The 120,585-nt window shown below is 43.4% G+C and overlaps 3 protein-coding genes across 17 annotated transcripts; all 3 read right to left on the bottom strand.

Annotated features, from left to right (window-relative positions):
- Positions 1–2,627: 2,627 nt before the first annotated feature.
- METTL24 (methyltransferase like 24) lies at positions 2,628–53,108 on the bottom strand. 4 transcript variants are annotated; one of them, XM_080388211.1, is made up of 5 exons: positions 50,354–53,104; positions 30,054–30,152; positions 26,116–26,255; positions 20,037–20,265; positions 2,628–4,121 (listed from the first exon to the last, which is right to left on the bottom strand). In XM_080388211.1, exons 1-5 carry the CDS (start codon positions 50,645–50,647, stop codon positions 3,807–3,809), a joined length of 1,077 nt encoding a protein of 358 aa, XP_080244337.1. In that variant the 5' UTR covers positions 50,648–53,104; the 3' UTR covers positions 2,628–3,806. The 4 variants fall into 4 exon arrangements, with proteins under 4 accessions (XP_080244337.1, XP_080244339.1, XP_080244338.1 ...); XM_080388213.1 differs by lacking the exon at positions 50,354–53,104 and adding an exon at positions 47,185–47,950; XM_080388212.1 differs by lacking the exon at positions 30,054–30,152 and having other exon boundaries at positions 50,354–53,108.
- Positions 53,109–64,819: 11,711 nt separating this feature from the next.
- Positions 64,820–75,826, bottom strand: DDO (D-aspartate oxidase). Of its 7 annotated transcripts, none has more exons than XM_080388206.1 (6): positions 75,496–75,518; positions 72,892–72,997; positions 70,476–70,683; positions 70,170–70,278; positions 69,163–69,339; positions 64,820–66,619 (listed from the first exon to the last, which is right to left on the bottom strand). In XM_080388206.1, exons 3-6 carry the CDS (start codon positions 70,645–70,647, stop codon positions 66,052–66,054), a joined length of 1,026 nt encoding a protein of 341 aa, XP_080244332.1. In that variant the 5' UTR covers positions 70,648–70,683; positions 72,892–72,997; positions 75,496–75,518; the 3' UTR covers positions 64,820–66,051. The 7 variants fall into 7 exon arrangements, with proteins under 7 accessions (XP_080244332.1, XP_080244333.1, XP_080244330.1 ...); XM_080388207.1 differs by lacking the exon at positions 75,496–75,518 and adding an exon at positions 74,076–74,703; XM_080388204.1 differs by lacking the exon at positions 70,476–70,683 and having other exon boundaries at positions 75,496–75,733.
- Positions 75,827–82,672: 6,846 nt separating this feature from the next.
- SLC22A16 (solute carrier family 22 member 16) lies at positions 82,673–118,309 on the bottom strand. Of its 6 annotated transcripts, none has more exons than XM_080388175.1 (8): positions 117,622–118,309; positions 97,305–97,781; positions 94,404–94,521; positions 91,980–92,529; positions 89,956–90,083; positions 89,457–89,566; positions 88,862–88,961; positions 82,673–83,778 (listed from the first exon to the last, which is right to left on the bottom strand). In XM_080388175.1, exons 1-8 carry the CDS (start codon positions 117,669–117,671, stop codon positions 83,566–83,568), a joined length of 1,746 nt encoding a protein of 581 aa, XP_080244301.1. In that variant the 5' UTR covers positions 117,672–118,309; the 3' UTR covers positions 82,673–83,565. The 6 variants fall into 6 exon arrangements, with proteins under 6 accessions (XP_080244301.1, XP_080244302.1, XP_080244306.1 ...); XM_080388176.1 differs by lacking the exon at positions 117,622–118,309 and adding an exon at positions 115,591–116,260; XM_080388177.1 differs by lacking the exon at positions 82,673–83,778 and adding an exon at positions 83,787–86,456.
- Between the last annotated feature and the right edge of the window lie 2,276 nt (positions 118,310–120,585).

The following is a 120,585-nucleotide window of genomic DNA, read 5'->3' as shown; positions in this document are numbered from 1 at the left end:
TGAGCCATTCTGCGGTGCAGCAAGCGTAATTGTTCCAACAGGCTTGATACTGGTTTAGGAAATACTGGCACCTGCTCAGATTTTAATGAATCTCCTCATGGCCCTGCATCGTTAAACAACTTCAGTACTTAATGTAAAAGGGTTGCAGCGAGCATGGCTGTCGCAGAGAAGGCATTTCCTACTCATTTTTAGAGCTTGTGGATCTCTTGGGTTATGTATTACGTGGCTCAGTGACGGCAGTATGTAGCTTGGAACCAAGAAAAAGTGCTTTGCTCAATGTCTTGGACACAGGGAATCCAACACATCTGCAACAGGTCATCTTGATCTTGAGCACTGCAGAGCTGAACTTCTTGCTCCCTAGTCCAGGCGGTACGTGCAGAAGCAGAAACAGAAGCTATGTTTACAGAATATCTGAAGTTGGAAGGGACCCAATAAGGACGGTGTCCAGCTCCCTGCTCCCCACAGGACCACCTAAAACCAAAGCATATGACTAAGAGTCATCCAGATGCTCCTTGAACCCTGACAGGGCTTGGTGCCACAACCACTTCCCTGCGGACCCTGTTCCAGTGACTGACTACTCTCAGTGAAGAACCTTTTCCTAATGTCCAGCCTGAACTTCCCCTGACGCAGCTTCATTCCGTTTCTTTGCGTCCTGATGCTGGTCACCGGAGACAGAAGACCAGTGCCTCCCCCTCTGCCCCCCCGGAGGAAGCTGCAGACTGTGGTGAGGTCACCCCTCAGCCTTCTCCAAGCTGCACGAACCAAGTGATCTCAGCCGCTCCTCGTAAGCCATGCCCTCGAGACCTTGCACCATCTTGGTCACCCTCCTCAGGATGTCCTGCTTCCACTGAGGCGCCCCAAACCGCACAGTACTGGAGGTGAGGCCGTGCCCGTGCAGGGTGCAGTGGGACAGCCAGCTCCCTTGACCAGGTAGCTGCATTGTGCTTGATGCACCGTAGGACACGGTTGGCCCTTCTGGCTGCCAGGGCACATGGCTGACTCGTATTCAACTTGCCATCAACTCAAACCCCCAGATCTCCTTCTGCAGGGCTGCTTGCCAGCCTCCCATCCCACAATTTGTATGTATAGCCAGGATCACCCAGCCCCAGGTACAGAATTCAGCACTTGTTCTTGTTAAATTACACCAGAAAACAAAACAGTACCAGGAGGTATTCCCAGCCTTGAGGCAAACTGGCAAAGATGGCCTGGCCATGTCCATTTACTAAACTCTTTCAGCTTCCCAAGCAAGGTGCCTGCATCCAAGCTGTCTTTGGCTTGGGCTAAATCCATGGCTGTGCCTTGGCGTCATCTGGCAGAATCCTAGATGGCCTCAGCCAAAATTTGCCAGGGGTCTCCTTAATTAACCGTAGCCATTCCTGTGCATGCTGCCTGCCCTGCTTAATCTACTAGCACAGGCACAGCCGGGATCATCACCTGGTCAGTAGTCCCGGTCCAGCTGTCTCCTTCTTCCCTAAACGAGGCATTTGATGTGCAGAAGCCCATGTTAAGTCCCCTTAGAATTAAACTCCACTTGAGCAAATGCTAGTGTAACTAAAGAAGTAGATGGATTTCTTTTTAAAAGGAAAATAAAAACAGTGAGGTGGTAGATCAGGAACTCCATACAGCACAAGGCACCGTCAGCGTGACTGAAAGGCAGCAGATTGAAAACCAGCATGCATTTGTTAAAAAATAAAGGGTTTGACATTTAGCCACAAATCAAAATTTCAAATGTGATTAGGAAGACTGATACAAACCCAAACGCACGAGGGCACAGAGCTGGCTTTCACTGAAGAGACTGAAATCCCCTCCATTTTCACTAGCCCTTCACCCCCCTAATCCTTCATCATGGGAGGGGTTTTTCTGCATCTTCCAAAGCAGCCCGAGGCCTGTAGCCTCTGTGGCCAACATGGATGCTCAAAGTCTGATCCACTGCAGCAGCTCCGAGCCCCACGACAGGCTCTGCAGGTCCAGGTGGGAGGCAGGCGCTGGGGCCAGGGCAGGCTCCTCTCCACGGCCCCAGAGCCAGTGTGGTGGGAGGACAGCTGTCACCCCAGCAGTCACCCACCTGCTGGCCTTTTCTGGGAGAAGGGGAGCTGAGCCGAAGGGCCGAAGCAGTTTCTGCTGGGGACAGCGGTCCCCGCTCACCCTGGGGCAGCAGGAGCCCTCAGAGCGGCAGAGCAGGGAAGCAGCTGCTTGGCTTGGGGCAAAGCCTGGCAAAGGTGAGGGGAACGGCTTGATCCACTGGTGAGGCAAAGCAGTGGCTCTGGGAGAACGCTGACTCGCCTGCCTGGAAGGAAGAGCTCCTACACTTATTTTCCCCACTCTGGCTGCTTGCTGAGATCCTGGGGGCATGTCGGGTCCAGCACAGGGCCCTGCTCTGGGAAGGAGGGGATAAGGGAACTGAGGCAGCAGAGCGGGTGAAAAAGGAAAGGAGGGTATGGAAGGAGAGAAAGAAATGCCAGGATTACAAGAGAAGGAACAACATGAGGACAGAGAAAGAGCAGAGACTTGCTAAAAACACAACTCTGGGCTGAGGCACACCAAGGGGAGGAACACTGAACCCTGTGGAAGCCAGAAACTAAAGGCAGTTACAAAGGCCATATATGAAAGACATGGACGTGGTGTCATCTTGTATTTTAATGCAAAGTTTAATGTCAAAATTCTTTTAAAGAGAAGAAAAAGCCCAACCTGCTACGTATTTTTTTGCTGCGCCTATTCCTTAGCTCCTCAGGGAACAGCCAAGGCTACTGCAGACAACCCACACGCCATCCTGCAGAGCACCAGCATGGCCACAGATCAGGGCAGCTGCCTGCGCCAACCACCTCTGCCAGCATCGGTGCAGACCCAAGGTCTGGCCTCCTTGTGTCAGGAAGGTAGTCAGGAGATAGCAGGTGCCCAGAAGCAGTGCTGGAGCTGCAAAATGTTCAACTAAACCCCAAAACAAACAAATGAAAAAGACCAGGCTTCACTTTCAGCTCTTTTAAATAAGTATTTCACTAGATGAAAAACCATTTGCTACAGCCATTGCAAGAGCGACCTAAAACAAGCCATTCTTTGAGCAGAGGAACTAGGGAAGCCCTGACTTCTGTAGCTGAAGCCTCCGGAGGGTGAGGAGGGCGCGTGCTGACAGCAGCTTTTCCAGCAGCTGAGTCCCTCTGTTGCACCATCTCCTGCGTCAGAAGTGCTGAACTCGCTTTCCCCGCAGCCAGACTGCCTTAAAGCGCACTCAGAAGCTGCTCAGCAAAACAGGTTTGAATTTAGTTTGGTGGCCGTTTCTGCCTCTGCCAAATTCAGCTGAAATTTGCCAGTGGGTTCAAGAACGTACTGTTCTTGCCTAAAATTTGTTCCATGGGAAACAAGGCCAAAGTAAAGAAGGTGCAAATCAAAGAGGATTGCCTCACAGAGAAAGTGACCCTTCCTGAGAAAGGCGCTTCCTCACGAGCAGTCTCCTGCCCGAGGGCCAGCGCAGGTCAGTGAGCAGAGCTTCCTGCCGCAGCCCCAGAGGGATGCTCGGACCCGGGGCAGCCTGCGATAGCCGTGCCGTTAGCCTCCGAGACAAACCTTTACAGAAACCTCTGTCCTCTGAGACAGGGTACCCACCGGCAAACATACCGCTAGACAAATTTGCACCACATACCTTCTCCTAGTGCCCGTTCTTTTGACAACATATAAAAATAAAAGCCAGTCCATTTTTTAAGCAGTCAATGTGTGCATATTTAGCAACTTTAGCCAGCGATGCCCAGGTCCTCTTCAATAATGCTACGGGGCCAGATGGCTCCCAGTCACACATCATAAATTCCTTTCTGCTATGTCCATCTTGTATTTACCCAGCTCAGTGTGTAACAGCTACTGGCGTTGAAGGCTTCCTTTTTCAGAAACATCTGTGGTTTTGATAAGTCTTTGTAGGTATGGAAAAGCTTAAAGTCCTTCAGCTCCAGTTCTCGGAGCAGACTGTACCAGTACCGCACCACGGTGCTGTCATTGCCGCTGACCTCAAACCCAGGCCAGTGGATGTGCACCTCAAAGACCAGCTGTCCTATCTGCTCAACGACATCTTCCAGGATCAGGTTTTCCAAAATTTTCCACTCAGCACTTTCCACATCTGCCTTGAGGACATCAATCTGCAACAAAAACACCATCACTATGTGAAAATGAGAGGCTCGCAATTATTGTCAGTAACGTCTGACATCACAAAATCCTGCAACGGAACAAAACACACTAACAGTGATTACTTGCATCACAGTAGAGTGGGGTCCCTGTGTGCCAGATGCTACATGAAGCACAGGAGAAGGCCAAAGTGAAATGAATACTATGGGCAGCTCAGGTCACCAGCTACCCACGGCCCTGCTGCTGTCTGAAGCTTTTGCAGGCACCCCTACGGATGCTAGGTGAGGAGGAGCAAAGCAAAACAGACTTGTGCAAAGAGTCTGCAGGGTTTTAAGGGCAGCTCCTCCAAAGAAAGAGATAGCAGGAAAGAAACCATGAAGCTGTTTGAAGGGAAAAATACACCTAATAGAAAAGCGCTCAGTTTTAGACTGTTATTTGATTTTGTAGTGAGATATTCAGCAATCCAACCCCTCACAGCCCAACACAACAGCTGGTTGACTTTGCTTGGAGGTTAGCTGTGGGAAGGGAGTTGTATGCTTTAGTAAAGAAAGAGCACTTCATCACCGTTTCGCACCTGGTACCAAACGATGACTGCAGTAGTGGTCACCAGCTGCAGAGCGCAAGGGCCTGTGTTTGCCAGAGCTGAACAGGGGAAGGTCCCCCACCCTGAGAGCAGGGTTTGTCTCTGCCAGTTCCCCCTGAGCTGCTGCTTCTGCCCATCTGCTCACGCTCAGGATGAATTTGAAGTGAAAAATGAAGACTTTATTTAGAGTCAAGAATAGTTTAAAAAAACCTAAACCAACCAACAACACCTAAAACCCCAAAAACCCAGGTCCTCTCCGGCAGCCTACCCTAACTGTTGCAGCCGTGTCAGAAAAGTCACCTGTACAGGTACAGGAGAGAAATTTGGGCGGCTGACGTAAAAGCATTGCCCAGGCAACTGTTTTACTAAGCCACAGCGTGCCAGGCTGCCTTGCTGGTGCCAGACCATGCCAAGTCCATGCGGGCTGGGCCCTGGCTTGCAAACCCCTCTGCCCAGGGTGCAGGGCAGGGCTTGCGCTGTGAGCACCTCTCCCATACAGCCAGAGCTCTGCTTCATACGCGCCACAGCCGAAAACCACTGGGCCATGGGAAGGGGTGGCCATATCTACCTTCCCTCCTTCTCTGGATGGCTGACTGAAGGCACCCGGGTCTGAGCGGCTGAGGGGCAGAGCGCTCACAACCATGCCAGTCCTCCTCAGGGGCTGTGCTCCGGACCTATGGGCAGGCACGGGATGGCAACAATCAGAAGGTGTTTAATGCTTGCCGTTTCTGGTCTCCATCTGTAAAATGAGGGTATTAACCACTGAACACCCTCGGCAGGGTGCAAGGGTTGTGCCTGTGAAGGGCTGTGAGACTTCTGTGGGACAAGCTGTAGAAAAGCTGAAAACAAAACACTGCATTTTCAGAGCGGACTTGGAGACTGGGACTTGAACGAGGTCCATGGTCACAGACTGAATAATGACAAACCAAGCCACTGCTCGTCTGCTCATTAAGGCAGCACTGTGCCTCCTCCACACTGAAGGAGGCAGGGGGGGCAGTGGAAAATGGCCGAGGGATCATGGAATCAAAGCCCGTATTGTAGCACATCCGCATGGGGAGCAGAGAGGAAGGTTGCACAGACAGCCTCAGCTCTGGCATTTCCTAACTTGACTCTGCAACAAAGAGCCTGCCAGTCTGTCCATCCCTGGGTCAGTGAAACAATTTAACATAGCGCTCCTCTGGGTTCAAGGGTAGGCTGAATGTAAATGATGCTGCTCGCGACATTTCAGTGGAGAAGTAACTTGCGGTGAAGCTCACTTGTTTTCCTTTATACCTTTAAATAGGTTACTTATTTTTCAGATACCAGCTTGCAGCTCTACCTGTAATGTGATTTTGTAGGTAGTTGATTCCGCATGGGTGCAATTGCCATAGGACTGTGATGCCACACTTCAGAAACCACAGATTTTTTTCTTTGGGAGACTTCCGTAACTTTGAAAGGAGACAAATTATTCAAAAAAAAATTTTTTTTTTTTTTTTTGGCAGGGGTAGGGAGGAGAAATGTTTCTACATGTTTGCTTTTGTTTTCCCATGATCTTGCTTTACGATAACAGTAGGACATCTTTTTCCCATGGTAATGTTCCAGTCATCATCCAGGTTGGTTTGTTTTTCTCTTGTGACATTAACTGCTGCTCTGGCGGCTCAGCAGGCTCTCTGCATGCTCTGCACTGTATTTGCAAAACTGACCCAAAGAGTGGCTGCTAACCAATGTTTCAGTAGGATAAAAACGAGTTACCACAATAACTGCTTAAATACGTACTGAAATGACCATGAAAGAAACACAAGGCTAGTGGGGATGTGCTGTATACACAAACAAGAGGCTCTTTGTTGCCTTTAGTATCCCGCACTGCTGAGAGACCTGGAGGCAGGAAGGTACCTGTCTCTGCCCACCAACTTCTATGACTGCCTTCCAGGCAAGGTGTCCATCTCATCCCAGAATCTCCATTTTATGCCACGGATAGGGTAAAATAAATGGCAGAACAGCTTTGTGTCACTATATCTGAGTGAGTAACAAGCATCCTGCTAACACCGAATGCATACTTTGTGATGATCAGACTGTGCAGGAAATATTTGCCATCAATATAAGCAGCACACTACTGGTAAGAAATGCACTAGTACCCTCTAAGCGCCTTGATTCAAAGTGCCAGTGAAAGGCTTAGTGGACAAAGCTATAAATTCAGAGCTCTAATTCACCTGGGAGCACAGCTGGAGTCTGCTGCTGGGAGTAAATCCTGGAGGGCAAAGATCTACAGTGCCTGAAAGTAAAGGATGGCAGTCGACTGGCCACCAGGTTCATGCATTTACAGACGAAGGCTAGTTCCTCTTATCTTCCACAAACTAACCAGGTTAGCACAGAAAAGTAAAAAATGTGATTTTTAAAATGTTTTCTTAGTTTAGATACCTTGAAAAAGCGCTACAGCATTGTACCAGTTACACTCAAAGAAAAAAGAATGCTTTTTCTCATGCACAACCAAGCACATCAAACAGCTGAAAAAGAATCTGGTTTAGTTAGTGAAGGTTAACACATACTGCATGAAGGCTCATTTCTTCTTTTTAGGGTAATGACTTGTTACAACTGTGCATCATTTCCTAAAGCAGAGATCAGAGCTCTGTTTGCCTTGATCGTTTTTGAAATACCAGGGTTAACAGGGATTTCAGGCTCTGCGCTGCCCCGTGGGCACCATTTAAAGCTCCCGGTGGAGAAGAGTCAATTGAGAGTGAGTAGCTGGAGGAAGCAATTTAGCTGTATTACTTCCAGCACGAACTCAGCATGTGGAAGCAGCAGCCAGGAAAGGCAAAACCAGCAAATGCAGTACAGGTCAGGTAAGGAGGATCCCTCCCTTTCTGTGGGAGCAGCCCTGCGGCATAAGCTGGGAGCAGGGAAAGGAGAGCTGGTTACAGCTTTCAAAAGCAGAGGAGCATTGCACGGAACTACCCCATCCTCCTGAACCACACGGCTGCACTCAGGATTTCAGGCTGTGAGAAACAACCCTCTGCTCCAGCTCCCTGGTACTGGTTTTTTTTTGACATCAGCTGTACAGTAAGACAAACTCTGCTTGTTTACGCATCAATTTTTCCCCTCTTCACCTAAGTACAATTCCCTATTTTCAGCAAACAAAACTCTACAAAAAGCTGTTTAATTCATATTTTGCTAGCACACAACTTTGCAGGTAACAAACAAGGTTGAGTGTGGTTTTTTGCAATGTAGCTTTCCTCTTTTCCCACCTGTGACCTTCCAGCATGATACTTCCCTTTCTTTCCCTTCAAAATGCACCCACAGCCTCTCCTCACCAGCAGGCTACCATTCGGATGTTACGTCCCTTTCATTCCCTTTTATTCCAAGCCGAGGCTGTAATTGATGGCAGACAGGATGCCACGTAGCCTAATAGCAAGTCACGCTCCCAGCAGCTTGTGACTGCCTGTCCCCATGCTCCCTGCAGTCAGCGGGAGGGGGAACCATCCTAGCTCGCTCTGAGCCACCCAGCGGGAAGACCAGGACTGCTGTAGGCACCGTCTGAGATACACAGATACTAAAATCAGGAGGCAAGTCCATCACTGCTGGCCAGTGATGCACAGCTCCAAACAGCAGCAATTCTTCAAATTACTTCCCTTCCTTCCTACTCACATTTACACCTCCCTCTGTGACGGTCCATATGGCCAACTTCAAAACAACTCGGGACAAATGTGTCATTTGAGAGTATTCACTCCCAACCTGACAGATCGGGCACATCTTCAAGTATCTGCTTAAGGCAACAAAGCCACAAAGCTGGTTTGTGCAGTTGGGTGCTTACACAGTCTTCGGTCTTTTTTCACGGTAAAGGGCAACTGTCCAGCTGAAATCACTCATACAATACAGACATCACCAAAACAAAACCGTCAGCGAGTGCAGATGAGCTTTGTTCCTCTACAGGCTTACTGCTGATCCTTGCTCGTACTTGCGAGTGACAGAGAAGTCTTTTTTTCTCCCAGTTTCAGTGATGCGCTTCCACAAAAATGTTACACAGCAGGGGCAGGATATCAAGTCATTTTATGCTTACCACTTCAGGTGGAGAAAATGTTTCAAAGTCATATTAAGAAAATCTATTTAACTTTCTCTGATGGCCAACTGTCAGTATAGTAACAGCTTTCCAGAAGCGGTAGTGGCCCCAGACAAACATACCCATTCAGAAAGCCCACCCAGTGCAGGCAGGAGGCACCAATCTCAGCTGAGTGCTCAGGAACACTACACGCACTTTACTCATGCTTTCCCATGGGGAACTGGTCCCAACAAGGACCCACGCGGGCACCCTAAGTGACTACCTCCAACAGCCACAGCGCCCAGGCGTGGGGGTGACCTAGCACTTTTATTCTGCACTTCTTTCCTTGGTTGCTGATGCTGAGACATTTCCCACATATTCTCTCCGTCTGGAAGCAACTTCTGTCTGAAGACTCATTACAGAAAGAGAAAGACACATACCACCCTCCAGTCCAGCCCAGTTAAATGATGCCACTTACTCTAGTGGATAGGCAGAGAAGAACAGACCTTTGAGCTGGCAGGAGGTTTTTTCCAATGCCACTTTACCAGAAGACCAAAGTATCTCTGGACAAACAACCATCACCTGCCTAAGGTGGTCAGCACGACCTGGAACCCTTTTTCCCTGGCTGCATTGGTTAGGAGGCTGCAGGTGAAACCCTGAAGCCCTCCTGTCATCACAAACATTTTTCTTCACCATAGGATTAGTTCTTGGCATCTTCCCATCTTAAGTCACACTTGGGCAATGGACCAGCCAGAGATGGCAGCTCACTTGTTAATCATCTTCTGGTCATAAAATAATACATGTCCCCAAGCCTGAATTGATTTTCAGACAGGTTTGATGGGTTTAGCTAGCACTATGCTATAATGACCTTAAAGCTACAGGTATTGTGCTTAACATCTTGTCTAGCTTGCCATCCAGCAAGACCAAGGATCCTGTACAGTGAGCCAGAGAACACAGTCTACAAGCCCTCAGCATGGGGCAGGCCAGCACTACACACAGACAATGCTGAGGGAGAGGGCCTTCCCCTCACAAAATTCCTGAGCATCAAAGATCTTGGTTCCCCGTCTCTAAACCAAGACCAGTCTCTAGAGCAGGCAATGGGAACCTTACCACTAGCTAAGGACTCAACATGATGCCTTCTCAGAGGAAACAGGATGAAGAGCCAGCATGAGCCCCCAAACAGTGACCTTCTTGCCTACTCAGGGTGGCAGCAGCTCACAAGTGTGCATCCCTGCTCAGAAACGCTGTGCCCCAGCTCCCATTTGCACTGTGTTATCTTTCTCAGTTTGCATGGCTCTTCTGTCGTACAGAAGAAGATGAAAACGACATCCCCTCACCGGGTCCCTCAACCCAATGGCCAGATTGCCCAAGTGGGAAAAAACCCCACAAGGGAGCTGCAGAAACCCTGATCTTACATTATTTATCAGCCTGATCATCAGCAAGAGCTCTGCTCACCAAAGCCCGTGCTACAAACAGACACTTTAAACAGCGCATTTATTCCACCAGCAGCCAACAGCCCAGGGCTGGAAGTAGAGCTGCTCCGCACACAGCCCTGGCCGAGTGCATGAGTTGCTTTGCAAAGAACGCATTCACCCATCTAATCTCACAGGAGATGTCCCGCTGCCCACTCCCCTCACAAAGGGAGGAAAATCCTTTCATTTCTGATCTTTTGATCTTCTCTGCCAGACGCTGCTGGATGCCTGTGGGAACGGATGTTTACTCAAAAGAATAAATGTTGTACGCTGGACCCTCAAGTCTCTTCATTAAAGGGGAACAAACATTTGCAGTCTGTTTGTGTTGCCCCAGCACCACGCAAGGACAGTGGGACCTAGCTCTGTGCTTACATAAAAGCCACGTTATCCCGGTCTTGCTAAAGGTGAAAGCCAGCAGCAATATAACAAACGCATTATGACAGGATGAGAGGGCAGCTGGGGCAGGGCGTTTGCGTTAGAAGGCAAATAACCAGCAACTGATCCCGAAGCCTGAGGAGGAAGACCTGTGGGTGTGTGCACCCATGCAAGGGACAGAGGGTTCAGGCTACTGTAAAATGGCTTACACAGTAAACAGCATTCTGGCTACAAGACCTGCTGTTGTTTATTAATAAAGTGCCCATGGGGGCCTTTAAAATGCAAGTAATTGAAGAAAGGGCTGAGAGTCCCATCTTAATGTTCACCACACCTTAAAGAACATCTCTTGCAGGATGAGAACACGCAGGCCCACTCTAACTGCACAGTTAAATCTGGTGGAGGACCTGGTTTACATCTGCACCAACCACTGCAATAAACTCCTTTAAAAGCACACCCCTTCACGGGGATCTACCTGTTTCACTTTGTTTCTGGTCCAGGGTGCCAACCTGCCAGACCAGATCTGCTTCACTGTTTGCCCACGCTGCTGTTTGCCTGCAACCATGGCAGGAGGAAAGCCGTGTGTTCCTGAAAATGTGAATAAGGAACACCCTGAACTGGTGGCAAGACTATCAGATTTCACCTTGGGACAGGCAGTGAGGAGGGGAAAGGTGAGCTGCTATGGCTTTGACCTCCAGATCTCAAATTTTTGAGAATGGAGGGATACCTTAAACTGCTGTCAGGTCAAAAATGAGACCAGAAAGGATTCAGACACCAAGGTGAAAGTATTCAAACAAGAGATGGCCAATTCCAATGACAAGAATTTGTAAACAGGGACAGGAAGAGGGATAAGCTACAAATGACATTTTTTTAGAGAGTTCTTAAGTGCTCTGGATAAGGCACTTTTCTGAAGGACTTTTTAATGTCTGAATTCTGAAAAATCTGAAGGACTTTTTAATGTCAATTACTCCCTGGAAATTGTGAGAAAGATGGGTAGCAGCAAAAGCCCAGGATGCTTATGGAAAAGGGTTGCTCTCGATTCTCATAAAACCAGTGTCACGTCCTGGACCAGCACCCTGAGCAGACAGCACCTTAGCTCAATCAAAACCAGATGGATTCACATTCCTGTGCTGAAGCCGGTGTTAATAGCTTAAGCAGGACCTGGGGAGCATGAACACAGGTCTGAGCTTGGCAGGTGCATCTGGTACCACCTTGTGAAGCAGGGGAGGTTCCCCAGGCTCCTGCCGAACTCCGGTTTCAGCAGGAGGAGGGAACCAGGAGTGACTGGCTTCTTACAGCACCAGCATACCAACGATGGCTCCGTGGTGCCTGCGGCAAGTGCCATGCTCTTCTGAATGCAACTGTTTGACACTGAAATAGTGGTACACTGCTGCTGCTGTCGAAGAGAAGGTGGAACAGCATATTAGTGCACCAAACTGTGCTGGGAATTGAACACAGCTTGTGCAGCCCTCTTGTAAAGCTGAGGGAAAGCAGATTTTTAATACCTGATTTTTTCTAAGTGTCTTAACAACCACAACAAAGGCAACAAAAAAAGAAAATAAAAGCCTAAAAAAAAATCCTCCTTCCTTTCTAATTTTTAGCAGACGATAATATGCTTTGAAAGTGCCTTTTTTTTTTTCATAAGATGACCTGCATAAACTCTGTTTCAACAGCAAAATACTTTCATTACAATTCAGACATTGCACTAGCCATTTTCCTAGAAGAAAAGGTTATGGATTGCACCACATTCAGCCAATGGTATAATTAAAAAAGATCTTTGCTACATGCCTGACAATTGCATACTAAATAGCACCTCCAGGTCACTCCCTAGAAACACCACTATTCTTAACAGTATCTTGAGAACTGCTCCTGGTGGACAGAATTTAAATAAGGCAAAAGGAGATGCAAGGGACCAAGAGAAAAGCTTGTAAGGGAATGTGTATGAGGCATTCCTTGCATACGACACAGACAGCGAGAGAGGTGGTGAGCAGTAAATCACTGTCCAAAGATCTTTGCTTCCAGAAACATGAGGATGTCAAGGCTGTTTCTCCTTGCAGCCAAATTCTTCAATCCAATTACAGTTAAAATACTTCATGCAACAGCAGCCTCAGCTGACTAAGCAAATACAAGGCAATTACCACCTTGATTTCATTATCGCTAAAATTAAAAATATATACATCCAGGAAAGAAGCACTGTGTGTCAGGAGCTTGTAAATCACTTAGGGGCAACCATTACGAGATTACAGAAGGCAGCTTTGGAAACATCTGCACCAGTTTGATTGCCCCTTTTCAGCAAATGGAGTAAAATTCATCAGCTCATTGATGCACTCCCAAACAAAAGGTTCATACACAGCAACAGCTAGTGCTCAGACTGCAGCTCTGTGTAACTCCAAGGAAATTGGTCACATTACACAGAGAATGCATCTGGCCCACCATGTACAAACACAACCTCGAAAGGACTGAATGCCTGTGTTACGGGCAGTAAGTCTCACAAGAACTCATAAATCAAATTACAGAGCTAGAGGCAGATGCTCATTGCAGAATAACATGCTCTCCAGCACTCTGAGCTTTTGCTCTAATGGAATGACTTTAAAAAAACAACAACCAACAACACTATACATTTTTTTGCTAGCTTGCCCAATGTTATCATCTCCAGCATTCTCCCTTTCAGCACAACCAGCACAGAAATCAGCATGTGAGACCTTTTTGCAGAACTTTGAAGTCCTGATCTTAGGATTCATCAGACAGATGCTGAGCACACACAGCATCTTGGACAGAAAGATGCTGAGCATCGAGCTGAGTTTGTGGGCAAGTCACTCAAGATGGGATGCACCTCACCCAGCCTTAGACATCTAAACTCAAACCAGTTGTCCAAACTCCCTTTATAGACCACAGAGAACACGAACTTCTGAAGGGCTGTTTCAGATATGCAGGTCACATCATCCAGGCTGTTTTAAACATCTGCCCTTGAATGAGATAAACTCAAGAGAAACCATTAAGATGCAGTTCATGAGGACCTCAACAGCTATCTCAAATTTAGAAATTTAAATTAATGGAGGTGAGTTCCATGCTCCTCCATCCACTGGCAGGTCATTTATTTATATCAGAAGCTCTTACAGCTATGGCATTACATCTGCCTGGTGCAAAGGAGTCCCATACTAATGTGGGACTTTACTGTGCAGAGTTACTCCTACTACAAAGAGGCCAGGGTCAGCTGTTAACACTTTAAAAAAATCAGTAGTCTGGGACAAAACTCCCTCTACCGTGCCATGCAGAATCTGATATAACAAAGGGCCAGTCTGATGCATCCACGTAAAAGCCAATGAGATGACAAGTGGTAGCAGTGCAGACGTTTCAGGGGAAGAAAGGGAATAAGGTGGTCGCAGCCTGAGCCTTAGCAAGAAAACCCACTGGGAATTCTGAATAGTACTGATTGCTGGTGCCCCAGCTGCAGGAGGGGCAGCAAAACACTAGTAAGATGTTATGGGAAATACAGGAAACTTAAAGAGGCCAGTATGATAGCCCTACCAAAGCAAAGGCTGTTCTTCACAACTATATCTGGATGGTACACATGTATCTGGATGGTAAATAACAGCTGCAGAAAAAGGGCCACTTATGATTGCACAAGAAAACTTGGATACGAAAATAATGAGGCTAAAAATCAGATGAAGGTTGGGCTTTTTCCTGCTAGAATTGAAATTCTGGAAAAGCCCCAAATAAGCATAATAAAGCAAAGAAAAAAATTAAGCCCTTTCAAGACATAATCCCAAACATTCACTTAAGGATTTGCATGATGTGGCAATTCAAGAGTTGGTCTCGTTTGGTCTTTCTGACGCTAAGCCAGACTCAGCAAAGCACAGATCTGAACTTGTGCCTCTCACTCCAGCAAGGTGAAGGGGCTGTACCCCAGGTGCAGCAGCAACAGTGACAAGGACTCACCTCCCCTGAAGCAGTTCCCAGGTTCCTGAGCCCCTGCCTTCTCATCCCAAGCTCAGGCTTCCACACCAGCACATAAAGCAGTCTGCAGGCACTTACGAGCTGGTACCGAGGACCTTCTGTGAGTTAAGATGGCAGCTGAGCTGAGTTTATGAACACTGGTGGCATCCCCACATCGAACTTGGGCATGGCAGCCCCCTAGGGAAGTTATCACACCAACTAACTCCTAGGCTCCCCGTGCAATACCTAAGCCTACCCTTGTAAGGGATAATCAAGGCTAAATGATTTTGTTTAGGCAGGGTCAAGAATTCAAAAGACTATTCCGGCCCCTGCAGTCCTGAGGTGTGCATAGTAAAGAGTAACTGCATGGATTTGGTTGCTCCAAAATTTGAGCAAGGACTCTTCCCAATCTGGGGAGTTATTTTTTTTGTTTTGTTAATCAAATCTCCATGCACAACTGTTGTTATACAGTTTTCCCAGGGCTTTTATTTTACATTTATTTGTGTATTGCCAACAGAGCCAATTTTAAACCAAAATGGTAAATTGATTTTCTTTAATCTTTGCCCTTTCACACCAGTCTTCACAAAACTGAAAGCGCAGCATGAAACAGAACCTACGTCATCCGCTTTAGGAGGGCAGCAAGTGATAAATTACTTGGCTAGGAGAAGACGAGGTTATTATCAAAATGGCTTCAGGGTGTAGTGTTTTGAAGTTGTGTCAAGTATTAAATAACAGGTGAAAGGGAGGAGGTTTCTCCTTTTGAAACCCTAAATCTCGGCCTGTTCAATAAAATGAAGCAGACACCTGTTAGCCAGGTTGTCACAGGAAAGAATCTTCATGAAGGGCTGGTGTAAATTAAAACCTTCAAATCAAAATCAGGACTCAAAGACTGCTTTGCATTTCTTTTCATAATAAACAATGACACAGTTTGGTCTCTTACACAATTTGTTCAAGATTACTTGAATGGCAGAAGCTGAACACAACTCCGCTGTCCCCTGAAAATTACACCTATGAGCACTTCCTGATTAATGAAGGTTTTACTTTGTGTTCTCAAATTCTCCTTTCCACCTTAGTTTGTTTTCCAAGAAACCATCTCATCCCCTGCTGAGCTATACTGCTAAGGAATGCATAGTCACCCCACTCACTGATGGCATCGCATGAGATTTGTCCTACAGAGCTTCAGAAAGAAGAAAACTACTACTGAAGTACGAGTTTGCATGTGTGAACACGCATGGCTTACTCATGCATGCCCACTGAGGACAGAATGAACTCTTGCTTCTGCTGCTCAGAGCCTTTCTGTCAAAGGTTTTTAATTTTGCTTTATAGCGTAACCTTTGGAATACAGAATACACATAGTAGCTTGGTTTGAGTTTCTGGTTAAGGGTTAGGACTTTTTGTAGAAGGGATAATGTTGGAGTGGGAAGAGCTTACTTGCATTTCAACATGGTCTTCCCCCGAAAGTTTTATTGCATACTAAAATATGGGCTACATGGAACATCGCAACCTTCTGAGAAAGACATTGATACCACACACAATGCAAATCTATGCTGGGACTAGGCAAATGATGTATTCAGCTGAATTGGCCTCCTTGTAATTGAAATTCAGACTGATGATCCCCTTGCAAGACTATGGCACTGGCTGTGATTAGTCTAGAAGAGCACTGGGATCTATGTTTGACACCGTCTCCCACAGTAATCCTGTATCCAAGTCAGAATGTTATAGCCTGGATGAACAGACAACTACATAATTAAGAAACTAGTCGGATGGCTGGGCTCAGAGGGCAGTGGTTAATGGGTTGTACTCTACCTGGAGGTCAGTTACAAGTAAAGTGTACAGGGTCATTACTAGGATTCATCCTGTTCAGCATCTTTATCAGTTATCTAGAGGAGGCATTAGATGACACTCTTGCTGTGTTTTGTGGATGACACCAAATTGGTGGGACCAGTCAATACACACAGTCAAGGGCAGAACTGCCATTCCAAAGGGACCCAGACAGGCTGGAGAGATGGGCCAACAGGAACCTGATGAAATTAAACAAGGACAAATGCCAAGTCCTGCACCATGGGAGGAAGGACCCCCTGCAACGATACAAACTGGGGACTGCCTGCCTGGCTGGGGAGCAGCTCTGCAGAAAAGTCCTGGGGGTCATAGTGCAAAGAAGGCCAACAGCATTCCAGGACTGCGTTAGCAGGACCACGGCCCATAGACCAAGGGATGTGATTATCTCCCTGCACTTGTGAGAGTGCATCTAGATACTACATCCAGTTTTGGTCCCCACAACACAAGACAGGCAATGATAAACTGAGGTGAGTTCAGCTGGGAGCCACCAAGACGGCTGGGGACTGGAACACTTGGCCTCACAAGGAGAGGCTGGGGGAAGAGGGCTTGTTCAACCTAGGCAGGAGACAGCTTTGTGGGGGACTAACATCAGACCGTAGAGTCTACAAAGGGGTCATCAAGTCAGCAGAGAAAAGCTCTTCAACAGTGCTTAGAACAAGAGACAAGAGGCATAAATTGAAACCGGGGGCTTTCAGACTGCATATAAGGAGAAACTTTTTCACGATGAGGACAATCAACCAGGACAACAGCTTGCTCAGTGAAGTTGTGTGGTCTCCATTTTGGACAAAACTCAGTGGTTTTCAAGACCAAAGTGGATCAAGCCTTGAACGACCTGGTTTGACTTCATAGCTGGCCTTGCTTTGTTTGAGCAGGGGATTGAACTACAGGTCTCTCAAGATCCCTTGTGACTTGAACTATCCAGCAACTCTGTACAAAGGAAGTTCCCCACCCCGCTGTCACTAATCCACGGGAAATACCAGCACTGTAGCATCCTCACCCCAGTAGGTAGGTAGAGAATATAAAAGCGAAAGCTTTCATAAAGGTGAACTCCACTACAATAAGAAAGAAAATGTTGTGCATTCAGTGGCTTTCTCCCATTTCCCCCCTGTTCATCAGCAGTGTACTACACAGTGCATATTCAGCAAAAAACTGGGGGCCGGGGGGGGACAGAGATGAGCAAGATCGATTTTTACATCTTTATCTTTTCCTATGGCTGATAAAATACTGCTCTTTTCAGAAGACAGACCAGTAAATTTTCAGTTTAGATTTCTGTACCAGGAAATAGGACTCTCATGACTTCGGGGATTATTCCAGGGCTTAAAAGATTTCACACTCTAACAGTTCCCCAAAATACTCTGACTACATGTTTCCTCTGTCAGTCTCATCCTAATATAGTACTAGATAAATCCTCTACCTCCAGGCTATTTACTCTCCCCAGAGAACTGAGGACTGTTACACCCCATAGCCAATTAGAAAGATCGAGTTATTTTAATCTTTCCTCAAATCCACTCTAACACCAAAAACCTGTTTGTATTTCTTGCCATAATATCAGGATAGGTTTCCCCTTCTGTGGATGAGGTCCCAGTACTGACTGCAGAACACTAGGTGTGCTCTCATCTGAGCCAGTGTGTAAATGAGCCTTCGAATCCCTTGCACACAAAACCCCCAAACTGCATGTTTTCTTGTAAAGGCTACAACAGCAAGAACTCCAGGAGGCCTTGTCTGTCCTCTCTTCATCATCCCAATCCAAAGCCTCTGACGTCAGTGGAAATAGTCTCAGTAACTTGGATGGTCTTGGATCAAGTCCCAAATATTAAAGAATAAAAGCAAGGAGAAAATGAGGCACTAACTTCAAATGCAGCTGCCTGAAATTCCTGCCTTGAAGTGGGAATGGAACAACTTTGAGGGTAGGCGGAAGGATTTTTAAAATTAAAAAGAACGGGATGAAGAGTGTGTTTTAACTTTCTAATTTAAAAAAGTGCTTTGGAAAATATTCTGTGAAACTGTTTTGAATTAACTTACTTATTGAGTCAAGGGAACATTCTACTCACATTCACCAGAAGAATGAAAACCTGAATGTCACAGCATTTACTTTGATGTGCTCTTCATAAATCGGAGCTTATCAGTGTCTTTACGCAACACACAACTTCTCAGGCTGCCTTCTAAATTAAAGAAAAATTAAACAGAACGATGTGAGGAGAGTCAGCCCATTCAGGTATTTCACAAATAGGAAGTAACAGGAGATCACAGAGTATGTAACACCTTTATCCTCACCAGAAGAAAGTCAGCTCCTGACTTCACTAATGCCGTAGTTTCGCACAGGGGAGCTACCTGAATGTGAATAGAGCAAGAGGCTGTATACACTGTTCATAAAGTGCCAACACACCAACTGAACCAATCCTATGCCATGGGCAGGCAGCTTGGGGAAAGCCTAATTGCATGTATCACATGTGCATTATGTTCCTGGGTAGCCCTCCAGCCGGCTGCTTTCATGTCAGGTAACTTTCACCCAGAAAGTTACACACATACTCAGAATTCATAGCTACATCCTTCTCATTCACAGGTCTTACAATCACTCTGTATAACCATGATAACCTGAGAACTGACTGTTCTCAGCAGGTCTGGTATATCACAAAACTCATACGGTTTTTCTGGATCGGGTCATTAATCATTTGCTCTATGACTAATTCTTCTAAAATCAAAACAATCAATGTAAGGCACACATCAAAGGAAAGCCATCTCTCTCTCTCTCCCCCCAGATGTTTCACTAATGCACAGCCCAATATAGTTACAGTATGACTAAGTAGTAGAAAAAAGCCTTTTTCTGCACTTATCTTCAAAATGGTCCAATCAGTAGAGCTGAACCAGAAGAAAATACTGAAGAAAAGCAAGAAGTGAACTGAAAAGACATCTTGCATTTTATAACACGAAACCAAACAAACACTACACTGCTTCCTTTCTAAATCATACAGAAGAGTTCCTCCTTAACTCACACTGCCTATTTCTTAAAAAACAAAGACAAGCACAACTAGCTGCAGGCAATGAAGTATATTCGCATTTGAATTCATGCTTGTATACCCTCTGAAGGAAAAACTCAAAAACAACCTAAGGAACTTCCTCAAATGTATTCTGGCAACAGTTATTTGAGGCTTGAAGATTTCTGATGTCTTTACAGTTTCTTAAAAACAAACTGGGAAATGTTAAAAAACTCCACAGACTGCTGCCAATTTTAAAACAGGATGTTTTTGTTGTGGATGACTGTAATTAGGAGCAGTGACCTTGAAATTGTAAACAACCCGTCCATTAGCTCTTTTCTTCTAATTATTCCTGCAAATATTTTTTTTTCTCTTTATAAACTTGGCTGTATGAATAGTTCAGCACTCATACTCAGACAAAGACCAGAACTTCCACAGGACTGAAAATACTAGTACCCAATGTCACCAGCTAGTTGAAGAGAAAAGGAAGGGAGGAGGAGGAAAGTATTTAGTGTACGGCTAGTGACTGAAAATCAAGGTGGCTGTTATCAGCACACAGAAAAAGCACGACAGAAAACGCATGCCTACAAGAAATGCATTACGACTATTGCTGAAGAAAGATCCATTGTCAGGAGATAGCCTTGGAAAGTGCCCAAACTTCTAAGACAGCAAGGAGAAAGCTCTGCAGCTTTCCCAACACCTAAACCTGCAGTCAGAAACCTGACCCCCCAAGTCCTTACCTTCTGATGCCCAAATTCATTCAGTATTGTGCCCAGCTTCTTCGTGTTGCTGTGAAGTTTATGAGCAGCAATGGCTGGATTGGGATCCCTCCAGTCAATGGACAGGCGATGATACCAGAGGTGCCGACCCTCCTGAATGTGTGCTGACTTGATGCTGGGGTCAAATCGATGAACCTCACATCCACTGTTGGCCATGCTGATCTCAAACTGGTTGTCATCATTGCCTAGCCTACGAAACAGAAAAGATGTAACTATTAATGCTGCAAAAAGAACTATTCGTGAGTAGGACATTTTGAGGATTCACAGTAAAAGAAGGTAAAAATCCAACCTATTTGTTTCTGAAGCAAACTGGAGGAGCTGTTGTGCTCCTTCTTGGGATACGTCCACAGCACTGAGCACAATCTAACCCTAATTCTGATGCGATAACCAGAAATAAAGCTAAGGGTCCACAATAGTACCTGCTGAAGATTCAGAATAAGTAGTTAGATAAAGGAAATTTAAAGGAACATTTTCCAATGTCACATTCATAACTGACCTTAAGAAACTTCTGATGAAATTTTTCATTTATTGAATGAAACTACTGGAGTGGATTAGACAAACTAACCTCACCAGAAAATTCAAATTCCATGCAATATACTGCATTAGAATGAAGGGCTCCTTTCAAGGCAAGAACTAATCCACCTTTAGCCAGGGTGATAAACTTTCCAAAGAGCTTTTTCTTAATTCAGAAGCTGACATAATTTATAAAAAGGAAATTAAATGTTTAGAACCTTTGTGCTGACATTATTCCTCTATTTATGTTTTGTATACATACGTATATATTCTTCTATTTTCAGCTTGCTTTTTCTTTTAAAGATTACAATACTTTCCTTAGTACCCACTGCAAAAAATTCCAATAACCAAGCCATAAGTAGAAAAGCAAACATATTTAAAATTTATACAATACCGTTTTGTGAAAATCAGGCATATTTCCCACTGTGCCTATAATCTGCTGTTACCATGATGAGTCACAATGACCACCAACAGGGACAAGACACAAGAATCAAATGCCTCTTTTCCTCTGTGCACAGGAAGACACAGATAAAAAAGCAAATTTAAAAATAACCTGTTCACAACAGTAGCAGAGTTTTTACACAGACTTAAGAGAAAGACCGCTGGTAATTTGGAAAAGATCCCAAAGAAGGATAAAAATTAATAGCCCCATCATATAGCAGTCTTTTCTCAGTTCCTGTCTTTGCAAGGAGATGATGTACTTTACAAGGCTGTGCCATATTCCCACCTCCTACAGCCCACTGGTTCACACAGAATATACTAAAAGATTCTGGTATTGACCATTGCAATCACATGTCTGGACCACAGACCTTCCCTACTGTGTAAAACAGGACATTCATTCCTGCTCCTCTGAGCTTGTTCCAAACGTGGTTCAAATCATGCACTAACCCTTAAAGTTAATCAAAATTACGCTGTTGGATATACACACATGTAGTGCTGGGAAGTCAATCAAGTGTTTAAATCAGCACTTCAACCAGTTTTACTGATTGAGAATATCCACTATGTACTAACAGCATGGCATTTATTTATCACACACAAACCATTATAGGGCAATACTCCTGGATGCGCTGTCAGAGCACCTGCTACACTACACCACAATTACAAATTAGAAATGGTGCGAGACTGAAATAATTCTGGCTATTTGCATCAATATGTAAAACATGGTATGTTTTAAATCATGCTACACTATGCTATGACATTAAGCTAACACTAAATATTTTACATAGATAACATACTGATAAAATAAAATGAATCCAACTCATGAAGCAATGTTTGGAAGAGCATATGTTTTGGAAGTTACCGCTACGGTATGATGCTTGCTGTAATATTGGCTAAGCACGGTGTAATGGTAGCCTATTAGAAGGTCTCCTCTCAACCATCCTCCCCTTTAAACATCCTGAGAAAGCAGGAGGAGACAGGGTTTGCAAAATCAGGCCAGTGTGCTTTTAAGAACAGCTCCGCTTCACAGGATTCCAGCTCATACAGCTGTGTAGGAGGACAGGAGAGGAGTTCTCTTTTAATGCATTCAACACACATTAGGAAAAAAAGTTCAGAAGTTAACAAAATGAATCAATGTGTTTGTCTGCATGTGGCTTTCTGAAGAAGGGACAATGATGGACAAAGACCAGTGTAATCCCTTAGGAATGAGAAACTGGCAAAAAATGACAAAACATGTGAATTGTTGGGGACAGTGACAGCATTAGAGTGATGAGCCTACCAGTGACCGATGGATACATGCACCCATAACACACTTCTAACAGTACCAGCTGCTACAATCCAGAGGGCCAAACGGTTTTGATGTAGACAAACCTCAGGCTGCCTCCAAACAGATTGCTACTTATGTGGACTGCAAAGGGAGGTTCACAGTGGTGCAAAACAGAAAAAAAAAATACAGATGAAGGTGAAGAAGATGCTGATATATCTTCTGGCACTCTAGCTATTGGCTCAAGTTTATGCCTGAAGAGGGATCTGAGAAAAAAACAATATTTAGGAGAGAAAAAAAAGCCATCTCCAAAAGAACCGGTTTGAAACGTTTCTGGCTTACAGGTGATTGTGCTAAGGGATAACACAGCATGAAAAAGGTAAACAAATTAGGTCTCCTAGGAAAGATTTTGTGGTTTTTTTAAAAGAAAGGTGTGGAGGTCACAGAAGACTAGAGAGGCCCTTCTCCATCATCAGGAGAGAGTAGTTGCTGCCTCCAGCAACAGCAAAATTAAAAATGCTAAAGACACCGACCTATTTTTACTGTAAAGGGGAAGACAGCTTAGTTACGGAGTTGGCAGTCACACACAGTCCCCTGCACTCTGGGCAGAAGTGGGCTTTCAAAGCAGCAGAAACAGCATCTGCAAGACCAGCTCTCCTAGCCTCGTGCACGTGGGACGGAAGGGCTCACTGGCACTGCTCCCCACCGGCAGCAGGGCAGGGACGCTGACCCAGGACAGAGCACAGCACAGCAGGGAGCAGTGTCCCTTGGCTGTCCCCTGCTCCCAGGGTTTGCAGAGGGTCACCGTACACAGAGCCTTGCACTCAGAAAAACCACTGGGCTGCAGCTTGCACCGAAAGGAGCACCACAACATCCCCGTGTCATCCTGGCGTGCAGCCAGCACACAAGCAGCACAAAAGATGCTTTGTCTCCTCCAGCACAGCTCTACTGGACACCTGTAGCTGATCCAGCCTGATAACTGCAGGTACTCCAGCTCCCACAGAGGCCACAAGAGACAGAGCTGTAAAACCATGCATGTTTCAAATCCAGCTTTCCCTTTCTGTGTTCCCCCTCCTCCCCTTGTTTCTCAAAGGAAGACAACCAAGCTCTGCAGCTCAGGAAAAAAGAAGCATCCCCTGCCTGGATCCTAAAGACCCTACACTTTGAGATCCACCTGAAAGGGCTTTTATACAGTATTGCAGCAAGACTCTCTAAGTCTCAACTGGTAAGTTTCTGAAATCCTATTCATTTATATTATCTCAGCTTGAGTGCCTGCCTGTGGTGTTTGTAACAGACTTAGCTTAATCTAAGGAGATTTAGCACTAATAACTAGAGCTCACTAATGCATATTGCAATTACATATCATACTGGGAAATCCTGTCCCCAAGCAAAAACACTGCTGATTCTCAGTAGTGGAAGCAACTAATACTAATCTAAAAAGATCTCCAGATGTTTCAGATGCTGCTTGCTCCCATTCAAAAGTAACCTCTTCTATAGCATCCAAGAAGGCAAAGCCTAAGCAGCGTGTTTTGTTCCATTTTTAATGATATATGGATTTAATTCAGGATTCCCAGTAAAACACACACTGAACTTTCACATTTGTCCTCCATCCACCCTCTCCACAGGGTGTATTCTTCACTGGAAGCAGCTGCTCCCCCTTTGCTTGTTATGAAGTGTATGAGATAACAGAAATGTTTAAAGGGGATTTTTGTCTTACTCGGAACAAAATTACTTTTCTGCCTGTCGTAAACTAAAGAAAGTGAGTCTGAGAAAAGAATTATGCAGCAACAAGCTCCAAAGGCTGCAGAAGTAAACTGGAGGACTGAAGACTACTCCTCCTCAACATCAAATATTTCCCTTTTACTTTTTATCTGCTTCATGTGATGCATCATAGTTGGGTACTTACTGCACATGTGTATCTGATGATTAATGGGAGAGCCAACATCAATTTCAGTCTCTGCTAAGCCCTACTGTTCTATCAGTACAGCAAATCTGGCATTCAGGCTCCCTGTACCATACCGAAAGTGGCACCACATATAGAACACTGGTATACATGCATTAACTCAGATTTATTCAAAACCATTCGCAAATGATCTCTGGGTGGCCAGTTTTGTGCCAAATCTGCATTTACTAGTACAGATGAAATCAACTCTGTGTTGTGCCTACTGGCCAATTCAACAAAAATACCATTTCAGCCCACACTTGGTCCATAGCAAAAGGCAAGAGGGACACGATACGTGAGCTCAGGTCTAATATTAATGATCATGTAATCTGAAGGTCTAGATTAATTCCACTGAACTTTGGATACTTTCCCAAGACATCTAAAGTCAGCAGCCACATTACACCAGACTTCCTCTATAATCGAAGGAAAGCTATACCTACCTCCAGAATGCTATTTAGCTTAGCTGATTTTCCACCCGAATGTGCCTGCCTCTCCCTACTACCAGGAGCCTCAGGCAATGAGCCAGTACTATACAGTCAAGCAGGTAGTCTGGACCTGAGCATGGAGTATAACACTGCATCTCTCCTAACTTTCATGGGAATGTGAAAAACAAACAAAAAATCTTGTAAACCTGTATTTTGCACTAAAACCAGCTAAGTAGAATTTGAAATAGATTGCTTTTTGTGGTCTGAATGTTCTTTGCAACAGTAGTTGAAAGGAGTTTGCTCTCCATATATGTGATTTGTCTTTAAAGGGCATGTTATTGTTGTTCTGCCACAGAGCAATGCAGCTGAACAAAACCTGAGAGCCCCTCACCCTCTGAGGTGTTTGGCCTTTACAGCTCAGTATAAACTTGAGCCAAATGCAAACCCACCCAAATTAACAGAAAATACTCCCTTGGACTGCAGCGCACTCTGCGTCCACTTTACATTAATTGCTGGGGTTAACTGCTTATCACTGAGAAACGCCACCCCGACACAGTTCCTTGATATCCACCATTTGTCAGACCCATAGCAGCAAAATCACAGAAATAAACTGCACTGGTTTAAGGGACATGAAGCCTTTCAATACACCTCTGACCTAAAGCTGGCTCCCAGGACAGCAGACAGTTTTATCAGGAGGCAGCAGTCATGTGGTGATCTGTGTAAAACGAGCTCCAGATCCCAGCAATCACTTTCCTAATGCACCTGCACACTCATGGGTAATGCAAAAGTTACTACAAAAAAAATGCCTGACAAACTGTAAGAACTGACTTCCCTCAGCCTTCCAGGAAGAGTGTTTTATTAGCAGGGAAACAGGCTGCACTTGTGGTTTTACTACCTGTGAAAGCAATTGTTCTGTGATGAGTGAAAACCTCAATCTCAAGTGCTGTAAACATCATAAACACTACAAACATTTTTAAATAAAGCTGCTACTGCCTTTATTATTAGCACTTCGGCACATGTCACCCCTTAAGTGCTTAGCAAACACACTCTCATATGGAAATGAACCGTTTTGTCCCAGGGGTAGTTAATGAAGTTTTCTAAGTAATGCTGCTGAAGTACCTGACAATTATGCAAGTCATTTCTGCTCATAGAAGATGTTGTAGGCTTTATGGTTTATCTCATTAATTTTCATCTTCCTCTACATGAACTACCACTCACTACTCACCATTAAGCCATCTGTTTCCATACCGATATTAGAAAGGCAAAGGAAAAAAAAACCCTCATGGAGAAAGGTTTTTCCTTAAAAACAGTTTACAGAAGCAAATCAACATATAACAGACACACCCGAACTAAGCATGTATTTCAAAAGACAACTTTGTTGCAGACTGTGTTGCATTTATAGAGCTTTTTGAAGCTTGGTGTCATGAAAATTTGCTGTCTTTTAAAGCTAGCACTTACCCAAGGGAATAGAGACGGCATTGCTTGCTTCTAATTCTATGAATGAGGCTAAACCTCTCATCAAGACAGATCGACCAGGGCTTCTTTGTGGTTTCAGAGTACTCTCTCAGGCTGTTCAGGTTCATGCGTTCACATGAAATCTGTTGAAACCAAAGGATGTTTCATTTTAAGACAGGATTTTTAATTTGTTTTTAATTTGCCTTCTGGGGAAAGACTGGAAAGCAGAAAAAATGTTAATTGGTTTCATTTAAATCTGATTATCAATCTGATACACAGCTATGGAGATTTGATGACTTTTTTTCCTTGTTCATCTGTTCTGCTTGGTGAAATTTAAGGCTTACATAATCACCCAGAGAGCAATGTAGTTTGAAAAGCAAATAATTAAGCATTAGTACTATACCCACAAATCAATTTTCCCTGAGAAAAAGTTATTTCAGCACTAAAATGTTTAATTTTTTTCTTTTCAAACCTTGGAGTGGATTTTGCATCCTGAATAATGTTAAAATCACGTCACGATTCAAGATTGCAATTACAATTTGCAGTGTCACTGCAATATACACTGTATACCTTACCTAGAGCGTCCTGGATCTCAGTTCCAGAAGGGACATTACCCCAATCCATCCCCTCTCCAACAACGAAGGGATTGAAGTAAGCACTTAACTAAACAGAGGAATCTTAGCACCTCTGTCTGTGCTAGGCTGGCTTAGACATCTGGAGTCTAAAGCCAGGATAAAAGAGATAAAGACCCTGCAGGAAGGAACACTGTAAGCCAAAGTCCTTGTAAAGACCAAGAAAGCAAGGACCAAAATGTTCTAGATTCATCAGAAACCTGGAAGTGTCAAAAATCACTTAACTGAGAGGTGAAGTCAGCTTTGCCAGCAGCTGAGCAGCAGCCTGCAACAAAATACAGCGGTGACCAAGCCAATGAAGCCAGAGCCCTGGGAATGACACCCTGCGGAGGAGACCCTGCCTGCAGCACCAGCTCTGCCTACCCACCCAGCAGCCTGGGCCAGCGCTTCACCCCCGGGCTCTGCCACACCATTCTGCACCATCCCGTTCTCCAGACCCGCTTTGGAAAAGGCAGGCACGGAGCTGGGGGTGCTGCAGCCTTTCAGCGTTCAGGACGCAGGGCACAGCAGCCGATGGGAAGCCAGTGCAGTTTGTACAGCTGTCACCGTAGCAGTGGCAAGGAGGTAACGGGAAGCAGAAGTAAGCACCAAAGCTGTGGCGACTTCTGCCCAGGAGAGGCTGTGCCATGCTGCACCAGCATCAGCTTACAGTTGCTTGTTGAAGGGCTTTTCAAATCATGTGCAGCCCCGCCATCAAATTCAGGGGTTGCAGGGCACAGGCTGCTAACACACAGATAGGAAAGCAAAGACTGAGAAGAGTTGCAGGAACCCAGCTCACCCATCATGATGAAAAGTTGTTCTTTGGGCCCAGTACCAGCCCTGGCTGCAGGGATGGGAGCTGGCACTGTCAGAAAGCCAGCAATAAAATGGTGGGAAGAACAGCAGCAAAGACAAAACCAGGTTAAACATCAGCCCTGAACTGACTGTTCTCATCTCGTTCCTTCCTTCCTCTGCAGCAGACTACCCAGGCTCAGCTCGCAGTTTTAGCCAACCTAAGAAGCACAGGCCTGCCCCACCTGGAACCACAGAAATGGAACAATTTTACACAGGGGTGAGAGTAAAAACTGGGCTACCACTAGCCATTGCTGTGGTAGGCACTCTCCACCATGTGCCTTATAATAAGTAAACAAAACTCTCATTCTTTAAGAAGCTTAAGCTCTGAAAGATCCATTACCTGGGGCATTAGATCTAAAGAACTGCATGCTGCATCACCACCTCCCTGCTCCTGCTCAGCTCGTAATTCCCATGGGAAATTCATACCAGCTAATATAGCATCTCTTCCTGCTGCTCTCAGGATTCACTAAGTTTTAAGCAATGATTTGCACTGCACCCCACCACCCATTTCCCTTCAGTCACGTAACAATCAAGGAATAAATGGCATTGCAATAACGAGCACTAATTTTAAGACACAGAAGCATAATGTGCTCTCTACAGAAAAGTAAGATTCTGCAGTGCTGCCACTTAATTGACTCACGGCATTATGAGCAATTATAACACTCAGAATTTGGAGCAATTTTCAAAGCTTTTGCTACTTAATAGCTCTTGCTATCAAAAATAAAAAAACCTGAACCCTGCCTTTAGCACCATCACCAGTCTGTTGCGTGATTTACAGACCCTGACGCACTGAGCTCACATCCTGTTCTGGGCTTCTGCTCGCTACTATGATACAAACAACAGCACATATAACGTGGCTCTTCTGATCGTTAGTTACCAGCACTGGAAAAGGTTTTCTGGCCGCACCTTGACCCTGCTGACATGGCATCTTCCCCCTCCAGCAGTTCAAGCCATTCTACACTAATGGCAGGGAGCTGAACTCAGGCACAGTGATCAGTAGCCACTTGCTCAGCAAACAAGGAAAATGAGATCCCATGCTCATCTACATAAGCAGGATCCCACCTCCAGAAGTGCTCATCCCAGTCGTGGTGTTATCCTGTCAGTTAATAATCCTATAACATCTGCCAGGTGAGGAACAAGGATTCCTCTCATTTTTTGTTTTCACTTATGCTGGTCCCCCTGACCAGGGTCAGTTCCTCTGGGAACGAAACTTCTCGATTAGTGTGTCAGAAGCAATAAACTCTCTGCTAATTGATGTCCAAGTAGGCTTTGACCCAACTAGTGGAGTTTAGCAGCATCTGCCACTGTTTATTAAGTCACCAAGATGAAGGATGTTTTCAGCTTAATATGACTGCAGCAGCCTGAAGTTCTGTACAACAAAACAAGCTACACACATCTCTTGCTGTCTCCACATGCATCATATTGCCTCTTGCCCCCTCAGTGCTGGCATGAGTGGAAGTAACAATGTCATTTTCTTGAGCATTTAGCCAGGGGTACCCACAAGTGGGAGGATAAGTGAACACTCTGCTACCCTCCCAGTTACCACACCATCAGCACAGCAGCATATTTTTAGACGTGTTTCAAATTAATCTTGTCTCAGCCTTGAAAGCATTGCATTAACAAAGAATTTTGTATGTGGATGATGTTTCAGTGACATTAGCACCTGAGGCTTTTGGCTGTTGTCCACTGTAAGTGATGGTGCAGTTAAATCTGTATTCAAGAGTCAGCTGCTGATAGACCTGGGTATTCAAAGCAGCTGCCCTGTCAGAACTGTGGACATCCAGCACCTTTTCCATTTTTTATTACAGGAAATGTATGCGTAAATGCTGTTGTGCAGGAGTGACGCCTCCATTAAGACATGACAGCTCAATTTCTGTATATGCTGAACTCCAGAAGTATCTGTCAGTGCAATCTGGATTTGAAAATGTCACCTGTGAAAAAGCACATAAGAACACTGATTTTTCAGGTCATCGTTTTTGTCCTCAAAATATCAGGATTCAATTGGTGTTCCTGGGACAACCTGTCCAAGTTAGCGACCATTGCCTTGTTCTCATTTTACTGGGAACCTCAAATGCATCCTTTTTACCTAAAATTAGACTGTTTATCACATTATTATTGAGAGCTGGAGTGGCGGAATACACAGTCCTCTTGCTACAGAGTACTCTGTATTTTTCTGTGTCTGACAGAGAGCGAGAAAGAGAGCGGGAGAGGAACCATGTCTGGAATTTCAGTCATAGTGTACTCCTGTCAGGAGACAAACCCATCTGGAAATAAAACCCAAGGAAATAATGCATTTTTTTTCTACCTCGTGTTTTGACCTTTACATCCATGTTGACCATTGCTGCTAGGTTAAGCACCTTTAGAAATAAAGCAGTTCCAAAACCAGTTTGGTGTAAGGTTAATTTCTTATCTGAGAGGGCACGGCCTGTACCAGGCAAACTGTTTTCTGAACAGAGGCTGAAATAAAAAACCTACCTGAGAAGTGCTAATGTACTTCAAGAACCTCAAGGCCTCGTAGTTGAGGGAAGGAGTCTGACTTGCCCATGGCTGTAGTTCAATGTGCCATCTTACAGTCTGCAAAGCAATACAAAAAACACTTTAAAGGAACAGGATTCATTTCTTGGTACAAGCACAAAATGCAAGGGCTAATAAATTAAGGAGATTTAATTTCAAATAAAGAGTTTCTGAGGGGCTTGTCTACACATGAAAGCAATTTCAGAATAAAGTAGGGTTTGAACTACAGTGAAAGACCATCTAACGATGATTTATTATGATCAGCTTTGAAAGCAGATGTAGGTAATTCAGAAAGAAAGGGCTCTTCATCCAGGATACATGTGTCAATACAGTTATTCTAGGACACCCAAGTAAGCTCTGGCTTGTAGAAGTGCATGAAGAAAACCAAGATGTAACTAATTCCTTTAGCAAAACATCTGAAAACAGTAAAATACTTCAAATTTTATATCTACCATGTATCTCTGCTTGAATGTCCTCTGAAACAAGAACTTGAATTGCACTCATCATCACCAAAGGAAACGTCTGCAAACAATCTTTCCCTTTTTAAAATACAGATTTGATAGAAAAGAAAGTTTGTTGAGGTCTTTAAGAAAAGCTTTTTTCCTCTCCCATGCTTGCCTGACAAGATATACCAGAATTCTTTGTTTTCCTGAAAAAACATCAATGTGGCTGTCCGTAGCCCTATCACTCCTCATTTTCATAGCCGCAGGGAAGCAGCTTTGGTGGATGCTTTCTGCACTCCCTTTGAGGCCCCTCAGCTCTGAACCACAGGGATCCTGTCAGTTTTTCCAGCAACACTTCCCACATAGACAGAGTGGGACAGAAGAGGTCTTTCAGACATGTGCTTACAGAACAACGGGGCTCCGCGCTCCCATCTGCTCCACCTTCTCCAAATTCTGCCCGCTTTTGTCGCACTGGGAAGTTTAGATGTGTTATCTCTTGCCCTCAAGTAGATAAAAATACAAGCACGGTGTTAAGTTGTACTAAATTAAGATTGATTCCTCATGGCTTTTCATCTTCAGGCGCCCTAAGTCACTTCTATGGCTGGGCAGGTAGTATCAAGCTTCCCTTTAATCATCCCCAATTAACTGAGCTTCCATAATGAAGAGGATGGGGGTTTTCCCCCACAGGTTTATCCTGACATTCAGTAACATACCAAACAGGAACCTCATTTGAGGTTCCCACAGCACTGTATTTCAAACAAAGCCCTGGAAAACATATAGGAAATAGCTACTGAAGAGGATGGAAGCAGATCAGAGAGGCGAGGTGCTGAGCCCCCAGACAGGACCAGTCTGTGGTGCCAGAAGAAGAGCCAGCATGGTGACAGTGGAGATCCTCTGAGGAACACAGGAAAGAAAAAGAGGCGGCAAAACTAGAAAAAAAAGAGATGATTAAAGAGGACCATCAGACCAGATGGAGTTTGCCTGGAGCCGATACCATGAATTGATATTTTTGCAGCCTAAGTAAACATAGTCTGGAGTGAACATGAGCCAGAAGGTCTGTGTGAGGTTTATTGTTCCTTTAGCGTTTGCTCTTTGGGCTTTTTTTACTGTAAAGAGATGCTGAGATATTTTTTTCCCCAGCAGACAAAAGTAGCATTTCCCACCCTGAAACTTGCTGCCTGCAGCAAACATGGGTTCCTACACCCTGCATCGCACAAGGCTGGAAGCAAGCTAGCAAGTCCTGCAGCAGCACGTACCCCTGACCCGCTGACTGCAGAGGCAGCCTGCAAGCAGCTAACAGCAGGAGGATAGGTGCATGCTGGGGAGCAAAATGCACGTAATTTTTCAGAATGAGTCACAGTTCACACAGCTGAATAACGTTTGCAATGTCAGTAATGCTTTTGTTTCAACAGGCTTGAAAACTGAAATGAAAATGAAGACTGACAATCATTTTCAGGGGAAAAAAAAAACCAACACAAAACCCAGACACCTAAACATCTGTGCCCAGTTATTCTGAATTCTATTTGTGTGAGAAGTAGCTCATTAAGTAGGGGAATTGCAGGGTGGCCATTGTGGCACTGCTCAGCAAGAATTCCCTCTGCACAGAGTTGACAGGGAAGAAAAAGAAAAAAATTCCCTATAATTAACCACGTGAATGAGGTTCTTTTTCAGTAGAGTGCAATATCCAAGAGCTACTGTGTCTTACTCTCAGATTCTTAAAATCTTAAAGATGACAAACTGCCTTCCTACTGACTCCAAAAATATATCAATAAACACATAAAAAGGAAGACTAAACACCACTCACCCCCACCCTCCCCAAAAGAGGGAAAAATCAGAAAAAGGTCAACCTTTTATATAGTTCTTTAAATTCAGGAGCACTACATAAATGTTACTTTTGTGAAAGAGATCAGACCCGAGCTCCTGTTTGAGGGCACTGCTTTTGAATAGCTTTTCAAACTTCACACTTGGGCCCTGGCTCCTTACTAAGCAGCAGCCTATTTCCATTCACTAATGAATACATCAGAGATGCCTGTTCCTAACACCTACTAAACACCCCTCCGGGGGGCTTCAATAGCTGCATTACAATAAGATTCAGAGATGACAAAGAGGGATGAAAACGATGAAAACCCAGTACATCTCTTGGACAAGGTACACCCTCCCAGCGGGTAAGTCAGTGATGTTGGTGATGCAGTTTGGGTATGTTCAGGACTCACAAAATATCCCCCTGAAGAAGCTACTCCCTATGTACATCAGTAGCCTTTGTTTATAGTTTTTCAGGTAATTTTCAGCCTGTTCTATAGCGTTTCCACATAAGCCCTCTCAAATTAACTCTACAGATAAAAGGCATCCAACCCCTGTGAACCAACTGCTTTGTGAAAATAAGGTTTATTCCTGATAAACGCATGTGTCTTATTTTAAGGAGTTTTCCCCTCTAGACTTCGCAATTTTATTTATTCAGAGCAACCTGACTGTGGCATCATGAGTTGGATTTTCTCCCTTGTATCACGGAAACCTCTAGAGTAAATAAGCAAGAGCAGGCCCCTGAGGCTGCTATACAAAGCAAGCTGTGGAGCAGCTCCTTTCACAGGCAGCTTCTACAGCAAGTGCACAAGAGGAGCAGAGGAGGTATTAGAGTCCATATTATGCTGCTCTGGATAGGACATTCAGACAGACCTCCCCAAGGTCACCCAGGAAGAGCCAGAAAATGGTTTGGACATTCTGCATCTCTGGCTATCGCCATCAGTGTGCTTTCTCCCTAGGGTAAGGACTTCCAATGAGACACCATGACGGTGTTTCCCAAACACCAATATATCCTGATTCCATAATATAAAGGGATGACAGTACCTGGGAAGTTATAATGCCCCTTAAAAAACAGCATACTGAATTATCTTGAAGTATCTCTCTATATACATTTTTTCACTTATAGACACGTTACCTGGAATTAGCATTGTAAGAAAAATCAGACTTCAGCAAGACTTTATCACAGGCAATGGTCAGAGTCTGACTTCAGGTGCCCCAGAAGGGTAATGGATACCAGATACCGTTAATGTGGAGTGATGTCTAAATTGTCACCACGAGATAACCACAGACTGAAGAAAATCTTAAGGCAATGCCATTGCTTTGTTAGGAAAACCGGGATGCATTTGAAGGTCTGACTTTTTTCCCAGGTACATCACAAGGATAGGGACTGATGTTTCCTTCAAACCAATCTGACAGTAATCCACGGTGACTCTTCTCTGGAGACCACACCCTTCCAGATTTTTCTCTCTCATCAGCCATCTATGATAGTCATCTAATAATCACTTAATATCTGTACTATACATATGGTATCATTTATCCTAAAAATCTGAAATCATAATAGAAAGTTTAAATCAACATAAGCAAAGGACTCACAAACGATCAGGTATAAAATTGTAGGTTTGCTAAATTTCTGGTTTTCGTAGCATAAACTTGAATACATAAATCATTAAATTCTTTCCAGATCAATCCTAGTTTCAGTGCACTAATTCAAACAGCCCAACCCCTCCCTTCCCTTCTGTTTACATTTGAAAGTACGTTTTCCATACTTCCACCTTTTTTAATTCAGTAACTGTTTTTTCCCCTCCTTTCAATTTCCTTCCTTTTTAGCAGCCTATTAAAATACAGAAACATATTAGCCATGTTTACAAACAAAAATTTGGGAACCCCATTGTCCTGCCAAGCGGTTTGTTGCTTCCAATAAAGAGACAAAAGACTTGTCAATACATACACAGACGTCTTAATCAAGGAGGAAATACTAAATCCTCTGATTAAACTGTGCAACAATGATTTTTTACGTTTGAGGCAGGACCAAATGTGAATGGAAAGTACTTGTGGCAACAAATTCCATCAATAGCCATAAATATTTGCTAGCCATAGAAACAAATGACACACATCTTCACTTCCAACCATTCTGGCTGTACTCTGTGTACCATCACACTCACCCTTTGTGGAAAGCTACAGCAGAACAGAGCTTGCTTGTGGGTAAAGTTTGGCAGGGGTTTTATCAGTTTCAAATGCAATGGGTGGGATTCAAATTGCAAATTTTCAGACATCTACAAGGCAAACACGTATTTACTGGATTGCACTCCGGAAGGCTCACCCTTGTAAGAGTAGATTGTTACTAGATATGATTTACAGGGCTTGGACATCATTTTATTAGGGCTCCCTCTGAAGCACCTGTGGCCTTAAGTACATTATTTTGTAGTGGGCCTGTTGTTTTGTTTTTTCCCCCGGTTCAAAAGTACCTTAAATAGTGAAAGCAGCATGTGCAGCCCACCCAAGTACTGGCTTGACAGGACATGCCAGCATGCCTCACGAGGGACACGCAACAAGTGCAAAGCCTGTCGAGATGAGTGGGAGGGCTGCTGAGGGTGGAGGCGGCCAAACCTGGCACACTGCTCTTCTCGCTGACGACGCAGAGCTGCTCCAGTGATGAACAATCCCTCGTGAACGCCCACATTTAGTTTCAGAGGCAATTAGCCGGTCGACTCCAAGGGAAAGCCGGGAATGAGAAAACATTCCTGCAGTGCAGACAACGAAGGACCGAGCTCCCACAGTGGGCTGGGAAGCTAAGTGAACTGACGGGACAAGATGAGGCAGACGGGCTCTTTAAGGGAATGATTCATCGCACTATAGAGTAGAGGTCTAAAATAAGAAAGATGAGTCATGCACTGGAAACATCCATGTCTCTCCATGGCCCGCAGAGGAAGCCTGGAGGACAGGCTCAGAAGCACCTACACTGTAGACATTCAACATCATAGAAGAGGAACCCCAGACCACACTATCATACGTGCCACGCTGCGGAAAAACTTGTATTTTAGAGGGCTGACACTACTCTTTATTTCTGAGCCTCAAGCAACACTTAATTGCAATTTATTCTTCAGCAAGGTTGAGTAACTACTCCAAATGTTTTATGTTTGGAGCAGCAATATGTGGCACAAGTCAAAACAAACTCCACCTCAAAGTGGAGGTGTCAATAGGAAAGAACAAGTATGCCTCAGCCTTGGCAAAGACCTCCTTGAGAAAGGTCAATTAATACAATCCCCTTTAGCTAAATGTAATCAGCACCATACTGAGGGCTACAAGAGGTACCTTCGTAAAAGCATGTATGCTACATCGTTAATTTAGAAGTAGCGGGGACACGCACAGGCTCAGTAAGCTGTAATTTAAAATACAGGCTTACAAAGTGACTATGACTCATATTTAAAGCTCTGAATGAATAAATTTCTAATGTGGCTGGCTTTGTAGGTATCCCATTCTACATGTCTGAACTGTTTCTTTCCTTTTTTTTTTTTTTTTTGTATTACTATTATTTTCTATTTTTCTTTGCAGTTTGGCTTTCTTAAACATGAGGTTTTCGCTTAAGAAACCATATTGCAGAAATTGCTACATACACTCCTGCTTTGTATGTGTGTGCCTGTACTGAGAAGAGCAATGGTTTCCCTCCCAGGCATCAGGCATTGGGAGCATCACAGGGACACACAGCTGACACCTAGCCCTGCAGCCACCTGAACTGGGAATTTCCACTCCACCAGTTAAACTTCCACGTGCTGCACAAAGTCCATAATGAACTGAAAACAAATTAATACAGGAAACCTTGCCCCATTTCTTACTTTTCTGAGTTTATCTAGAGCAGAGGCATCTCTGACTACACTGCAGGCAAGCGCAAGTCGTCTCCATACCTAGCCACCAAGGGATGGCTCCATCGGCTGTATGGGTCGGGTCGGTGCAATGGAATAAACAGGCCACACAGAGAGTCCCTCCCACAGACAAACCCCTGCACTACAAACTGCCCTGTGTGACAGGATCACAGAATGGTTTGGGTCGGAAGGGACCTTTTAAAGATCACATAGTCCAACCCCCTGCCATGGGGTACCTCTTCTACTAGATCAGGTTGCTCAAAGTAAATGGTATTGGTCCCCATATGGACTCTTGAGGGATACCACTCGCTATCGCTTTCCACTTAGACGCTGAGCTATTGCCTATAACTTCTTGTATGCAGGCATCCATCCTCACCCATCCAACAGTCTATCCATCAAACCCATATCTCTCCAATTCGGATTTAAGAATGTTGTGGGGAGTCGTATCACTGCCTTATAGAAGTCCAGGTAGATGACATCCGTAGCTCTTCCCTTGTCCACTGATGCAGTCAGTCCATCATACAAGGCCACTAGATTAATCAGGCGCAACTTGCCGCCCTTGGTGCAGCCATGTTGGCTGTCCCAAACCACCTCCCTGTCTTCAGTATGTTTTGACATATCTTTCAGGAGGATGTGCTCCATGATCTTATCCAAAGATGTGATGGCAGAACATTAGGCTGAGGAAGTGCCAGGATGAGGAAGCAACGTAACACATACAGTCAGGCTCTCCTGTGCAGCAAGGCTACAGAGTAAACCCTGCCTATGGAAAGCAGTCCTGTGACAGAAGTGTTTTCTGCATTAATAAGTGGATGTCTCCAATCTAAATGAGTTTTCAACATGACTTGTGTATGACAAATTATTTCTATGTCTGGACATGTGTGTTTTATTTTACTGAAGAGGGAACTTCGAGGATGCACTTAAGTCTCCCCTAGCTCCTTGTTCTCTATGCATCACCTCCTCCAAGCCTCTGCAGCACAGCACATATTTGTCTCCCTGGGAGCAGGATGCAATTGCTGCAAAAGCCAACTTACGCAGCTCTGAGCATCACCCAGAGGGCTTCACTTGAGAGCAATTTAACAGCACTTGCTTCCCAAGGTTGCAGTTTGCACCATAAGTAAAACTCTTCCACTTAGCAGGGAAAAGGGAAAAAGCAATACATCTTGAATGCAAAGTTTTACATTGAAATGAAGAAAACAATTTTGTAACTTCAATTCTCATTAGAAAAACTCTGAGCCACTGCATGGTAATTGAAACCAAAAGAGTCTTTACCCTTGTAGAGCAAATCAGTTTGAACATGCATAGATAACAACCCCTGGAAAGGCAGCAATCAGCAAGTGTTTCACCTCTGCTATCCTTTTGTTAATATTCATGTTTGTTTTCTGCTCCTTTTGCTTCTGATTTCCCATCTGACAGTATGAAACAGAGCCACACACATACAAATTACAGCTCTCACACTCATGGGGGAACTGCTGGCCTAACAGGCAGGCAAGCCACACCAGCAACCTCGATGCAAAACACCAACAACTTCAATGCATTGGGAGGTTCAGTGTTTCATGCACAAAGCCCACACGTAAGCCCATCTCTCCAACTCTACTTTTAGTTTTGTGCCTTTTCTCCCAAACAAATGTATCATAAGAAAAGCATATGCAGAAAAAAAGGATGCTTGGCACTGACTTTAAGTGACAGAATTTATATTTTTCTATGAATAAAGAAATGGCTTTGGAAAAATAAAGAGCTCCTTCCAAAATTAACAGGACATTGCCACCTCTGTAGAGGAATTTAGGTGTCTAATGCTCCACTGAATGCAAATCGAAACCCTGACTTCCATAGGAAATAGCTATTGGGAACCAGCTTACCAGGTTTAAATTAGCTGTTGAGAACACCTGCCACCCCCTCACCCATAAATTCACCAGATCTGGGCTTCAGTGACTACTGTGCATGACCCTGGGTGTAGATTTGTGACTTAGAGGAAGCATGTGTTTCAGAACACCTGCCAAAATACTAATTTGTAGGCACTTAGAAATTCGGAAAGCATTGCATCTAATTTATTATTTACATCGCATAACTACCAACTTTCACTACCTCTGAGGAATAAATCCACTGCAATCAAAGCAGCTGGGACCTGCAAAGGTAGGAAAGGGCAGCGTTGCACCAGGGAACCCCTCCTTGGACCTTCAAAGATAACCAAAGACTGACAGCTCTGCCACTGGAAATCTCCGCAACATCAGGGAGAAATACACATTTATTGAAAGGAAGTTTTATTTTACACTGCTAAGAGATAAATGGCTTTAAAAACAGTCAAGTGGTATTTCTTTGCTATGGTAATAAAATAAAATAAATAAATTGGGCAGCAGCATTCCAGCACAATCCAGAGGCTGACAGTATGATAATTTATATCTGATGGAGATAAAACCAGGAGCCAGAACAGACTGAAATTTATGGAAGCAAATTCTCGAAACTGCTTTAAGCAATGTAATACTCAATCAGCTGAATTTTTTCCAGTGCCTGCATGCCTTTGCCAACACTCAAGAATAACAGCAAGAAATAGTTACAGCAACTACTGGTCATTGCTTATCAAGTTCAGAATTTAGCTAAACAGAGGCAAGACCACAGTTTCAACCTCTATTCATAACTGCTTTAAACAAAGTACTTTGATGAAATATGGGAGATGTCATAATCCATACAATTAAAAAAAAACCCCGAACTATTATCCTCTAGGTTGTCTTCATTGCAATATTCAAATCACAGCATACAACAAACAGAATTTGTCAGTAAATATGCAGCTAGCCAGATAAAACGTGTTTATTTTGTGCAAATTCCAGCACTCTGATTTACAGATAGGGATGCCTCTGGCAGCTTATCCACTGACTTCAGCAGGCTCTGTCTGAGGCTAAGAACTGGGGAAAAAGAAGGTGGTTTAAAGTAAAACTTAATGCTTCCACACAAATAAGAGCACTTCACAATTGTGCAGCTTTCTCTCTCATCCAAACAGAGTGCAAATGTCTAAACAGAAATGATCTGCCACACCTTCCAGCCTACAGGGAGATCTGAAGCACCTTCTGTGCCCAGGGAGCAGGAGAAGGCAGTATTTAAAACTAGGCATCTATAACATCATAAAGCAAGTAGACTTTATTCTTATCCATGGGTAAACCGAAAGGCCGAGTGACTTCTACAGGTAGGTAGATTTCATAGCGTAAAACCTAAGGTAAGACAGAAAACAGTTACAATAGATAACCTTAGGGGCTTCCATTTCTCCGACCCACCATCAGTTCACTTGATCATACTGGGGTTTATGGGGGGCCAGGAAAGACTTAAAAAGCAAAACTTCACTTTTTTCTTCTTTAATTCCTTATTTCGTACAAGCGTTAGTTAATAAAGCAAGGTAATGGAGCTCCACAGAATGAAATGTATACTCACTTTAAAAGTCTACAAACCCTCTCCCTTTCTTGTTTTAAATACAATTATGGATTACTGCCCTTAGTCTAGAGCTATGTAAAAGTCTTCCAAGGAAAATAAAACAGTGTGTTGGGCAATTAGTTCCCCATGTCTAGAAAGGGAACGAAAGCTGGCTTACAAGTTCTTAGGATTTTAAGTACAAGATGATACATTTGTTTTCCAATTTACAGAGAAGAAAATCAAGCTCATTTCAGAGCACATAATTTTGAAATATTTTTTTGTTCAAGACAAGTATAGACCCAAGTATCATAAGCCCATGGAGGATTGACTTGGGCAAATACAATCCATCACCTTTAGTTAAGGGCATTTTCTAATGTTTTATTACTAATTCTGAGCATTATAAAGAATATAGCACTGAATAGCTACATGGTTTGACCCTGAACTCCTGATGTACCCAGAATTCCTACAGATTTCATAATGAATAATAATTGCAAGATCAAACCATTAATCAACACATCTTACTAAGAAGAAACACATCAGCTCAGCAGCAGCCAACTGACACATAATTGCCTCTTGTTTAATTTTCTCAAAAGAGCAAAGGAAAAGGAACAAGATGCGGTTGCTTTGCTCTATTCAGGATGAAACAAAGTTCACTTCATTGGAAGTTTCAGTGCTGCAGAACCACCATAAGGAATGCCCAAAAAGAGACACAGCATCAGTATTAACAAATATTATTGTCCCTTTGGGTTTTTTTCAGGCAGCTCCTACCCTGCAGCATTCAGATCTAGGATAAATCTCAGTCCTCCACTAGTACCATCAACTCTGCAGGGAGCAGGATTTCAAACTGATTCTTATCATTTTCAAGTTTCTAACATGCCATATCAATAGACATTACCATCTCTTCCCACCAGCATTTCAAACACTGTCTCTTTGTGAAATATGAAAGAGGATGCTAAAGAAAGGGCACCGACTTTGAAGCTCCCAGTTAATTATTTGTCTTTGCTAGGAAAGGAATGAGGAAGAGGGCTAGGGAGGGATAGGGCAAAGGAGGGGAGGTTAAATCAGCAACAACAACACTATAAGATGTTAATGTTCACTGGTTCTAACATAATATTCAGCTGCACACATTTCCCAACCAGGTCCAGCCCCTGGCACATCACTGGTGTTTGCTTCTTGGCTTACTTTTTGTCTAGGTTAATTTTCTCCAGCAGACCATGCTGTCACACACACACAAAAATAAAAAAACAGTGATTTGCTACCTCAACTAAACCAACAGCAAGAACACAGAACTATTTTGGCTTGACCTGAAAATCCGGAAACTTCAGAAGCTAACAGCTCACTGAGAAGTCCTCCTGGTCCTATATTCCCAAAGACAAGAGAAGCCCCCACACTGCATGATGGGGAGAGATGGCAGCAGGAAAGACACTCCTCACAAGGGTCCCCCAGATTTGGGATCTGCAAAGCCAAAACAGTTCTGTGGTACTGAGTTTCGAAGAACACTGCAAAGCCATTTTATTCCTATCTGCAGAGCATACAGAGAAGAATTCAGTGAGAAGCAAGATCGCTGTGTATGTGGTAACAGCTGCTGGAACAATCACATTTATCATTGCACAAAGACATCAGGAAAGGTTTATTTACTGTATTTTATACATGTGTCAGGGAGGACATAAATTACAAGGCTACTTTTAAAATGTTGCATAAAATGAAGAAGAAAGCAAAATAACCACCAAGGGGCTCCTCCAGGGCCAGACTCAGTACTTGTGCTCTTCAAGGGGTCAGCAGTCACCCAAGGACACCCCATCCACCCATTCCCTGACGGGGCAGTCACTAAGCACCTCACAGCCAGCGCCCTTCTTGATGGCACCTGAGCCCGATGGCACATTTAGAAACAAGAGTACTGAAAATGGGACAGATGATCAAGCAGGGGAGAACACATGTAACTGAGGATCCAAACTTTTCCACGTAATACTTCATAAACAGCTAGGAATGTTTCCGCCATCTCCTGCTTAAATTGACCCAGTTGTTGCCGTGCGAGCAAGTTCAAAATCATGGCTTTCATCTGTTACCCAAGGCGTCGGTCCATTTGCACACATGGTTTCTATTTACCCTTAGAGATTTGCTAACTCAAAACAGAACAGCATGTCACCCTGTCATTTATGTATACAGAAACACTAGCATAAACGACATAACTGTGAGTAATGCATGTTATGAATTCCAGGTATACCACAATCAAAAGAAAAATTAAATTAAACCTGGGTTTTTTCCTTCTTTTACTTGTTTCACTGAACTGAATGCCATTTGATCTTATGCTTAGCACAGAAGGGCTCTGGACAGTGTTTCACCTTACACAAAAGTATCTTGGTGCGTATCTGCTAGCTAAGAAAACACTTCAGTTGATTAAATGACTCACATCCACTGCACACAGCTCTGGAGCACTGAACGGTGGTACAAGACAAACACAGCTCCAAGTTAATAATAGAACAAGTGATAAGAGTGGGCTGCTGCAGATGCCATCAGAGATTAGTGGCGGTTCACACAAACTTTCTCACTTATGTGTTAAGTCTTTTATCTAAGCTGTGCCATCAGTGACAGCCATCACTGCCAGGCTGCAGGAGGAGGATAGCACGGTCTACCACAACCAAACCAAACTGCTTTTGTGAAGACTCCAGGTCCCTCGTTAACGCCACCTAAACCTCCAAATTCTACTTCTATTTCGTAAGAGACATGATGCACTTATCACATGTAAAAGTCTGCAAGGCAGCTGTGAAGAGGGTTTTCTTCTTCACCACTGGATTTCAGAACTGCATCCCTGGTCAAGGGCCACTGGAATTTTGCTCTGGGTTCACACCAAAGATCCATCAGTTGCACCCCAGTCTGAACCATGCCCACAGTTCAGTAAAAATAGTATGAGAGAGATGTCTGGCATGTCAGCACCTACCGCGCAGCCTTGGAGCAGAAACACGTCTCTGTTAACTGCCTGGCTGGATGGGTAAATGTTGATGTGAATTGACTGAACAAACTGGGATCAAAACCTTACTAGCAACAAAGTTAAATATTTGTCTCACAGGAAGGCAGCTAAAGGTCAGAGATGTAAAAGAAAAACCTAAGGATTTCTGGAATAATTTTACTTGTCCCAGATCTCTCTTTCTGGCCTCTTCTCTCTGCAAAGAAGGAAGTTTTAGAAAAGAATGAAGTAAGCTTGGCCACCTTGACAACTGCTTGAACAAGAAACGCTGCATATTCAGAACTGTCCTCACTTCTATTATTTCTAGTATAAAACAGGAAAGGTGACAAAAGATCATTTTTGGTACTAACTGCACTCACAGTCTTCAAGGTTGTCAACATCTCTGACTCGCAGGGACTTTTGCTCTTTTCCCATGACAAGACTGTGACTTGCTGTACAAGTGACTTTCATACAAGTGCTCACCTCCTCCTCGACAGCTGCTTTTATGCAGAAGACATCCTTCCTCCTCCGAGCACGTACACGGCACGTGAAGGGGAGTCCTGCTTATTCACTGTTAATGAGGTCTGACAACCAGCAATATACCAGGCAACACAACTCAGTGCCCCAAACAGTGAACTGTGGAGGGGTGAAGAAAGAGGTGAGAGCAGAGGATGTCTTTACTGAACAGCAGTCCCGTTCAGCAGTTTGAGCTGAAGACAGCAAATGGGACTGGATCAGTATGGGGTTTTCTGCACCTGCTACCACAGCCGTAAAGGATTCATGTTTAGTTCAAGGCCCGTGGACCACCTAGCCTGGTTCAAAAAAAGATGGGACAACTGTAACAGCCATCATGGAGCAAGGCATCTGCAGTAGAAATTACCACCTCAGTCCCTGGGTTATGTCTGTCAATAGGAAAGGTTATATACCCTGAAAAATATCTTTCTGTGTGCCAGAGCTACCCAGAAAAAAATGTTCCACTGTTTTTATATGCTGAAAGAAAGCCTTTAGTAGGTATTTGAAAGAAATCTGTATTATTGGATATAATTAAGTCTACTAAAGCTGTAATGACTTTCTGAAGGATAATATCCCCCAGCTACTTCTCAAAAATTCATGAAGGAAGAATCTATTACAGGTAATAAAAACTGTGTAAGAATCAAAGTTATTCTGAGTGATCATTTACCTCACAAGCTCGCAAGTGACATCACTGTGAGAAAAAACACTACCATCTCCTCTTTATGGTCTACCATAAACACATTTCATCTGCAGTTAAAACACAGTGAAAGCCCAGTATTGCCCTTGTTTGGCTGCTCAGAGAATGGTGCCTCAGCTGTCCCCCCTTACAGGCAAAGCTAGCTGGTGCTCCCCAGATTTGGTCGTCTGCTGTTGAAAACTGCTATCAATAGAAGTTTACTCTTTTCTTCCACAGTGACCTCCCTCAGCCTGTGCTATTAGCATGAATATTTAAACAAAAACCAACCAAGGGATCTCACAGCTGTTCCCCAGGTACTAATGGCCTGAAGCCGTTAAGTTCCTACCTTGTGCTAATCTTACAAGCTAAGCAACTTTGGGTCGGTTTATATTTGGTAAGAGACCTCCAAGTGCTGGAGGGAAAAAAGCTGTTGAGTAACGTTCCTTCCTCTGGGATCTACTAAGTCATCATAGGACAATTACAGTAGGGTCTGGTCTCTCTAGTGAGATATTAAGCTAGGGCGAGGATTGCTGACAGTCTTCAAAGACCCCATTACCTCTTTTTATTACACTGACATTAGACAATTGCTCAGGCTAAATTCCAGTTTTGCTAATCACATTGTACCTGCCAGACTCCTCCTCTAATTGCAGAGCAGGTAAATGTAGACAGAGGGACCTCAGAAGGTAGACTCTACCTCCCTGCCCTGACGCACAGCTAAGGATACCTAGACCTTCCCTGTGTGGATACCCAAAGTTCACATTTTTCTAGGGAGTCTTCCCACTGCTTATCCAGCTGCAGAGTTAAAAGATTTTCCTAATATCTTGCCTGAAAATTAAGCCAGTTACTTCTTGTCCTACTTGCAGTGGACCTAGGGAACAATCAGTCATTATGCCCTTCAAAAAAAATTATTTTTTTTAGTTTGAAGAGTCTTGGCACATTCCTCTCAAAACCTACTTTTCTCTATTCAAAACAAGTACCACTTCTGCCAGGCTTTCCCTGCAGGCCTGCCTTTCTGGACCTCTTAATGACTTTTTCCTCCCACTGAGACTCTCTCCAGTTTGTCTACCTGTTATTAGAGGACGTGCACAGAAGCTGGCACACTCAAAAGAAAAACCAATATCCAGCTCTTCAGCACTGCTCTCCTCTGCAACAGAATCACAGCCTGCAACTCACATTCAAAGCTAGGACGCTACTCACTCCTTGCCGCAGCATTTATACAACAGTGCTGTGCACTGTAAAGCTTGTCGTGTGTCGTGCAGGTGAGGTGACTGGCATAAGCTGTGGATTTAAACTCACTAGGAGGTCCCAAAAGCTGCCTTGACCCATGCTGCTGCCCCAGCAGCTCCCTTGGTTTGGCTTGGTCTGGGCAAATCTCCTTTAAACACAGCCTGATGTGACTCACTGCACAGCGTCCAAAGCCTTGTCACGTTAAAACTTTGCTGTAATGTTAAAACATTGCTCCAGGCATACATAAAAAATAAACTGTTATAAAAGTTAAGTCCCAATCCAAAACAGACAAGTTATTACACCAGGGGATATGGAAAGACAAACGGATACATCTGTCTTCAGAATAACCAAGTTTACGCCAAGAATTTTGGCTCCTTGCTCATCAAGAGGCAGAGTAGCTTCCTATCCAAGTAGTACCCAAAATTTACCAGGATTTTAAAGATGTGAAGTCAGCTTGAAAACGCTATACATACAATCAGGCAATGAAAACATGATACATTTTTTTTTTTTTACCAGATTTGTAGAATTAAAAAAGGACTCTTTGCGTAAGCCCTACATATTGCTGACATAAGCATAAGTAGCACTGTCATTTTTAAATTAAAATTCAAATATAAAATCTAAGTAAAATCTTAGCAATAATTTAATGCTAAATTGTATGAGGTTATTTGGAACCTGCCACGTTATTAACTGCCAAACAGTGATTCCACAGACCTTTGAAGATATCACTCCAAAATAATTTGTAGATTTCAATTACATTAAAGATAAGGCTGTGATCAGTCATTACTGAAGAGAAGCAGTAACCTCTTGGAAATACTTTCTATTTAAAGAAAAACAAAACCTGCAATCCAACAAGCAACAGCAAAAGGCAGTTAGTCTGTATTTTTTAAAGCACCAAAACGCAAATGTATACAAGTGTAAGGAATGCCTACAAAAATATAATCTCACAAGATTTTTCTGTTTTGGGAAATCATACTTCATGTTTCAAAATATGTTAAAACTCCAGACAAAACACAAATGGGCCCAGCAGCAAAATCTAACTCCTAGCTTCTAATCACTGAAGGCAAACATTTTTATACCCTTAGAGATGAGATGGAAAAGCATCCAAAATAACACCAGGTTAATTTAGGCAGCACTCCACACCTTTGGACAGCCACAACAACAAAGTCATGTCCAGCTGATACTACAATTTTCAAACTAAGTTTAGTTATTTGCTTGTTTTCCAGCAGGCATGCTTTCCAAAGACACACCTGTGGCTGCAGCCTAGCAGCCGCAAGCATTTCGCCAAGCCTGCCTTCCAGGAGCCCCCCACTGCACAGCCCTGGCTGCACTCCTGCAGACAGCAAGACCCTGAACCTCGGTTTTTAGGAGAGACAGAGTCACAGCATTTGCCACGTCAGCAAGCAGAACTGCAGGAACTTTAAATATCTGCCGGGACTAACATTACCCTTTTTTCTTTCATGCATAACCATGTAAAACTTTTTTTTTTCCTCCTCCATGGAAATAAATCCGTTCAGAAGGCAAAGGACTCCAGCTTTTCTTAACCAGACTCTCAGAGAGGGCTCCTCCCCATTTCAGTGCACGAGAGCCAGCATAACCTTGTTATTGCAATCACTGTGATAAGAATTTGCTGTTATTTCAAATTCCAAATGCAACAATTTTTTTTTTTTTTGTACCATCACACCCCGCAATAACATTTCAAAACTCGCCTCATGTCTGCAGCGCTATGCGGGTTCAGACCTCACTAACACCTATTGCAAGAGCAAGTGGATTTTGTGTGGTTCCATGTAGCTGGAGTTTTTATCTCCAGCATATGTTACCAGGCCAGTGCTTAACAAAACTAGAGCTCAGAAGCACATTTTATGAACATAGTTGGGTATTTTATTAGCAACAACACAGGTTTAAGGGCTCCCACCAAAATACAAACTGGATTACAAACTTCCATTTGCTTTACATTTGCAGCACAACATGTAACATTTCCCATTCTTCAATGACCATCATATGCTCTTCATGCTGAATTTTGTTTATTATTTGTCAGCAAGAGCAGAAGCATCTGCTCTTTCGTAGGCTCCACCAGGAGCAAAACAGCTGGGAGCAACACAGCTCCCAAAAGCACCAGAACAAGCAGCTCCGGCAGCTCCCAGAGCTGTCACATCGCTAAATTACTTTATTCCCCGATGCTTTCAGTTAGCATTTTTCATGCATGCATCTTAAGGCACGAAGAGACACTTCTAACCTTGGTAGTCAAACTCTTCCATCTGCGCTCAGTCTCTCCGCTGAAGGAGATTTACCAGCGGTCAGGAATAGCGCACGACTGCACAGGCAGTTTCCCGCAGATGCAAGGGCTGCTTATGGATGAGCCTCCTCCATCTTTCCCATCCTGTCTGGGTCTTTTTTTCCCCCCTTGTGGTGTTGCTGGTTGGTTGGCTGCAGCTGTGCTTGGGAAATAAATAACTCTGCTTCAGGAAACTTTAAAGTGATTCAAAGTAGGCATCAAATCATTTCCTTGTGCATTTTTTTAATTATTTGTTTTTATACTGCCACAAAGTAGGATATTCAATTTGATCTCTGGAAATACTGTGTTCATCAGTCTTTTGCATTAATTCAATGATGTAAGTGTCAGCAGAGTTATAACCACGGTGTAGCACTGGGAAAACTGAGCGAAGTTTGGCCTTACTGATTTTTCATTACTGCCATCATGCTGGCTCACATAACACACTCCAACATCGCCACCATAATCAGCAGTAGGGAAAAAAAAACAAACCTTATCTGAAAACCTCTGCAGGCTTCAGAAATGGACTGACAATGGTTTATGGACAGATGGAAGACACTGAAGACATACAAAACCCACAGCAAAAAGCAATCCCAAGCTGGTACAGCACAGAAGACCTGCACAAGGAGCCTGTCCCTCTCCCCCAGGCAGCATTTACGCACATCAGCACATCACACTGGCAGCTGTTGCATGCTGCTGCCTTTCTCCAGAGCTGCCGGTAGAAGCCACGGACCGCCAACTTAAGCAGCCTTTTCTGAGAGGAGCATCCACCCTGTCTTAAAGCAGTCTACAGTGAAATACAATGTTACCTGACACACACACACACACAAAAAAAAAAGATAATAAAAAAAAAAATCACCCATTCCTTTTTTTTTAGCTATTGTGTATGATCACCACTTCCAAAAATGGCAGTACGCAGACCACTTCCACTGTATTTTCCCATCACTTCCCCCCCTACATTTTTATTTAACAACTCTATTACAAAACCAGTAATTCCCAGAATTTTAGTCCCACTATCACCAAAGCCTTATCTTAACTTTAAGTAGATTTTTCTTAGCCTGAAGCAACACACTCAAGTCAAATAGCTGAACGCGGAAGACGCTCGATGGTCTCAAACTTAACCTGGCAAATCCAACCTGTAATATATTTACTAATTGTTTTTCACTTGGCTTAATTAGTGGGATTTAAATGAGATCTCAGCAACAACGTGCCCAACACCACAGACCACAGCAGTGATGTTTCACACTCCCCCTGGAGATGCACAAAACATACCGTGGGCTTTCCAGAGCCTCTAGCTCTCCGACAACACAAGGCACTGCCAGTTCTCCAGTGTGACAAGCAGCCTCTCCTGATCCTACTTCTCTGCCAGGATTTCCTCAAAAATTGTTAAATAATTTATGGTATGCTTTATTTTTGCCTCCTGTTTTTTGATGCCATGCTTAGCACATGTTTTCAAGAAACTATCTGAATCCACATGAGCACAATATTTTTCCCTGTGAATGCTGAAATTCTTCCATAATTACAATCTATTAAAAGCTGGGCTTTAGGAGAATAGCAAGTAACACGACGTTGACAACAAGGATCACAAAAACTGACACTGCAAGATCTAGATGCCTCAATGTGGTATCAATACCACAGCACATGAGGATGCCAGTCACTATCCTGAAGAAACAGGTGACAATCTTGTCCTCATCACTGCAGCAGTGGTGAAGGAAGTAAGGGATTATCTCACTCCTCCTTCTAAACCTTTCAGGAAACAAGGGGCTGAAAACAGCATTTTTATTTTTCCATCACAACTCCCCATGGAAGATGTGGCAAATCTAAAATTCAAACTATACAGAAGTTCATTGTGCATCTCTTCTTTAAATAAAAAATAAATTACTGGAGGCGCACAGGCAAAGAAAAGCAAGCAAATCTGCAAATGAGACCCCATGATCACAGGACATCTTCTCAGATGGTGGTCTGGATGTTAGTAAGGTCTCTTCATCATGGGAGTCCGAGCAAACCCGGATAAAGCTTCAGTTTAAGGACAGGGGAAAGTTTAGCCATTCCACAGATAACTTTTTATTCTTGTCAAGGCAAATATCACAATTAGTTATTCACTTTGACCAGGAAGGCAGTCCTATCTCTAGCAAAATCCCATTTGCTTCATGTCATTCCAGCTTCTTTACATATCTGCACATCTCCGCACAGACCATTACTACTGCACCCTGACAGTGGGACCTCAAAATTGGTGACAAACTACTCTTCCCTGGCCTTCAAAAGCTGGCTCTTCTCCCTCTGGAAGACTGCAAAGAAAACTCCACAAAAGAAACACATGAATCTGTACGTGATTCCTGAGGGAGTGGCATCTGTCAAAACCACAGCCGGCATGGAGCTTGCTGAAGAAAGCAGCATCCCACGACTGGTCACACGTGGCGATAACTGGGGGGAGAAGTTAGTACTGACGCTCCTCACTCTTGCTGGACTCCAGCTGCTAATGATGGTCCTCACGTCTCCAGAAGGCTTTATTACAATCATTACCAGGACTGAACCTCATTACAGGTCTATCTACTGACTCATTAACTAACTCATTAATTCTCCTGCAGACCATGTCTTACAAACATTTCTTGACAGCTTTCGTCGAATAAAATGGCATTTGGATGCCAACAGTGCCAAGGGTCGAGGACTTTTCCCAAGCTTGCTCCTGTTGGGGCGCTTCAGCCTGCTGAGGCAGCGTGGTGACGGCGGGTCAAGGTCACCTGTCCAGACTGAGGTGTCTGACCTGGTTCACCCCCACCCCAGCACACTCCACGCCTCCCCTCCCGCAGCTGGGCAGCATCGCTCGAAAAATCTCTTGACCACAAAACGCCTTCCCTGGAAGCCGCCATCACCCCACGTCACCTCAGCTCACACCACCCTCCCGCCACCTCCCCTACCAGCGACACCTCGGCACGGGGACGCGGCCGCACCTGCGAAGCGGGGCTCCTACGGTGGGATGTTCTCCGGCGGCCACAGAGCGCAGCCCCGAGCGGGCCGCCGCTGGGACCCCAGGAGCCCGCCCGCCCCCAGCTCCGCCTCAGGGGAGAGGGTCCGCCGCGGCCCCGCGCCGCTCAGGACGCGGGCGCTCCCGCCCCGCCCCAGCCCGCCCTACCTTCCTGCGGCGGCCGCCCGGGGGCTGCAGGGGGCAGCAGCCGGGCGCGGCGCTCCCCCGCCGGCCGCTCCGCACGTAGGTGACCCGCCGCCTGCCCGCCGCCGCCGCCGCGCCCGGGTGCTGCTCCGTGCCGCGGGCCGGGGGGGGCGCCCGCCCCGCCGCCGCCGGCGCCCGGGGCTTCTCCTCCGGGCACCAGGAGCGCCTGATGCCCAGCTGCAGGCAGAGGAAGAGCACGGCCGACAGCAGGCAGAGGCGGAAGGCCGGGCCCCGCCAGAGCGGCCGCTCCTTGGGCATGGCGGCGGGGGCTCGCCCTGCCCGGCGCTGCCGCCCCCCCGCCCCGCCGCAGGGCTCATGCCGCCGGCGGGCCGGGCCCCGCGGCCGCCGCCGAAAGTTGGGAGACCCCGCCCCGAGCGGGGCCGGCCGGGGAGGGGCCGGGACGCCCCTGCCCCTGCCCCGGCCCCTGCCCCGGCCCGGCCCGGCGGGGGCTGCGGGGCGCCGGGGCTGCGCCGGTGCCTGGGCGGGAGCGCGGGGCTGCTGTGGGTGGGTGCCCGGCCGCGGGCCCTGCTGGCGTTGGGCGCTGTAACGCCACGAGGTAGTGGCGGTTTAGTGGGGGCTTGGGTATTGCTCGTACCGAAGTAGAACAAAGTAAAGGGCAGCCCGGCCCTGCACCTAAGGACTTCGCTTCTTGGAGGGCTAGAGCTGGCCGTGAAGGATGAAGGACACCCCTGGAGAGCCAAGATAGCACCAATTCTTTGAAACCCTCCCGGTATCATCTGGCGTTACAGATTAGTAGCTCCAGGCTGACTCCAGGGGTAGCTACATCAATAGACAAGTAGCACGAATGCCTCAAAATGGAGTTGCTTTGCAGGTGTTACTACAATCGGTAACCGGCAGCGGGGCTGTTGGCGATTAGTCAAATGCTGTTGGGCCTGGACATTTGAAGGGTATGAGCACCCTGTGTGAACTGCACTGGGGTGCCTTGGTTTGGCTGGGATACCTCCTGCACACAAATAACTTTTTTAAGTCTACGCTTTGCATCCCAGCCTCTGGGCACAGGCCAGCTGTGAGTTTCCATGATGCTTCTTTGGTTTCACCCGTGAAGGAAAGGCTCTGGGTGAGCTGAGCAGGGCCGAGAGGCAGCGCGGAGGACGGGTGTCCCCCTCGCCTCTGCAGGATAACGCGGGGCTTTTTGTCCCGCAACAGGAATACGCTGCACAGAAGTACAAAGTACATGGGGCAGCTTTGGTCTTAAGCCACAACGCTAAACCATCGCTGAGCGACAAGCAGATAGCAGTGGTTGGTGGGATTTTCTGAAGCAGGAACCGCAGTGGGGAGATGTGTCAGTGGCAGGAGGCAAGCTCTGCAGGAACAGGGAGGAGGGCAACGGCAGCTGGTTTGCAGAACGTGCAGCTTGTGAGTAATACATTTGTTCTCAGGTGGGATGTGCAGGACACGGATGCACAGCTACTTGCCTTATCTTTACTGAGTGGGGGAGAGAGGTTGTGACCCTTGTCCCCTGCGTGCAGTACTGTGCTTCCAGCGCTCCCGCCTTGTCTGCTGGCAAGGGACACATTCTCTGCTGAGCTCCTTCTCCCTCCTTTCCGATGTCCTCTCTGGGGCAGCAGCCTGCACTGCTCCTCTCTAACTTGTCCTGTCTGTTCACTGCCTGGGGCAGAGTTGGAGCTGGCTCCTGCTGGGGGAGCAGGTCAGAGAGGAGCGCTGGGAGAAGCAGAGCCTGGCAGCAGCCAAGCAACCAGAGCTGCTGGCAGCAGGACAGAGGAGCTGCAGGCAGGAAGATAAGGGAAGGAGCGGTGATCTGTCTGGCGAAGTGGGATTTCAAGTGCGGCTCCAAGCACAGATGCACTGGCAGGTCAGGTGCATGCTCCCTGCCATTTAAACATTGCCGTCCTCTTTACGTAAACTATTCTTCTAAATTAGTTAAAGCAATGCTATAGTTGTTTTAAACTGCCCTAAATGCAGACTGCTCTGGGAAGGGTATAGGTGGCAGTCCTGCCTGCCATTCCTGTAGCAGGAGGGGGGACTCCTTTGTCTTAAGCTAAGCCAAACCAGGGCAATGACCCAGATGAAAACTAACTCAAGAAAAACTCTCAGTTTCCTAACAGATCTGGATGCCATTTTTGGTACCATCCTGTCTTTTGGTCAGCCTACAGCCAATGTGGGACAGCCTCGGGGTGGCTTATGCCTCCAGGGAAATGCAGTGCAGATCAGAGCACTTCTCCCCCACCACCCCCACCCCTGCTCAGAGGTGCCCATCCCATCCCCTTTGGGCAGGCTCTGGTGCTTGCCACAGGGAAGTAAGTTGGTCCTGGCAGCTGACCTGTCTGACAACTAACACGTTTTTCCTCTGTTTGCACCCACTCCACCTCACCTTAGGTGACTAGACAAGCCCTGGTGCTAGTGAAAGAGAGGAACACATTTATGAGGGCAGAGGGAGAGAGTGACTGCACCAACCATGACTGGCATCAGCTTAAGAGACAGGCACCCGGCAATATCCATGAGCATTGCCTGGAGTTCATCAGCAGAAGGTCACCTGGGCTGGCACAGGGCCACCTATGCATCACTTTGCTCCTCCATGTGAAAGGGCGTCATTTGTCTGGAGGACAGAAGTAATGCTGCTGCTCAAGGAAGAGAGGTTTAGACATACGTCGAGTACACTAAATGTAGTGATAAACGTGACAAGACACAAGACTTGCAATACTGCTAGCCAAAATCATTATATCACAAAATTCTTACCATTGTATCACAAAACTCTTACCATTGCATCACAAAATTCTTACCATCAAGGTTGTAAAACAAAAAAACCCCATCAGCATCTGGTCAATAAATAACGGCGTGTGAAGGTCCTATTAAAATAAAAGTTTGTGTTTGTATGGTTATGGAGAAAATCTTAAAGGCAGGAGTATAAAGGTCAAGACTCGGAAAATATAAAGTGCCCAAATACATTTTAAAACACTCTCTCTTGAAGTTTAATCCTTGAGAAATCAAAGCTTTCATAAAAACTTGAACAATGCGTATTCAAATAAAGGAGGTCTAACTGAGCAGAATAAAAGCCACAAGGTCTTTCTTAGGTTTAGTATCACAGGTTCGTTTGTTGTTCTTACTTCAACAGAAAGCTCAAATACTTGAATCCAGCCACTCTTCTCGTCATCAGTGAGCTGTAACTGTAAATGCTGACCTTGTACAAGACATTCCCTTCCTTGGAAGGCTGATCAGCCCCAATTTGTGAGCATGCTAGAAGTGGTCCTTGTAAATAGTTCACAAAATTTAAGTCGGTGTTTTCATTTTGCTTTTGTGTTTCAACAAACGATTGAATTTCTCATGCCCTCCCCATCTCTTTTGAATGTAAGTCTGTCTGTTTAAAACACCACAGAGGGTTTCTAAAGATGGAGAAAAAGGGAGCAGTGGTAGAAAAGGATCTCAGGAAATCTCAGGAACAATGAGAAATTTTATCTGGATTAGCATGAGAATCGGGGGGAATTAAGATAGTACCTTAGCAGTCTCACCTCTCCATTTTAACAAGTGAATTACAAAGCAATTTCTCCCCCCAGGAATTGGCTGCAAAGACACCTGTATGTGAGCAATGCCTGTTAAGAAGGAAAGCAAGTTAAAATCGCATCTTAATGCGTGTAACTTCAGTTCAACTGGAGGATGGACTTTTTCGAGGTGATTGCTGGGAAACACAGCTTCTGCAATGTTTCACAGCTGCTGCAAAACACGGTCACTCTTCAAGTCAGGCAGCAAATAGCCTCCCCTCCCTGTTTTTCCCAAAGAAAGCTGGTTAGTGTTAGAAGAACATGTATCATGCTGGATCCAATAGGGCACAAAGTACTGCCATGCAATGCAAGGAGTAACTGAACCAGCAACTGAGTATGAGCATGCACTTTCTACTGAGAGTGATCATTATGCCCTGGTAACCAAAATCAGACATCGGTCCTACTGTGTCTGCTTTTCATGTAGGTGCCACAGATTTCTACAGCTCACTTCATTTCTCTAGGAAAAGTCTTAAAAAATTTAAAATTCCTTCCTCATTTACAAATCTGTCTACAGTGAGAGCACAGCGCTAAACCTCTGGAAGGAAAAAGTTTAACATCAATGGACGTTCATTGCTTTGGTGCTGTCTTTGCTGCTTATAAATTACATCTTGCCTGGGATGTTGTTGGTAGCAAAATCTCTCCTTTGCAACAGTTCTTCAATGTTCTCTTTTATGGCCATTTTCTGTTCAAACGTTTTGCTGTCTGTCTACTGCCTTCACCCATTGTCAAGGCTTCCGTTTATCCTCTGGCTAGTCAAAAAGTCTGCCCAGATCTCTGTGCAAAATTAAACCCCAGGCAGGAAAAGCACCACTAGGAATTCCCTGGATTCTCCAAGGGCTGTTAATGAAAGTCAAACATTCCTCCTATAAAATGAGTAAATGAATAAAAACGGGGGTTTTTTTGACTCTGCTTAACAACTCTGGGTTTGGTATGAGCCACTTGCCAAAATCTACATGACAGAGTGAAGGAAGGCTTTTTTCCCTCTACTCCCTCCTACACTCCTGGCTAATGCTTTGAAAACCAGAGTGACACTGGTCCATACACATGAAAACAGAGAGGTTTTGCGCAGAAACTTTCACAAGATCATTTTAAAAGCAGCTGCATGAAGAGAAGCACGGTGTGTCCTTCCCCACAGAAGATGTGTGTGCCTCTCTCATCCTGAGTCTACAGGAGTCAGACTTTGGTCCAGGCCTGTTTTATTGCTTTGCACATTTATGTGCCAAAGCTCTGCCATAGCCCTGATGAATGTGGGATGAAATGTTTATAGCTCCCAAGGTGACTTCTCAGTGATGGCTTCAGTGCAAGCCTGGTCTCACTTCTGTTCCTTAAAATTGCAGCTAGAAATGCTGGCAGTATTTCTCTATGCACCAAGTAACAGACCTCCCTGGAGCCTGCACGCAGCCAGCAGCTCCACAAGGGAGGCAGGTGCAGCCCTCACTCCTTCCCATGCCTTAAATCCCACTGAAAACTCAGAGGAAGAATCTCTATTATCTTCTCGGTGATGGCAAAATGGAGAAGTAAATTGGCTGTGTTGGTCACCCACTTACTGCTGCTGAGAAACACGTGTCTGAACAGCTGTCAAAGCTACAGCTCAGCTGCGTGGATCATTACAGCCACTTCTCAGTTTGCCACTGGTAGGTTTGAAGGTAACAGCTGAAAAGACCCACGTCTGTTCGTGCAGTCTCCCGTTAGCTCTCCTGAGCTCCTGGGCTATTGAGGCAGTTTAATACAAGACGGATCTTGCTGTTCAGCAGTTCAGCTCGAGGCACAGGCAGAAGCTCTCTTTTCCCTCCAGCTATGCAGAGATTCAAACACCACAGCCTAGCCGTGTGAATTTGATGAAAGAGATAATTGATAATTTATGGCCTGGAGAGGGGATTATAGATTAAGATTTACCTTTGAGTCACGTTCTTGTGCGTTTGCACACATGCATACCTGCATCTGTGCACGTAACGTACATTTGCTGCAGGATGAGAAGAGGAATGAGCTGGCCCTTCAGCAGAAGATGCTTTGCAGCTTTCTGCTGTCTCCTCGGCCTTACCTTTATTTATTTAACCCTAATCTTTGTGGTATCTACAATTGCCTCCAGCAGTTGTGCTTCACTCCCGGAGAGGAAGAACAGTGGTTTTTTGGTCTGCCTTTTACTAAATTGTCTAATAATTCTGAACAAGCAAAATTCTGCCTGCTTTTTAAAGGAAGAGCTGGCAATTTTATTGAATAGATACTGGTATAAAAACTGAAAACATGTATCACCATTTTAAAAATGGAATTTAAATTTTAAATGGAATTAAAAAATTAATTAAGCAGTGATAGCTCATATGCAGTTCATGTACTATTGCACAAAGATTTTTGTGATATTAGTTTGTTGTCTGTATTTCCCCTGTATCTATACTGTAATCCCAGACAGATGTCCATCTTTGCTAAAAAATTACCCTGAGTTTCTATTACAAAATCCTATTTTCTGTACATTTTAAAGATTACCTTGGTGTTACTCTGGCCTCAGCTTTCTCCCCTGTTTTGGATACAATCAATTTTACCGGTATTTTTACACTTGTAAGCTCAAGGATGAATAGCTTTCATTAAAAAATGTAATTTGGTAAAGGGATTAATCTATAATGCTCAGAATTCTGCAAAACACCACAGCTGGAGTAGTAATTATGGCTTTAAGAAGTTATATAAGCCTTTTTATTACATGTTTTTAATGGGTTTACATAGTACAGTACAAATGCCAAAGTATTTATACAGGGGATGGCAACAGCACTGGAGTAATGGAGCAGATGTCATAATCCGATCACTGAGAGAGACTTTCATCTGCAAGCACTCAGGGAAAAGGGCTCTCCAAGGGGAGAAGAGATGCCAGCCAGAGCACCAGGGCTGCTAGGGAGAAGAACAGCAACATGTTCCAGGTAGCAGATTCACAAAAAAATTAAAACCCATAATTAACGTGCTGTGCACTTTTTCTAGTCTGTCTTGCAACGTTATTCGATACACTGGCATGTGTCTGCACAGTTTATGCCTCATTAAAGGCTATAGGATAAATAAAAGCTGGGAGTGGTTAGCAGCATCCTTGATGGACCTGATGGGTGAAAAGCAGCTTTCATAGGATAGGAGGTGTGCAAAAATGTCCTGGACGAGTATGCAGGCCAATATTTATCCACCTTTAATAAAGGTCTCGCCCACATGTCTGAAAAGTGTCTCGTTTTTGCAGGACACTAAGTTCACCTGTAACAAAAAGGTTGCTTTTCTGAACTATCACCATGTGGTCAGCCAATCCTCTTCTCCAGCTGGTTGCATTTTAAATGTCTTAAAATCCTAACGAGGAGGAGAGAAATGGCCTTGCCCTCAGCAGAAAAGATGCCACAGCTCCCCTGCAGCTGAGCAGCCTGGCCAGGACCAGATGGTGAGGATAAAACTCAGTGCTCTTCCCGCAGGCTTCTTTCAAGGCAGTTTGTCCTCAATGGCATGTAGAGCAGCATCAGTGATGCAGTATCGATTGGAAGTGGAATAACCTCCTTAGCTGAGAGTTTGTATATAGGTTACGTGTTACCACAGGAGTCATCCTTTTGGCATGTTCTTCCCAGTGTGTCTGCCTCCATCTTCAGCCATGGATGTGGAAAACAGAGGCCATCCAGACACTTCGAAGATGTGCTGGGAAGGACAAAGTGCATTTGTGAAGATACGGGCACCTCTACAGGCATCACTGCAGGTGATGAACACTCAGCTAGGCTAATGCTTGTGGTTGTTTCTCAGCTCCTGCCTGTCCTGGTTGCAGGCTCCTTGTTAGGACGAGATCTCTTTGCCAGAATGCACTGAATTTCTTCACGAGCAAGGTAATTTCTCTGTACTCTGTCAGGAGGTAAAGTGCATGTTTCTGAAAGCACAAAGGCTCTTTGCAGTGCTTGTGTGGTGCCTGCTACAGTCCTAGTGGCAAGGCTGAAGGCAAAGCCGGTGGCTACAGAGAAAAGCCTGCCCTGCCATCTCCCCACAGTCTGGTCAGCGTAGCAGAGGTGGCATAGAGCCTGGAGGGCTGTTGCAGGGGACACTTACCTCCCCCACAAGGCAAAGGAGAACCAACTACTCTGAGTCGTAGCTGGGTCAGTGCCCAAAGCTAGACGAGCCCAGGAACCTCCTGGCTGGGTCCCAGGGCACTGGCACAGGCAGGGAGAGACCCACTGGGGCCTGCAGAGCAGCAGCTGGAAGAGGCAAATTTTCCCACTAACTTCTCACTCCTTCCTCAGGCTTAATGCAAAGGAAAGAAGATGCTCACTGACATACAGTGGTGGCAGCCTTTAGGAATTGAGGGCTTTTTGCTCAATCTTTGTGCTGAACTGCTCAGTCTTACACTGCGAAGGCAAACAGCAGTAAGATTGCTCTCAGCAACCCAGACAAGAACATTTTAGTGCATAATTATGGATGAGATGCAAAAGGATGAAAAAAGAGGGAAAACATCTGTTTGCATAGAGTTTATTGCTGTTCACTTAAGAGGCCCATTAAATGCCAGAAAAAGCTATTTATCCTTCTGTTTGAGACAATTACCCTGCTGCAAATCTCTGTAGCAATTCGCCCTGTGATTATTCCTGGAGTGCTGACACTGTGCAGATACACTCACTGCACGGAAAAAAGGCATGGACATTGCCCATCAAAGCTTACAGAGACTTTCAGAAGCGAGGTAGCCAGTGCTTCTCCAGGTCTTTAACTTACACTTTACCTCTATGGAGAAGCGGGTTGTTTCTTGCAAGTCTTTGCCTGGACTTCATGTGCCTCAGCCCCTTTCTTTCAAAAATCAAACGGGATTTTTCTTTCAAAACACACCTAAATGTGAGATTGCTCTTCCTGTAGCCACTCTCTTGGTAATACAGGATGTGAGAAGTGCAAATCCAGTACTTGGAATGTTCAAAGGAGATCAGGCTGTCCCACAAACCAGAAGACAGTTCACCAGGCTGCAAGGCGTGCAGGGAGGAGAGGCTTCATCTCTTTGAAGCCCAACCCTGCACTCGTTTGGTGAGGAGGAAGGCAAGTGCGAGGCTCCCTCCATGGCTCTAGTGCATGTGCTGAGAGAAGGGTTGTTTTCCAGACCTTCACTTTAGCCAGAATGCTGACTGGAGGTGCACATGCAGGTGCTTCAGAAACACCAACAGCTGCCTTGGTTGCTTAATTCTCTGGTGATACAGAAAATAAACACGCTTCATTTCCTCTGTTTGGCTCAGAAATGTAAGGAAGGGCTAATGTAAGACTTGGATAACTGAGACTTTGCAGAAGTTGAATAAAAAGGCAGGAGAGGTGACAGTGACAGAAGCACAGCATGTGGTGCCCATGGTGCACGTAGTGCACGCCTCTTACAATGTCAGAAATATATTGGTATGGTAGGTAATGGACATGAACAGGAATGGAGGAAAGTAACGTGGGACAGTTCTTTCCTAGTGCTGGCTGCTGTCAGTGCTGTGAGGCAGTCTCAAAGGAGAAAAACAAAACACAGGAAAAATACTCCCTTGAAACTTCTTTTATGTTTGGAAATACTATTTCTATGAAGTTGTTCGCTTTCAGAAAAGTTTCTTTCTGCTTTCTTTTCTCCTCAGCAACTCCCTTTCTTCACAAGGCCGTTTTGACTCATGTCTGCTTCTCCTTCTCCAAAATATTTGATGGCTTCATTGAGAAAAACAGACACGTGAGGGCAAAATTCCCAGAAAGAAAACAGACTATTTCAGATCAGTCTTAAACAAGCAATAGTTTCCAACACCTGAGCACCCAGAGTGGTGTGTGGGCTCACCAGGACCAGTCCAGGCAGCAGGTGCATGGACCAGGCTGCAGCCCTGTAAGGACCAGCCACAGAATGCCTACCCCACGTACATCTCGAGGGGCTGGGGACCCCAAGTCCCTTCAACACGAGGAACCGAGGACACCTGGCTACCCAAGACAGTGGTTTCCCCTCCAGCCTTTTGGTGGCAGAAAAGCTTTGGGACATGCTGCTATAGCAACAGCTTTGTCTAGAATTATAATCCCTTATTTTTACTAACAGCACCTTCTGGTATGTTGCTACCTTCACGTTTCTGTTTCCTCAATGTACTTTTTTAAGCTCTCCCCATGACATTTTACGGCCCTAACTGATTCACCATTATTTCTTAAGCTCTACTGCAACACCCAAGTCCGCCAAGCCTTATAGGTATGTGGGAGCCCAACAGGCGCCCACGTTTCTACCGAGTTCAGCATCACTGCATTTGCTCCGAGATGGTGCGTGGGTTTCTTTCAGCAACTGCTTGATCCAACATCTCCCTCTGGTGGGAAACAGGGAATAAAGCAGGATAAAACAAAGCATCATACAACGTACACAATTATTTGATAGCTGTGACAGCAATACAAATCTCGGTCCATCCCATGATGTTACTACATTTATTCCTAGTGAATTTGAATTTATCACACTGAAGTTTATCACAAATAGTATTCGACTGGAAAATAACTGTGATGAATGGTGAATGCCGATTTTCTTGTATTTTTCAGAAAACTGGAAAATTTGCTTTAAATATAAGCAAAAGCCTATATCGAAACAATATGGCTTTATGGTGCTGTTTCTATGAAGAAAATCAACAAAATTCCACATTGCAGAAAACTATTATTTTGTGCTCAAGCTCTAAAATCCATCATATGGCCCATCTGCTGTCTGCAATCTCAAGGATCGATAGAAATGTCTCAAAATATAACCGTTCCCTTTCTATGCCATCACTACACCTTTGAAGCTCCCTGTGAGTGTGACAGATCGGTTGCCATCTGCCAGACGTGACTCTTCAATGCAGATCAGAAAGCGTGGATAAGAAGGAAATACTCAAGTACCGTCCAGATAACTTTTGTCTGGACACGTGTGGACTTAAGGAACGGCTCAAGGATAAAATGCTTTGCATAGGTGACAGCTAAGTCTTTCTTTAAGGGTGCCTTTCATCAGCATGGAAGTCAGGGACATTTAATGACCTTCCACTGTTAATCTTCTCGCATGTGCGAGTGTTTCTCTGACACTCACTCTGTGTTTCCAGATGAAGGCTACAGTCGATGCAACAGCACAGACATTTAGGATAAAAATGGAGTTTTGCAAATTCCTCAGCTGCTGGCTCAGCTTCAGCTGGAGCAGGAGAGTTAACACACACTACATCTTTGCTTCAGCTCCTGGCAAGGGTCTTGTGTGAGGAGCAGAAACTCCGAGATGGCTGATGAGATATTGCCAGAGACTGACACCCGAAGCTGGGGCAGCTGAAGCAAGAAAATACTCAGCACACTTCAGCTGCCTAAAAGCCAAGCAGTCAGCGCCAGTGGGCTGGCTTGCAGGCACTGAAACAGTGTGACTCCCCTTTGTGAGTAGGTGTATAGCTGGCACAGGGCACCATCACTGTGTATCTATGGATATATTTTAGAGTATTTAAAGTTTCCATGCCTAGGGAGAAAAATGAGAGGTATGTGTGATTATTCCCAAAATATTAGGATATCTTCTCGGCAAATTGAAAGCTTCTGGAACAAACAGCTGAGGTTCCTGAGTAGGATGCTCAGCCTTTGTGTGACATGACCCTAGTGGGGAACAAAGCTTCTGTGAACAAGAGTAAGATTTAAAAAGGAATTTCAAGCTAGAGACAGGGGAAGCGAGCAGGCAGAGAGGAGCAGGAGTTCATGATGACATGTCTTCAAAGTTGCCATTTTGACCTCTTTGTAACCACAAGTAAGCAGGGAACAGCAAGGTGCAACCTGGACAAATAAAGCCCCTTTTAACAGACTACAGGAGCTGAAGCAAGCGCGCTGAATGTATTGCTTGTTTGTATTTGCTGTAAGTTTGAAAATAAGATACGGCTTTAAAATGCCTGATTTTTACATGAGGGTATTGAAATGTCAGAGACATGCCAGAAGAAAGATAATTACTGGCTCATTGTAATAGCATGATAAAAAATTATGTGGGAAAGAACCAAAATAGATCCCATTCAAATGAGGAAAAGGACACGAACTCTGTCAAATCAGAAGCAGAAACAGAAAGGCAGACTGAAAAAGATTTTGAGGAAATAACTTGCTAATAGACAAAAAACCTTCCTCTACCCCAGCAGAAGCAGGGAGCTTGCCAGAGCATTCTGCAGGTGACCAGGGTATGCAGTCAGCAGAGGATCAGGATGGCAAAGGAGTTTGAGAGAAAACAAGCCCTAACACAACAGCTAAACATATTACTTGTGTCTGCATTCAACACAGAAAAGCTTAGTGAAATTCCCACAGCAGAGCCATTTGTTAAGGGGATAATGCAGAGAAGGTGCCTCAGATTGAAGGGCCATTAGATGAGGTTTTAGAACAAATAGATGCAAGGGATAGTAACAAATTCATGAAAAGCAGATGTTACTTGCTTGTGGGTTTTTAAGGATTGCTAATGGGAAATTGTTGCACTGGTATATAACTGGTATATAGCCTTTTACTTAAAACAGCCAAAGAAAAACCAGGATGGCACGTGACACTTCTAAGTGTTGTAAGGGCTCTACGCAAAGCACTAAGTCTGGCACCTGTAGCAGCCTAACGGTAAAAGCTACGGTAACAGAATAGTTGCAAGGGCAGATACAGACTGAGAGGGAAGAATCAGCAGAGCTTTGCAGTGAGTAGCTATGAAGCTGCTTCACCACTCCCTTGCAGCTTCAGAGGAAACAGTGAAGGTGCAGAGTAGAGCAATGCACTCGGTGTGATCTGCTCAGCTTCTGGAAAGCTTTTAATAATGTCTGTCACCAAGGTCTCTTAAAGAAGATAATCTGGCATGGGATAAGAAGGAAGATCCTCTCATGAGTCAGCAACTACATATAGGATAGAGAGACAAGGTAGGGAAAAAATAGCCATTTTTCACAGTGAAGTCACCGGTGACATCTTAGAGGGATCCATGATAGGGCCACTGCTAATCCACATATCCATCAGTCAGGCTGCAAATGGTGAGGTGACTCAGTCTGCTGGTGGTACCATCTTATTCAAGGTAGCAAAACACAAACTGCCTGCAAGGAGCTGCAAAAACCATCTCGTGAGCCTGGGCAAAGTAATAGCAGGTGAAATTCAGTGTGGATAACAGCAGAGGAAAACATATGGCTGAATTGGGAGGAAGACCCCCTTATTACCCAGCCTCAGCAACGACCTCTAAACCAGCTAGCACCATTCAGGACAGGTATCTGGCAATTAGGTAGTTCTATTAAAATGTCAGCTAAAAGCTTATTAGTGACTATAAAGCAACTCAATGAAAAAACATTATTAGGAAGGGAAGAGAGATCATAGAATTATAGAATAGTTTGGGTTGGAAGGGACCTTAAAGATAGCTCCAACCCCTTTGCCTTGGGCAGGGACACCTTCCACCAGACCAGGTTGCTCAGAGCTTCATCCAGCCTGGCCTTGAACACTTCCAGGGATGGGGCATCCACTGTTTCCCTGGGCAGCCCGTGCCAGTGCCTCACCACCCTCATAGTGAAGAATTTATTCCTAATATCTAATCTAAATCTACCATCTTTCAGTTTAAAACCATTGCCCCTTGTCTTATTACTACCTGCCCTTCTAAAAAGTCCCTCTCCAGCTTTCCTTTAGGCCCCCTTTGGGTACTGGAAGGCTGCAGTAAGGTCTCCCTGGAGCCTTCCCTTCTCCAGGCTGAACAACTCTAACTCTCTCAGCCTGTCTTCATAAGAGAGATGCTCCAGCCCTTTGATCATCTTCATGGCCCTCCTCTAGACTCACCTGAATCCTAATTGATGTAATCAATTACATACACAGCTCATCCCCTATCATGAGTACTGTGTGTAGTTCTGGTCCATCCATCTCAAAAGGGTACGTACATTAGAGTGACAAAAGTTATAAAGATGGGATACAAGGAAGCCAAAGATATGAGATTACTTTATGTGGGTAGCAGCTACATAAACCAAGATTCTTCAAGGTGGGAAAGAAGAATCTGAGAAGTTTGATGCATGCAGCTTTATAAATTCAAGAAGTGTCATGGAAAATAACTAGTCACCACTTCTCATAAGATGCAAGAAAGGGGCATCAAATGATTTTTTCAGGTTCAAGACAAAGACGAAAGCAAAGACCTCTGCTCCTGGGAAAAGAAGTCTCTCCCTTTGCAGAACTTGTTGTCACAAGATGTTGGGGACTACAAAAGCACCATACATGGTTTCTGAAGCCAGTCAAAAAAGATAAATGTGGAAGATAAATCATCTGAGGGTCATGAAACACTAAGCTATGCCTCAGCTGAGGAAGCCCCTGGGCCAGGAATGGCTAAAAGTGGCCCTCTCCACTGCTGGCCACGGCCACAGCTAGGACACCAGACTGATGGGCCTCACAGCTGAACCTATTTTGACACTTTTATCAACCAGACATCTTTTAGAAGAAATCCTGTCACCCTGCAGGGCAGAAGTGCACAACCAGAGCTCTGGTTTCTCATGGGGCTATGAACACCCTATTAGCATTAGTAGTATTTTTTTTCTCCAGGATATTTGTTACTTTCTAAGATTAAAATCAAGATTAAGAAAAAATACCCCATTCTCATGTTCTTTTTCCATGTATTTTTATGTTCCATGTTAGCTGAGGACAAAGCTGCAATTTGACAAGACCTACACCAACGCTGCTGCCAAAAGTAGCAGCTCTGCCCTCTCGTACCACTGGAAAAGACAAATGATGGGAGGGGTGCAATGAAAAATCAGCCTTCAGAGCTGAGAAGGCAGCAAGGCTGCTGAAGGCAGGGTTGTCTTAGGCTGATCCCAGGTGCTTATTGACTTCTAATTTGTTTCTTCTGACAGTTGTCTCTTGCAAAGGATAACTGTCCTCATCCCCACTGAGAACAGCAGGAGTTGGCAGCCACATCTGAATGCAGCTTTTCTTGGCCCTGTTAGGCTATCCCAAACAAAAGAAACCCCCTTGTTTATGAAAAGAAATACTAAAGAAGTGACCTTTGCTCCATTAGTAGAATTTTATTTATCAGTTCATTTTAATCATGTGAACTCTTGAAGGATTTTGATTTGTTTTGTAACTTTAAGGACAAAAAAAATAGACAAAAGTGGATGCTAATGCTCTTGAATGAGTTATTTAATATCTAATGAGCGGTTTCATCACTAACAGTCAGACTTGTACTTTGACAATAAGCTCCAGTTTTGGGGAGTGACTATCTCAGCCCCATCAAGCAGCTTGAACTGCTGAGCAGAGTGTAAAGCCCAGCTCAGCCTGCAGAGTGTTAAGATCCTTGTGATTTGTCACCTATTTTTCACATCAGCTGTTGCAAGGAAAGCAGCCAGTGCTGATGCAAAGTAGAAAACAGATGCTTGTACTCCCAAGCCCACCCTGAAAAATCCTCTTCTGTAGAACACAGGCCATGTCAATACTGCTGTTGGGGGGAAAAATATCATCTGTGTCTGAGAGCAAAATCTAAGCGGCTTGGAGAAAAAAAAAAGACTTGCAAACAAGTGTCAGAAAAGATGCCCAAAACTGTATCTCATACAGGGCAACTTCCTCTGGCAGAAACTTTGTCTTAAGATCCCCGAGGTGTAATATTGAGGAAATGCAGTGGTCAGTGTCACAGACCTGCTCTTAAAATCACACTTTCCTGGGTCACCATGCATAACAGTGACCTAGCATTGCTTTCTGTAAGAGCTGACCTGAAGCACCGTAATGGAGCACTATGGGGTTTTCTTTTCCTTGTAAATCATATGGAAAATGGTAAAGTTTGTTAGCAAGATGGCAGGAGCAAGGGCAATACTAGATTAGATTTGGTACAAGAGGAGAGAACTAGTTTTTTACTGAGTCTGAACCTAATGCATCCAATACCCTTTAGATGCAGATCAAGAAATGCTAAATTGATGTTATTTGTATTATACTGCAGCAACCTGATCCCTGTTATGTGAAGGGTATTTACTTGCCTTCTCCTTATCATGAGGCTAGGAGAAACGCCCAGGGCAGAACCAATGCCAGATGGAGAAGAAGGACAGCTGGACTAATACTTGGATCAACCCATCATGCCTTTCCAATGTGGCAGCTAGAAGTTAGGTGAGATACCACCAAGCATCTGAGTGACACAAGCTGTTGTCCTAGGTTCCTTCTATCTCGTTACGGAGTAAAAATCAAAAGCTGCTACCAGGAGATGCGACACTAGCCTGTCATAAATGCAAAAGGGGCCTCTGGGATTCAAAGCTTGGCTTTTGATGAGGAGACTTGCAGAGCAGCAATGCACTCCCCCACCAGGCAAGCAGCCTCTTTGGCTGTGCCCCTGTGTACTGAAAAGCCACCTGCCCCATGTCCATAGTTGTGGACTACTGGAAGCTTAACTCCCCCCTGGCTCAAGACCTCTCTCTCCAGTCTCACGCACCACCTGGATGGCCTCAGGCCCACCTTCACCTTGATATCCTGAGCTCTCCGCAGCGAGGGCTCAAGGGAACAGCATCTGTCAAAGATATCTTTGATAGTGCCAGGGTCAGGGGAGAGACTCCAGCTCTCCACTTCCCTGGTTCCCCCTAGGGTTACCCTGTGTATGCCCGGGTAGATGTAAGTTAAGCCATCCCCATTCCGGATGAAGTTTTTCACCCAGGGAGCATGAACCTTGAGTACTTGTCCCCTGACAGGGAAGAGCTCCTTGTCCCCCACCAGCTGGTGGGCTCCAATGCCCGCACAGTTGACAACGACGTTATATTCGCTGTGCAGCTCCCACAAGTCTGCAACTTTTCTGGTGTACATCTGGACGCCAGTTGCTTTCAACCTGCAAAAAGACTCCAGAAGTGAGGCAGAAAAGAAACCCCTAAACCCTTACGTGATTATTATGCACATTAATTAAACGAGATAGATTGCCTTTAACGTACAGTTCAAAACCAAACAACAGATGGGACAAAAAGCAAGAAAACGCCATGGGGTTTCTGTCCGTGATTTGTCTGATTTGATCTCATCAAAGCTATTTTTTACCTTGTTTTGGGCTGGAAAAGATACAAGCAGTTGATCAATATTAGAGAAGGGTTTGGCATAAGACCCCAGGCAGACTGTCAGGTCCTCATGGTCTCATTGATTCATTTCTGTAACAGTACCAAGCTTTAACAGCTCAAGCAAGCTGAAAAATGACAGATTTACTCACCAAGTTACTTCTGCTAGTGATGGCGCCATTGTACTACGTCCCTTTTAAATGGGCCTGTTACATGCCATTGCATTCATTCCCAACTCACCTCCCTGACACCAGGAAGCACTTAGTCGTCCAGCACCATGTGCAAAGCCCTAGGGCACCCAAGACATCCCTGCAGGCTGGGCAGATGTGGCATGGGACCCCCAGGAGACACATGCCCTTCTAGAGCGGCAGCCAGGAGTCACCCAGGACAGCTCAGAGCATTATACATCCACATCTGCTCTTCAGCAAAATTGACCCCTTCTTGAGCTTCACCTTGGAGATAAATTTCAAGCCAAATTCCACCCTGAACTTGCCTGAATCTTGAAGCCCTTCCCCATGGAAAAACATTGGTGTGAGATGGAGTCACTGCATGCTGTCAGCTGGACCCAGTTGATGGGGGTCTTTAGTGGGGGTTTTAGCATAAGCAAGTCAGGAGACAGGTCACAGATGATGACGCAGCAAATCCTGCAGCAGGGAATCCTGTTCTTTGCAACATTCTGACAGCTGGCAAAGTGATCAATCCCACTGTAAAAGCAGTGGATTCCCACAAAATGGTGACCGAGCCGAGGATCCAGGGGGCAGTTGATGCTCTGGGGCCTGGGGGTTTGGTGCAGCAGGACACTGAAGCTGGCTGGGAAGAACAGGGAAGGTCTTATATGCAGCAGCTCTGGCTGGGCAATTTGCTGGGAGAGCTCAGAAGTGTTGTAACTGGGACTTTGCCATCACGCCATAAAAGATATACCAATAAAAAACCTGCTGAAAACTCCTGAATTCAGGCAAGCAAGTGGCAAAAAATTCTTGAAGTCCATTTTTGGACCAGCAAGATGGTCACAAAAACAATTTTCCTTGTGGATTGCCAGAAGAACGGTCTATAAATACTGCTCAGGTCATTAGGGGTTTGAGAATTAGTTACATGTTTAATATGCTCTCACTTCTTAGCACCAGAGAGAAGAGAAAGAAAAGGAGCTTGATCGTCTTATTAGAGTACATCCTTTGAGAAATAAGAAGGCTATAGCAGGAATAAGGAGAGAGCAGAAATCACATGGCAGACTAAATGGGTTGTACAACTTAGTTGTGCTTCAGCAGAAATTTCTGATTTGGTTAGGCAATGCAACATGACAGAGCATGTGCACTGAGAGAAGACAGCACAGACCTCACGTGGCACTGGTGCCACTGGAGTACTCCCAGCCTGGCTGGCTGCTAGGATAAGAAACGATTCTACACATTTTGCAGTGAGGTGAAAGGCATCCAAACCACCAGCTGAGCTGGCAGTTTGTACCACAGTGTCAGTACACGTCTCTTTACTTAACCTCAAATCAGCTTGCAGCCTATTGCACTCTCAAGCGGAGGCAGCTATTTGCTCACTTTATGGGTACTTATACGGACTAAATGCATATCCCTGGTGTCAGAACCTTTTTAGATCTGTATCTTGACTCTCCTATGGTTCTCCAAAATCCATGTATTTGGGGAAATTTGGAAACTGGCAAATTTTCTAACTTTCACGTCAATCCAGGCGTGAACTCTGAAGCCACGACTCCTCAGAGTGAGTGCATCACCCATTTCACATAGGAAAACATTTCCAAAAGGTTTGTTACAGATGATGCTATTTGACTTTTTTTTTTTTCACCTGACTGGATTAACAGATTACTCCAGCTGTTGACCAAATTTGTGATTAATTGGTCCAGGTTAAGCGCAAAATTTTCACAGCTAAGACATCTTCCCAGACATGCCTGTTCTCCCAGGGGTCAGATATATCGTCAAGAATAGAGGAATATTATTTGGGAAGTTTGGCAGATGAGGAGCACCCACACCTTTTTTTAGGACATGGCAAGTTCCTGATGTAACTTCAAGGTCTGGCTGGCCAAGCATGGCCCCTGTGGCTATGTCAGTCCTATGCCCAGAGGTGCTCCCACTTTAAATCCTACTGTACAGCCACACCGGTAGAAAGCGGCCATTGCATAAATGGGGCCTTTCATATTCTGGAAAAATTGGGTATTTCTTGTGCTTCTCTCCAAGGAAGAGCTTGCTGCATTTTCCCCTGTTAGAAACAGCCCTTTTCCAGTTTTGTTCAAACCTAAGGCGTCCCCAGCTCACCCCCAGTCCCTCTGCCTGGGTTTCTCTCTACATGCCCAGGCTGCAGCAAAACCAACCTTTTCTCCAGCCACAGGAGGTAAGGTGGACAGTCACATTTCAGTGTCGTAAAGGCTTGACCGAACTGGTGCTGTGGAAACTTTTGGAGTTCTGCTTTGGACATTGGTCGAAATCCCAGGACAACATCTGACCAGAAAGGTAACTCTTCCTTGGGAGTGTTTTTAAAGACCTGCCACCTAAAAGGACACAGAGAAAAAGCTGCAAAACATAGCTGCTATCACTCTGCCATGTTACGTGTCATGGGAATCTTAGCATAAACCCAGAAACTCGGGAACCTGTTCTCACTCATCAGTGCAGCTCTTCAAGGTTAACAGCAATGGGGAAACATCGCTTCCTGCTGCTGCAATACCTGCCTTGGCAAACAGGCAGAGGGCTGCCACAGCCAAGCTTGAGGGTGACACACCAGAGTAAATAAACAGGTGTTCTTCCAGCTATACTGTATGTACTTCCTTCCACATGTAGAAGTACAAAGTCCCCTTCACACAGAGTCCCCACCATGGCTGCAGCCACCCTGGATGGATCTTCAGGTAGGGCCATTTGCACACCTGGTCACAGTTTTTTGAGTATTCATAAAGCTACAGAGTCCCCAGCCTCAACACTCCCGAATTTCTGTGTATATAACAGGCAGCATAAAATACCTCCAACACCCACCCCCGCCCAATTGCATTCCTATACCTAGCTGCTGAAGCTGGAACATCCTGCAGTCCCATCCCTATGGAGACCACCCCTGCTGCATGCAACTGGTGGATAACGGTCTGGAAAACATCAGTTATTAAAAGACATTTGGTGCTGGCCAGTCTTGAAAGGTTTCTCTGTGCACACCTATGTATGAATTTTCCTTGAACGTACATTGTATCTGAGCAGCTGCAGGGCAGTTTCCTGGGAGTATGGTCATACGGGCCACTTCGTGAAGAGACTACACCTGAGCTCCAGCAAGGAAAACAGCTCTGCCTGCTCCAGCACACAGTATAACATACTAAAGGCTGCCCCAATGGGCCAGTCTTACCCAGAGACAAGGTGAATGCCAGCCTCTGAAGCCTCGGCTGACTGGCTGATGGCAAAAAGGTAAGTGAAGGTCTCTTTGAACCACTGCTTCTGCACATGGATCGGTGTGCCTGCATGTAAACAAAACCAAACACTGCCGAGAGGAATAATGCAAAGAAGAGAAGCATACAAGCCAGTGTTGGGGAGATGGGACAGATGGGGAATACAGGTCACGGCACTTTACTTCCTGAACCTCTGTTATTGCTGCACATCTGCACACGCAGCTGCATGAGGTGCCATGGGCAATGCCACACCAACTTGCACACACCTGGGTAGGTGTGAGGGATGAGCATCCCAGCTGCAACATCACTCGTTGTGTTGGGGCTGAACTGGTCTGAAAAGACCGTCACAGAGCAGCTAGGACAAGTCTCCAAGATGCACATTGCTGTGGACAGGCCGATGACTCCAGCACCAACCACTGCGACCTTGGGTGCTGCCATCTCCAGGATGCAGAGCCAGAGGAGAGAGGTATCTACCTGCATTGGGAAATAACATATCCTGTGTCACCAATATCCCTGCCGGACACCCTCGTCAGGCTACAAAATACCCATACAAGACGTAACATAACCCCCCCGGGACAGCTCATTGAAGACTAGCTGCTGCATGCAGCCAAGGCTAAGGTGAGGATTAAAAATACCATCAGCCTTCAGTACAATGACAAATTTTTGAAAAGTATTTCAATAGCCACTACTCCATCCTCAGAACAAGAGCAAAGGGCAAGAGAGCAATCTGTATGTACAGTGCTGCTGTTTGGGCTGTAGCACTCTGGGGCAAGGTTTTTTCAGTAAAACCTGAGGGAGTGAGGCACCTGTCAAGTTTTCTATCATTGCGTCAGGGGCAAAGGCTGGAGCTCTGGGGAAATTGGCTTTTAGGCACCATGAGCAAAAAGGGTGTCTGAACATCAGGATCTCCAGCAATAAGGTCTGTCACTGCCTGGGCAGCGGCAGCAAATCTCACAGGAGGCAAACTGGATATGCAAAGGGTCCAATGCATTGTGGAAGATGTTTTTCTTAACACACATCTTAGTTCCCCTGCTGTGCAGGGCTCCCCCTCTGACCCTGAGGACTGAGTTATCTGCTTAGTTCTGTCCTAGAAGTTTTAGCTATTAATGCATAGTTTCACAGGGTACAGCCTGGCTGTTCCCACTGCCACATCCAAAAATTGTCTGGGCCATGATGCCTTGGTGGGGAAAGTGTGGGAAGAAAAGGTACCTGTACCCCGGGGGATTTTGTGCCCCTAGTGACCTGAGGTCTCCAACCCACCCTTGGCACCTGCACCTGCCAGCGTGACCCACTGCCTTGGACAGTTTTGTGGGCATCCAAGGCTGTCATGCTCTCCTGGCAGCACACAGTGGACCCAGGAGCCAGCTAGCCTTGCTACCCTAAGAGCCTGTATATTTGCCTCTCTCTGCCTTGCTTTATAACTTGCTCTGTGTCCTGGAGCAGCTCCACTCAGCACCTTCAACTGCTGATTGCTACTCCAGGAGATGCAGCGTCTCTATTTTCCCTTGTCCTGGCCAAGTTTTGGAGCTTGGCACCTGTCCTGGTAAGTGGTGTATAGCTCCTGGTTGATAAATCACCTGGCCACCCGTCCCAGCAAGGTGCCAGGCTATGTGCCTGGCCATGGCCAGCTAACAGGTTTCACACCAGCGGAGCCACAAAGCACAACTGAACCACGCATCTTGGTGCATCCTGCAAACTCCCTGAAGCCAGGAACTAAATGGACCCAAAAGAGACTGGGCAACCTCAGAGGTGAGAAATCCTTCAGCAGCTTTGAAACAGGCAAGTTGGGGTGCACCTGCTGGCTCAGGCACTCCTTCGAGGCATTACTGTCAAAAGCTGAGCACAGATGCAAGGGGAGAATCTCCTTTGCCTATGGCTCTTAACATTTTCCTGGAGTATCTACCAATATTATACAAATACTCTTGGAGAGGATGCTGAGTGAAATGGACCTTTGGTCTTGCTCTCTTATGGTCTTCCTTTGTCCTATGGGACTCACTCATCCATGACTGTAGAAATCCAGCCTCACTAATTGCTTTCTGAGAAACTAGTGCCTGCAGTTAGTCACAAGGACAGGCTGGTTTCCCATCTTTCTGTGGCTTTTGACATCTTTGATGTAAATTTAGGCAAGACAGACTGTGGGATTATGATAGGTCAGATTTATTTACGAGATCCTCGCCCATAACCCTTCACACGACTTCCCTCTTACCCCTGAGGTTTTACTTCCCTAATATTTGATGTCCCTACTATGCAGGAAGGGAGAAAGGAGCGGGCGCTGTTGTCTGTCACCGCATTCCTTCTGCATCACAGCTGAGGGTTGTTACAACCCCTCTTCTTCCTCTCAGGGCAATGCTTAAGTTTCTTCCTGTTAATTATTACATCTTCTTTCACAAGCCAACTATAACAGTGCCCACACAGCAGGGAAAGAGGATGCATTGCAGGGGTAAATATGAGTGCTGAACCAGAACTGCTGGCCTGCATGGCTGCCACCCACAAATGCTATCTGCAAAAACGCTGGGGAAAGGGAAAGGGAAGGGAAGGGAAGGAAGGGAAAAAGGAAAAAAAAAGGGAAATGAAGGGAAGGGAAAATACTAGTAGCAAGAAATTAGAGGGGTTAATGATGTTTAAATTACTTAGGAAAATTGGTTCTGAGAAATGTCTCTAAACACATTTTTATTCACAAACCTTCTAGCTCAGCACTGGCAGCTGTGGAAATGGTGTGTGGCTCAGTCTGCTCAGTGAGCCTCCCAGCAGTCCACGGACAACCACGGTTCAGCTTTTTCAGCTGCCCCTGGAACATAAACGAGGGGTACATTATGCATCTGCCAGTTGCCCCTCACTGCTCTTGTTTGCTGAAGCCCTTGAACTGTGATGGATCAAATTTCCTGACTGACCTCCCTGTCGCTGAGGAAGTAAGGGGAGCTGCAGCTCCGTGGAGGTTTAAGTTTCACAAGTCTTCCCAGTTTGGATGAGATTTTCATAGATGAGCTGGTTCAGTATCAAGTGATTCCAATGCTGCAATAGCCCGTGAGGGCGAGAAAGGGCTGCTGGTGGTACTGGAGCCTGTAGGAATGGCTCAGAAGGCTACGATGCGCACCTGTTGAATGCATGTTTTTTCTAGCACTTAATGCTGCAATCCAGGAGCACGTCAAGCCTTCATGTGCCAACGTGCCAAAAACTAACCAGGCACAAAGCAAGAGGCTGCACACAGCTTGTATTGGCAAGTACAGCTTGGGCTTTGCAGAGCCACTGACCCCGCTATGAGTGCAAGACACACCTGTGGCTCTGCCCTGGCAGCGCAGCCTGCCTCAGCTGGCAGCCCTGCGCTTTGCTGGGAGAGCACAGGAGGAGAAACTATTTTTAGCTGATACAGCAGGCCAGCTTAGTGCCAGCAGGGATGACACTTCTCACTCCCTCAGACTGGCTTGTGCTGACGGTTTTGCAAAAATCAGCATTTAAAAGGTAGGTCAGTTGCAGTTGGGGAGGGAGGTGAAGGGTGTCAGGTATTGTTTAGCTCTCTGCCCTTTCTTAGTGTCAGAAAAAATGGGACAGAAGCCAGATAGAGCCACCTGGAGCTGTACCTCCCCAGCAAAGAGTATACCAGCTGCCTGACGTGGCCTTCCTGCCCCTGCCACCCTCCTGCTCCTCCCAGGCCAGAATGAATTATTTTTAAAAACGCTGAGATATTTTGTGATGTGACTTAATCTGCCAACTCCCACAGCTGAGAAGAGATGTCAGCCTCATGTGATGCAAGGGGGGTCCTTACTCTTTCTTCAGCCTTAACATCATTGTAGCAGTGGATAACATGATCAATATGGATAAATACACTGCTCCCCAGCACACATACATGCACACACACACATGCACACCCACTGCCAGGAGCAGCTGTAGCCTCTTGGCCCACGGTCCTTTCAGGGTGCCCCTCAGGCTGTGACAGTCCCCGGGAAACCAGCATCCCTCAGCTAGAAGAGATGCACAAACACTATCGCTTTGGCATATCTGCACTGCAGGCATGGCCCCTCGCCATACCCTGTTCCCCCGACAGCCCAGCTCCCTGTGTGTGCTTCCCTGGCAGGCTGGCCGCTCTCAGCTTGTGTCACAGCCCGGCTGAACTACCAAATTCAGCATATTTACACGCCCAAATGAGCATTTGAAAAAGCCCAGTTGAACTGTTGACCGGAAAATGGATGAGCAAGAAGTAACTAAAGACAACAAAAACCTGTTACATGTCCTGCAGTGGGATTTTTTTTTTTTTTTTAACTAACTCTCACCATATCAAAGTGCTGGAAAATTGTTCTGGATTGCCTGGAGCCTGTGGTACCAGGGAGCAAAGGCTCCTGCCTCCCTGAACTGCTGCACGGGTTCCTTGCCCACCAGGGTGGCTGCAGCCACTGTCCCCACCCATCCCTGACACTTTCTCCCTCCCTTTTTTTGCAGGTCACATTTTTGTGTATTCACTTCGATAGTTCACAAGCGCCTTTGGTGTTGCTTCCCTCAGCCTTATTTGCCAGGCTCTTTGCTAGTTACCGACACTCACGCACCCTGATCCATTCCTGGGGGTTTGCTGAGGAGGGGACCCTGATCTGGGCCTTTTGACTCTGGCCTGGTCCCTGTCATTTGAACTGCTCTGTGAGATGTGGCACCTGCCACAGGAGGAAGGCCGGGATACTCTCTCTTGACCAAAACAGGACTCCGGGGGCTCCCTGGGACCCCCTCGGCCTTTCTGCAGGCACCTCTGAGCCACCTCCACAGGAGACCCCGAGGCTGCCAGGGAGGCCTCGGCTCCCCTTCCAGAGAGCAGTTCGCCCCGCACACCCAGGGAAATGGCACCTAAAGGACGGGAGGCTGCACCCGCCCTATGAGCTACCGACAATAACCTCCCCCAGCAGCACCCACACGCTGCGCCATGCTCCTGCTTGTCTGAGAAACGGGAGCGGTCTGCGGCCCTCATCCCCCGCAGGAGGGACGGCCGGGCCGCTGCCTCCCTGCGCGGGGAGCAGGCGGAAGCTGAGGGCGGGCAGGCCCCGCGCCCCCGCCGGGCTCCCGCCGCCCCGGCCGCAGCCCCGGCCCCGGTGCTGCCGAGGCCCGGTGCTGCCGAGGCCCAGCCCGGCCCCGCCTGCGCCCAGCGCGCCGGCCAGTGCCCCGGGGAAGCCTGTGCCCTCCCAGCGCTGAGTCCCCAGGCAACCGCGCCGGCCCCGGCCCTCCGCTGCAGAAGGGTCCGCCATATGACGTCTCCCTCTCCGGCCGTTAGTACGGTCCAAAAAGCAAACCAGGGCGAGGAGGCAGTACCTGGTGAGGAGGAGGGCCCCAGCCCCGCCGAAGCGTCGCCCTCCTCCGCGCGTTGCCGGGGGGCACACGGGCGCTGCCGCCGCTCCCCGCCCCGAGGCCGCTCCCCAGGCGCCGGGCTGCGCGGCCTGGGCTCATGAAGGAGCCGTTTGTGCCTGGGCAGCGGCCACGTCCAGCGCTGGCACCTCTCCCGGCAGAGCCTGGCAGCCTGCTGGCCGTCCCGGCGCTGTGTTCTTCGCCCGCGGCCGATAACGCTTCTTGATTTTCTCCGTGCGCTCTGCAGGAGGCTCAAGGGGCCCAGCTGTCCTGCACAGAATATATTGTCTTTTTTCCTCCCTTACAAGCACTTAATTACATTGTGTTTCTGAAGCTGCCTCACAGCTGCCGCGGTGCTAGAGCAATGGCGCTGGCGGCCAGGGCGCAGTCACGCAGTGTGCCGGTGGCTGCGCTTTTCGGCCATCGCAGGTTGGCGAAGAACCAGCCCCTGCGAAACCGCAGAGGCCTAATGCGCACAGCCAGGCAGGCCTGTTTGGCTTAACCTCTTCCAGCAGAAACCCACAAGTTTGTTAAAAGCAAATCTGTGGGATCACTAGGGTGAAATTGTGTACCAGGGTTTCCTGGCTCCAGGCATTTGCCATCGGCAGGATGTTTTGGCTGTTGGACAGCCTGAGCATTCCTCCCTGAACAGGCTCAGGGGACAGCGTACGCAGACCAGACTGTTCCCTTCCAGCCCCCTTGAGCGGTGTTTGCTATGGATCTTCCAGGCAGGTGCCCTTCCTTTGTAGCCATTTCGGTACAGACCCGCAGCCATCCGACGGGCATCTGTACATAGTGCAGCAGTGTGCACAACAGGACCACCTGGTCTTGCCTCCCAATCTACCTGTGTTCTTAAACTGTAAAACTAAAGCTGTGATACATCACAAACACATTATCACTGACTTTTGTAGTTGCGTCATTTTTAGCTTGTTGTTTTTTTTTCCTTTAGCAGTGAAAGCAGCAAAGAACAATTCTGCCAAAATTATAGTGTAGCTTGATTTTTCTAAGTCTTCTGAAAACAACGTATTGAATGAGACAGGGAAGGAGACAGAGGAGTGGATAAGGCTCGCTTCTTTTGAAATGAAACTGTTAATGGGCTCGGTGTGTTGACTGTAAAATGTACGCTGCTCTCTTGCAGGATAACTGCAATAGCTTTGGAGAGCGTCCTTTCACATATGGAAATTTCCTTTGCATACAAACAGAGGTCACAGCGCCAGCTAAGATTAAAATTGCCTGTTTCTCCTCCTGAGACTCTACTTCTCATTAATTCTTATGAATTCACCAAATTTTAATTACTTGGATTGAAATTTTCTGTGTGGGATGTTTGTGCAAGGCTGAATGTTTCAGGGAATTCCCGGTGTGTCTTTTCCTGAGAATGAGACTCAGGAAATGCAAACTGGCTTGGGACACCAACTCTTACAGTTATTTCATTGCAAAACTTACTCTTCCATGGGCTAAAGTATTTTGGAAGGGTGAACACACTGTGTTTTGCTAAAGTGCCCATAACTAAGGCACACCACATTTTAGGATGAAGAAAAAGCTTTGCCCTTTCTATGTAGTCTAGATGTGTGACTTCCCACCACAAATGTTTGTTTATCCATGCAGGCATCTAAAAGGGAAAACAATTTCAAGTTTTTAGTGCTGCCATTGTTTTTCCTACCTCTGTTCTTCTGTAAAATGAACAGCACAATATAGAGCCTCTTTTGTGTAACTCCCAGAGCCCTGATTAACCAAAGATCAGCCATTCTGTCTTGAGGCCTTCAAGATATGAGAAGTTTCTTGCTACAGATGTTGATGCTCTCTCATGAAAGATGGGAAAAAGCACAAGGACAGACAAGAAGCTCTGCATAACAGCGCAACTGCTAAAGACCCCCCTGGATGTTTGTGTGTATATTATTCTGTGTGTTGTGCGAAGTGTCATTTTGAACTAACAAATAATTGGCTAAGTAGTACTCCAAGTGCAACATTCACCTATTTGTATTTTGAGGACACCCCTGACAAACTGTGATGGTGGCTATTGTACCCTTTGGCTGACTGCAAGTCATGATTTGGTCACTCAGGAAAGAGTGCCAGACTTCTGGCATAGAACAAACACAGCCCTGATCATATTTGGAGCTGTTTCTGTAAAACGACTGGCAGTGGCGTGCCAGCACACCACCCACCCAGCTTGAGCAGTGCTTAAGAATTGTTTTCCTTTACCTTAGCATTCCCTTTGCTTTGTGTACTCTCTTGAATAGAGCAGTAATGATAAGCAGAAAATACCCCTGTGAACACACCAGTGCTGACCTGTTTCTGATCTCATGTATGACATGGATCACTTCTCTGCCACTCCTTTAACCAGTTCAAAGATCAAGTCAAGCATCACTGCCCGTGGCAAGTTACCATTTAAGCAAAGAGGTTAAGCTGCTCTGCATTTTGCTGTTTTCTCATGTTATTTACTTACTTCTAGGGGAATTCTCTCAATATGAGGAAGATAGCAGCAGTACTGACATTCCTATTGAAAAGCTTTGTGAAAATATTTACTGAGAGATTGCCCTTTTATCTGTGGTTCATGATCACCTCGCTCAAAACTGCTTTTCGTTCTCATCACTGGCAACGAGACCGTGGAGAGAATCTTCACAAGGAGCAAGTCAGTTCATCTCCACACAAAACATTCTGAAGCAACGTCAATATCTAGATGCCTGTGAGCACCCTGTGGCTGGATCCTACTCATCTGCAGCAAACACCTGAGCAGTATCCAAGCCTGTGTGTTAGATGGAAATGCAGAGAGAAGAGCTGATTTGTCACTAAATGAGATATTCCCCATTACTTCTGATTATTCATAAACACAGGTTAGTAATTTCTTTGAAAGAGCTGGGTTTGTGTACAAACCTTTCTGCAATCATTTTTATATACCAGTCATATTTAAAAAAGGGTACTTCCCCATTTGAGGTATATACGTTTTAGGCTTGATTTTTCTCAGCTTGATTGAACTCAGTGCTCTTGAAATCAGTGTATCAGGGATGATTCAAATTTCTCAGCTTCAGCAAACAAATATTTGAACCATTCACTATGGTTACTTTCAGGGAAGAACCTATACCACCTGGCGAAGACATATAAAGCCATTAAAACACAAATGATGAAGCCAAGTGATGGGTGTAACTTGATCAGAAAACAAAAGTTTAATAAAATATGCATGGAAAATCGAGTAATTTGCACTAGAGATTTAAGGGAAGTGGAAAATAAATAGGTTCCTGGGAAGGGCTAAGGGGACAAATCAAAGAATAGGGCTATAAATTGCTGCAATTCTCACGTTCCTTGCACTGTCTGCCTACTCCAGTTCCTGCACCAGGAAGATACAGTTAGTTTTCACATCCACTGAGCACTTAAGCAGTTACAGGTTACCTTGTTTTGCCATTCCTATAGTCATGTACTCGCTTTTCTGATCAACTCGCACCCATTCTACAATATCTGCAGCTATTTTTGTCACTACTGAATGTTTCCAAAGGACTACTGCCCCAGCCAGCTTATACAAATAAACGCAAAAAAGAATCGTACTCTTCTGGCAACTGAAATGCAAAGTATGTCATATTTTTAATGCACATTTTGTCATAGTCACCACCTAACACATTACCCAAACCTTAGTTTACACCTGCAAACACCAACAGGGAAAAGGACACATATGTGATACTTGCCAGCCTAAGCCATGGGATCTCTGTGGAACGCTGAAGCACCAGCCCAGCTCCTACAAGGGAAAATGTGCCAAACCGAGAGTTGGTGATAGGAGTTCATTATATTTCATAAAGGTGTTGACTTTATTCTTGCACATAATTGCAGACAATAAATACATATTAAAAAAAGCATTAACATACACTGCATCAAGTCCACATATTCTAGGCAAACAAACTCCTTCCTATGAGTACATACTGCCGCCATGTTACCAAAATGCACGCTCCACCTGGTACACAATCTTACATAAAAATATTAGGTCACCAGTACACAGATATGCTTTAACCCTTCTTCATGTGAGATGTAACAATGCAGATACTGATTGACTGTGTTTACTAGAATTTTTCCTGATAGAATAAACGTTTTTTGGGTTTTTTTAAATCTTTGCGTTTAATTTCTCCCCTGTGAACCCATTCTGGGATTCAGACAGGTGTCTTTAAGATGTTTGTAATGGACATAGGATGAATCCAGAACCTCCTTTTTGCAGCCACAAATGGCCTTCTGGCATCACACCTCCATGGCACAAGTGACCTCACATTTTTATAAGCCCCTGTGAAAGGCACTCATAGGCCTTGCATGTTGCTGAGCCCAATGCTGTGGAGGCTTCCTAAGTGACTGCACCTAAGGAACTGGTAAAAATAAACTGTGAAAATACAGGAGAATGCCAATGCTCCTCCACTCTACCCCAGAACTGAGATGTCAGACCATCTTCTGTTTCCACAGAGCTATTACACAAAATCCCTCAGCCTTCATGCAGGATTCACCCCCTTGTTCAGACATGCAGGGTACAACTCAAAGCATTTGATGGACTTTTTTTTTTTCTACATAGGTTTAAACTCTAAAAAAAAATATGAAGTGAGCTGTTAAAGTAAAAAATATATCTTTTCACATAGTTTTGAAATACAGATTCAAAATATCAAACACATTACTTACTATTTTTCCTTAGTTATCATTAAATTAACGATAATTGCTCTCACTCATATTTAACGCAGAAAGCATGTCCTTACCAAACTGCAAAACTGTCTAATACAATATGATATCAAATCTAGGACAAAAACAGTTGTCATTGTGCAATAGTGACAGGTAAGAATTCTAATCCAGTATCTCATAAAAGCATCATGTAACTCCAGAGACATTGATCCACTCAATAAATTTACATTAAGATAGAGGTGACAAATACAAACATAGAAGAACTTAAGGACTCCGGTAAGAAACTATGAAAAGGAATTCTTTCTATGAGCAACAAGAGAAAAATGTGCCCCACAGGAACAGAAACATTTGTTCTCAAACTCGGTGGTCTCTTGTGAGAGGATTTAGATAATCTATGAATATTTAAGAGAAAGAAATCAACTCATCCTGGCTATGCTATTTATAACGTATGGCTAGTGTTAAACATATTTTTGTCCACATGGAAAAACAAGCAAACAGAAATGCTAAAGACATACAGACACACACTGTTTACATTTTTTTAAGTAATATGCTTCCTCAAGTTAAAGAATAGGACATGCCAAGGCACCCTCTAAGCTATTAATGCATAAAATCATAAAAGGTGTGTCTGTAGATCAATAAACTTTTTATTTCCAGGACAAAAAGTAACATCGATTCAGGAAAATTCAGGTCTTACTTGAATCAAAGACCAAATAACAACTGACTTCAGTGACAGCAGGAACTGGACTTTGGGGCTAAAAGCCATCAAACTACATTATATTTTAGAATCATCATTAAATTTTAGCCCATAAGCATTGCTCAGTATCATTGTGCATTTAAGTTTTTGCTTTTTTTTTTACCTCATGTACACCAATTACAGATGACCAGGTCCTGAATCCCTCAAATCAAAGGAACAGAGAATATGCATTGACTGTTCTTAGCAGGGTAACCCCCAAACCAGTTATTTGGTAGGTAAGGAAGCAGAATTAATTTTATTTGATCTTCAGTATCTTGTTAGAGATAGACTGTATTGTTCCCAGCACTGAAAACTCAGGAGTTTATCTTAAACTTGTACTAATAGAAGAGGGAGTATGAGTATGAAAAAACCTCAAAATAATGCAATTACTTGGGGTTCTGCGTGGAGAAAGGGTGGTTGTAATGTCAGACGGTATCAGTTTAATCCCTTGTTGGGTGTATTGCGTAATGTTTTCTTTTTAGCATGGACTAACCCTTGTTTAAGGCAGGGCATGCAGGGTTGGGCAACAGATCTTGCAGATAAGGAGTTGTCCTGCTCTGGGAAGTGGAGGGGGCCCAAAGGCAGTGGAAGAATACTGGGTCTGCTCCTCAGCAAAATAAAAAACCACAGCATGTGAGTAATCCCATCTTCAGTCATCAAAGTACGTATTCAAGTCATTCTTTGAATAATGATGGGATTACTCACACGGGTAAGGTTAAGCACATGCTTTTGCTGTACTAATATATCTGGACAGAAGCCATAGTACTCTATGCAGTTCTTTTCAGAGGTTTTCTCTGCAAATACTGGAACACCCACAGAACTGAAGGGAGCATAAAGATTCCTTTCTGCTTTCCATATAACTATCACAGAGAAACTCCCTGAACTTAGATTTACTGATTTTTGCTTGTTTCAAAGCATGTTAGTCCTCACACAGGATATTATTTTGTCCTAATACCAGGATCAAAATGCTCATTGACACTCTAGGACAGTGCAGTGAAGAAAAAAATAAGGGGATATAAACCATTATTCTGGTTTCAGAAGTCATTGAAACTAGTATGACTGTGCAGATATAATTGAAAAATGTGACTATTAAGCTCTACAGCATATATTTATCTACAGTAACAGAGATGTCTTATTTTGGGGTACATGGCAAAGAAGTAAAAAAGGAAGACCTGTTTTGATGAGATCGTACTAGCTAGTGTAAGAGTAGGTGCCTAAGATAATAAAACCACTGATTTCAAATCAGGGATGACAGGGTTCACACAGCCCAGGCAAGAGAGGGATGTCTGAACCCTGACATGCAGAAGGTTCCTGTGCTGCTCCCCTCAAACCAAGGATGGCCAAGCAAAGAAGATACAGATCCTCACGCAAGGAAGAACCCCCCAGGTCTGGGGGTAGGCTGAAAAAGGGGAGGTGGGACAGAAAGCCATAAAAGTAGCAGCCAGAATGATGGATCCCTGTCTACCAGTTTTCTGTGGTCCACAGTCATAAGGCAGAATCACGCACCAGCAAGTAAATGTTGATGCACAGATGAGGTGTAGCAACCGTGAGACATTTACAGACACTGACTAAAACTACTGGAGTAACAGGTAACTCTTCTATTATCAGTGTCCTCCAGCCACCATTTAAAAAATTATATTCTTCTAATTGACTTTGAGTGGTATAAGGGTAAAATGAGCTACAGACAGCTGATCTATGAGAAAAATGGTGTGTAGATACCATGTCTACTAAACATTCATTAATACATAAGACCACTTCTGTGCAGAGCCTGAATAAGACCCATACACCATTTATTCTTTTTCACTGAGGACTGAGGTGGCCTTGATGGAGGCATTTGGCAAAATTGCTAGTGTAGCTCTTAAAAGTTATGAAGAATCTGATGCTAGATCTGAGCTGAAATAAGTGAGAAGGGGAGCAATGAAGTAACAGTCTGGAATGAATACAACTTTCAAAGGCATCAGGCATTTAAGTTAGTGAGACAGCAGAAGATCCAGTGAACATTTTTTTCTAAACCACTAATAAAAATATATTTGCCATTCAACAGAATGAATATCCAAAACTATTTGCACATTTTACAAATTCAGTATTATTTTTTCAGTTGGAAAGTATTCCACAGAATACCTTCCTGTTAGCAATAGCATCTTTTCTAGTAGAAAACTTGAAAAAAAAAAGAATAAATTAGTTTAAAATTATTGATATGACTTGAAGCAATGTTAAGGCTTCCCTCTTGAATTACAGCTGTCTGAGTTTGCTGTGTTTTGAAGTCTGAAGCTTGTAACTGTCAGCAGCAACAAGACAAGAGTAGACAGGGCACTTTGTGGTGGGTTTACAAATCTAACTGCAGAAAATGTGAAGAAAAGAATTAGCATATTTTTTACATATCAGGTAGGTTCCAACATTTAGAGTAATCATTCCAACGGGTCACAGCAAGTCAGATAGGTCTTCTAAGTTCTGGGTAAGTTTGACAAGGGATCTAGAAATCCTATCAAATTTTCTGCAGTACCTCAGTCAAGTGGAAAAGGTTATATATACTTTCTCTATTGAAAAGGCAAGACTGGATACAAAGTAAAAGGCACAGATATTATAAAACAGTCACATTTCTTGAATAAAAAGATCTTATAAATTAGATAACAATTACAATCGGGAACAGGCATTTTGTTGTTGCTTTATTTCTCAGTGCTGACTGTTTCTTGACCAAACATCTCTATCTTTTCTAACGCTGCACCACTGTGTGCTGGAGGAGTCTTTTCTGAACAGCTTTTCTTGTTTCTTCCCATTTCTGTAGCTTCCACCAAAGTATTAGTCAATGGTTTTCCCAGTGTTTCTGGAAGCATTAGTGTTAATATTCCACTCAGAAGAGCCATGATTCCAACAAGCAACTAGGAGAAATAAACAGCAGCTGTAAAGGTAGGAATGTCTTTCAAGTTACGTATATCTTTGATCTTTGCTTGAGAGTACATTTAAAATAAAGCACAAGGAACTCTAACGTAAAGCAAAGGATCATAAGTCTTAAATGTTGACTGTATAAAAGATCTGTCTTTTTTTGCTGCATAAACGAAAGATTATGCAGCAGGATTAATAAAGAGCAAGTGAAGTGTTTTGTTCACAAGGGATCAATACAGTGCAAGCAGGAATAATTCTATTTGAGAAAACAATACATATATCTTAATTTGGTATTTCTACTATCAGGTATGTATTTAAGAACTGGTTCTAGGATTGCATACATTTCTTTCTACATGCATGTTCACAGAGCTACAATTTCCCTGCCACCCGTAGTCTCAATTCGCACTCCAGCTCCTGAACCTATTCCCCCTGTACCTGTGCTCCTGTTCCTCCTGCACACAGCCAGATCAGAATTTCTCAGTGCAGCTCATTGGCCGGGAGCCACAAAAGTGCACAGCCCTGCTCAGGAGAGCTCTCTGGCAAATAACGAGCTAGCTGTCGACAGGAATACTTTGCTAAACTCAGTTTCAAATTGCTGTTAGGGGTGCAGGCATCTACTGACATTTGCACTGGGATCACATCTTGGATTTGTCCATGATGTACACAGTTCTGTAACAACAGCTTACTTCAGCAGCAGTGCAAGGATCAGGATCATGTGGGGTAGACACAGAAATACAAACACTCCATGAGTACCTTTTATATCCCTTCATTTCTGTGTCTCTTGTTCAATGAAAACAATTCACACTTTCCTCCTTTGAAGTACAGAACCGCATTAAAACCCTGACATTCTTCCAACACCAGGTTATAAATGACACAAATCTGTTGTCAGAAATGCTTCCACACAGTACATCGTGCCTGGCCTCAGTGTTTTTCCATTTTATGACTGTGCACTTTAATACTGTATTATCCTTATCTTGCCGTATGCTGATTCTCAGATCTGTCCTGTTTGTTTAATATTTTCTTTCCAAGTGTGAGGGAACATTTGGAATTACTATGCCTAGGTCTCTCACACAGAGCTTGAGACAAGAACTGGCCAGCTACCATCTGCAGCTAAGCCAGACTTTCTCTTTAAGTCAGAAAGGTGCTTTAAAATTGGAATTCTCCATGTAACCTTGAACAGTGCTATTTTCATGCACATGCACCATGCTGCTTTTGCTTCCTCTCCCCTCCAAAAGAGGACAGCTTGCCTCAAGCACTCTTTTGAGAAGCAGAAGTCACACTGCTGCATACACTCCTCTTTTTGCACTTGCGTTAAATACAGAGGCTTACAAAACAAAAAATTGAGCAAAATACTGTTGAATCGTACAGACTACAGTGAAAATAAAAGTAATGCTCTTACTATGAAAAAAAAAAGCCCAGCAGTAATAGGAAAAGAGGAAATGGCACTGAGTAGCAGACTGAGGGAAATTCCTGTAGACATATATATTTGGCAGAAGTGATATTTAAACACATATTCCAAAATATTGAAGTCTCACCTCTGAGTGTCAAAACTCTTCTCCACTATTAAAACATGATTTTCTGTCATGGCAAGAGAGTATGAATTGACACATGGCAGCTATTCCACTGTAACCTCTCTTATGCACATCTTTTAGGCTGTCATAAGTTTATATTTGAGTATATTGAGGGCTGTAAAAGATACTAAAGCTTACGGACATCCATACATCCAGGGTTTATGAGAACAGGGTCACTACTGATGCCCAAAAGAACAAGATTAAAGTAACACTGTGTGCTTTGAGTATGTGTGTCTTCTCTGTTTCAGTAGTCTTTTAGACATTTTGTATTCTTCTCATGTTTTCCTTCCTCTTGAACCTACCTTTTATTCTCCTGCAAACTCTCACTATTCTGTAAGCGTACAGCCACCATCTTTCCTGTCTTTTCATCTCAGCTCTCTTTAACTCTATTCCATCACGTGTTAGGTTTTTTTTCAATGTGAAAGCTGCTGCATGCCAACTAATTCAGTGTGTTTCCCTTCTTCCTGACCCTACGAAATACTCCCTATAAAAGAGAGAACATGAAACAACTAAGTCACAGTATATTAATGAAAGGACTTGTCAGATATCATCTACTTTTTCAGGGGCAGTAACCACACTTATCAATGAAGTTATTTACATTTAGTCGAAGCAAGTCTTCTGCAGTCTTACCTTGGCTTACTTCTTCATTAGCATCTGACATAAATTAGCCCTGTGCTTGCTCATAACACTTGTGTATGTTTTGTATGTGTGTACTATTTTACATATATAAAATATGTATTTTTTATTTATATTATGGAGTATGTTCTTCTGATATAGTCAATGAGTTAAATGCTTAAGGATTAAAGCGTACATACTATTGTAGAAGTATTTAAGTATGTTTAAGCTCCACTGAAGTTAATTTGACAAGAGTACCTGCTAAAATTCATTGCTTTTTCAGGGTCTTAATTTGAAATCTGACTTTCTGCTTAGTCAAACTCTCAAAGTATTCCCCAACACTTCAGTACAGCCAACAGTTTCTAACAGCTACCATAAAAAAACCTTCAAAAGAAGATTTCCCACCATTTTTCATATGTCTTCCTCCCTACCTGGAACAACAATTTTTATTTCACAGTGGTCTAAGACCAGGACTTAATATATTCACTCTAGAACAAAAGATAATTGGAATTAAATATCCCTACAAAATAATACTTTTACTTCTGAGAACAAATTATTGTTACAGTCTGCTATTTATATCCACATCTGATGGCTCTGAACAAATCTAAAATTTGATCTTATGTACAGAATTCCTACTGCAACAAAAAAAAAGTGAAATTTTGTCCTGAAAATCCACTAGTATTAGACACAGGATTTGCATTCATGTAACTTTACTGACCTCAGTGGAGGTTTTTTTTAATTTATAAATTATGGTATATTGAGAGAAAAATCAAGTCTATTAAAGGGCTACTGTAATGTAATTCTTAACAGATGAGAAACAGAAATAGGTTATACATGGAGCAGTTGCTTTACTCTAAGTTTTCTAGAAAGCTGTCACAGAGAAACATACTTAGCAACTTATTCAAGATTTATAGGCATTCAAATAAGATGCTTGCATTACTCACAGGTGGTGTTAACTGTACACGAGGCAGACTGTCAAACAAATAGCAGCAGTAACTGATTGACAGTGTGTGGTGTGTACAATAGATCAACATGATACCTGCTTACTTACAAACGTAATCCATTTAATTTCATTTCCAGTTCAAAACGTGACCTGAAACTTGGCACACTGTGCTCCAACTCAAGACAAGCCTATTTAATAAACTGACAGATGTTTTGTAACAGAAGCTAATAATAAAAACATATTCACTATGAACTACTCCACAACTCTACAAATACCCTGGATAGTTCTTCGTACACTGAGAGTTGTTCATAGCTGAAATAATTCCTCTGTTTATGCTGCCATTTGCACTGTTCTCCAGCATGTTTGAGCATTCCCCATCTTATGGTTTTAACTGCAGCACTTCTGCACAGATAAAGCTTATCTCAGCCAGTAAAGGCAAAACACTGACAAGAGAAAAAAAATGTTCTCCCATGACCACCCTGTTGTGCAAATGTTTCTTTGTCTTTTCTGGGATGGTATCTTGGTTTGTATGGGGCCATTATTAGGAAAGAAAACATTTTTTAGGACCTTGAGGGAATAAATTAATTTGTGGTCTCCTTCATCCTCTTAATTTCCATCCAAAACAACTGCAAGCAATTAATTTAAATAATAAAATGAGTTCCCAAGAATTCTTTGAAACCAATCTCTAGCATCTATAATTGAAGATTTTGTAGTTGCAAAATCAAAGGGACAAAACACCCATTTTTCAGGAAATTCCACTGTGGTATACAAAATTAGAGTAGGAATCCAGGTTAAAGACACATCCCATTACATTTTCACCTTCTGACATGTATAATCTACATAAAAAATTGGTGTGCTAGTCACAGTGAATTCTAAGGGGTATCTGAAAGAACTGTTTTTTAATCATTATTAAACTCTCCTCTACTCAAAGCTTTAATATAAACTTTGTAATTCCTTCTGTTTTTACGTGTATGGGTATAAATTATCCTTCAGGGGAAAAAAGGGATTGAATAGCTGCAGGATTTCGTAACAGAAATATAATGAAGAAATGTAATGAAATACAATTCATCTGTGAGCAGGAAACACATTAAATATTTTGTCCAAAATGGACCTGAAGCTACATAATGCAGACAAAATGCTTAAAGTGCAGGAAGGAATGGTCCCACCTCTGTTTTCCTGGGGCAACTGGTGGTAGAAGACAAAACCTAATGGTAGCATGACTTGGAACTACCTAGAAGTAGGATGTGCTTAATGAACTCAAGGTTCTGTTGCTTGTCAGTCACAGTGAACCTCATCAATATACCACTTGCTTCTCTTTTTCTATCTCACAAATTATTTTTTCAGTTCTTGGAAATGAAAAACATGAAAAGGGAGCTTTGGGACAGCTGTAAAGACCAAGTACCATAAGCATAAGACATTCCTAATCTTTTGGAAGGCTATTCCAAAGATGCAACGTCCCAGGAAAGCCATGGAAAAGATTAAGGATTAATACAAGAGAAAATAGCCACCAATGGTGAATTCCAAGAATGGAAGGACTATGCCTTTGAAAAAGGGTAAGAATAAATCAGGAGCATGGTCAAGAACTGCTAGGCCTGCAGAGGAAAGTATGGACTAAGACACTTCCTAAATGTTACATGGTAGATGAAGCATATTTTTATGGAAAATGTTTTTATCCATTTCATACTAGGATTCAGTGTGTAAGTATTTTTATGTCTTCCATCATAAAATTATTGCAGAAGCTTTCAGTGACTCAAAGTCTCCCTTTTGCTTCACCTGCATATTTTTAACAGCATGAAGCTACTAATCTTTGAGACTTAAAATTTAGAACAAGAATGGTTCACTCAATTTCCTTTTCAAAATAAAAGTTCAGAGCTTTTGATTCCTGAGAAAACAAGTGATATACACACCTTTCCAAAACCAGAAACATTCACTGTTGAAATAAATACTTACAAGTGGCATGAAAATCCAAACACTTCTCAGATATACACAGAAAGGAGCAACCACACTTCCTACACGGCACATCATGCTTCCACTTCCAACAGCAAGTGATCTACACATAAAACAAAGACTCTGGTAAGAATTCTGGCAGGTAAAGGAAACAATTAGAAATGCACAGACACTTAAAACATCAGTAGGACGTCTTTAAGCAATTATGCTAGGAAGCTATTGCTACACCAATGTAAATTTATATTGCAGTGAAGTTCAGTCGTTTCTGTAATCAAGATTAAAAATGTAATCATCATTCAGTATAGAACACAGGATGAACAACCAGGATTTTTAAGAAAGACATAAATAATGTTTAAAAGAGTATTCTTCTAGTTCCCCAATGAAACCAATCAGTGCACATGGAATGAAAAAATAAATAAAAATTTCTGGTACAGCCAAACACTAGACAACTGAAGCACCTGAGGAACTAATCCCATCCCAAGTCTTTCAGACCACTACCACTGATGCCAAGAGTTGCTAGATATGGTGCAGCAGCACAATAAAGGAAAGGAAAGAACAGCAAAGTAATGAAAAATACATAACTGGCAAAAGTTCTTACCTTACAATTGTTGGGTATAGTTCTGCTGTGTAGAGATATATAAGGCCAAATGCCACACCTATTGAAAATTTTCCAGCCATATTTGCTAAGATAATTGATATATTGAAATCCTGTTGAAAGAGAGCACAAATAAATAAATTACCAGAAAATAACACTGTCCCAAACCTAACATAAATTCTTCACAAGTTGTGACTCTTTTTTCAACAATAAGCGATATTTAATGCTTCTTTTTTAAAATTGGTCTCAATGAGTAATTAATGTCCATATCACTTTTTACCAGTCCTGGTTCACTGAAGTCCTGGGAACATTTTACAGGTGACTCCAGCAATGACAGTGAAACCTGTACTGACAATACAGAAACCTATCTTAGACTGGCAGCTACAATTTAAAAACAGCTTTTAATCAACCACATGATTTAGAAACAGCAGCTGCATCTACAGACTTAAGAGCCTTTAAAATAAATTTCTATTATAAACACTTTCAACAATAAGTGACTAACCTGAGGTATGAACATAATTAAAACACAGATCAGTGCACTTAAAATAAGGAACGGAATGAGTGTGTTTCTCCTTCCCAGTTTGTCCATCCCAATGCAAGCAATGATATAGCAAGGCAACTCCACAGCACCTGTCAGTATGAAACCATTTAATTTTAGGTCATGATTACTCATAGTCATAACTCTAACTTCCTCTTTACGAGTATTAGTTTAATCTAGTGGATAATAAATAAGTGAAATCTAGAGATAACCAGTGTGTTGGGCTACTTTACTTGGCAACAGAAATGGTGACAGAAGTAGAAAACATGGCCTAAAATACGGTAGTGGGGGATGGAGAGGGACAAGGGAAACAGCTTTCACAGCACAGAGCAGTTTCAGTTCTCTTTGGGGTGGAAAATTACAGAAAACAGCAAGGCCACCGTCCTGGTTTTATGACACTGGCACTTGTGACTGAAAGCTCTCAAATTGCTGCTCTTCTGCTACAGGTATTTTTACATCTACAGTTTAAGCATGCCCACAAGGAATATTGCTAGTGTCGCACAGACACACCTTTCAGGATTTGCCAGCTTCCACCTGGACACAGAACTGAAGCCACAGCCCCCCAGCTTCAGCCCCAAATCACCCCAATGTATAAGGCAAACAAGGTCCCTCCAGGTCCGGTTTTCTGAGTTAGCTCCACAAATACAGAGTGTGGTTCCAGCTTTCTCTCTTCTCCACTAAAAAGAGGGCAGCTGCTTATTATATCCCACTCTTACTCAGATCGTCTCTTCCTAATGTCTCTTTCCAGATAAAAACTTCTGAAGCTCTAAAAGAACTGGTGTTTGGCTAGGACTGTTCACAAACCCTGCGTAAACATGATTTGCCCCTAGACACATTATATGGAGCCTAAGCCAGTTTGGACATGTTTTAAACCAACTTGCTCACGAAGAATACTACTATGTCCAATGTGAAATCAAGGAAGAACAGAAGATACAGCCCTGAACAAATACACTACATTCCTTTACTAAGCACATATAGTATGTCAATACATCTGTAATATTGGGAAACAATCTTTTGGGCTTGTGTTGGTAAAAGCAGGCTGCAATTATTCAGTATTTTTAAAAGAGGTGGATAAGGGAATATACGCACTGTACTCCACCATAAGAGCTTAGGTACCTGTGCAATACTAGCATCCGCTCTTCAACACATCAGTCTACCAATATACTATAATACATGACAGCACAAGCTGAATTCCTGAGAGCCCCAGTCCTGAGTGCTTATGTACATGAACAGTCACATTCACTTTACTGAGAGTACTCAGTCGCATAAAGCAAACTGCATGACTTAATTCTTTGCTGGCTCAGAGCTGCATGCCTGACCCGGAGTCTTCTGAAGCCAATGGAATATTTCCACTGATCATGACAAACTTTGGATCAGGCCTTGAATGCACTGAGCTGCCTTTATAAACAACTTACATACCAGAGGAAGATTACAGTCAGATTGACAAAATTAAAAAATACAATTAAATTAAAAATATACTTTTGAGAAAACTAAAATTAATCTTGCTTCTGAGAATTATGAATCTATTTTCTACACAGGCAGGCTCAATACCTCATGACTGTAAGCGATTAAAAGAATAATTTTCTTCTCTTGTTTTCCTAGTTTGTGCCTTTAACAGAGCCTTGTGAATTTTGTTGGTGGTCTGCTTCCCTTGGTGTTTGTGTGGATATGCTATACACTTGCAGGGCAAAGCGGAGACAAGCAGAATATAGTTTTACAATCACAAAGACAGATGGAGAATTTTGTACACCAAAAAATGTTAAATTCTTCTTTTTTTTTTTCTTTTTTTTTTTTTTCAGAAACAGTGAGATTTGGAGTAAATGATTCTCCTGTGTTAGTCAACTTTATGAAGACTTAGCAAGAAACTTTTTGAACAAGGTTCATAATTGAATGAACAAAGTTAAAACATTTGCTGTCAAATCTATAGACATTTCTAAATGTTATGCTCTAGTTCCATCATAAACAGAATAAAGTACAAAAATATTTACCTATGAGAAAGAGGTTTAAATATTCATTGCCTCCTAGACTGACAGAACTGAGGGAGAAGACGTAGTACCCCAAGCTCCCAGTGAACCAGATCAGCCAGACTGTGATGGTCCTTCTTGCAATGTGCCAGTTACAAAACAGGTCTAAGATGTTGTGCTTCTTTGTTGAGGATGCGTCATTGTCACCCATTCTGCCACTGACTAGATCATCTTGTTGGACCGAGCGCAGTTCAGAAACTCTGCAGGGAGTGCTCACTTTATTCCATCTTGCCATTATATTAATTACTTTTTGTGCATCTTCGTATCTTTCCTCTGACAGAAGCCAAAAAGGCGTTTCTGGGAGCACCCAGCAGCACAAGACAAAGGGAAGAGTCGCTATGGAGAGAAATATCTGGTAGACCCACCAGGTCCGAACCAAAAATCCCACGAGTGCCACAACCATAATTCCCATAGCAAAAAAAGCATGGACATGCATAGAAGCCCAGGTTCGTGCTTTAATGCCAACAAATTCAGTCACATAAACAAAAGCCACAACCAGATAGCCACTTGAAACCTGGGGGGGGGGGGGGGGGGAGGTGAGAGAGAGAAAAAAAAAAAGTGAGGTTTGTATCTACTCTCCTTGTGCAGCAGCAGTAAAAACAATCAGCTAACTGTTTCACATTTGTGTGTGCTTAATTGCCACTGCACTGGCATATCCCACACTGCCAGAAAAAAAGGTAACCCTGAAAACAAAGCAGATGGAGAAAAAAATTCACTCAAACCTTCAGACCGCCTGGACACTGTATTTAAAAATGTGAAGTGATTTTGGATGCTTCTCTGTAGTGGGAAGTGTCTTGTAGCCAGCAAGAGACACCTGAAAAAGAGCCTAATTTGCTGATGTCACTAAACCCTTCAGCTCCACAAATCAGGTCTCTTAATGACACTGCAAACTGGATGCTTCAGAAAATGAGGTCCCCTGAAGTAATTGCCACTTCTGAAAGTCTTGACCTTGGTTTTTAGGTAGACTATTAATAATCTGTATGTCAGGGAACTGCAAACTTACTGAGAATTACCTTCCTCACTTCATAAATTATCCCATCAAATCAAATTTTTACAATGCTGGAAGAGAATCTCATATATATGGTTATAGGTTCTCATATGTTATCTAGCGAATGCAATTACTGGCATGTCCTGCATTACAGTATTTCTTAATTGAATATATATATATATATTTCAATTTCTCTAGGAACAGTCAAACTCTTGGTATCTTAAAACATTTCAAAACACAGCTAGAAAATGCAGACTAGAAAATATTCCAGTATATCACTTTGATTAATCAATGTTCTGGTTAAAAATATTCCAGTTAATAGTCTCTGATTCTGAGCCCACTGAACCTGATACGAACGCTGTGCTGATCTCAGTGGCATACAGCTAGAGCTTTAGACCTCCACCTTGCACGTCAGTCCCAGTGGGCAGTAAAAACCTACACCACTGGTCTGGTCAGAGCTTTTTGCTTTTCTAAACTACTCAGCCCCCAGCATCAACAGCCAAAGGAGTCAGCAGAGGGACTCCTGTTGATCTCACTGTTCAAGGCTGAAATGCCCATGCAGTTTTTCCTGCTAAGACATCCTTCTGAGCTCTGATCAGGCAAAGGAAGCTCCAGGTGCAAGGTCCTGTCCTGACTAATGCGCTGTCAGCAGGAATAAAATAAATTATGTAATTATTTTCAAATTTCTAACGTACTTTAAATGTTATGTAACTTTCTTTGTGATAACATTCTAATTGCTTTATGCATTATATAGTGAAAGACTACAAATATTGTACTTCTGGATTTAAAATAGTAATTTAAAATTGGTTTCTATGTATAAATATTGACACACATATATATAAAAGTACATGTATAGATACATATTAACACATATACTGGAATACCCCTAAGTACAGTATAAACATCTAGGTGTTAAACATGTCTACCTATGTATTTAGTATTCCGGGTATAGCTTAAGAGACCAAAGAGATGCATGGAAGAGAAAATGTGCATCTCTTCTCCATCACTCAGAATGGCAGAGATGAAAATCATACTTATTATAGATTTTTTATTTTAAGAAAAATATACTCAGTTTCTAACAACAGGAAGAAATGCAATGGCAGCTGCAATGCAGAACCCAGAGTTTGCTGCTCACACTTGGTATTTAATTACCAGTCCAGCAGAGGTTGGGATGGAGGAAGCACCAAACACTGCTTCATACAGACGCTTTCTATTATTTCAAAGAGGAAAAGTGCTGTGGTCCAAGAACATTCAGATTCCCCCTGCTCTGCTGAAATAAGTGCAACAGAGGGGGCTTTAGAATAATGAAGTAGGGGAGGAAATAATAACAAAAGGGAGGTTTTCCTGAGAAGGGACAGGAAATGACACAAAAAAGAGCCAGGGTAAACATCCTTTCTTACCATAGCAAGGAGAAAGCGCACAATCACGAAACTGTAGTAGTCAAATGTGAAGGCCACTGCGATGCCAAATACAAACTGACCAGCACTTGTGAACCATATAACACGTTGTCTTCCCAGTCTGCAAATCACAGCAGTAATAAAATTATGAATAACCATAACCATTCCGTTAAAATACACCCTGCAACTCCAGAGAGCCTGTCTGGAAGTGAGTCTGAAAATATGTAATACTTTCACTCACCACAGAAACTCTGGTTTAGTTGCCCATATTAATTTTTTGGTAATTCCAACTTCCAAGAAAAAAGGAAGTTCCTATGAACAACAGAACTTCCATTTCACAATTCTTGGCTAGAAGCAACGTGCAGAAGTGTGCATTACATATGTTCACCTCCAGTTCCAAGTTTAACTTCTACATAACTAATCTGCAAGTTTACTCTTGTCTTATGTATGAGGACAGTAGGTAAGACTTGCTTTTTGAGATATTTCGTATTAAGTAACATGTATTTAATATTGTCTAACAGAAGTTAGCTGTGATAACACACATGCCACCTCTTGCCAAAGTAACAACCGATTTGGATAGTAATGAAAAGCTTCTGTAACATATCTTTGTCCAGTTATTTAAATTATCTAATAAATGACAATTACATAGTTTCCTTGATTTTTCTGATTGCATCACAGCACACATGCATGTATATGCAAACACAGAAATCCAGGAAGCTAGCATACTAACAGCAAAAAAAATCACGTCAAATACTAGCTTCCCATCAACAACATAGTAATTCCCATCATAAAAGAAGGGCATTTAGTAAAAAGGAAGTTCTATTTGTTTATCTTCTTCTGGTATCTCAAGAAGAAAATATACCAAGTAGAGCCAGTTGTCCTTAAACAAGTCAGCATATGCTACCAACACAAAGCTCACCTGGGGATCGGCAACAGATCTACAAGACTCCATGGAGGATTATATTCTAGCTACAAATGTTCTGTAATACAACATGTGTGGAACCACTTTTCTTCCCCGACAATATCCTCTTGGACTCATTATCTACTCCACTGCAAATAGCTTCTCATGGATGTGGATATCATGTTTAGACAGAGGGTTTGAGGACTTTCAGGGGTGTGGGCTCATTTGTTGGTTTTTCTCCGTGAGTATTTGGTACGACATGAAACCAACTATTTTTCTCCAGCCTTGAGCTGGAGTCATGCACATTTGGTCTCTGCCCCCTGTCTGAAGAGATCCTAGTGATTCCTAGCTGTCGGAGCTCTTCTGTTGAGAAATCTGTTAACTGGGAATGGGAGGAATCCACAAACTTATTTCCCACCAGCCAGGATGTGTCAGAAAATAATCAGTTTCAGCTGTAAAATCTACAGTTGTAAATCTGCAACTCAGAATGTGTGTACTACCTTAACTGTCTGTCCATGGCTTGAATTAATGGAAATGAGAACAGTATGATCATAACCTTATAAATAATGTCTGAGTATTAATTAATAAAACTATGAATTATTTAAAGGGATGCAGAACAAATGTTGGCATTATATTCTGGTTTTGTATTAAATACAGTTTTAGAAAACCTTGGATTAGGAGGCAGGATTGATTCCATGTGTTTTAAAAGCCAAATTAAAAAAAAAAAATCATCTTTATTTTTGCATTCCCATGTCGTAACTGTCACACCATAGTGTCGTGCTAACAAAGGAAAATCAGAAAACAATATGCTTGGTCTCCTTTTTCTGCTTATACTGTTAACTGTGGGATAAAATGTAACCCTCTACCTAACAGAGCTGTTAATCAACAAGCTCCTTTATGGAAAGAGATAAATAACACTAAACTACCCTTCAAAGCAAAACACAGGTACAAAAATTGCCTGAGACGAAACCAATTACAACATAGCTTAGGCATTTGACTCTCATACGGATAGAAAGGCATGGCTGGGCATCCTTCTGAGGTAGAAATACATGTGTTTCTGTTGAGAGAGAAAACAGGATACTGACATAAATCCTGGATCTTACTGTTGCTTCTGAGTCCAGCTCTGATGCTGGACCTCAGTATGTGATCTGAGATAACATCCAGGGAAGAAGTGTCGGAGGGGAGTGGGCTGAAGGACAGCCTTGGCATCGTGAGCAAAGGACTGCTTGGGCTGAGTACCTCCACAGACTGACTCTCCTCATGCTCAAACAGAACGTTGTACGTGCTAGTAAATAAGTGAAACTACAGCACAGCTCACTGACAACCATTTTTCCTCCTATCTGTACTAACCTTCAAGAGACTGAAGTTTGAGCTAACCGTTCAGGGAAAAACTACAACTGGACAGCAAGAAAAAACAGTGTATAAGTGTTTAAGAATGTGGGGTCTGATCAAACCCTGAAAGCCTCTGCATCAGCCCCACAGAGCTGTATTCATGACAAAGGTTAGGAAGTTTGTGATTTTAAAATACATGGTGTTTTTAACCTTCCAGTAGCCCTTCAGCTCTCTATCACATCCAGAAATAAAAATCTGTGTTTCCATGAGGAATCTCTCCTCATGGAAAATGCGGTGAAAATCTACTCCCAGGTTTACTGTTGCTATTACTAACTATTTCTGTTCCTGTGGAAAAATAATAATAAAAAAAAATCTAAGGGCAAATACGAGCTGTACAGAGCAATTTGAGAGATCAAGGCCTAGAAGAATGGATGATATCAAGTAGGAAAAAAACTCTAAAAGCGAATGATTTGCGAGTACATTTAAAAATTAGTACTTGCTATTAGGAAAAGAAATTGAGTTAAATGCATTTGTGAACAAAACAATAACCAGACCTCCTGACCTGTGCATACATAATTATGACTACACAATGAACGAGCACAACAAAACAGGTAGATACATGTGGAGTTACTGCAGTCTGAAGCTACAGTTTTCAGAGGATAGCACTTTACCTGTCAGCAATGTCACCAAAAATCACTGCTCCAATCAAGACTCCAAGCATGAATGTAGGCTGGATTAATTTTGCAAGCCATTCTCGGTCACAGACCAGATCCCACTGTGTAACAACAGTGCTTTTCCACTTTGTGTCATCATAGAGAAATCCATCAGAACAAGAAAATAAGGACTTGTTGGCATTGTATTCATATGCCAGATCCAAACTGACTTCTCGTTTGGACCTGCTGCATTGGTTAAGTTCCCAAATTTCTCCATTTTCCAGCTGGACTACAATGTAATCTTCTGTTGATGTCCATAGTGTCCAGATGTCCTCTAAACTTGATTCAGAGGAGTTGTATAAAAGAACACTACTCACATTTCCAGGGATCCCACATACAAAGTTAGGGGTAACAGCCATGAACACAGATGCTAAGTAATGGATACCACATGACATAGCTTGAAAGACAGATGCAAAATAAACAAATGCTTGAAATCTGTAAAGGGAAAGAAAAAAGTTTACTGAAGAAAAGCCCCTCTATACATGGAAAAAAAACAAACCATAATTATTTTTCTGGGATCGGTATATAGAGACATCATTAGAGTCTCTAATAGTGCTGCTTCAATATTAGCTAAGCCCTGCAAGAGACCAAAGATGAGAGAAGATCCACAGAATCTATTGTCAGGAAATAAATGTTCCTCTTCATCATGTGTTTAGCCATACACAGAGAAGATCATTTTAAAAAAACAATTCTGAACGTAACCACTTTGTTTGAAGCAACCTTCCACCCTCCAATTCTTTGTAGTACATCCCCTCAAAATAAGGCTTTGGATTACTTGAATGGTTTAGAAAAAACCCAAAATGTTGCAACCTCAGGTTCTGAGGGATAGAGATATGCACATCAAATAAAACAAACCAACCACATTACACCCTTCATTTCACCTAATTGTATCTATGTAACTGTATTCCATCTATCTTCCATCTCTATTGCCTTCAGTAGATAAAGAGAGAATACACGGAGACACATGTAGTGGAAGATAGAATCTGAACAGTGTGAAATGTTTTGTATCAAAACATAACTGTAAACAGGGTTGGGGTTTGGCTTAAACAGGGTGTGCAGTTATCCATTAAAGATTGTATCATAAAGAAAACATGGTAAAAGAATATTTCATGCATAGGCTGAATTTTGGCATTTTAAAAGCTTTTAAAACATGCTTGAGGTGCAAGTAAATCTTTGTATATAAATTGCACATGCATTCTGAATGTTGAAAAACTTGCAGTGAACCGTAGTATCACTGCAAATTGTAGACAGTTTCTGACAATCTAAGCATAAGGAGTCTTTTCCTCAATTAAATGTTAAAATTATGCACGTAACTAATACAATGTCTGTTCAGAAAAAGACAACACAGCTTTGGTTTCTCCTCCACTTTTTATTTCCTGAAGACCAATCAATTGCACTAATTTGAAGAAGCATTCAATGAGCCTTATATACACCCGTCCTGCAGCATGTGGTGGGTCTTGATAGTATGAAACAAAAAGCAGCATTTTTTTTAAATTGCCAGAGGCTATCTCTGCTGAAGTTATAGGAAATGATGCCTAAAAAACAATTGCCTTGAAATGTCTTGTGGGAAAAGTCAGAGCAATTCCAATCCCCTAGCAAATGTGACTTCTACATCACTCCTCTCCAAAATGTATCTAATATAGCCTTTAATTCCCATAATAAAGAATGCAACAGTACTTAGCCTAGTACTTTTAAATCATCTATCATCACAATTTCTAATGAATTCTGAACTATCTATAACCAAAGTATTTAAATGGAATTTGTTGGATACATTGCCTTCATGTCCAATTAGCTTTTCCAATTAAACAGTTCTCTTGTATAACCTAACTCCATTCATCATCCTCATTCTCCTCTGCCTTTTATCTTGTGGTTCTCATTTCCTTCCTTGGTAAATGTAGACCCAGTTGCCTATCCTGCCTTTCCAATAGCACTGTTGCTGTTCAGATGCAGCACTGTCTATCCCTCTTTCTCTTGACAACAGTTCTGTTGACTTTCCCATAGCAGTCTGAGGAGAGGGTTGAATTGCTAAGCCCACCATGGCAGTTCAAAAGCTGGCTCCACTTCCCTCTTGAAGACATTGCAAGGCAATCCTCACACAGGTGCCATGCTGCTCTTCCCCAACAAACCTCGTGAGAGATATGGTCAAGAGAAACTGAACTTAACCACAGCATGCCTTAAGTCTGCCAATCCCCTCTCAACAGAACAGCTTCTTGAGGTCTAAGTAGCTAGCCGTAAATCAAAGCAAGGCTAAAACAGCTCTGAAAGGCTTTTGGGCTACCTTGGACCACAAAAAGACAAAGGTTACTCCAAAATGTACTCTTTGTCACCCCAGTAATGCAGACAAATACGGTCAACAACATTTTTCAGCTCTTCTCTAATTTCATTTTAACTGTTACCATCAAAAGACACAAAGTTATTTTAAAAATAGGAGAGCAAGACCAAATTCAACAACTTGGGCTATTGTTGCAGTACACAGAATGACTGACATCAGAACTAGAAGACCTCTAGCAAATTAGCAAATTAAACCCCTACAAGCTGTGCAGTTACATCTTCTACCAGCTAATAAAAAGTGGCATACTTGGAAGCACAATCCCCAGTATTTGCAGTATCTGTCATTATTCATCAGGAAAGTGCAGTGTTAGATAGCCCAGTTTGTATTTCCCAGACAGAGGAAGAATGAAATAATTTCAAACTGCCACACATTCTTCTTGAGTTCCCTAATTAGGTCTCACAGCACAAGAAATATCAGGTTCATCATTTCTCTTCTACCCAGTAAGAGTGAGCAGGAAAAATATATTTATGCCCTTTCTTGTTTGAGATGCTTGAAAAAAGGTAACAACTTTTAAGCAAACAGACTGAGAAGATGGTATGACCAATGCACTACGTTATTTTTAAAAAAAAACAAATCCCAAGAGCATCACCAGAGCTATGAGTTGGATCAGGTCTAGCTAATCTCTGCACTAACTGCTCCCCTGGGAGTTTTATCTTATGTCTTCCTGAACTTCTTGTGATCATACTTCAATAACCATTCTGACAGACTGCTCCACTGTCAAATCTTTCTTTTGGAAAGTTTCTCATTAAATCTAATCTTGATGTCCCCCTTTCCAGTGTAAAACTATTAACAGCTTATAAAACATCCTTGTGCAACCTTGAATAAATTTTCCTTGTCTTTTAGCACTTTGTTGCACAGAATTATCAGTTATCCCTCTCCAGTTACTTTCTAAAACTATATAAATTAGTCCCTTATCCTTTCCCCATTTTTTGTGTCCTATAGAACAATTTCCACCTCTATAAAAAGCAATAAAGGATTTATTTTAAAGAAGTATCTGTGTCATGCCATATTTCACCCATCTTTCAAGAGTTTAACTTAAAACTAGAACTGATCCTTGTAAAAACGTTCTTCCATTTTCAATGTTATGAAGATCTTACTCAGTTCCAATGAAGAAATCGACTCTCTATTATCACGATTTTTCTTACCCAATTCGCATCATTTACACTAAGCAAACACAAGAATTCAAACAGAATGTCAGACATACAGTAATAGACATAATTTATGCTGTTTATGACTTTGTTTAAGAACAGGAAAGCATGTTTTTGCAGCAAAATGGCCATGTTGTTGTAGAATCCTGCAGGATGGATTGCACTGCAGTTTTTAACCTCTAACTGCTCAATAAAAAAGCTGTGGACCAGGAATAGGGGAGAATAAAGCCTGATACGAAGTTAGAGAAGTGTCTGGCAGCACCAGTGGCTGAAGGCATCCCACACCACATTAACAGGCTGCTCCCCTGGCTGTATAAACTATCTACCGCTCTCTCCAGTAAAATTCCACAATGGGCTAGCTAAGACTCTCTCTGTGTATGTATATATATAAAAACCACACAAGAAATATCCTGAAAGCCCTCTTTTTCTATGAAGGCAAAATTCATTGCCAACTACAGTAGTGTTGTAACATCATCACGACTGATGCTAGACTGAAAAGCCCAACCTTACGAGTTGCTGAGAATCTCCTGTGGGTAGAAAGAGCTTTTCGGGTAGAAAGAGCTTTTCTTCTAGAAAGATCAGTTGCGCAGAGGTCAGGAAATTTGTTAACTGGCATAGTCACCAAAAAGGAATTAATTAGGCCATTAGTGACAACATACAGAAAGCATGAAATGTATGCAGGAAGGATGATACTTGGCATGGGAGAATACTATAGATGCATTGAACTTGGTTTTCCAGAACAGCTGAAGATTGAAAAGGGACAGAGGAAGATCCAGGCCCAGCCTCATGGTAGACACAGGTTTGCTGGAACAGAGGTTGCGGCAGCAAACAGTGCTGAGTGACGAGAACATAAAGCTGCTGCCTGCTCTATTGCTAGCCTGGGATCACTCCCTTTGGACCTTTGGTGCATGAGTTTTATCTCAGCCCTTTTGTGGTGGCCTTGTCAATGCTCTTCCCAATCTTAAAACCCTGGGGCTGCTTCTTGGCCCATGCTCACGTGACAGCTGAGCAGTTTCTCCTCTTTGTAGGAGGCCTTGGTGCTGGGGGACCACTGCTGCTCCTGCTCGGGAAGCCTGGAGCAGCCCCTGCAGCAGGCTGTGCTGGGGCAGGAGGTCACACCAGAACGTATACACGTCAAACACTTCACTGATCCTGAGGTGCAGCTTAAAGTCTATGCTGTCCTTGCTACCTACCTACTTGTAAATTATTAACTTTTCTCCCAAATTCTGAATTTAAGAACACTGGATTGATAAGAAACTCCTTTATTACTATGCTTAAATCTCTCTATTGCAGACAAACATAATGTAATCCTTAAAGTAACCTCACCGAACTCCATTTCAAAAGTTAAATTTCCCTGAAGTTAGAAATACTGCTGCTCATGCACCAAATAGTAAGAACACATCATTGCAGTAGCAATAAATATGCTTGAAATTCACCAAAAGAAAGCAAAGTCTGTGATCTATTTTTCTTGACTGATCTCAAAAAGGGCAGCTTTTAGCAAGGGTATTTTACATGTCAGTTATCTTCACAAGCACACATCAGATTATATAACATATTGTTGCAAACAGTAGTTTTTAATAACCTATTTCACTTTTTTTTCTTTCTAAAAACACACTTTTTGCATTTTTTAAGATCTGTGAACATGATGACTGTCCTAAAAGGTATGATAATCTCTCTCAGTGTTTTTCCATCTCTTCAGTGACATGCCATGGGAGATAATTGTTTGGCAAGTACATTTCGCCACTCTTGCCAGGAGTGTCAAATATAGAAGTCAAGAAGACTTTGTAGGTTACTGCTCTGGTATAGAGATGCTTAATGCATGCCAGAAGTCAAATGAGCATAAAACTGTCTTCACAAAAGCTTGAGCAAGACACAACATGAAAATGTTGCAGTCTTTCTTAAAATAGTTCCATCAAATTTCTTCCCAGTTATTCTTTTTTCAGTTTACAGCTTATAGTAAAAAAGACTTTTAAGTTTTCTAACTCCTCTGCACAAGTTTTAACATCTCACCAGTAAGAAAAGCAACTGATAGTATCATAATGTCAGTATCTGAAGAAATATTCTTCCATAAAGATAATGAACTAGATCTCAGACCACTGTCGTTCTGGCTGTAGTCTCATGATGCAACATCTCTGTGACACTGTAAGATCTCCGAGATATTTTCTCCCTTCTCCTTTCCCACTGTTTACTCTTCCCCTGAGACATAGTGCACTCTATCCTCAGTTGCGGTGCTACTTTTTGTGGGACCACTGTGAATTTTATCTGGGAAATGGATCTAACTTGAAAAAAAAAAGTCAAAATAAATGATGATTAAAAATAATAAACCAAGCCAGATTAGTTGCTTGATCCAATTGATATTGCATCCATGCAAATAGTCAGCACCACTCTATTTGAAAAGTGCTACATCTGGCATGCAAAAATACCTAAAATGGACATTGTTGCATGTATGTTAGAGAATAATTCCCCAGCCTCCAAGTATTTTTACCACTGTCAGTTATTGCAGTGCATAGCAGGGCTGAAACTTGGTGTTAAACACTAATTTTATGTTAAATAAAATATGTTTCTGATATTTGTTTCCTTGACTGTTCATCAAAGAGAGGAAAGGGAAATTACTAGATACTCATCAAAAGCTAATATAAAAATTTTAAAATTCTTTTAGTGTAGCGTAGAGTCACAAGGCTTGTTCTGTGATTAGCAAAAGACTTGTGCAATTTCACAGGTTTTACAAGAGCTATTTTTACTGTTTGTCGTTTCAACCATGTTGTTAGCAAATTGCTTAGTCAGAAAACACAGTATGTTTTTGTTGTGCTGTGCAGACTCAACAGGATGGCTTCAGTGGAAAGAAATTTCCAGATATTTACTATTTCTGAAAGACTTTGTGTTCAAGTAACCACTTTCACCTCTGTATTCCACCCTGGTTGTTTTTTTTTAATGTGAGAAAAGCCATTCAGCATTCTTTCCACTCTAAACCAAAAAGCTGTGATGCACTTGCCCTTACACATTTATTTTTTTTTTGAGAGGAAAGGAGCTGAATGAGACCTAGGAGCAGTATTTTTGCTGTGGTGCAGAGATGTGGATTTGGAAGCAACCTGAAACATAGAACAGACACGGCCTTATTTGACTTACTAAAAGTGTGACATGTAAACTTCCTTCCCTCCTAAAGGCAGTTTAAACTATGCTAAGACTTGGTCTCAGCCAAGATGGTTACTTCCAGAATTTATTTGCAGAGGCAGCAGATGCTGTGTTGGATATCCATTTTAAATGTACCAACAGCACAGATGCAACAGGAATAAGAAAGTCTATAGGGATCAGAAAGGCCCCAGGAATTATGTATCATCACTGGTGACAATGTGTGCATCAACATGCAGTCACCCAACAACAGACACTTACAAAATAATTCTTAGAATCGTTTAAAAATGATTCTCTGAAGAATTGTAACACTTCTATCCCATTAAACTTACTATGCATGTTTCCCTTTGATTAAGACAAGCTCAGCAGTTGTTCATCAGGGTCAAGAAGAAGAATTAGTTGGCTGCTCATTACTGCACATTTGATATAACAGCTTAAATGAAGAAAGCAACTTCACTGTAAAAATCAAGAATTAGTGCTAATTCAACCAACAGAATTAGGGCCCGTACTTTTCAAATACTCCTCCCCCATTAATGGCACAGTTCTTTGGTTCTGACTAAGTCAGGCACATTATGTTTCTGTCATCACTTGTGACTAAATAATCCAGCTGGTAAACGTTACTGGTTTTCAACAGTTTAGCAGCATAGCTTTCATCTGCAGGCAGCCACACACAGCAGAAAGGGCAGCTGCCATTGAAGGTGCTCAGTGTTCCTTGCTGCTGCTGTGCCAAGGATTACTGCCCCCGGGGAGAGCCAGCCAGGACAGTATGTTCACGGCTCAGCCCGTTCAGCCCAACGCCCAACCTCCTGGTCCAACTGACAGAGGAACTGGCCTAGACACAAAGGCTCTGGATTTGCACTCAAACAACCAAGCTACACACACATATTCCACTACTGACTTTACTGTGAAAGTAACTTCTGGTTGAGGGGGAACACATTGCTGGGAGCGGTAACTATTTCATCGCTGGAGCTATATCCACAAGCTTTTCTGCATGTGTAAACTACAAGGGATCTGGAGAAGTCAACAATGGACTTGCAACAGCTGGGCAACATTATAGGTTAGCACAGCTCTTGCACCATACTCTAGGCTCCATAGGTGAAAGGAAGATAACCTGCCATGGAGGGATCCATCTACAGATGGATTATCTAGTGAACAGAGAGATCTACAAAACCTGCCTGCACAACAAATGCCACACAAACTTCTTGCTTGCTTGCTGCAAGGAGAAAATGCAGGTTTTCCCCTTCACATATTTGTATTTTCTATCTTATAATAGTAGAAATAAAGCACCAATAGGGAGAAAAGAAGTGGACATTTAAAATTACCACTAAAAACAACGGTCAAACATTAAATGGTGCACATTAATTTCTACCTTTCTTCTGGTCAGCCTTTTGTTTAAATATCAAAATCAGTATGAAATAATTTTTTGGAATTCTGGTACATTTGCACCCATACTGGTACCAGTAAAGCAGTCCTTGAACCCGAGGCCACAGCTCCAGCTGGGGCTACAGCAGATACCAGTGGAGCAGCAAGCCTTGGGAACAAGGCACTGTGACTGCAACTGCAATTCCAATGCCTTCCAGTGGCAAAGCTGGAGTCAGTCTGTTTCATTCTAGTTATCCACTTGTCCTTTCTGCTTTACCTGTGTCAATGGTATATATCAGGTAATTTAATTAAAAAAGAACATGATCATGCAGGTTTTAAGTTATTTAGGTTTCTTTTGGAATTATTTGGATCAGTGCTAAACATGGCAGAGTGGTTACACTTGAACAGCAGTAACACCTCAGGCTCTATACTTGGATGTTCCCATTCCAGAAAGAGCATTTTAATAAATATCAACCATTTAGAAAATTAGCATGTACTCTGTCTGCATGATATATTACTAGCATTACTTCTCACAGGGAAAACTCAATTCCAGTATCTTTGGTAACACTGCTTTCTTTTGCTCAACCTCTTTTTTGGGGACAAATCCAAACTGGGTATTTAATTCTCTTCCATGCTGTAGTGTTTCTATCAGCTTATGTAAGCAAATAATTTCACATCATAATCTGTAAAGTGTCTAATAGAATTTAAATGTTTTTATTGAGATTCCATCTAATTCTAGACATAGGCAGTACTTCATATATAAACTGTTGTATTTCATTCTTCTTTTCCCATTTCGGAAATCAGATGTTTTCTGCTGTTTACCTTGATGACACATTTCATTTACTTTGTTCAAACTATGGAAGTTAGGTTTATTTTATCTTTTTTTTTTTCCCCTGTCTGTACTCCTGAAATAAAACTAATTGGTTTTCATATTAATTATGTTTTTATGTATTTGTTACTCTATTTAAATATTTCTATTGCAAAACTCTGAATCTGGTATAGCTGAAGGTACAAATACGTGGATTGAATACATGCAACTAACAATCTATTCTTCAAAGACTATTTTGCAAAATAAATAGGTCTTACCATTGTCATAATGTTTTTTAAGAACGTTTTGTTTCCTATTCATGGTAATACCTAAGCAGATTTGGATGCAGACAGCTCATTTTCAGTCTGAGGTCTACATAAATTCTCTTCATGCCATGCCACACATATTGTTAAGCATACTATCCAAGGCTTTAAATTTCTATATCAGAAATATAATTCCTCCTTGCTTGGAAAATGATTGTAAAATTTCTCATTCTTACAAGTTTCTGAAAGTTCTCATGGGAAAAGGTGAAACAAGTAAGAAATCTGCATAATTAATTTAAGAATACTGGATATCACTTTCCCAGCAAACGTCTGTAGCCATTCCAACACATATTAGTATCTTCCAAGTTTTCAATTAGAAATAATAAGGAATATTAGCTCTGTGGATCAAATTATGTTTACACCATTTCTGTAAATATTTGACAGAAATGTCATGGAATTTTGGGTTGCTCTGTTGTTTCTGTCTTCCTTAATATAAGCAATAATTTTATCCCTAGCACTACTTTTACAGCCTCAAATATGATTACAATGATTTAATCTATTTCTATGGGCTACAAAAGCATTGCATCACCTGGATAATGGGTCATTTTACTCTCCCTGGCCCCATTTGCAACTCTTGCAATGTCCTTTTGTTAATTCTGACTTTCACTACAGTGACTCTTCATCAAGAGCAAAACAGGAAAGCTTAAGCAGACACCTTTGTCCTACTAGCTTTTTAGGAATATTTCACTGAAAAAAAAAAAGTAATTATCACTTTAAAAAAATCTACATTTAGGGAAGTAAGTGTCAGATAATACTGTCTTCTAAAATTTGGGACAAAGTCAACACGTAAATCAAGGTATCACTTTAGGAAAAGTAACTTGGTTTCAGCCAGAGATTCTTTGCTGCCAAAGAGAACACAGCAAGTTGCAATTCTACCTGTACAGAATTCTACACTTGTAATTCTACAGTTCTACAGCTCGAAGAAAGAGATGCAATTTAATGCACAGTCTGGTATGGTCTAAGTATTGTCTTCTATTAAACTTGCGTTTGCACATCCGTATTTATCAGCTACGTTCTACATTCAAAAGGAAAACAGCCTCCACACCAACAGCTTTTCTCTCTTTGTGTAACAGACTAGCTTGTAACGTCTACCAACTTTTGTTAAAGATCAGTTAGAACACCAAAGAGGAGTAAGACATGCTCCCTTCTTCCACTCTTTTCGGGAGTCTACACTGATAATCAGTGTTCAGAGGCTCTTGCAAGTTCAGCTACTCTGTCCCACCCACGCTCCTGCTCGGCCAGGTTAGGATCCCTGACAGGCCATCTCCTCCAAGGCAAGGCAGGTTATCTCTAAATGCACATAAAAGAATGCTACTGAGCACAAGAGGACTCTCAGCTTCTGTTGCAGGTTTGTAGCTCACCTTCCCTCCACACTGTTCCTCTTCATTGCAGATGTGTAACCCACTCTTTGCCTAGAAGTCCTCAACCCTTCCTCCCGAAATGGTCATGGGAATCTCCCCGATGATAGGACTGTATTAAATGATTAAATTCCACTGGAGAGCTTTTGAGTTTATTTTGTTTTGATTAGCAGCCTGGTCATGAACTTCTGTCGAATTTTTGTTTATTTATATCCCCTACCAGTTTCAGTCTTGGGTATTTGTTTGGCTAGCCTGTGTCTTCACAGGACAAGAAAAATATTTGTGTTTTCTCTCCTCAGAGAGATTTACACATTGTAGAGTATATAAAATAGAATGAAATGCCGAAAGTTGATTTAATAGAACTTGAATATGTGACATAACTGCCTTTCATTTTAACTGGACAAAGAGCTTTTCTACATGCTCTCTAAAGAAGACAAGTCAAAAATCTTAATACCATTATTGATCTTCCCAAAGAAAATACATTTTCATTATTTTTATTGGTCATTTGTCTCTTCTGTGACCAACACACTGAGTTATTCTAAATTGTTCTTGATTTCTTAGTTAAAAGCAACCTTTTCATCTCCTGTCATTCAAGGAATATGATGCTACTGCCTTTTTCTTTAAACTGTTAAAAATAGAAGTAATTTACATTAAAAACAAAGAAATGCAAATTACAGATTTGACTGTTTCCAAGGCTAAGAATGCACTTTGACCTCTTAGTAAATATATTCTGTAATGCTCTTCTACCTGCTTATACTTCCACAGTACTGTCAGGTTCTTTTCTTGAGTCTTTCTCTTACAGTAGTTCATACAAGGGAATAATCTGGAATAATGCTGTTTCCTAACCTTACATAAATTAAAGCAGCTGGATTCTGATCAGAACATCTGGGATTCTTCTACATAAATCTATTTTTGTACCGAATTCCCTCTCTGTTTTCAATGGGTGAGACAGAACTGAGCTTGGCTACACTGATCTACAAAGGACAACAGTTCTCCGAAAAGCTTAAAATACAACTGTAAGGGAGATGAGGTCCCAGTTGCTCTGACCCTGGGACTAAAGCAAATTCTTGCCCTCAGAAGGGTGGAGCTATAAGAAGTTTATGGTATTTCCCAGCTCTATTAACTTAACTAGTTCCAAAGATGCAGGAAAAAAAATCCATTTTTTGGATTATTTGAAAAATAATTTGTTCTGGAATATAAGCCATTAATATAAATTATTTAAATGAAATGTGGTGTCATCACTATAATTTCACCATATATCAAATGGCTTTGTGTTAGAGAATGCCTTCAGATATTGCTTATCTATTATTGCTCATGTTTTCCCTTTTGTATTTGACTTTCTCTCTAGCACTAAACACACATCCATCAAATGAAATATTACATCACAGAAATGGTAATATTTATTCATAGAACAAGGGCTAAATGAATATTATTAGTAATCATAAAATGGTTTGGGTTGGAAGGGACCTTAAAGATCTACTTTCAGGCCCCTGCCATGGGCAGGGACACCCTCCACCAGACCAGGTTGCTCACAGCCCCATCCAGCCTGGCCTTGAACACTTCCAGGGATGGGGCATCCACAGCTTCTCTGGGCAACCTGTTCCAGTGTCTCACCACCCTCACAGTGAAGATTTTTTTCCTAATAGCTAACCTAAAGCTACCATCTTTCAGTTTAAAACCATTACCCCTTGTCCTATCGCTACAGGCCCTACTAAAATGTCTGTCTCCAGCTTTCTTATAGGCCTCCTTTAGGTACTGAAAGGCTGCAGTAAGGTCTCCCTGGAGCCTTCCCTTCTTCATGCTGAACAACCCCAGCTCTCTCAGCCTGTCTTCACAGGAGAGGTGCTCCAGCCCTCTGATCATCTTCCTGGCCCTCCTCTGGGCCTCCTCTAATGCTTTCCAATTTTTCACCAAGGACGCTGAGATCTATGCTTGCAATTCAAAGGCTGAAAAAATGTATTTTTGACTACTTCATAAGTTCTAAATGATTGCATTAATCTTCCTTTTTCCTTCTCAGGAAGTTGCAGGTTTTATTCCCTCACTTTCCATACCTTTGGGATTTCCATGTTTTCAGAACAGCCTTGATCTCTCTCTTATTTCTCTGATCTTAAAGCTTTCAATTTAACAGTTCACCTAAATCAGTCCTTCCTGGAATTACCTGTATTCAAGGAACTGACAGCAAGGATAGCTGATGGAAAGTCAACAAGGTAGCAAGCATTGTAACAGTCATATTGATGCATATGTGACAGGTTTTTTTGATGTCTGACAGCAGAGCCATGCAAGGATCTTGGTATCAGCTTCACATTGTCTTGAGATGCTGGCTAATGTAACACCGAAAGTGTCCTGCCAGCAGCATTTCCCACATCCCAGCCTTCTAGTTAAGCCTTATATAGTTAACTTAGGTTTACAGAATCTGCATGTATACTGTACGCAAATAGTTAATTTAGGTTTAAAGTAATGAATCTGCATGCATACTGTATACTTGGATGCAATATACTGTATACAGTATGCATATACATCCATACTACTTACCTAGATCCTCTTTTCAAGCAGTGAGGAACCACAGATGAACCACCACCATCACTTACCTTGTCCTAAATCACTCAATGAAAGTAAGACAGATGGATCATGCCCTTAAAGGATTTAATTCTCCCCCTTGACAAGGTGACAAATGCAGATATCTGAAGTTTATACCATAGGCTTGTAAGGTTAAGTGAGATGAGCTCACTAGTGCCTCGATTTGGACAGCTGATTTCCCCATACAGCTAGCATAGACTTACACAAAGCTATCAGGTAGGAACTTAAGATACTTTCAAATTTCTTTCACAACTTAGGAGAAAGAAGTCACAATATGACTGGAAAGTCCAGGCCATCACGGATATAACACATCTAAATGGAACTGAGCTCCATCCAAAGTGTGCTGCTGATTGCTCTTCACAGAGCAGGAGATCATTTCCGGTTTTTCAAAGCACCTTTTCGGCACTTCCTTCCTACTTCCCGCTGCCTTATAGGCCTTTTCCATCTATTCTCCAGGGTTTGTCCGGTATTCCTGCCTCAGCACCACTGCTGAGGCTGCACCTCTGATGCTGTTACCCAATAGTAATGCCTCCAAATATTAGGAAGAGGAAACACAACTTCACCTCTTAATGAAAACCTTTTCTTGAGAAAAGGGTTCAGTCTGTGATCCAATGGATGGTGCTTATAGATTCCTCAAACCACGTTTTCATGGCATGTGATTTTCAAAGAACATTTGCTGTGAGTGAGATGAGCGTTATAGTTTGGCTGCCAATGTATGATATTAAGGTGTACATTAGCTCTCTAGGTATTTCAGCATTTTTCAAAGATGGCTGAGATTTCTTTTGAAGTATACGGACAATCTGACAGATGAACCATCATTATTAGCCCTTGTAAATCTCTGTCTTGTACAGTTTGAAATCATGCTTTTTCCAGTCTTGGCCTTGCAACCAAGACTTAGCTACCTCATTTAATATTTTCTATGTCTTGCTTTTTTTTCCATATTTCTCAGAAGTTGAGAATCTCATGTTCTTGCTCAGCTGCTATAGCTTCATGCCTCAAGCTACCTTAAATAAAATGTCAGCTGTATATCTCAGTCCCATTCTTGCTGTGTATAGCAAAATGGTAGCACAGAAATTTTCACAGCATTTACTGAAGGCTCCTGGGGCATTAGAAAAATTCTCTAAATTTAATGCTGTTTTCCACTTGTATTACTTCACTTCATGCAATAAACTGGTCAAACTTTCCACGAGTAAGCCCTTTTATATAACATTTCCTTCCAACTTTGAGATATCTTAGTACTGCTGAAAATCATTACCATTATGAGAAAATTATTGACAGAGCTTTTATAGGAGTGATATCCCAAGCCCAGGCATTGCATTACAGGGGAAAAAACTGTGCAGTGCCTTATTATTTCCTTTTCATTCACACCATAATATTCTGGGATGAAACAGCTGATCATCCTTGATGTGTGTGATAACTGCCTCACACTGCCACAACTATGTCCATGCTACAACTTTGTCTAGAAGCCACCCTGGGGGGTTGCCAACATTTCAGAGGGGCAGTTGAATCTCAGCAGCTGTTTTACAAATTGTAACTGATCTACTAGTTTTGAGTGTTGCTTGTATTGCAGGTTTTAGCCTTGGAGAAGTAATGGATACTACAAGTGCAATTTCATCCTGGTTTTATTTAGTTATTTTTCTATTAGTGTAATTACTTTTTAATCTACTTTTTCAATCCAGAAACAGGCTGGGTGAGGTTGCCAGCACATTCTGATGCAGTACACTTTTGTCTACGCAGATCCAGCATTAGATTGCCGCCAACATGACCTGGATCCCAGCAAATACTGTTAGTACATCTTGCAGACCACACTGCTAGTGTTGCCACCATTATCCACAAGCACTTGCCAGTACCCAACTTTGGTTCTGAGTCTTGAGACTATTTCTACTTTTGCCTAGTCAGGCATAGATAATAAGATCTTTGTTTAAGCTGATACAGTCTGTTCTGTGAAAACACACGGCTTGACTTGCTTCTCCAAGGCTATTATGATGCCATACAACCAACAGGATCAAGTACTCTTTGCAAAATACCCAGACATGCCCCCCCCCCAAAAAAAAAAAAGGGGGAGGGGGGGGAGGAATGAAAGGCAGTCAAGTCCACTTATTTTATTGTATGAACATCTGAGATGAGCACAAACTGACTCGATGTTATAATATAGCATAGTTATAAAGTTGAAGAACATTTATCAAGTGTTTCTGTCAAACACCACCCCTGACTAGGAGCCAAAGGAGGACTTAGATTTGAGATTCTTCTACTGGCACATTCCAGTAAACACAAACAGCTGTCCACTGATACGTTTTGAAAACTGAATGACAGATATGTGATAAACTTTTCCACTGTATAAAGTAGCTTGTATATGGGGAAAAAACATTTTTTTAGAACAAGCTCTAGACCACAGTATTTCGCTTATCTTCAGGAAAGTGCCCAAAGCTTAGACAGAAATTCACATTAAATTATTTTAAAATATTAATTTTGTGTAGGATGTGCTAAACAACTAAATGTATTAGTATTTCAGAAAAAGCTTGTAATGTTTCCATTTTCTAAGTTAAAGCTAATCATCTGTTCAAATGCTGTAGAGGATTGCCTGTTTCTCCATACTAACTTGGAAAAGGAAAACCAATTCCTTTGCATGTCCAGCAAGTACACTTTTCTAGTTGAAAAATGTATTTTTGTTGGGGAAGAACCTTTCAAGACATCCGTAAAATATCTAAGTTTGAAAAATCATTGCTTGAAAGTATTCTTATTTTCTTTTTGTGGGAAAAAAAAATGGTAAGCACAATCCTTGAGATACTTGGGACTCTCTGTTATTTGATACAAACCCAAGAATTCCTGGAAGTAACATGTACACATCACAATTTGCAGAAGACGTAATTTGATCACAAGAGCTGTGAGCTTTGAAACAAGAGAGAGGATAAGGGCATCAGCATTAAAATAGGAGCCTGGAAACATTCTGAGATGTGAAAAGACAGACCCTTTGGTGTAGGATTTTAGAAGTGAACCAAGAGCCCTACAGGGCAGGGAGAAGACAAATGGCATTAGCACTGTGTTCAAATATTGCTGCTATAGCACTGACTGGCAGGGTCTGCATTGTAAGAGTCCATTGAAAGAATCTCTACAAAAGTCATTTTTTTTTTCAAAAGTTAAGCATAGTCTCTGGTCTATTTATGAACACCAGAAAAGTTCCAGGGAAATTAATAGAAAATGTTGAAACTGCTGGTAAGTGTATTAATCGCTACTAAACACCATGTTTGACTGCAACAGGTGAGCACCCTATCCAAACAGGCAGCCTGTCCTGCTTCTCTCCCCCTCGCAGCAACCATTACTAACCCTTGTATTGGTTGCTTCTAAAGTCCAAATCATAGCAACTCCACTGACCAGGCAACAAGTTCATGTAAAACAACAATGTAAAGATGTTCAAAACTGAACAAATACACAAACATTTCAGCAAAGACAAAGAGCAGTCACTGTTAATCTATTAGATAGTCTAACTGCTAGTAAATACATTATTTATAAAATCAGCATTTGAAAATCGGGGTAACTTACTCAACTTTGCAAAAGACAGAGTATTTAAAAAAAAAAACAAAAACAAAAGCCAACTTTGCAAAAGATTCTGGAAATATTTCATTACAACACCTGGAAATAGCATCAGTGACACCCAGACTTCCCCTCTCTCCCTGACAATTTTCACCACCTGCTTTTACCTAAGCATAAGCCAAGATTTGAAAACTGTAAATCACAGAGAAAACTCTATGTACCATGTAAGATGCATCTCATAGCTACCAGACATTCCAGCTGGGAAATCAAATCCTTACTCACATCCACACTTAGGATAAGAGGTACCCTGCCAGATTTCTCTCTAGACAGCTATTCCTGATTAGATCATGTCTCTGTTCTGCACTTTTGTCATGCTGTGGATCAGAGCTGCAAAATACATAGCCTGTTTCTCAGCAGCTACCAGGCAATTAAGTTCTGTGTCCTGATGGTGGATTAAAGTCATTAAAGTTATTAGAAGTCCTTTACTTTACCTGGGAACTAGAAGTGCAGGCAGCATGAGCCAGCCAGCCCGCTCCTAAGGCATGCCTCCCTGCTGCCCACACACTGTGCTGCCAACCGCGATGCCTGTTGGCCGTGTCTCCCCTTGCCCAGTACCGGGCCTGCCAGCCACGGCCAGCGGCCGACTCTCTCCTCCCTCCCTGACAGGCCCCTCGGTGGGTTTGTGCGGCTGGACTGGGTGGGCAGGCAGGGGCTGGGGCAGGGGCAGGGGGCAGAGAAGGTGATGGGAGAAGGGTACCGTTCAAGGCAGGTAAATTGCCAGCTTTAAGGCCTGGCAGCTCATTAAAGATGAGGCCATCTGAGGCAGACAGGACTCTTTTTTTTCTTTCTCATTCACCTCTGCAAGAGTGAGCAGTCATTGCTCCAGAGACAGACTCAAGAACGACGTTTAAAACAACCTGCTTGAATTTATAGGCCACAGATGCTACCCATGCCCAAATTCAAAGACAGGCATCAAGCCCTCCTTTAACAGCAAAGGATACAGAAGCCCTTACATTTTTACAGTTGTTCATGCATGTCTCAAGACCCCCGTAAGAACTATAGCATCACTGAGACGTCTGAAAGAGAGCCCGAACGGAAAGCAGAATATTGTCAGCATCCATGTTAACATCAATTCTGCAAAATTCACAATCTTAATTGAAGTGTAAGGTTTATATATTATCTAAATATGAATTATTCTTATATATATAATATATTACATATTATATATATTGCATGTATACAATGCATACTTATTATATATACTGCGCATATATATAATGCATACATAGTCTTTCAATGTATATATTTATATACACAAAAACAGCTGGCCATTCTTTACTGCATCTGTCAGATTTTAATAAAATCAAACAAGTCTCAAAATACTAACAGTCATGCTTGGATTGCTCAGAATCCAACTGCGGCGAATCTACAGAATCTATTTGTAGTTCATAGGTTATATGGGCCCTATAAGAATTGCCTGAACTGAAGAAATGACTGATAATCTGTCAGCGTCATGATGGTGCATAAAACTAACCAGAACTAACCTCATAGTTAAAGTCAAGATTTTTTTATATGAAGTATGAACATTTATCTAGCAGTATCAGGTGATTTTAAAAAGAGGTTTTTACAACATTTTTTAAACAGCTGCATTCACCATAAGCCACTATCATACTCACTTCTAGCATGTAGTCTTTGAAATCTTGAACAGCCATAAGTCTAACATGACTACACAAATTTTGGTAGTCTGCAGTTCATCTCAAAGGTCCCAAATCTAAAGCAACTCCTACTGAACTGCATCTCAAATAAACTTGCCCCTGGATGTGAGGTTATCACTGTAGAATTGTTCTGCCTTTAATTGCAAGAAGTAGTTGTGAAGACTTTATCTAAAGTATTGATGAATGTTCTCAAGTTGGAAACCTAATTTGGTAGTTACACGTAACTACTTCCATGTTATTTCAGTAACCAGTGCCAAGTGCCTGCTTTCCACAAAGAGCACACAAGACAGAACAGCAACAGCAAAATAAATGATGCTAGGAACTGATTGCTAGGAATTCTCTCCAAGTTCACATAGAGCAAGGTTATTTTTGTTGCTGACCCAGAACTGATAATGAATGAGGTATTGTTCTGATAGATATGAACGTAAGTCACAGCTTAGACAAACATGTAATTTAAGCATAGGTCCCAGTTAAGCAAAGAAAAAATCTTTCCATCCTAATCATCTGCATAGGCTATCGATACCCACCACTACCGCCTGCACATAATATTAAGAGCATATTCTGCTGTAGAGTTCAGGTATGCACTTCTACCATTAAAAAGAGCTCCCAGCCTGTGTTCAAAATGCTGCTCCTGCCTCTGTGTTCAAAATGCTGCTCCTGCCTGCCCCCCATAGAGAGATCAGCGCTGTGGGTTAGGCTAGCCCGGGCTGACAGCTAGAAAGCACATCACTGCAATTCGGCAACTTGAACCTGCAGCCAAACTGTGACATGTGGGTCTATTCCAGCTGTTCTGCAACTCCATTCTGCTCTGAGGAGTATGTGCCTGCAAAATCCATACTGATCAGAGCATCATGGAAGTACAGGACAGAACCCACTGTGAGGATGTGTGCCTCTCAGGCTTACACCCCATATCCTCTAAAATATTGTTTCCCTGCCAAACATTTCTTCTCTGTTACCTGCTATAAACAGAGTCTCATATACCAGCCCTGCATCCACAGCTACAGAAGCATACACACCACATCTGTTTATCCCATCTAACCAACCCAGGCCTGTCTACGCACACATCATAGCCACAAACCACACTGAGGAAAACTCGCCACCACACATCACACTATTTACCAATAGAGATAATCTCTTGCCGATAAATATATATACATATACTCCATATCCATGTTTCACATGCAGTAAGCCCAACCTCAATAAAAACACACCATCTGTCACGCACAGCAAGCCTGTGCCCCTATGCAGAAACAGCCTGTCTGTGCCCCTTGCAATACTCCTGTCCGTACTGCTTGCACCCTCCCGTCACCCCTGAAGCACACGGGCTCCTCCAGGGCTGGGGCATGTGTGTATGCATGCGTGTGCACGCTCACAGGTGCAAGAAATGTGTGAACGTTAAGCGTCTAAGAGTGCACACACATGAACACACGTGACTGCATGCACAGCGCATATGAATGTGCACAGTGCCTACAGGCGTACGAGCCTGTGTGTGAACAAGTAGCGTGCGGGTGCAAATGGGAACGTGGCGTATATACAGCTGTGCGTGCATAGCACGTGTGCGTGCATAGCGCGTGTGCGCCGCACGGGTGACGGCGTATGTATGGAGGGCTATATATGGGGGCGTGCACAGTGCTGCGAAGACAGGCGCCAGCGCCCCTCTGTGTAGTGCGTGTTTGTGGCCGGGGGCGCAGCGCCGTGTCCCGCGTGTGCCAGCCCCGCCGAGCGCGTGCGCCCCTGTGCCTGCGAACCCCCGGCGCACGTGCAGCACCGCGAGCACACGCGACGCACGGCGCGGTCTCACTCTGTCACCCCCGTGTGTCCGCGGGTCCCTCCGCCGGCAGCCGCCGTACCCTGCCCCGTGGGGGGGGGGGGGGGGGGTCCCTCGCTCCCCGCGCGGGGACGCGTGAGCGCGGGTGTGACAGTCCCCGCGTGCGCGAGCGCGCGGGGCAGCGGGCCGCAGCCCGCTCGGACGGGACGGGGCCGCGCCGGTACCTGCCGAAGTGTCCCAGGGAGTCGAAGAGCCGCTCGGAGCCGGGAGCCATGGCGGGGCGACAGCAAGCCGGGAGCCTCGGCGTCGCTGTCCCGGCGGTGCGGAGAACAGGCACCGGCCCGGCCCGCCCCCCCGGCGGGGTACGGCGCGCGCGGCCCCTCAGCGGGCGGGCGGGGGGCGGGGCTAACGGTCACCGCCCCAGCAGCCACCGCCCCGCCGCCAACCGTCCGCCGCGCGGGGACGGGCCCCGGCGGGACGGGCGGGAGCCGCAGGCCGGCGGCCACGCTTGCCCCAGCGCTGCGCGGACGGCGCCGGCGGGCAGGGGCAGCCGGGCGGGCTTACCTGGGCCGCAGCGGGAGGGCGGTGCGCGGGGGAGACGGGCCGCCGCGGCCGTGCCCCTGCGGGGGGGCTTTCGCGCCGGAGCGAGCGGCTTCTCTCACACGGAGCGACCGCCTCGGCGCCTTCCCGCTGAGGGACGGGTCCCGCCGGGCGGCTTCTGCAGCGCGCTCTTCCTTTCCACGTTAAAACTAAATTAAAAGAGGCAATTATGTGCTTAAAGCCTCCTGCGACAATCATTTATAATCTAACATATTTAGGCTCTAGTGTATTTCATATGGGCGTTTTCAATCAAAGGAGGGTATAAACAGTTTTTTCCCAGGACATTATCTGAATGTTACTAAGAATCGGTTTTAGTAGATCCAAATAACAAAGCAGATTATGAGGCTGTTACATGGGTTTTTTTCATAGTTTTAGCACACGATGTAAAACAGTATTATCATTTAATAAAGGTAAAATACGTGTCTGCATGACTGTCACTAGTGCTCCAATTTGTAATGAAGTCTCGATTATATTTGGACTTATTTTTCTGTCTTATCCAGAGTAGACCAAGATAATCAATTTGAAACTGTCTGAGGATTAGTAAAGTGAGTTACAACAGGAGATCTTTGTAATTAACTTAGCAGTGGATTTTGTTGGAGATCTGCTCTAGCAGGGCAGTCACTCTGGGCTCTGAGAATTAGGCAAAATACAGAAAAACTGTTGCAGGTGCAGCTCTCATATTTAAGATTTTTCCTTCCCAGAGCACTTGATTTCCCTTCTCGGGTAGATCCAAGTTCAAGTTGTCCCTGCTCTGGGTAAGGAGATGGACCAGATGCCCTCCAAAGTCTCCTTCCAACCAAAATTATTTTATGATTCTGTGATGAAAGACACATTTCCAGCTGATTGCATGAGCCCTTTCTGGGCTACTCTATTGAAAAACATGGGGAAAGAAACCCAAAAAACCAAAGTCAATTCAGTCTTATTATATCCACACTTCATTTTTCAGGAAGCAGAGAAAAAGCTGAGAAGTAAACCCCTGTTAAATCACTGGAAGTCAATCTTCCCTTTCAAAAACCTGATCCAAATGCTTCTGCTACCGCACAGGCTGCGAGGCTCCACCGTTTCGCAGGGAAATGTGCCTTTAAGAGGCTCTGGCACCAAGCAAGCACCACAACAGTTCCTCTGCGCAGAGCAGATGTTGGGCCTTTGGGATGACAATCTGTTCCAGTGCAGACCTGGAAAAAGCAGATGTTTGTCAGGCTCCTTGGCTCTGAGCGACTCCTGACCAGACCAGCAGAACGAGCAAATACCATGTTACACAACTACAAATCTGAGTAAATTCAGCAGAGGATTGCTCCTCACAGCTAGTGTGGTGTTAGGCCCCTCACCTCACCCAGCAGTTCTGAAGGCATTGCTACATTTGACAAAGCTCCTCACAGGTCTCTGTTCACCTGCAAAGGACAGAGTTTGTCTACAGTCTGTTGCAGTTACTTTCTTAGGATATGGAAACTAGCAAGTCTAAAGATGGCTTTGTTTACTTTCCATCAGAATTTTTTAATTGGTTGCGTTTTGCCTTAAAAGTATCAGCATTAAATTTAATCATCCTGCATGTTTTCTGAGAATGTTTTTCAGATTTGAAATGGTATGTGCTTGAATGAAGCACTGGTACTTTAACAAAGCATTTCTTTCTCTAAAGAGCCATGGTGGTTAAATAGTTATTTGCAAAACCAAACCCCAATGAATAGTAAATATTCCGGCTAAATATTGCGTTGCTGCTCATGTGCCTGTTTTTAGTGTCTTGCCTCTTACAACAAGTAAATTCATCAGTTTTCAACAGCATTATGGGTACAGGGAATATCTATTTTTGTCAATCAGGAAAGAAATAGATAAACCCCTTCCAGCACCATTTTTTAAACCTAAAAAGATGCATAAATATGGATCTCTCTGTGCATTCTTGCACACATTTTTCTCTACGCTTGCCTCTGATGATACCATGATTTTACTGCCTATATCAGCATAAAGAAGGGAAATTTACACTCAGTCCTATTAAAGTTAATAACAAACTCCCCCATGCCTGTATCTCCAAAGGTTATTAATGTAATGACTGCAGCGTCTGCTCTCTTAACGGTGGTCACAGATTTGCCTTGTTTCTTTCAAGCTTGAGAAGATGCACAACATGCTTTAAGCCTGCCTTCCTCCTATCTTGTTACACCAATGCTACATGAAGTAATAACTGTGCTTTTAGTCACTGTTACTCCTCACTGAGTTGTTTTTCACCAGAGTCTCCCAGAAATAGTCATAATACTGTTCACATACAGCACACAGTTCTTTTTCCAAAGGACTGCGCTGCATGATAAACTGGTGCTGCAAAAAATACAGGGATCATCTAAAGAAGAAACAAAAGATACCTATAATTAAAATGCGTCAAGGTGACACCATCCACATCCACAAGCTCTACTTACTTCCGAATTTTAGGGATTTTATTAGCAGAAGGAACCAAAGGGAGGTTGTGATCCCTTTCCTATAATGTCCTTAGAAACCACGGGGATGGGAAGATTGAGGGTGTTCACAACATACAACACTAGAGGTTTAAAATGTTGGTCTTTTAATCCTGCAAGGGGAATATGCAATGGCTCATCCAGTTACAG

The sequence above is a fragment of the Falco punctatus genome (genome assembly GCF_963210335.1).
Source record: "Falco punctatus genome assembly, chromosome: 5".
Lineage (NCBI taxonomy): Eukaryota > Metazoa > Chordata > Aves > Falconiformes > Falconidae > Falco > Falco punctatus.
This window is presented reverse-complemented; position numbering and strand designations above follow the sequence as displayed.

Coding starts and splice junctions, on each gene's coding strand:
- METTL24 (XM_080388211.1), bottom strand. CDS start 50,647: ATGCCCAAGGAGCGGCCGCTCTGGCGGGGCCCGGCCTTCCGCCTCTGC. Junction 26,256..30,053: donor AGTACATTAGCACTTCTCAG/GTAGGTTTTTTA, acceptor TGGTTTCAACAG/ATTTCATGTGAACGCATGAA. Junction 20,266..26,115: donor TGCCGTCTCTATTCCCTTGG/GTAAGTGCTAGC, acceptor TCTGTTTCGTAG/GCTAGGCAATGATGACAACC.
- DDO (XM_080388203.1), bottom strand. CDS start 75,630: ATGAGCCCAGGCCGCGCAGCCCGGCGCCTGGGGAGCGGCCTCGGGGCG. Junction 69,340..70,169: donor GGCATTCACCTTGTCTCTGG/GTAAGACTGGCC, acceptor GTGTCCTTTTAG/GTGGCAGGTCTTTAAAAACA. Junction 66,620..69,162: donor CTCCTGTGGCTGGAGAAAAG/GTTGGTTTTGCT, acceptor GTCTTTTTGCAG/GTTGAAAGCAACTGGCGTCC.
- SLC22A16 (XM_080388175.1), bottom strand. CDS start 117,671: ATGGCTCCCGGCTCCGAGCGGCTCTTCGACTCCCTGGGACACTTCGGC. Junction 94,522..97,304: donor TTTGGTGACATTGCTGACAG/GTAAAGTGCTAT, acceptor TGTGATTTGCAG/ACTGGGAAGACAACGTGTTA. Junction 89,567..89,955: donor TAATTATGTTCATACCTCAG/GTTAGTCACTTA, acceptor CTCTTTCAACAG/GATTTCAATATATCAATTAT.